Below are 142,756 nucleotides of genomic sequence, written 5' to 3' on the forward strand. Positions count from 1 at the left end.
GAGGATTACTGAGAACTGCGTGAATGAAGCCACAAAACACTCTGGGGGTGTTGTCAAAGGCACTTTGGGTCTGCGTTCACAAGCTCTCGCTTCAAAAGCCACACCATCAGCCATGTGACAACAATCAGCTGTTTGCCAAACTTATTGCCATGACAACGGACACCTAGTGGTGCTTCTCTGATTATACACGCCGGTCATGTGACTCTCTTTATTCTTTAATTTAATTTTAGGTGAGATTTATGTCAAATAGTTCTCTTCAATTTTAATCCAGTTTAAGTCGGCTAAAATTGTACATACATTTATTTGCACATACATTCATCACATTTAACCTCCTTGACGCCACCTTAACCGAGCACCATCTCCAGGTCAGCTTTACCCAAACCTAAAAGCCTCTTGACTGGAGCTTGCAGCCTATAGCCCAGAGTAATGCCTCATTTATAAGTTCCCTGTGTTTCGGTGCCTTGATGTCTTATTTTCATTTTTTTTAAATATTTTTTTAGTTGACGAAAATATCTGGACATTTATTCATAGGTTTATTCTCTTAAAAAAACAACTTTTAATTTAGTTCCAGTCTCATTTTAGTCAGCAAAAATATAACTTTGCCTAAAATATAGGTGAAACATTTTAGTCGACAAAACACTTTGATCCAACACTACAAACCACCTTCACAAACGTCATGTTTGATTAAACGTCGACCATGACGTTTAATCAAACATGTCCGTCCGTCGCAGTGTTTGAATTCTTGAAAAAATAAAATGCTAATCTTCCAGTTCCTGTGAATACTTTTGCAGTAGATTCCTCAGGTCCTACCCAAAGCTCCTGGTTGGTCTCCGTGGCCTCGGCTGCAGGGGCCTCTGTGCTGGTGCTCCTGGCTGTAGCTGCTGTGGTGGTTTTCAAAATAAAATCCAAAAGAAACTCCTCACAAACTATCGAAGACACCGAAGGTACGAAACATAAACAAATCAGGCATTTTCATTGTTAAAATGTGCATCAAGTTTGTAAATAATTGACCTGTTCAATATTGTTTCTTCTGCAGATGATCAACAGATGACGGACCACGTGGTGAGTTTACATGTCAGACAGTTTGATCAGAGCTTTACTGTTTCAGCTGCAGGTTTTTTTTTCCAAGAAGCTTTTAGATTTGGGTAAAACGTGCTCGGTTCAGGCGGGGGTTCAGAGGTTTTTTAACAGTTTCTCTCTCTGTCCAGGCTGATCCAGAGAACAATGTGACTTACGCGACAATCGACCTCCAGAAACCCAGAGCTCAGAGACAGGGAAAAGTACGGAGTCTTTATTTTGCTTTATTTTGTGGCACGTTCCTGCTTTTGAAGGTCTTCTCTTGTATCCGGCGTCGCAGGTGAATCAGGAGGACTTCGTGACTTACTCTGCTGTGAATGTGAAGACCGGATCAGACTCAAACCACAGCGCCATCTACAGTAATGTCCACAAACCTGCAACGGACTGAAAACCAGAAGGAGCGGCTTCTGTTTGAGTTATTTATGGAGCTGTCGAGCAATAAAGACTTTGTAGGAAACTGAATTAGAGATAGTTTAAAGCTATTTAAGTGGATTCTGCAAATGTAAAGGATTTAGCAGCAGCAAAAGAAAACGTAAAATGAGTTACTGTAGGTGTTGTTTGTTTTTTCACCAATTAAAACATGTGCAATGAATGGAAAGCTTGTTTTTTGTTGTGTTTTTGTTGTTGTACACAGTTCACGACCCACTCCTGTTGAAGCTTGGGACTTTAATTCGCTTGTTGCACAATGTGGCTACGCTAGTTCCTCTGAGCTGAAGTTGTGGGCACTAGTACTTCCTGTTCATATTTATTTCCATTAAGATTAGCTTCGACCCGTTCGAATCCTCGTCTTTCCTACAGGTTCTGTGGTGGACACATGGATCTATAATAATAACGGGTGGACAGTGAGTTCCTGGTAGATGATCACTTCCTGCAGGTTAGCGAGTTGCTACAGTGTAAATATTTCCGTAGAGGAGACGTCTATGTTTATAAGGATCAGTGAGTTTGTCTTGAAGCTAAAGGCTAACATTAATTTCATGCATTATACAATTTGAAATAGTGCCTTTTATTCCATTGTTTTCATAGCATGTTAGCCTTTAGCTTCAAGACAATCTATCAATCCTTTATGATCACAGGTGTCTCCGATCTGAACTCTTTACATCAAGATTTGAACATTCAGTAAATGATCATCTTCCGGGAACTCACTGCCCACAACATAATCTTTACACAATATGATCATTATTCAAGGAAAAGAAAACAGACAGGAAGTACAGCACTCACAACTTCAGGTCAGAGGAACTAGCATAGCCATACCGAGTGTAGTTGTACGCACTTCTGCTGGCAAACCAATCACCGCTAGACCCGATGCTATATTAGGGGCACAACTCACCTTCAGCCCTCCTTTTCGCCTCTGACGTCACGTAGCTTAGCCTGGGGACGGAGCTGCTGCGTTTGGCCGGCGTCTCGTGCCAAACACGCGTTTGCACAAGGCGTGAGGCCGCGCAACTGAACCACGCTTTCGCCGTATGCGTCATTGGTAAGTTTCCGTGTGGTTTTCGTTCATTAAATCTAGTTCGATCTGTCCCAAAACCGTGCTGTTTCTAGCATGTTGGCGTCTTCTTGAGCTCACGCCTCTGCCGTGCGCGTGCTCTACCTGCCGTCCCCGTGGGCTGTGGCGTGGGGGCTTTTCCTCGCTGTGCGTATGCTGTGCAACGCGGTCGTATTGAGAGGACCGGGCGAATCGTGTGCGGAGAGCTTCAAGTGACGGTATGTTTTCACAGCTCTTCCAGGAAACAAATGTATGCTGCTTCTCCTTCTAAAACAAGTCATATTTTCATAGGATCCTGTTCCTACCTCCCCTTTTCATATGGTCGTGGTCGCTTCGATCTGCAGGTCGCTTGGTTAAAGTAAGCGCCCACCCGGCGCACAAGTTAAAGCTGCGTACGAACTGAACTGAACTGACCAGGGCGCGAGGGCTCCCGCACCTGAGTGCGCCCCCCGCTGGTCAAGCCATCGCGTGGCCCTAATACGCAACAGCTGCTGTAATACTTCGTTCCTATCCTGGTCTCCAAGTTGTGGAGCTTGGCCCTGAGCGCCACATTGCGGGATTGTGTGTAGGATTATTAAATTTTGTTTTATTTTATTCATTGTTTGGGTGGATGTGGATACGAATGAGTGTGAATGCGGTTTTGGGTGTTAACAAACGATTTTAAAGTAGACTTATAAATTGAACAAAAATGCTTTTTCTATAAAACTAAAATAAATTATATTTTATATAACTTTTGCTTTGTCTGTCCATTTTCATGCTCCCCTCGAACCTGCGACCCTGTAAACAAATAATTGTGGTTCCTTGGGCCCAGAATCCAAGGTTGGTAATTATTAAAGTAGCTACATTTTGATTTAAGTTAAGCCTCGGCTGCGACACGAGCAACAAGCCAATACCAGCTCTGTCTCACAATAACATGTCAGTTTTTACAAACCATCTCTGTCCATGTGAACAAGAACAGAAGTCACGTGACTCTTGCATATAGGAAACAACCAGGAAGTTACATCACCGACAAATAATTTAAAAAGATACAACGTCCACATAATGGACTATACGCTCCACATCATTCTGCACTGCAACCAATGGGTAACACTTTTTTTTTTTGACAAATCCCTCTGATAAAATATTTGTGACGAACTTACCAATTATAATTAAATAAAAAAAAACATAAATGTAAACCTGGCTCGATCCATTTTTTAGAAAATGTGCTCGGTTAAGGTGGGGGTTAAGAGGTTAAGCGTTGCAGTGTTTCGTTTTTTGCTGTGTTAAATGAACAAATGGGCTATTTATATCTAATTTCTTACAGTAACTGTGGTTCTCTGAATGTGCACAGCCACAGTCTAAAACTCACAGGCTTATTCTCTGTGGTCAGACAGCTTAAGTGGCGCTGCTTGAAGATGTGTTGATGGAGTAAACTAAAGAGACATGTTTGTTGGAGGCTCTATTCATGACATTTACAATGGAACAAATTTACACAGACCCTAACTATATAAACAAAGTAGGTTTTCATCAAAAATACTACATTTTTATGTAATTTTTGCTCGATTACTAAAATAGTTTAAATAATCGATTAGTCGTCGATTAGTCGTTTCAGCCCTAGTTTACCCGACTGGTTACAGTTTCGAACGGACATTGAGACAAAACGAACATTGAAGGACTTAAACAAACGTTGAATGGACTTTACCATTTTTGAGGGTATTTTTCAAAGCGTGCCAGTTGTGTTCCCGTTGTGCATAATAGTGTGCGTATCCTCTGATGTTGCACACCCTCAGCTCCTCCAAATCTGGAATCTATCTGCCCTGGCCCGGTGATCCCTTCAGTCCATCCTCCACTACATAAGGCTACAGACAGCACCATGAGTGCTACATGCAGGTTTCAGTTAGTTTTAAATCAGCGGTTCCCAAACTGCAGGTCAGGGACCAGAGGTGAGAGAATGTGACCATTTGCCATATACCATTTTAAAATGTGGGGAAATAGACTATAGTTGTCCTAAATGAGTGGTTCTCACACAGGGGCCAGGGCCTGCATTGCGGTCATTCTGTTCCCCTTCTGCCCTGCACTGCTCAGTGGGACTGTTTTTACCGTAAATGGATTCGCTCTTCGTCCAATAGCCATGGGATGCGAACTGTGGGGCCCCGTGTGGATTGTTGCTTAGGGCCCCAGAAGGGCCAGCACCGGCTCTGAGAAACATGTATGAAGTCGCCAAACCAGTCACCTCAATGTTCTCCAGAGCCGACAGCTATAATTCACTAATGTGCCATGAAAATAGTTGGAAGAAGAACCAGTAAAGACAGTTAACGAGTGTTGAGTGTGAGCTGTGGTCTGGATGTCGTCGTGAGACTCGTCACTCTGAAACATGTGTTTTGCTCTGAAGTTGCACATTTAGCACAATTAGATTTTAAATGTTAATGTTAAAAAGACAAACGTGTTGTCAAAGTGCTGTTATTTGTCCAACACGTTTGAGGAAGTTCTTTTGGGCGTCAGAGAAAGTGGCGATGGCGACACCTGAACAGGAAGAGGCCGTCGTTGAGCAGTCGCTTAAGAAGAGACGTTTGAAGAGTCTAAAAACTAAAAAAGATGGATTTACTGACGGCTCTCGTCCTGCTGAACGTGGCTCTGCTGCAGTTTGAAGGTGAGCTGTGGATTCTGACTGACCTCAGTGTTTTGGATTAGTTTGATCAGTTCATTAATGTCGTACAGAGAATATTTGCTCTGAGACAGGAAACGACACACCTAGAAATGAAGAGGGTTTCTCTGCTACTAAGGGTTTTGTTGATGATCAAATGAAAGACATTAAAGTGAGGTGTCTCAATTCTCAGTATTTACAATAGTAGTGTGATAAAATAAAAGGAAATCCTGCTCAGTTTTGGTTTATTCAAGAGTCTAAACAGCATTAAAATAGGTCAGGGAGCAGGTTAGTCTTTTAGTTTCAGTAACAGATTTTGCTGATTTGTTGCATCTTTCTAAATAATTGATTCGTTATTTGTTGGATGTTCACAGGAGTCCGGTCGCAGCAAATCCATAACCACACAACGGGAGAAAACATCACTCTGTCCTGTGAGACGTTCAAAGATCATGGGCCAAAATGCTCTGATGTGGACTGGTATTATTGGACAGTGACTCATTTTCCCTTGATTAAGAATGGGAGGATTGAGAACATTCCCAGATCCTCCAGACTGACCCTGAATCCTGACTGTTCTCTGACGCTCCACAACCTCACAGAGGAGGACTCCGGGACATACCAATGTGGAGTGACGACCACTGAAAACACGTTTGCCTGGGACAATCAACAAATCTATCTGCGCGTCCTGTCTGGTGAGTGTGGTCTCTGTAAACCAGCGAGTTTTTATTTGTTTTCACGAATTGGGCAGCTTTTTAATCCTCGCTGCTAGTGAAAAAACTGTCCGTCTTTTTCTGCTTTGCTGTATTCAATCAACAAATGGGCTGTTTATATGTAATGTCTTGATTAAAATCACAATTTCAATGACAAAATCTCAGGTCCACGACTCTGAGACGGAGAAAGGGGAAGTTTCACATCATCACAGATGCAGATCAGCTCAGTAAACTAGTTTCGGGGACATTTTTCAGATATTTTTCGGATTTTTGACATAGGGCCTCATTTCCTAGTTATCCAGAGTGTTGCTGGTACCTGGAGATATTTTTTTTGTAATTCATGCAGTTCTTATATTTGAAGTGTTTCGTGGCGCTAGGCTAATGCAAGGCTAGTGCATTTCTATGGTATCAGCTAGCCTGCATTAAAAACAGTGTGACCCGCTCCACAGAGCACCTGAGGCAAATCACTTATAACACCAGACTAACCACATAAATGTCTGTGTCCATAGAATCATGTTTGGAATATAACTGACCTTGCATCACATGAACAATCGCATTTTGAGGGACTATTTTCTAGCAGATCACTCCGCCGCTGCGTAGCTTATACAACCACGAAGCAGATGCTGCTCAAATATAAGTTACTTTAAATGCAAAATGGTTAAAATGATTCTATGGACACAGACATTTATATGGTTAGTCTGGGGTTATAAGTGATTTGCCTCAGGTGCTGTGTGGAGCGGGTCATGCTGTTTTTAACCCCTTAACTCCCACCTGAACCAAGCACATTTTCTCCAGTTTGGCTTTACCCCAGTCCAAAAGCGTCTGGAAAAAAGCGAGAAAACATTGAAAAAAAGTGATGCAAAATTGATGAAAAGGTAGCAAAAATGTCACAAGAAAATGTCAAAAATGTGACAAAAATTTGATAAAAAATGACGAAAAAAAATGACAAATGTGACAAAAAATGACAAAAAAAATTGTCAAAAATATGAGAAAAATTTGATAAAAATTTGACAAAAAAATACAAAAAATGGACAAAAAATGACGAAAAAATGACAAAAAAGCTACAATAATGAGTTGAATGCCCAGCAAAAAAAATGATGGAAAAAAAATCTGATGACGTGAGGAAAAAGATCCTCTCGGTTCAGGCGGGAGTTAAGAGGTTAATGTAGGCTAGCTGATACCATAGACATGCACTAGCCTTGCATTAGCCTAGCCCCACATAGCTCTTCAAACATACGAACTGCATGAATTACAAAAAAAATATCTCCAGGTACCAGCAACACTGATGACTAGAACATGAGGCCCTATGTCAAAAATCCTGAAATATCCCTTTAATGTCATACAGAGAACATTTACACACGACACACATAAAGAGGGTTTCTCTGCTACGAATGGTTTTGTTGATAGTTTATTCAATCAAAGGTATTAAATAAAAGCCATTAACTGAGGTGATCTCTAAAGAGTAACAATGAGCAAAATGCTTCTATTGTATTTACAATAGAAGTGTCATTAAATAAAGATTATGAATAAGTCTTGCTCAGTTTTGGCTTATTCCAGAGTCTAAACAACATCAAAATAGATCAGAAAGCAGGTTTCTTGTTAATTTCAGTTACAGACTTTAATAGTTTGTTGCATCTTTCTAAATTATTGATTCATTATTTGTTGGATGTTCACAGGAGTCCGGTCAGAGGAAATCTATCTTTACAAGAGACCAGGAGAAGACACCACTCTGTCCTGTCACAAACATCATGGACCAGAATGCTCCAATGTGGCCTGGAATCATTATAAAGATTCAAATCATGAGTTTGTGGTTAAGAATGGGCAGATTGAGAACATTCCCAGGTCCTCCAGACTGACCCTGAATCCTGACTGTTCTCTGACGGTTCACAACCTCACAGAGGAGGACTTCGGGAGATACAAATGTGGCGTGAGGACCACTGAAAACCCGTTTGCCTGGGACAAGCAAGACGTCTATCTGAGCGTCCTCTCCGGTGAGTGTGGTGCAGTGATGTGACGTTCATGACTCACCGGCTCTTTCGAAACGGCTCTTTAAGGTGAACGATTCCAACCTGATCTCAGTTATGAAAACAGATGGATCTTTTTTTTGGAGCAGGCGACACGAGTGAAGCTTTTTGCTCTAAAGTCAAAGCTAAAGACACTAAAAATGATTTCTCAGACAGTCACCGAAAGCGTAAATATCAGTCCCATTGTCATTGTAGATGATTTAGATTTTAAAAAGTTATTGATCATGCAAGTTATCTGGATGGAACTATTAAAAAGGGCCAGTGTTTTGAACGGCTCTTTGAAATGAATGGACCCAAAGCTCACTTCATTCATAAAATGTATGTTGTTGTTTTTTACTCTTTATCAGTTCATTAATGAGCTTCATCCCTTTTTCTGTGTCTTCAGCTCTTTCAAGCTTTAACCAGGATGGACTCACCACGCTACAGTGCAGCCTGTGGAGCGACTTCAGGTGTCCTCGTAACAGTCTTCGCTGGTTGGACGTGAACGGGACGGTCCTGTCTGGAGATGGTGTAACTCAGATCAAATGTGTGTCCAATCTGACTGTGGAGCGTGAGAGCCAACACCAGAGAACATTCACCTGTCAGTTTGTGGAGGACGATGTAGTAAAGGTCTCTGCAGAGTTCAGGCCGGGGGGAAACTCAGGTGAGTCCATTTTTCTTGCATTTCACAGCACAGTCACACATGTAAATATAGGAATCCCCCAGGGCTCTGTTTTAGGCCCTCTACTATCCACAACATTTATTAAACTGATTGTATAAGTTTTGAAATGCCGTAATTTATATATTTTTTTTATCAGTTAATTCACTTGCAAACAAACCAGTCAAATGCATGAAAGGAATAAGATCTGAAAACTAAACAAAGTGTCAGATTAGTTACTAGATCAGGCACGGTTTAAACATTACAGCGTTTTTTACAAGTTTGATCGTTCACAAGAGCCACATAGATACAGACGGCATCTCTGGAATCGCCCACATATAGTCATCTTTGAAAACAGTTCAGGGGGAAAACAATTTAGAAAAAAATCTAAACTTTCTCTAATTATTCAAAAACTACTTTAAAGGAATAGGCCACCGTTTTTACATACTAAGATATGTTCTTAACTAACCTTAGCCGAGTTAATATATACCCGTCTGGTCTTTGTCCGTGCGCTCTGTCACGCAAACGGAGCACATACGCAGCTTCTCCCACGAAGTATATTTACACAGAAATGTAGCATGTCGATTTTATAAGCAGATAAAAAGGGGAACTATATTGTGAGGTGTAATGATACAGGAGCACAGCGTCCGCGCAGTAACTCCTAAAGACTTCCCCCGCTCACTTCCGTCAATAGAAGCGGCGTGACTTGTACAGAGCTCGCAGAGAACAGTTGAAGAAGCGTGGATAACTTGTGAACGATGACTTTTACATGCATCGTGCCGGGCTGTGATAACAAGCAGAAAGTATATAGTGTAGTAATGTTTCACAGATTTCCAACTCACCCCGGACGACGACACAGGACTCAGGACCTCGACCATGAGGTAGGAATGCGCGAGCACTTTCCGAAAATATATTTGTATATTTGTTATAAAAGTAAAAGTAAAATCGACAGGTTACATTTCTGTGTAAATATACTTTGCATGAAAACACTTCACGTAACTTTATTTAAATAGGGAACACGTGAAAGAGCTTGGTAGCTTCTATCGTGAGCTTTTTTGGAGCTATATGACATGTGGGAGAGGCTGCGTATGTGCTCCGTTTGCGTGACAGAGCGCACGGACAAAGACCAGACGGGGATATATTAACTCGACTAAGGTTAGGTAAGAACATATCTCAGTATGTAAAAACGGTGGCCTATTCCTTTAACAAATGCTGAATTATGAACATAGTTTTCTATTTAATAAAGATCAAAGACATGGAGAGGAGCAAAGTGGTTCAACAGCCCATAAATACATGAATAACGGAGAATGCTAACACAGTGCTACATGTTAGCATTGTGCTAATGCAGTTAGCTAGCGCTTGCTATGACTGCCGTTTTTTCACTACTGCTGAACAACCTGCTGTGAGAAAATATCCATATGGGCCTGATTTACACTTGACTTTTATTTGTATGTGATAAATAAGTTTATATTCCACTAGAAAATGGCTAAAAAGAGTGAAAAACTGTGTTTCCCAAAAGATTGTTTTCCCCCTCGGCGAGGCCACGCCCCCTTCTATGACGAGATGCCGTCTGTATCTATAGCCACGTGACAACAATCAGCTGTTCACCAAACTTATTCCCATGACAACGGACACCTACACTGTAAACCCAAATTTTCTTTCACATGATAAGTTAAGCTATTATTACTAATCTTTTCATTATTTTACAAAAGGCGGGACCATTACTAAAACAAATGTGAATTGTAAACTACTTAAAATTATTATTTGCAATACTAATGACGCTGAGCAGAGATACCTCACATTTGCATGTTTTTACCGATTTTGGGAGGGGCTTCACCGGTGAATTCAAACAGGAGCACGCCTCTTCAGACTGTTGGCTGCAGATTGACAGTACCAGAGCTTATGAGATGAAGTGGAGGAATCAACGGCAGTCTGGTTCATAATAGTTTATCAACGCATGGTAAGTGCACACATTTGGTTCCGTTAGCAGCATAATATTTCAACTTGCTTAGTAAAGTAACATTTTCGACGCACGTACCTAAGACAATGTCAACCTCGCAATTTAGCCCTAACCTGCGTTATAAGTCAATCATATCTGAGAGTCCTTTGTAGTTTTCTTTTCTTTTGTGACTGAAAAGTGCTTGTGGTGAACATAAGGCTTACTGCCACCAACATACAACGGCTAATGCTAAGTGGTAGCCATCGGTAATGTTAGCTTTCTGTTGCTTACAGAGTCATTTATTACATGCTTTACATTTTTCGTAACTTTGACAGACAGGGATCAGTGCAAACAGTGATTCCTGGCGCTGTTGTCATACATTTTGCTTTAGCATAAAAGCATTCATACTAGTGAAGAGTTCTCCTTACATACATAATGCAAAATCTGATGTGACTTCTTTCCTCTAGATGACGGCACCTGAGAAAAGGACCATGAGGGCCATCTTTACTGAAGCTGATGCACTAGAACTGACACTGGAAACCAGACCCACAGAATCTTCCCCAATAGAGAGTGGTGCTGTGAGTGGGGACCTGGTCTGCACTCCTTGCAGGTATACATAACTATTCTGTATGGTCATTTGCTCTCTAGTTGTACAGCACACTAACTTCTTTCTTCTTCTTTTTTACATTTATCTGGAAATCCAAAGGATTGTGGGAAATTGTCAACATTTGGCACAGATTTTGCAGCAAATGCAGGTAACACTTTATAATCGGGACAACACAACAAAGCACAAATTGTCTTGTCTGTGTGTCTCTCTGTTTGAGTGTATGAGATACTACTTTTTCTTTTAAAGTATCATGCTTTCTGTCTTACAGTCACTGGATCCCTCTGGGAAACAAAGAACAGTTGCACTGAGAGGACTTCATGACCTACTCTGAGACAATCACTGAGTACTTCCAATCTAGCTTTGTAAGTATACATTTAGTTTGTAATAGGCATCTTTAATAATTTGACATTCATTGTCCAATTTGAACAAGCCAAAATTAGCCTTCGTTAGGAGCTCCAGCCATTCCATAAATATTCTTAATTTAACACAAAACAAAAAGCGAGATAACCTTTTGACATAACCAAAATTAATAATGATTGCAAACAATTTGAAGTATCTGCCACCTGCTTGCTATATGAAACCGCACCCTTAGACACCTCACAGGTCGTCTTTAACTAGTTCCTGTTCTGTAAGTCTTAATGGTGGTCTGTTGTAGCTCAGTCGTTTTTTTTCAATAATGGTTATATTTCTGGCAATATTTTTTGTTTATCTTTAGGACGGTGATGAGTGCTTTGGCCAAATGGACGTTGGGATCTTGTTGGTGAATCCAGAAGATTCCTCTCCCTCAACATCAGATCTTCACCCAGCAAGCCTGAAAATCATCATTGAGGGCAAAGTTGTGGAAAAGCTGACGACCCTGCCAGAAGCTGTCTGCCTCCTTTTTGAACTCACATATGGACTCCACCTAAACTACCCCATGAAAATCTGAAATACCCTCCAGTTCATTCAACAGGTATTTTATAAAGCAGAGACTTCAAACACTGAAAAATCTATTACTTATGTAAAATAGTGCCGGTCCTATTTTTTTGGCTAGACAGAAAAGGTCAACAAAAAGTTTGGTGTTTTTAAAATGTATTTAGCAGCTAGAAGTTTGTATTTTAAAAGGTGGCTACAAATATATTCAGCAGTACATAATTCATTAAAATGTGAAGTGAGTTAAAATGTATGTTTACCTGTCTAAGCCATTCCTGTGTTCCATAGTCTTTTGACCACATTAAAGATGTAAATGATGTACTTTACTGTACTTTACTGTATTTATTTTTGTTTTATATTAATGTTAAAAATGTGTAACGCTTTGCTTATTGGTAACAGAAGACTGGAATACTTACATTTAAATGTTTAAAATGTTACTATTGCACTATTTTTACAAAAAAAATGTGGAAAATAAAATGAAATTGTCTTTTTTATGTAAGAAATAACGTATACACAGTCTATTATTGTGTAATGTAAAATTAAAAACATGATTATGATTTACATTTAATAATTCTAATAAACAAGGGTAATAAATTCTCATGAATATGATGCATAAATACTCATAAACATGATAAATAAATAATGATAAACATGTATAATGATTACTAATATACACGAGTAATGGTGAAGTTGATTACTCGTAAACATTTTGTTTTAAAAGCTTGAGTTCTTTAGTTATGAATTATCTTGGACACAAGACTTTACGTAAACAGAGCTTGATTTGTTAGGTTTTGGATTTTGTAAAAACTAGACATCCCAGTGCAATCACTTACCATGCGCGGCTTTAGTAATGATTACTAATTTGGGTTTACAGTGTAGTGATCAGAGTCCTGATTGGCTAACTACCCTGAGGCTGATCCTCTCATCTCATCTTTTTCTCTACCCGTCCCCTACATTTAATCAAACCTATCTTTTTGTTGCAGTGTTTGAGTTTTTGAAGTAATAAAATGCTAATTTCTCAGTTCTTGTGAATGTTTTTACCGTAGATTCCTCAGGTCCTGCCCAAAGCTCCTGGTTGGTCTCCGTGGCCTCGGCTGCAGGGGCCTCTGTGCTGGTGCTCCTGGCTGTAGCTGCTGTGGTGGTTTTCAAAATAAAATCCAAAAGAAACTCCTCACCAACTATCCAAGACACCGAAGGTACGAAACATAAACAAATCAGGCATTTTCATTGTAAAAATGTGCAACAAGTTTGTAACCTGTTCAATATTGTTTCTTCTGCAGATGATCAACAGATGACGGACCACGTGGTGAGTTTACATGTCAGACAGTTTGATCAGAGCTTTACTGTTGCAGCTGCAGGTTTTTTTTTCAGAGAAGCTTTTAGATTTGGGTAAAACGTGCTCGGTTCAGGCGGGGGTTCAGAGGTTTTTTAACAGTTTCTCTCTCTGTCCAGGCTGATCCAGAGAACAATGTGACTTACGCGACGATCGACCTCCAGAAACCCAGAGCTCAGAGACAGGGAAAAGTACGGAGTCTTTATTTTGCTTTATTTTGTGGCACGTTCCTGGTTTTGAAGGTTTTCTCTTGTATCCGGCGTCGCAGGTGAATCAGGAGGACTTCGTGACTTACTCTGCTGTGAATGTGAAGACCGGATCAGACTCAAACCACAGCGCCATCTACAGTAATGTCCACAAACCTGCAACGGACTGAAAACCAGAAGGAGCGGCTTCTGTTTGAGTTATTTATGGAGCTGTCGAGCATTAAAGACTTTGGAGGAAACTGAATTAGAGATAGTTTAAAGTTGGATTCTGCAAATGCAAAGGATTTAGCAGCAAAAGAAAATGTAAAATGAGTTGTTATTGTTTGTTTTCACCAATTAAAGCATGTGCAATGAAATGAAAGCTTGTATTTTGTTTGTCACGAACCACTCCTGTTTAAGTTGGAACTTTAATACCAGCTGCTTTAATACCGGCCTGCTTTGAGGTCATGATGTTCCCCTCCTGCCCTGCACTGCACAGTGGAACTGTTTTTACCGCGTAACAGGTTGAGATGGATCTCCCTTGCTGCCACTTTAAGTTGGGTGTGATTTTCTTTTGTGGGTGTTTCTTTATTTGAAGTGGGCCAATGACCTTGTCTTAAGTTAAGTGGGCAGTTAGTAGGGGCGGGACTTTAATCATAAAAGCACCTGCACACCTTTTGTTCTCCCTCATTGTTTTGTTTGATCTTGTCCACCAGGCCAGTAGCCTCACTCACAGCACAGAGACCAGGAGCCATGTTGCGGAGCATGCTGACCAGTCACCCTGGACCCCCTGGAAAGGAGCCCTTCACTGAGCCCATCTAATGTCCCTCCACCCATGTCATCACCAAGCTCCTCCTACTCCCCAAGCCACCAGCTGAACCCCATCCCACTTATCTGCTCCTCCCAAAGCAATAGGTGTGTTTGAGATGCCGTTGCGGCTCGCCTGGATGATCGGCGAGACGCAACAGGGGCGGAGAAAAAAGTCTGAAGCCAATCCGACCGCTCCACATGCAGAGAACAACGAGAGTGGCCTCAGATCACGCAGCGTCTCGTTCAGATATCGCGTTCATTTAAAGTTTATCCTAAATAAAAGTCATTCATCTCCTGCTCTGTTTCCTTTACTCCAGAGACATCATTCTTCATCAGAGGAAACTTTCCCATTCGTTTGTTTGTTCAAGTTTGTGAGATAAAACACATCCTTTTAAATCATGAGTTTGTTCTGAAAAGCATCAAACATGAGCTCTATTTTAGGGGTGATGCAGAACTTTAATAGTTTCAGTCATAGTTTATTTGTTCAGATCTAAAGAGGAGAGGGGAGGGGGCGAGGAGCACGTTTCTGATCACAGCAGACTCGTATCCAATCACCTGAGCGTGAGGACAGGTGGGTGTTTTCCCATCATGCACTGGGCCGAGGAGCCGCTGCAGTTGCCTCTGGAGAGATGCAGCGGCTGATCAAGTCGGCTGCTCTCATTGGGGTCTCACGATCTTTCCGTGCCCCACGTGCCCGTGACGTCAGAGCCCGTCTGGAGCAAGTCGGACAGAAATCTAACCGGCCCCGTGCGTCTGCAGTCGGCGTCAAAACTGTGTCCGTCTGGCTCATCTCAAACACACCTAATGTTAGACTTTTATATTTGTACGAAACAAACATCTAAAAACTTTCCCTGTCTTGGTCTCCTTGTGCCCTGGTGATCGAACCGTTAATGTAAATGGATTCGCTCTTCGTCGAACAGCCATGGGATGCGAACTGTGGGGCCCCGTGTGGATTGTTGCTTAGGGCCCCAGAAGGGCCAGCACCGGCTCTGAGAAACATGTATGAAGTCGCCAAACCGGTCACCTCAATGTTCTCCAGAGCCGACAGCTATAATTTACTAATGTGCCATGAAAAGAGTTGGAAGAAGAACCAGTAAAGACAATTAACGAGTGTTGAGTGTGAGCTGTGGTCTGGATGTCGTCGTGAGACTCGTCACTCTGAAACATGTGTTTTGCTCTGAAGTTGCACATTTAGCACAATTAGATTTTCAATGTTAATGTTACAAAGACAAACGTGTTGTCAAAGTGCTGTTATTTGTCCAACACGTTTGAGGAAGTTCTTTTGGGCGTCAGAGAAAGTGGCCATTGCGACACCTGAACAGGAAGAGGCCGTCGTTGAGCAGTCGCTTAAGAAGAGACGTTTGAAGAGTCAAGAGTCTAAAAAAGATGGATTTACTGACGGCTCTCGTCCTGCTGAACGTGGCTCTGCTGCAGTTTGAAGGTGAGCTGTGGATTCTGACTGACCTCAGTGTTTTGTGTTAGTTTTATCAGAGAATCAGTTCATTAATGTCAAACAGAGAATATTTGCTTTGAAACAGGAAATAACACGACACAGCTACAAATAAAGAAGCTTTCTCTGCTAGTAATGGTTTTGTTGATAATTTATTCAATCAAATGTGTTAAATTAAAGTCTTTAAAAATGTGTTGTGTGTGTGAAAATGTGTTTTTTCTCAATTCTCAGTGAGTATTTACAATAGTAGTGTCATTAAAAAAAGAACATGAACAGATTTTGCTGATTTGTTGCATCTTTCCAAATTGATTCATTAATTGTTGGATGTTCACAGGAGTCTGGTCGCAGCAAGTCCATCTTTACCACAGACCAGGAGAAAACACCACTCTGTCCTGTCTGAGATTTAGAAGGTTTGGTCCAAATTGCTTCAATGTGTCCTGGGATCATAGGGGAGCGACTCATTCTCCTCTGGTTCAGAATGGGCAGATTCAGAACATTCCCAGGTCCTCCAGACTGACCCTGAATCCTGACTGTTCTCTGACGGTTCACAACATCAGAGAGGAGGACTTCGGGAGATACAGCTGTGGACTGCAGACCACTTCTGGGCTTGACATTGGCAACGGTATCCTTCTGAACGTCCTCTCTGGTGAGTGTGGTGCAGTGATGTGACGTTCATGACCCGCCGGCTCTTTAACGGTTGGATCTCAATTATGAAAAGAGACAGATCTTTTTTTCAGTCAGTTTTACCCAGAACTTCCCCGAACGAAAGAGAATCAGCCCAACAACGGAGCAGGCGACACAAGTGAAGCTTTTTGCACTAAAGTCAAATCCAAATCCAGTAAAAATGATTTGTCAGACAGTCACAGCCTCTTTTTAGTGGTTGTGGTCACGGCTCCAGACTAACTTATTTCATGACCGTCCCGACACCGTCCCGAAGACCATTTGGCATCGTCCCGAAATGGATGTGAACCGTCCCAAATTTTATAGAGCTCTCGCTCTTTTATAGGGAAGAGGGGGCATGCACACTCGCTTACATAAATATTAGGGCTGCAACTGTGATTATTTACATCGATTTGTCGAGTAATCAGATATGTATTGCATTTATATTGAAAAACTACATTTCATGACTTTAGAGCAGATTATAAAAGGAGAAAAAACTGTTTCAAACAAAGGATCGTTCTGCTAGAAATAACATCATTTATTCTTAATTTCTTATCAGTTTGTCTGAAAAGCGGCAACATGTGACTCCCATAAAGAGACGCCTGTCCTTATGTCCATGATGAGGAGAGAGAGCAGCTTCAGAGTGTCTTTTAAATCTGTACTTTTATTCCTTTTCAAGTGAAGTAGGTCCTGACTGGAGACAGAATCTTGAAATGTTCTGCTGAAGCTCAGATTCATTTCTTTCGTAAAAGAGGGAAAACATTTTAATTACTTTTGTCATAGTATTGCTATAGCAGGGATTGATGTGTCAATTTTTATGGTTCATACATGTATTTGTTGTGAGCAATGAAAGGATATGAGAAATTTAAAGTACGGATGAGACAGTATGACTGTGGGAGTTTTATTCTGCTTTTGAAATAGTGTGACCACCTCAAATAGTTTAAACAGACCAGTGGGACAATTTGGCAGAACTTTGAAGTACAGAGGAATTTGTTTAGTTTTTTATAGATCAGGCATTTTCATCCCACTAAAAAAAGACCAACCTTTTCCCCCAGTTCGGGGAGGCCATGGAGGAAGACTATCGGTCAGCCTCGAAGAGATTCTGGCAAACCATCCGGCGCCTCAGGAGGGGGAAGCAGTGCTTCACCAACACTGTTTACAGTGCGGGTGGGGTGCTGCTGACCTCGACTGGGGATGTCGTCGGGCGGTGGAAGGAGTACTTCGAGGACCTCCTCAATCCCGTCGTCACGTCTTCCAATGAGGAAGCAGAGGCTGGGGACTCGGAGGTGGGCTCATCCATCACCCAAGCTGAAGTCACCGAGGTGGTGAGAAAGCTCCTCGGTGGCAAGGCTCCGGGGGTGGATGAGATTCGCCCTGAGTACCTTAAGTCTCTGGATGTTGTAGGACTGTCTTGGCTGACACGTCTCTGCAACATCGCGTGGCGGTCGGGGACAGTGCCCCTGGATTGGCAGACCGGGGTGGTGGTCCCTCTCTTTAAAAAGGGGGATCGGAGGGTGTGTTCCAATTACAGAGGAATCACCCTCCTTAGCCTCCCCGGTAAGGTCTACTCCAGGGTGCTGGAGAGGAGGATCCGGCCGATAGTTGAACCTCGGATCCAGGAGGAACAATGCGGTTTTCGTCCTGGTCGTGGCACACTGGACCAGCTCTATACCCTCCATCGGGTACTCGAGGGTTCGTGGGAGTTCGCCCAACCAGTCCACATGTGTTTTGTGGATCTGGAGAAGGCGTTCGACCGCGTCCCTCGTGGTGCCCTGTGGGGGGTGCTCCGGGAGTATGGGGTCCGGGGCCCTCTGCTAAGGGCTGTCCGTTCCCTGTATGACCGCAGCAGGAGCTTGGTTCGCATTGCCGGCAGTAAGTCAGACCTGTTCCCGGTGCGTGTTGGTCTCCGCCAGGGCTGCCCTTTGTCACCGGTTCTGTTCATTACCTTTATGGACAGAATTTCTAGGCGCAGCCAGGGGCCGGAGGGTGTCCGGTTTGGGAGCCTCAGGATCTCATCTCTGCTGTTTGCGGATGATGTTGTTCTGATGGCTTCAACGAACCAGGACCTTCAGCTGCTCTGGGGCGGTTTGCAGCCGAGTGTGTAGCGGCCGGGATGGGGATCAGCACCTCCAAATCCGAGGCCATGGTTCTCCACCGGAAAAAGGTGTTTCCCCTCTACAGGTCGGTGGTGAGTCATTGCCTCAAGTGGAGGAGTTCAAGTATCTCGGGGTCTTGTTCACGAGTGAGGGACGGATGGAGCGTGAGATCGACAGACGGATCGGTGCGGCGTCAGCAGTGATGCGGTCGCTGTATCGGTCTGTCGTGGTGAAGAGGGAGCTGAGTTGGGGCAAAGCTCTCGATTTACCGATCGATCTACGTTCCAACCCTCACCTATGGTCATGAGATTTGGGTCATGACCGAAAGGACAAGATCGCGAATACAAGCGGCCAAAATGAGTTTCCTTCGCAGGGTGGCTGGGCGCACCCTCCGAGATCGGGTGAGGAGCTCAGTTACCCGGGAGGAGCTCGGAGTAGAGTCGCTGCTCCTTCACGTCGAAAGGAGCCAGCTGAGGTGGCTCGGGCATCTGTTCCGGATGCCTCCTGGTCGCCTCCCGCGGGAGGTGTTCCAGGCATGTCCTAGTGGGACAAGGCCTCGTGGAAGACCCAGGACACAGTGGTGGAACTATGTCTCTGAGCTGGCCTGGTGTCGCCTCGGGGTCCCCCCAGAACAGCTGGAGGAGGTGTGTGTGGACCGGGAAGTTTGGGCATCTCTGCTGAGACTGCTGCCCCCGCGACCCGGCCCCGGATAAAGCGGAAGAAAATGGATGGATGGATGGATAAATCGTAGATACAGTGTAAATATATTTAGCGCAAACCACTTTGCAGCGTCGGAGAAGTAGATACAGGAGGATGTAAAAGTCTGTGTTTGGTGAAGGGGAGAGAGATAAGTTCGCCATCATACCTTATGTCACACTTAGAAGTAACAGTGGATGAAAGTGTAGATGGTCCTGATGGTGAATCATCACTGATGCAGTTGTCAGTATTGTTTTGGCGGTAGTGGGGGGAGCCGTGTCCTTTCGCCTCGTTCGCCTCCGTCCTGTCTTCGCCTCTCGTTGCGGAGTTTCTTCTTGTTTGAGCCGTGTTTTGATGATTACAACAGCCTGGTTCTCCGCTCCGCTACCTGGCTCTGCCCGGCTACGAGGTTTAGCACAGCGAGCTCCGCTCTGGTGTTTACAACCATCGAGCTGCTCTTGAGAAGCGGCCGTGCGGAAACAAGCACTGCGTAAAGTTCCCCGTTTCATACGGTTTCAATCAGAAATATTAATTAAGCGAATCATCGAAGTGGGAAAATATTATTCAAAGCATTTTACTAATCGAGTTCATCGATTTAATCAATGAATCATTGCAGCCCTAAAAAATACATATATTAAAAGATGGTTAAAGACCTATCGTCCCGAGACCGTCCCGGGTAGGATCTCGTCTCGTCCCCGGGACGACGGGACTATGTTAGTCTCGAGCCCTGGTTGTGGTGCTTTTCTCTGTATCAGTTCATTAATGACATTTTATCCCTTTCTCAGTGTCTCCAGCTCCTTCAAGCCTGAACCAGGATGGACTCGTCACGTTACAGTGCAGCCTGTGGAGACACTACGCATTCTCCTGTCCTCAGAACAGCCTTCGCTGGTTGGACTTGAACGGGACGGTCCTATCTGGAGATGGTGTGACTCAGATCAAATGTGTGTCCAATCTGACCGTGGAGCGTGAGAGCCAACACCAGAGAACATTCACCTGTCAGTTTGTGAAGGACGATGAAGTAAAGGTCTCTGCAGAGTTTAGGCTGGAGGGAAACTCAGGTGAGTCTCTTTGAGTTCTTTCAAAACAAGTGGGAGGAGAGAGACGCGTTTATTATCATCACCCAAAGCCACAAAGACAAAAGACAAACTTTCCTAAAGGAAAAACTGGGGAATCTGAAATGGCTTTGATCAAAGTGTTTGGTTTGTGCTTCTCTATTCAATGATCCGTCTCTCCTCCTTTAAAACTCCGTCAGTGTTCAGTAACAACGCTGTTTACAGGAACAACTATGAAACACTAAGCTGTGAATATTTCCACATTTCCTCCGCCATGTTGCGCGGTATCCGGGAGGTGAAGGAGGACCAGGGAGGGTTTATATAGAAAACTTAATCTTTAGTTTCCAACACAAAAGACCACAAGTCTTGTGCAAAAGTCGACTAAGTTGTAGAAGGCGGGGGCAGACAAGTCCCCAAAGTGTTTCACCAGAGTCATTTTTTCATTCACTCCACACTCTTTGAGGGTAAACTATGTAAAACTGATCATGGTCTGTTTTTATTCTTTACTACAACTCCCTAAAATGTGGACTTTTTATTGTGACCTTTTCTTGCATGAAGCCTCGGGTGTTGGTTTTGATTTGATTTTTGTTTTTCAGGAGGAAACTGTGAGGAGCCCCAGAGATCTAAAGGTACACACTGGGTTTAACTGTGCGGCTCAGAGGCAACATTAAAGGGGAAGTTTCACAAGGATAATTATGGCTCCATCAAGTGTTGCTTTGATCCAAGTTTTGAAACTTTTTAGTGCATATTAAGAGGAAGGACATGTTCCACTTTAATGGAAATGACTCATTCTGAAAGCGAGATTTATTTGAACCTTTTAAATGAACGTCATGTAACTAAGAGTGAATGAAAAGAGGCTGGACCCGCCTTATCCATCCCTGCTGTGTTTTCAGGCTGGAGCTGGTTCCTGGTGCTGAAGACTGTGGGTTGGAGCGCTCTCATCAGCGCCACTGTGGTCGTCTCCATCTACGCCAGAGTGAAAGGTAACATACTACTATCACTACTTCTGTCTCTGCTACTACTGCAGTTTATTACCACTGCTACATCCACGGCTTCTTCTCTTTTACAGGAAAACCCAAGAGATCCAGCGGAGACTTTGTGAGTTTGCACATCTGTCACAGACTTAAAGGTTTGATGATAAACTTCCTGTTCTTTGTTTAGGAGATGATTGTTTGTTCCCCTGATGTCAATCCTGGAAACATGGTGAGATCTGTTCACACTTTGGTCTGTTTCCATTACTGTCATTAATATAATAATACTTTTTCTCTCAGGCGGATTATGAAAACCAACAGTGAATGAAAGTCTGGAACAGCCTCAGCTTTGACAATGTTTGAATCTGCACTCTTCGCGTTTAATAGGATTTCATGAGTATGTTTTAAAGGGATATTTGATAAAGGGGCTCATTTCCTAGTTATGCAGAGTGTTGTTGATTTCTGGAGATCTTTTTTTTTCTTTTAATTCGTGCAGGCCTTTTATTTGAAGAGTTTAGTGGTGCTAGGCTAGTGCATGTCTATGGTAACTAGTAGCCTGCATTAAAAACAGTCTGACCCAAGCACAGTAAACCTGAGGCAAATCACTTATAGCACCAGACTGACCATATACATTTGTATAACCATTTTTCATTTAAAATAACTTATATTTGAGTTAGTCTGTTTACCTGCGGCCGCATTACTGCACGTGGAATTCATAAAGGAGCTTTCAACAAATCAGATATGGCAACGTTTGGAGGACGAGCCCATGGTTTTGAAGAGCTTTTTAATGCAGGCTACTAGTTACCATAGACATGCACTAGCCTAGCACTAGCACCGCTCCGCTGAACTCTTCAAATATAAGGACTGCATGACCAAAAAAATATATATACTGTATATCTCCATAAATCAACAACACTTTGGATAATTAGGAAATTAAGCCCTATGTCAAAACTCCTGAAATATTCCTTTAAGGTTTTTTTAGGTGTAGATGCTTTTAGCTTTCCAGTTGTTCTTGAAAGTCTTTTTTTCCTCAGATTTGACTTGTACATTTTAACAGAAATCTTTCCCACAGGTTATTAAGTCCCTTTTGGGAAAGTCGGGCTCGAGTTTGAGAAAACAACATGGCAGCGCCTTATGTCAGATGTAAATAAAAGCACCTGACGAAAATATTTTTTATACTTTTTATTGGTAAAAAAAAAAGTGATATTAGTGCGTATTTATCCTTGTAGTGACCCAGTGGCTGTATGAGTGATCAGCTTAGCACCTTTATTTTCCATCACGGTGGTTTCTACAACGCTCCAAATGTTTTGTAGGTTTTCACCGCTCACCAGAAAACCTACAAAACATTTGATCTCACTCACAGTCATACAGCCACTGGGTCATTACAAGGAAAAATACGCACAAATATCAACTTTTTTTCCACATAAAAGTTGCATAATGCAGCTTTAAGCTCTCCTCTACTGCCCTATTTTGATTTTAGTGATTTGTATCTGTGTCATTGTGATTAAACTTTCTGATTTTGAGCAACAATAATGTGCTGTCCTTGTTTATTCCTTGTGTTTTCTTGTTGAATTATTAGGCCTGTTTGTAATATCTATCATTTTACAGGATTTACTAAAAGCTACATTGTACTTGGCGCTAACAAATAACAAAATAGCGCCTGAGCTAATTTTGATGAAACACACACTTGAGTCACATTTTAATAACTTCTGCTAAACGTCAGAGAAAGAGGCGATGGCGACACATGAACAGGAAGAGTCCGTCGTTGAGCAGTCGCTTAAGAAGAGACATTTGAAGAGTCAAGAGTCTAAAAACGATGGATTTACTGACGGCTCTCGTCCTGCTGAACGTGGCTCTGCTGCAGTTTGAAGGTGAGCTGTGGATTCTGACTGACCTCAGTGTTTTGTGTTAGTTTGATCAGTTCATTAATGTCAAACAGAGAATATTTACTCAGGAACAGGAAATAACACGACACAGCTACAAATAAAGAGGGTTATTCTGCTAGAAATGGTTTGGTGGATGATTAATTGAATCAAATAAAAGTCATTCATATTGAGGTGATCTCTGAAAATAGTTTGACAGGATGATTTTCAATAGTAGTGTCGGTAAATAAAGAACATGAATAAATCCTGCTCAGTTTGGGCTTATTCCAGAGTCTAAACAGCATCAAAATAGATCAGAACTTATTCATTTCAGTAACAGATTTTTCTGATTATCTTTCCAAATTATTGATTCATTATTTGTTGAATGTTCACAGGAGTCAGGTCACAGGAAATCAACCTTTACAACAGACCGGGAGAAAACACCACTCTGTCCTGCGAGAGATTCAAATATGATGGACCAAATTGCTCTGATGTGTACTGGCATCATTGGAGAAATTTAAATCATGAGTCTGTAGTTAAGAATGGGCGGATTGAGAACATTCCCAGATCCTCCAGGCTGACCCTGAATCCTGACTGTTCTCTGATGGTTCACAACATCACAGAGGAGGACTATGGGCTGTACAGATGTGCACTGTGGACCTCTCAATACACGTTTGACTGGGACAAAAATATCTATCTGAGCGTCCTCTCTGGTGAGTGTGGTCTCTGAAGACCAGCTAGTTTTTATTTGTTTTGCTCAATTAATTTCTATCAAATTAATATTTTGATTTTGTTTTTTTATACATATGAACGTCGGCCACTGCAATAAGTCCTTGATCCATTTTTCAGTGTCTCCAGCTCCTACAAACCTTAACGAAAGTGGACTCGTCACGTTACAGTGCAGCCTGTGGAGACACTTCACACTCTCCTGTCCTCGTAACAGTCTTCGCTGGTTGGACTTAGATGGGACGGTCCTGTCTGGAGATGGTGTAACTCAGAACATATGTGTGTCCGATCTGACCGTGGAGCATGAGAGCCAACACCAGAGAACATTCACCTGTCAGTTTGTGGAGGACGATGAAGTAAAGGTCTCTGCAGAGTTCAGGCTGGAGGGAAACTCAGGTGAGTCTCTTTGAATTCTTTCAAAACAAGTGGGAGGAGAGAGACGCGTTTATTATCATCACCCAAAGCCACAAAGACAAAAGACAAACTTTCCTAAAGGATGAACTGGGGAATCTGAAATGGCTTTGATCAAAGTGTTTGGTTTGTGCTTCTCTATTCAATGATCCGTCTCTCCTCCTTTAAAACTCCGTCAGTGTTCAGTAACAACGCTGTTTACAGGAACAACTATGAAACACTAAGCTGTGAATATTTCCACATTTCCTCCGCCATGTTGCGCGGTATCCGGGAGGTGAAGGAGGACCAGGGAGGGTTTATATAGAAAACTTAATCTTTAGTTTCCGACACAAAAGATCGAAAGTGCAAAAGTCGACTAAGTTGTAGAAGGCGGGGGCAGACAAGTCTCCAAAGTGTTTCACCAGAGTCATTTTTTCATTCACTCCACACTCTTTGAGGGTAAACTATGTAAAACTGATAATGATCTATCTTTATTCTTTACTACAACTCCTTAAAATGTGGACTTTTTATTGTGACCTTTTCTTGCATGAAGCCTCAGGTGTTGGTTTTGATTTGATTTTTGTTTTTCAGGAGGAAACTGTGAGGAGCCCCAGAGATCTAAAGGTACACACTGGGTTTAACTGTGCGGCTCAGAGGAAACAACATTAAAGGGGAAGTTTCACAAGGATAATTATGGCTCCATCAAGTGTTGCTTTGATCGAAGTTTTGAAACTTTTTAGTTCATATTAAAATGAAGGACATGTTCCACTTTAATGGAAATGACTCATTCTGACAGAGAGATTCATTTGAACCTTTTAAATGAGCGTCATGTAGCTAAGAGTGAATGAAAAGAGGCTGGACCCGCCTTATCCATCCCTGCTGTGTTTTCAGGCTGGAGCTGGTTCCTGGTGCTGAAGACTGTGGGTTGGAGCGCTCTCATCAGCGCCACTGTGGTCGTCTCCATCTACGCCAGAGTGAAAGGTAACATACTACTATCACTACTTCTGTCTCTGCTACTACTGCAGTTTATTACCACTGCCACATCCACGGCTTCTTCTCTTTTACAGGAAAACCCAAGAGATCCAGCGGAGACTTTGTGAGTTTGCACATCTGTCATAGACTCAAAGGTTTGATGATAAACTTCCTGTTCTTTGTTTAGGAGATGATTGTTTGTTCCCCTGATGTCAATCCTGGAAACATGGTGAGATCTGTTCACACTTTGGTCTGTTTCCATTACAGTCATTAATATAATAATACTTTCTCTCTCAGGCGGATTATGAAAACCAACAGTGAATGAAAGTCTGGAACAGCCTCAGCTTTGACAATGTTTGAATCTGCACTCTTCGCTTTTAATAGAATTTCATGAGTATGTTTTAAAGGGATATTTGATAAAGGGGCACATTTCCTAGTTATGCAGAGTGTTGTTGATTTCTGGAGATCTTTTTTTTTTTTCTGTTAATTCGTGCAGGCCTTTTATTTGAAGAGTTTAGTGGTGCTAGGCTAGTGCTAGGCTAGTGCATGTCTATGGTAACTAGTAGCCTGCATTAAAAACAGTCTGACCCAAACACAGAGCACCTGAGGCAAATCACTTATAACACCAGACAGACCATATACATTTATAAATATAACCATTTTTTATTCAAAATAACTTATATTTGAGTTAGTTTGTTTACCTGCGGCCGCACTACTGCACGTGGAATTCACAAAGGAGCTTTCAACAAATCAGATATGGCAACGCTTGGAGGACGACTCCATGATTTTGAAGAGCTTTTTAATGCAGGCTACTAGTTACCATAGACATACACTAGCCTAGCACTAGCACCGCACCGCTGAACTCTTCAAATATAAGGACTGCATGACCAAAAAAAAATATATACTGTATATCTCCATAAATCAACAACACTTTGGATAATTAGGAAATTAAGCCCCATGTCAAAAATCCTGAAATATCCCTTTAAGGTTTTTTTATGTGTAGATGCTTTTCTGCTTTCCAGTTGTTCTTGAAAGTCTTTTTTTCCTCAGATTTGACTTGTACATTTTAACAGAAATCTTTTCCACAGGTTATTAAGTCCCTTTTGGGAAAGTCGGGCTCGAGTTTGAGAAAACAACATGGCAGCGCCTTATGTCAGATGTAAATAAAAGCACCTGACGAAAATATTTTTACATTACTTGTTGCATTATGCAACTTTTTATTGGCAAAAAAAAAGTGATATTAGTGCGTATTTATCCTTGTAGTGACCCAGTGGCTGTATGAGGGATCAGTTTAGCACCTTTATTTTCCATCACGGTGGTTTCTACAACGCTCCAGGATCAAATGTTTTGTAGGTTTTCACCGCTCACCAGAAAACTTACAAAACAATTGATCTCACTCACAGTCATACAGCCACTGGGTCATTACAAGGAAGAATACGCACAAATATCAACTTTTTTTCCACATAAAAGTTGCATAATGCAGCTTTAAGCTCTCCTCTACTGCCCTATTTTGATTTTAATGATTTGTATCTGTGTCATTGTGATTAAACTTTCTGATTTTGAGCAACAATAATGTGCTGTCCTTGTTTATTCCTTGTGTTTTCTTGTTGGATTATTAGGCCTGTTTGTAATATCTATCATTTTACAGGATTTACTAAAAGCTACATTGTACTTGGCGCTAACAAATAACAAAATTGCACCTGAGGTAATTTTGATGAAACACACACTTGAGTCACATTTTAATAACTTCTGCTAAACGTCAGAGAAAGAGGCGATGGCGACACATGAACAGGAAGAGTCCGTCGTTGAGCAGTCGCTTAAGAAGAGACATTTGAAGAGTCAAGAGTCTAAAAACGATGGATTTACTGACGGCTCTCGTCCTGCTGAACGTGGCTCTGCTGCAGTTTGAAGGTGAGCTGTGGATTCTGACTGACCTCAGTGTTTTGGATTAGTTTGATCAGTTCATTAATGTCAAACAGAGAATATTTACTCAGGAACAGGAAATAACACGACACAGCTACAAATAAAGAGGGTTTCTCTGCTAGAAATGGTTTTGTTGATAATTTACTAAATCGAATGTGTTAAATGACAGCCATGGTGATCTCTGAATCTTAGCTTGATAACACAATGGAGAAATTTACTTTTTACATTCAGCTCTTAGAAACACTCAGGGTGTGCAAATATGCAGGAAATGTGAGGAAACAACAAACTCTCAAATTCTCAGTGAGTTTTTACAATAGTGTCATTAAATAAAGATCATGAATAAATCCTGCTCAGTTTTGGTTTATTCCAGAGTCTAAACAGCATCAGAATAGATGAGGGAGCAGGTTACTTGTGAATTTCAGTGACAGATTTTGCTGATTTGTTGCATCTTCTTTTATTGACTCATTATTTGTTGGATGTTCGCAGGAGTCTGGTCGCAGCCTGTCCATCTTTTCCACAGACCAGGAGAAGACACCACTCTGTCCTGTGACCAACATCATGGACCAGAATGCTCCGATGTGGACTGGTTTCATTGGAAAGTGAGTCCTTCTGAATTGGTTCAGAAAGGGCGGATTCAGAACATTCCCAGATCCTCCAGACTGACCCTGAATCCTGACTGTTCTCTGACGGTTCACAACATCAGAGTGGAGGACCATGGGTTGTACAGATGTAGAGTGTGGAACACTTCTGGGCTTGTCTTGAGCAAAATTATCTATCTGAACGTCCTCTCTGGTGAGTGTGGTGCAGTGATGTGACGTTCATGACTTGTATCAGTTCATTAATGACCTTTATCCCTTTCTCAGTGTCTCCTTCAAACCAGGATGGACTCATCACGTTACAGTGCAGCCTGTGGAGACACTACACACTCTTCTGTCCTCGTAACAGTCTTCACTGGTTGGACTTAGATGGGACGGTCCTGTCTGGAGATGGTGTAACTCAGAACATATGTGTGTCCAATCTGACCGTGAAGCATGAGAGCCAACACCAGAGAACATTCAGCTGTCAGTTTGTGAAGGACGATGAAGTAAAGGTCTCTGCAGAGTTCAGGCTGGAGGGAAACTCAGGTGAGTCTCTTTGAGTTCTTTCAAAACAAGTGGGAGGAGAGAGACGCGTTTATTATCATCACCCAAAGCCACAAAGACAAAAGACAAACTTTCCTAAAGGATGAACAGGGGAATCTGAAATGGCTTTGATCAAAGTGTTTGGTTTGAGCTTCTCTATTCAATGATCCGTCTCTCCTCCTTTAAAACTCCGTCAGTGTTCAGTAACTACGCTGTTTACAGGAACAAATATGAAACACTAAACTGTGAATATTTCCACATTTCCTCCGCCATGTTGCGCGGTATCCGGGAGGTGAAGGAGGACCAGGGAGGGTTTATATAGAAAACTTAATCTTTAGTTTCCGACACAAAAGACCACAAGTCAAAAGTCGACTAAGTTGTAGAAGGCGGGGGCAGACAAGTCCCCAAAGTGTTTCACCAGAGTCATTTTTTCATTCACTCCACACTCTTTGAGGGTAAACTATGTAAAACTGATCATGGTCTATCTTTATTCTTTACTACAACTCCCTAAAATGTGGACTTTTTATTGTGACCTTTTCTTGCATGAAGCCTCAGGTGTTGGTTTTGATTTGATTTTTGTTTTTCAGGAGGAAACTGTGAGGAGCCCCAGAGATCTAAAGGTACACACTGGGTTTAACTGTGCGGCTCAGAGGAAACAACATTAAAGGGGAAGTTTCACAAGGATAATTATGGCTCCATCAAGTGTTGCTTTAATCAACTTTTCGGTTCATATTAAGAGGAAGGACATGTTCCACTTTAACTCACTGCATATTTATTTACTATTATTTCAATCAAAGTTAGTTTAGAAACCCATTATGTTCACACCGGAGCCAAATCATATTGTCTGGAAATGGAAATTCTGACAGTGAGATTCATTTGAACCTTTTAAATGAGCGTCATGTAACTAAGAGTGAATGAAAAGAGGCTGGACCCGCCTTATCCATCCCTGCTGTGTTTTCAGGCTGGAGCTGGTTCCTGGTGCTGAAGACTGTGGGTTGGAGCGCTCTCATCATCGCCACTGTGGTCGTCTCCATCTACGCCAGAGTGAAAGGTAACATACTACTATCACTACTTCTGTCTCTGCTACTACTGCAGTTTATTACCACTGCCACATCCACGGCTTCTTCTCTTTTACAGGAAAACCCAAGAGATCCAGCGGAGACTTTGTGAGTTTGCACATCTGTCATAGACTTAAAGGTTTGATGATAAACTTCCTGTTCTTTGTTTAGGAGATGATTGTTTGTTCCCCTGATGTCAATCCTGGAAACATGGTGAGATCTGTTCACACTTTGGTCTGTTTCCATTACAGTCATTAATATAATAATACTTTCTCTCTCAGGCGGATTATGAAAACCAACAGTGAATTAAAGTCTGGAACAGCCTCAGCTTTGACAATGTTTGAATCTGCACTCTTCGCTTTTAATAGGATTTCATGAGTATGTTTTAAAGGGATATTTGATAAAGGGGCTCATTTCCTAGTTATCCAGAGTGTTGTTGATTTCTGGAGATCTTTTTTTTTTTTTCTTTTAATTCGTGCAGGCCTTTTATTTGAAGAGTTTAGCGGTGCTAGGCTAGTGCTAGGCTAGTGCATGTCTATGGTAACTAGTAGCCTACATTAAAAACAGTCTGACCCAAACACAGAGCACCTGAGGCAAATCACTTATAGCACCAGACTGACCATATACATTTGTAAATATAACCATTTTTTATTCAAAATAACTTATATTTGAGTTAGTTTGTTTACCTGCGGCCGCATTACTGCACGTGGAATTCACAAAGGAGCTTTCTACAAATCAGATATGGCAACGTTTGGAGGACGAGCCCATGATTTAAAAGAGGTATTTAATGCAGGCTACTAGTTACCATAGACATGCACTAGCCTAGCACTAGCACCGCACCGCTGAACTCAAATATAAGGACTGCATGTATTAAAAAGAAGAAAATCTCCAGAAATAAACAACACTGGATAACTAGGAAATGAAGCCCTATGTCAAATATCCTGAAATATCACACGAAGATAATTTTTATGTGTAGATACTTTTGCTGCTTTCCACATGAATATATGTTTAAAGAGGGGGTATTATGCTTTTTTCAATCACGTAGCACCAGTCTATATCACACTACAATGATGACGAAACCTTCTGTTGGTCTGTAAATGCAGTAAATTAGAAGAACTGCCTTGTATAAAATGTCTCTCTCAAAATGGCTGTAGTGAATGTCTTGAAATAGGCCTCTGTCTCTTTAAGAACCTCAGACCCTTTCCGACACGCCCCCTCCACACGCTGTCTGTGGCATCAGTGGGGAGGGGGTTCTGCTGAGGAGCAGTGGTTGGTTACTCGGCTGGTGACGAAAGCTCGGAGGCGTCTCCAGGAGGTGGGGGCGTTCCTAGGAGGACTCAGGCAAACCTATCCCTAAAATGGCCGCCATCAGAGTTTTTACAGATTACTCAAAAACACGTGAATGTGCCAAGGCAACACTTCAGGCATGTTTTTAATGAGGGAATGACAAAATAACATGATGTAAAGCTTGAAAAAGTCAATACCCCCCCTTTAACATTGCATTACGCAACTTGATATGGTTAAAAAAATAGTTGATATTTGTGCATATTTGTCCTTGTAATGACCCAGTGGCTGTATGAGTGATCAGCTTAGCACCTTTACTTTCCATCACGGTGGTTTCTACAACGCTCCAGGATCAAATGTTTTGTAGGTTTTCTGGTGAGCGGTGAAAACTCACAAAACAATTGATTCTGGAGCGTTGTAGAAACCACCGTGATGGAAAGTAAAGGCACCGTGCTGACCATAAAAAGTTACATAATGCGGCTTTAAGCTCTCCTCTACTGCCCCATTTTGATTTTAATGATTTGTATCTGTGTCATTGTGATTAAACTTTCTGATTTTGAGCAACAATAATGTGCTGTCCTTGTTTATTCCTTGTGTTTTCTTGTTGAATAATTAGGCCCGTTTGTAATATCTATCATTTTACAGGATTTACTAAAAGCTACATTGTACCTGGCGCTAACAAATAACAAAATAGCGCCTGAGCTAATTTTGATGAAACTCACACTTGAGTCACATTTCAATAACTTCTGCTAAACGTCAGAGAAAGAGGCGATGGCGACACATGAACAGGAAGAGGCCGTCGTTGAGCAGTCGCTTAAGAAGAGACGTTTGAAGAGTCAAGAGTCTAAAAAAGATGGATTCACTGACGGCTCTCGTCCTGCTGAACGTGGCTCTGCTGCAGTTTGAAGGTGAGCTGTGGATTCTGACTGACCTCAGTGTTTTGTGTTAGTTTGATCAGTTCATTAATGTCAAACAGAGAATATTTACTCAGGAACAGGAAATAACACGACACAGCTACAAATAAAGAAGGTTTCTCTGCTAGTAATGGTTTTGTTGATAATTTACTCAATCGAATGTGTTAAATGACAGCCATGGTGATCTCTGAATATTAGCTTGATAACACAATGGAGAAATTTACTTGTCACATTTAGCTCTCAGAAACACTCAGGGTGTGCAAATATGCAGGAAATGTGAGGAAACAACAAACTCTCAAATTCTCAGTGAGTTTTTACAATAGTGTCATTAAATAAAGAACATGAATAAATCCTGCTCAGTTTTGGTTTATTCCAGAGTCTAAACAGCATCAAAATAGATCAGGGAGCAGGTTACTTGTGAATTTCAGTGACAGATTTAGCTGATTCTGCAACTTCTTTTATTGATTCGATATTTGTTGGATGTTCGCAGGAGTCTGGTCGCAGCCTGTCATCCATCTTTTCCACAGACCAGGAGAAGACACCACTCTGTCCTGTGAACAACATCATGGACCAGAATGCGCTGCTGTGTACTGGTTTCATTGGATAGTGAGTCCTTCTGAATTGGTGAAGAAAGGGCGGATTCAGAACATTCCCAGATCCTCCAGACTGACCCTGAATCCTGACTGTTCTCTGACGGTTCACAACATCAGAGAGGAGGACTTTGGGTTGTACAGATGTGGACTGCAGACTATTTCTGGGCGTGTCTTGGGCGAAATTATCTATCTGAGCGTCCTCTCTGGTGAGTGTGGTGCAGTGATGTGACGTTCATGACTCTGTATCAGTTCATAAATGACCTTTATCCCTTTCTCAGTGTCTCCATCTCCTTCAAACCAGAATGGACTCATGACGTTAAAGTGCAGCCTGTGGAGACACGACGCACTCTCCTGTCCTCCGAAAAGTCTTCGCTGGTTGGACGTGAATGGGACGGTCCTGTCTGGAGATGGTGTAACTCAGAAGATATGTGTGTCCAATCTGACTGTGGAGCGTGAGAGCCAACACCAGAGAACATTCACCTGTCAGTTTGTGGAGGGCGATGAAGTAAAGGTCTCAGCAGAGTTCAGGCTGGGGGGAAACTCAGGTGAGTCTCCTTTCATTCAATAATATTTATTTATTCTCATCAGATTTTCTTGCATTTCACGGCACAGTCACACATACAATAATAGGAATCCCCCAGGGCTCTGTTTCAGGCCCTCTACTATCCACAACTTTTATTAAACTGATTGGTATATTTGCAGAAATGTGAAAACTTTAACTCAAATTTGCTTAAATAAACCGTCACCTGTGGCTGTGGCTATATTAGGCACCTAATCTCTGCTAATCTCTCAGTTCCTGTGAATGTTTTTACCGTAGATTCCTCAGGTCCTGACCAAAGCTCCTGGTTGGTCTCCGTGGCCTTGGCTGCAGGGGCCTCTGTGCTGGTGCTCCTGGCTGTAGCTGCTCTGGTGGTTTTCAAAATAAAATCCAAAAGAAACTCCTCACAAACTATCCAAGACACCGAAGGTACGAAACATAAACAAATGATTTCATCCTTAAAATGTGCATCAAGTTTGCAAATAATTGACCTGTTCAATATTGTTTCTTCTGCAGATGATCAACAGATGACGGACCACGTGGTGAGTTTACATGTCAGACAGTTTGATCAGAGCTTTACTGTTTCAGCTGCAGGTTTTTTTTTCCAAGAAGCTTTTAGATTTGGGTAAAACGTGCTCGGTTCAGGCGGGGGTTCAGAGGTTTTTAACAGTTCCTGTCTCTGTCCAGGCTGATCCAGAGAACAATGTGACTTACGCGACGATCGACCTCCAGAAACCCAGAGCTCAGAGACAGGGAAAAGTACGGAGTCTTTATTTTGCTTTATTTTGTGGCACGTTCCTGGTTTTGAAGGTCTTCTCTTGTATCCGGCGTCGCAGGTGAATCAGGAGGACTTCGTGACTTACTGTGCTGTGAATGTGAAGACCGGATCAGACTCAAACCACAGCGCCATCTACAGTAATGTCCACAAACCTGCAACGGACTGAAAACCAGAAGGAGCGGCTTCTGTTTGAGTTATTTATGGAGCTGTCAAGCATTAAAGACTTTGCAGGAAGCTGAATTAGAGATAGTTTAAAGTTATTTAAGTTAGATTTCGTCATACAGGAAACAAATGCAAAGGATTTAGCTGCAGCAAAAGAAAATGCAAAGTGAGTTGTTTATTTTGACCAATTAAAGCATCTGTATTGAATTGAAAGCTTGTTTTTTTGTTGTATACTGCACACAGTTCACGATCACAATAACATGTCAGTTTTCGAAGTGGTGGAATTCTAAAGTTGCTGCAGAAGTACCGTCACTTTGGATGTGAACGAGAACAGAAGTCACGTGACTCTTGCTTAGCCTGAACCTAAACTTAGCAGAGAAAAAAAACAGGAAGTTAACAACTGATTAAAAAAATATAGCGCCCACACAATGGACTACAATATACTCTCATTCTGCACTGCAACCAGTGGGTAACACTTTAACCCCTTAACTCCCACCTGAACCGAGCACGTTTTCTCCAGTTTGGCTTTACCCCAGTCCAAAAGCTTCTGGAAAAAAGCTGTGAAAATAGCGACAAAACTGAGAAAAACAAAAAAGTGAGAAAACATTGACAAAAAAGTGACGAAAAATGGATGAAAAAGTGGCAAAAATGTCACAAAAAATGTCACAAAAAATGGTCCATTTTTCCGTCAATTTTTTAATCAAATTTTTGTCATTTTTTTTGTCACATTTTGGTAATTTTTTACCAAAAAAAAACATTGACAAAAAAGTGACAAAAAATTGATGAAAACGTGACAAAAAAGTGACAAAAAAATGACAAAAAAAGTGACAAAAAAATTACAAAAAATGTGGAAAAAGAAGGACAAAAATGTGATAAAAATGACCAAAAAAAAGGACAAAAATGTGATAAAAATTTGATGAAAAAAGGACAAAAATTTGATCCAAATTTGACAAAAAATTACAAAAATTGGACTAAAAATGACCCAAAAAAATGACAAAAAAGTTACAAAAATGAGTTGAATACCCAACAAAAAAATGATGGGAAAAAAAAATCTGATGACGTGAGGAAAAAGATCCTCATGGTTCAGGCGGGAGTTAAGAGGTTAAACCAAAATCTGATGTGTTTTTTTCTAGTGGTGACTCTGATACTTGTACCAGTCTTGGATCTGTGCATCCCTATAATTTTTAGATGGTAATTTGACATTTTTTTGCAGTTGCACCACCTGAATGTCTGGTTGCACCACCTGACATCAGCAACTCATTTCAAATTAAATGGTCTTTTATGTGGACTCTTACATTAGCTTTAGCATTTGTTAGCATGGGTAAACATTTACTTTTAAAACTCATTAAAATGTGAATAATTTCCAATATTTGCATTGGTTGTACCACCTGACACCGAAAGTGTGACATTTAATCTATGAGTCAGAAAAAAGCCATTTTTTCTCAATTCTTGATAGAGATTTTCAAACCTTTTCACTCAGACATAAAGACTAGTGTTCTTGTGGCTGATGTCATATCCTGTTTGCTGTTGCTACTCTTTATTTCAAAATAAAAGCCCTGTTCTTATGGTTGCGCCACACTGACATTTTAAGATTACAAATTGTCGGACAGACGTTTTTTAGTTTTCTCAAAAGCTTTAAAACTATGAATATTAACAAATGATGCTTATTGAAAGATATTTAATATACCATGCCATGATGTTTTATTTTTAACCTCTTAACTCCCGCCTGAACCGAGAGGATCTTTTTCCTCAAGTCATCAGATTTTTTTTCCATCTTATTTTTGTTGGGTATTCAACTCATTTTTGTAACTTTTTTGTCATTTTTTGTCACATTTTTGTCATTTTTTCGTCAATTTTTTGTATTTTTTGTGTGAAATTTTAGCACATTTTTGTAATTTTTTTGTCACATTTTTGTCATTTTTTGTTCCATTTTTTGTCATTTTTTGGTCAATTTTTTTCATTATTTTTTCATTTTTTTGTCACATTTTTGTCATTTTTTCGTCAATTTTTTATCAATTTTTATAATTTTTTTGTCAAATTTCTATCACATTTTTGTCACATTTTTGTCATTTTTTTGAAAATTTTTGTCACATTTTTGCCACTTTTTCATCGATTTTTCATCCCTTTTTTTGTCAATGTTTTCTCCCTTTTTTGTCACATTTCCATCATTGTTTTCGTCTCAGTTTTGTTGCTATTTTCACAGCTTTTTTCCAGAAGCTTTTGGACTGGGGTAAAGCCAAACTGGAGAAAATGTGCTCGGTTCAGGTGGGAGTTAAGGGGTTAATTTGTCATTTGTTAATTTATTAGTCTGGTCATTTGCTCGGACGGTTGCACCACCTGACATTTTAGGGGTTCGAGGTGTGAAAACATAAAATATGTATTATTAAAATGAGCTGCTTCTCTGAGCCTGAAGTACCACATCTGAGTGAAACATGTGAAAGATTTCCACTGAGGTTGGTGGAGACGCAAATGTAAAGCCTTTCCTGATAAAAATGGCTGAATGATGTAAATAAGTGTTTGACGTCAGAGTGGACGGTGACCTCTGACCTCAAACAGGAAGAAGCAGCTGCTCGACAGTCACGTAGAGGAGGAGTCTGAAGAGAGAAGTTCAGGAGAAGAACGACGGGTTTGGAAACTGTGGTGGTGAAAGTCGCTCTGCTGCAGCTCACGGGTGAAATCCACCTCACCAGCTTTGACCAGGGAAGAGCTTTGTCCGTTCTTGTTGCTCTTTTATCCTTTTTTGTTGCTCCTTTGTCGTGGTTGCACCATGTGTTCGTCACCTTTTGGTTGTTTTATTGTTGCTTTTTTTTCGCACTTTTTTGTCAAGTTTTCATCCTCATTTTTTGTTTCTATATTGATGCTTTTACCAAGAAGCTTTCAGATTTGAGTAATGCCAAATTGTAGAAAATATACTCGGTTCAGGCCGTGTTTAACCCCTTAACTCCCACCTGAACTGAGCACATTTTCTCCAGTTTGGCTTTACCCCAGTCCAAAAGCTTCTGGAAAAAAGCTGTGAAAATAGCAACAAAACTGAGATGAAAGCAATGATGGAAATGTGACAAAAAAGCGAGAAAACAATGACAAAAAAGTGACAAAAAAATTATAAACATTTGACGAAAAATGACAAAAATGTGACAAAAAATGACCAAAAAAAAGGGCAAAAATGTGACAAAATGTGATAAAAATTTGACAAAAATGTGACCAAAAAGTACTAAAATATGACAAAAATATGACAAAAAATGACAAAAAATGACAAAAAATGACAAAAAAATGACAAAAATGTGACCAAAAATGTACAAAAATGTGACAAAAAAAATGACAAAAATGTGACAAAAATGTGACAAAAAAATGACAAAAATATGACAAAAAAATGACAAAAAAAAGGGCAAAAATGTGACAAAATGTGATAAAAATTTGACAAAAATGTGACCAAAAAGTACTAAAATATGACAAAAATATGACAAAAAAATGACAAAAAATGACAAAAAAATGACAAAAATGTGACCAAAAATGTACAAAAATGTGACAAAAAAATGACAAAAATGTGACAAAAATGTGACAAAAAAATGACAAAAATGTGACAAAAAAATGACAAAAAAAAGGGCAAAAATGTGACAAAATGTGATAAAAATTTGACAAAAAATGACAAAAAAATGACCAAAAAAATGACAAAAAAATGACAAAAATGTGACCAAAAATTTACAAAAATGTGACAAAAATGTGACAAAAAAATGACAAAAATGTGACAAAAATGTGACCAAAAAAATGACAAAAATGTGACCAAAAATTTACAAAAATGTGACAAAAATGTGACAAAAAAATGACAAAAATGTGACAAAAAAATGACAAAAAATGGATAAAAAAAATTTGACAAAAAAATGACAAAAATGTGACAAAATGTGACAAAATGTGACAAAAAAATTACTAAAATGTGATTAAAATTTGACAAAAAAAAATAAAATAAAATAGAATACAAAAAAAAGACAAAAATGTGACGAAAATGAGTTGAATACCCAACAAAAAAATGATGAGCAAAAATATCCTCTCAGTTCAGGCGGGAGTTAAGAGGTTAAACAATAGGTTTTTTGGAATAAAGTAATACATGTAAGGAAAATAACACATTATTTTTAAAAGAAATTTAACACCCGACACAATAATATGCCAAAAAATTACAATTTACAACAAGGAAATAAATACATTGGTATCAAAACCACCGTATAGAATGGTATTCAAGAAAAACATAATAAAAAAAAAGGTTGTAAACACTATAAAATTCAAGAAATCCTTTTTTTTCCACCACTGCTGCTAAATCTTCATTGTATAAGCTCCTCACTGTTTTGCCAAATCATTTCAAACAACATTAATTTGGAAGTGGAAGAGTCCATTGATGTTAAACTGTTTTTAACCATAGAATCTGGCAACCCTGGGGCTGGTTCTCATTCTGCTCTGACTGAGAAGAAAAACTACTATCATGGGAAATGTTTTTGTAGTTGTGAATAGAAATAGTGAAAAACAAAGTCGACTTGAACTTTTCTACCTCAGATGAAGGGACGCGGTGATGTGGAATATTTTTGGGTGTGTTGTGACATTTTTTGCAGCTCCACCCGGTCTCTACATGAGAACGTTTACCCAATAAACCACTTTTAGACGTCACTTCTGTTCCCTTGAATTGTGACGGTTGGTCGTTCCTGGTTCAAATGAATTATTTTGAAACAAGTGGGAGGAGAGAGACGCCTTTATCATCACCCAAAGACACAAAGAGGGACAGACTTTGGTTGAGTTTAGTCCAAGGAACAAACTTTCCAAAAGGACGAAGAGGGAAATCTGAAATGGCTCTGATGAAGCTGCTGTGTTTGGTTTGTGTTTCTCTGCTGCTGCTGCACGAAGGTAAGACTTTGAACTTTGAACTTTGAACCTGTTAATGAGGCAATCACTGCACGCGTCTTAACAGTTGTTTCTCATTTGGACATTCACCGCTAACGATACTGGGGGTTTGAGTATCTCCCGATTTCCGATATTTACCGATACCAAGAGTCTTTCTTAACTGTGGCTGCTGTGAGGGAAAAAGTGAACGATCTCTTTTCTCCAGAATGAGATCAATAAAGTCTTGCAAACGAGATGTTACTGATCAATTATATCTAATAATAAACTAAAGGGAAAACATTACACAAGGATCACTGCACTTTTATACACTAACACAGGGGTGCCCGAACCTTTTGTCTCCGGGGGCCAATATGGAAAAGTGCCTATGTGTTTGCATTTGATTCTATCTATCAAATAACATACTATATTAAAACAAATGCTAACAATGGCAAAAGCCTAGTTTTAGCAGAACAAAATCAACCATTGTAGCAATATAGCGCAAAATGAAAAAAAAACAACAACACCTGCATCTACAGGACCTATAGTGACTTTACCTCATTCATTTGTTAACTCAAAGAAAATGCCACACAAACCATTTTGAAAGACCTTTGTTGACGTCAACAACCTTTGCAATTAAAGTTGGAAAAGTGGGAAATGTGATGCTACAAAGCTCTGTGATGAACACCAAGACACCACAACAGTGTTTCCTTTGTGAAAGGAGTGAAACAGCGCCTCCCATTTGACGATGGCGGCCAAACTGTGTACTGCATCCATATTTACCATTCAGAATGAATAGGTCACTCTCTGGAGGGCCAAATCTGACCCGCGGGCCCCACTTTGGGCACCCTTGCACTAACAGTTCATTTAAGTTGGATACTGAAAATGTATTAAAGGGGGGGTATTATGCAAAATCGACTTTTTCAAGCTTTACATCATGTTATTCTGTCATTCCCTCATTAAAAACATGCCTGAAGTGTTGCCTTGGCACATTCACGTATTTTTGAGCAATCTGTAAAAACTCTGATGGCGGCCATTTTAGGGATAGTCCTCCTAGAGTCCTCCTAGGAACGCCCCCACCTCCTGGAGACGCCTCCGAGCTTTCGTCACCAGCCGAGTAACCAACCACTGCTCCTCAGCAGAACCCCCTCCCCACTGATGCCACAGACAGCGTGTGGAGGGGGCGTGTCGGAAAGGCTCAGAGGTTCTTAAAGAGACAGAGGCCTATTTCAAGACATTCACTACAGTCATTTTGAGAGAGACATTTTATACAAGGCAGTTATTCTAATTTACTGCATTTACAGACCAACAGAAGGTTTGCTCATCATTGTAGTGTGATATAGACTGGTGCTGTGTGATTGAAAAAAGCATAATACCCCCTCTTTAAATTAAATTTTAACATACTGAAGTATAGTTTTTTCACCTGGGAAGGCAAAACTTCAACATGCAACAAGAAGAAAAGGGAATGAAACAACAAAAAAATGAGTAAAGCTTTTATAAGAAACAACAAGTTGAAATAGGCTGTAAAAATGTCAGGTATTCACACTGTCATGACGAGGAGACATGAGAAGGGGCAGCTTATTTAAGGACTTATTTACTGCAGTAAACATGTTAGTTCTGCTTTAACACATTTGGATAAATGTATACGTTTTTTTTTTGTAAAGCAGATTACAATAGAAACGATTTGAACTGTGGATCAGAGAAAGGAGCAGATACTGAAAGATGTTTTCCATGTTTTATTTACAGGAGTCAGTCGCGAGGTCGTCCCGCTTTACTCCAGACCTGGAGACGACGTCACTCTGCCCTGTGACAGAATACAAGACCATGGCCTAACCTGCTCAGATGTGAACTGGCTGTATTATAAAGGCGCTTCAACAAATGGCACTTATGAAGTCCGGAGTGGAGTCGTTCAGGACGGTGGATCCTCCAGAATGACTCTGAACTCAGACTGTTCTCTCAGTTTGCAGAACATCACTGAGGACGACGCCGGGCAGTTTGATCGTTATTTCAATGGTCATGCATTTGACACGTGTGTGCATCTGAACGTCCTCACTGGTGAGTTACAATAAAACGTCTGTTTACCAGCTGTCAGTTACATTTAGGGCTATATGTAGAGCTGGGCGTTTTTTTTTTCCCAAAAAAAAAACTCGATTCACGATTCGATTCAATGTTTTCCCCCCATTTAAAACAAAATAACTGAACTGTAAATATATTTTATAAAGTCAAATGTATTGTATTTAATTTAGCCAAGTTTTAGTAGAAAAAAATCAATAATTGTAGCAACATAGAACAAAATGTAAACAACAACAACACCTGCATCTGCAGCACCTACAGTGACTTTACATCATTCATTTGTTAACTAAAAGAAAATGCGATATTAGATCATTTTGAAAGAGTCAGTTCAGCAGAAATTATTTTATAAGTCAATTTTTAACATCAAACTTTGTTGATGTCAACAACCTTTGTAGTAAAAGTTGGAAAAATGGGAAAGTTTAAAACGCTCTGTGATTGATAAATGCCAAGACAGTGTTTCCTGAACTTTGCAAAAGGAGTGAAACAGCGCCCCCAATTTGACGCTGGTGGCCAAACAGTGTACTGCATCCATATTTACCAATGAGAATGAATGAATATTAACCAGATGCGGCACAAGAGTGGGTCACTCTCTGGCGAAATTTGGCCCGGGGCCCCCACTTTGGGCACCCCTGCTCTAAGCAGAGGGCAGAAAGCCCTCTGCCCTTTTTTTTTTAATTAATGAAGACAGAGACATCACAAACAGATGACATTTACAACTATGACAATACTTGTGACAGACTAAAACCAAGACAACATTAACAACAGTGACAATAATTCGACTGTCAGTATTATCAAGACAAGACAAGACAGAATGACACAAAACAAAACAAGTAACAGTACGACAAATCCAATAAACATACACTTCAGCACAAAGCATTCCAGGAATGAAAAAAAAAAAGAAACAAAAAAGAAAAATTAAATGGGAATAAACGAGAAAGTGTTATTTAAATGAATAGTTGCATAACAACGGTACTTATGGATTATAATTGTTATTATTACACACGCACACACCATTCATTTTTTAAATCAAATCGATTTTTCCCCAGCCCTAGGTATGAGTTAGTGCGACATACACTGGAGCAGAGGCTCTTGTTAAATAAATCAAAATGAATGTTATAATGTAAGTTAATATAATATATAAATGCTTGTACACACAATTCTTTATCCTTTTTGTTCATTTTCAAACTTTTTCTGAACATGATGATCATGTTTATCATCTTTCATGACCAAAAGCTCTGAACACGTTTGTTTTCACTGCTCACTCCAGATGGGAGCTCTGGGCCTGTTGATCATACACAGTAATACAATACAAACGCGTTAAACAGATTCTAACTCTGTCTTTGAAATGTTGTTTCTGTCTAAGTCTCTCCAGCTCCAGTCGACCCCAATGAAGACGAAGGGGGAAACATCACCTTACAGTGCAGGCTGTGGACGTACGAAGGACGTTGTGAAAGCATGGAGTTTCGTTGGTTTAACCAGAAGCAGAATGGACTCTCCGCAAAAACAACAAACTGTGAATCTAATGTGACTGTGGAGCGTCAATGCAACGACACTTTCACCTGTCAGTTTGTGCAGCGCGGTCAAGTAAAGGTTTCTGCAGAGTACAGGCTCAAGGTCAACAAAGACAGTGGCCACTCCCCAGATCCAGGTAAAGAAACACAATAGACCTGGACTCACGCCTTATTGCATTTAACCTCTTAACTCCCGCCTGAACCGAGAGGATCTTTTTCCTCACGTCATCAGATTTTTTTCCCCTCATTTTTTGTCCATTTTTTGTCATTTTCTCGTAAAAAAAATTTTATCTAATTTTTGTCACATTTTTGTCATTTTTTTGTCATTTTTTGGACACATTTTTGTAATTTTTTTTTAGTCAAATTTTTGTCAAATTTTTTGTAATTTTTTTTGTCATATTTTTGTAATTTTTTGTCAATTTCTTGTGACATTTTTGTGACATTTTTGTCATTTTTTTGGTCATTTTTGACAATTTTTTGTAATTTTTTTGTCAAATTTTTATCACATTTTCGTTTTTTTTTTAGTCACATTTATGGGTCATTTTTTGTCGCATTTCTGTCATTTTTTCCCCTCAAATTTTTTTCATTTTTTCATCAATTTTTGTCAATTTCTTGTGACATTTTTGTGACATTTTTGTTATTTTTTTGGTCATTTTTGACAATTTTTTGTAATTTTTTTGTCAAATTTTTATCACATTTTCGTATTTTTTTAGTCACATTTATGGGTCATTTTTAGTCGCATTTCTGTCATTTTTTCCCCTCAAATTTTTTTAATTTTTTCATCAATTTTTGTCAATTTCTTGTGACATTTTTGTGACATTTTTGCCACGTGCTCGGTTCAGGGTGGGAGTTAAGGGGTTAAAAAGTAACACCAAACCTGGATTATTTTAAATTAGGAGATTAATGTCACTGCACAGAAGCCTTCAGTGGTTTGAGTTGGTTTCGCAGCACACTGAAGACTGTAAACCTGTACATGCTGTTTTTCAGACGACAAGAATCAGACCAGAGGAAACTATGAGGAGTCTAAAGGTAAGCGCTGGTTTAACTGTGCGGCTCGGAGGAAACAACAATAAAGGGGAAGTGTTGGAATATAATGTCTCAGTAAAGCGTTGACTCAATCAGCATTTTGCAACTTCGGACATGTTCCACTTTAATTTACTGCATATTTATTTACAGCTATTTTGAATCTTTGGGATCTGTTCATTTAACCTCTTGACCCCCACTTTAACCAAGCACATTTTCTCCAGTTTTACCCAAATCTAAAAGCTTCTTGACTTGGAGCCTATAGGGCAGGGCTCTTCAATACATAAACGATAATTTCATCATCATCAATGCTTGAATAGAATAGATTTGGGCCTAAACACAATAGTTGTTTTATATTCCAGCATTTTAGGCTTTAGAAACATTGCAATAACATATTCATACAGAATAATAAAGAGCCTAATAATAAACTAGGACTACTCAGAACTAAACCAGGATTAAACCAGGGCAAAACATGATCTATCAGGGCTAAGGCAGGACTAAATCCCATAAACCAGACCAAAGGCCTGATTCAGAGTAAGAGAGTTACATGTGAGACCAGCTCATCTCAAACAACATGACTAACTCCTGCTCAGCCACTGCTCCTCAGCTGAGGGACATACGCTGACCAAACCCTGAGCCGCTGTTCTGTCCAGACCTCACGCTTTATGATAAAAGTGAAAGAAGCTCATCCACAAATTCAGCCTCTCTTTTGCCTGTTAACTTCACAAAGAGCATCTCTGCGCTTGTACATTTCCCACAAAGACGTATCGAATGAAGTCTGGGGAGAAAGGAAGAAAATGCACCAGATTCATGATTCAGATGTTATTTAGTTAAGTTAGAGCCCAGAGAGCAGCTTTAGCGCTGACCGGTTAAACACGCGCTGCAGGTGCAGGAGACTTATCCAAAACTCACGCACCATCAGCTTCATCGTCCACTTTACAAACATCCACAACTGAACTGGTGCTTCTGACCTGACAGTCGCTGGTCAAGCCCTTTGTAACGATGAAGACGACAGGGAAACATGTGGTCATCTGCCGCGGTGTGTGAAGAGAGCTGCTTCTGTGTGGGATAATCCAAACAAAAGTCCAAAAACACGCTGCACACTGTCCTTGTGCTTCGGTTTAGAAAACCTGTCAGTCCGTCCAACGATCAGCTCCTGTTCACTCCGTTTACACCATTTTAAAGAGCCATGTTTTCATTTGAGCCGCGCTGTAGGAGAGACGCTAGCTAGGCTGCAGGCACTGCTACGCAAAGCAGCGCGACTCCGGCGTGAACGCGCCATGGAGCGACGCGATCAAAAAATACATATACTTATGGAAAATGAGGCGCGGGCCGGATTTAATTGGTTGGCGGGCCGGAGCTGGCCCGCAGGCCGCCTATTGAGCAGGCCTGCTATGGGGCAAAGTAACACCTCATCAGAAAGCTATACATTTGATTCCAATGACATCACACACAGTTCCAGCTGCCATTTTGAATACCAAGTAGAAGTATGCAGTACTACAACATGTAACAATATCTCTACTCAAGATGAAAAATGAAAGACAACTGTAATCGTTATCATTGCTCATGAAGGTAACAGTAAAAACACAGCCCCAGAGACGCACGTTTGTGTGAAGAAACCAGGGAGTCAGTGTTTAAGACGCTAGCATGCTACCGGTTAGCATTTAGCTTCAACGCGATAAACACATGTGGCTCACATCTATGAACACTGAGGAAATACTACAGTAACAGCTCTGACCTCTGTCACATGTTGTGTCCAAGGCCAGATGTTTGTGGTTCAGGGTCAGGGCTGAGCTGTTGAAGCTAAATGCTAACCGGTAGCATGCTAGCGTCTTAAACACTGACTCACTGTTTTCTTCACATAAACATGCGTGTTTCATTTGAGTAGAGATATTCTTACATGTCGTAGTCTGCATAATTGTACTTCGGTATTCAAAATGGCCGCCATAACAACAAAGTCACGTGATTGAAAGGCCTGTATAAGATTTGTCCTTGCATTGTTGCCACATTCTCGTCACTGTAAGAGTAGTGGTAGTAAATGTGCTGTGTTTTCAGGCTGGAGCTGGTTCCTGGTGCTGAAGACTGTGGGTTGGAGCGCTCTCATCATCGTCACTGTGGTCGTCTCCATCTACGCCAGAGTGAAAGGTAACATACTACTATCACTACTTCTGTCTCTGCTACTACTGCAGTTTATTACCACTGCTACATCCACGGCTTCTTCTCTTTTACAGGAAAACCCAAGAGATCCAGCGGAGACTTTGTGAGTTTGCACATCTGTCATATAGTTTATGCTTTTTACAGGTGTTGATATCATCTCAAACACCTGGAAAATGTTGTTTTATCACAGGCTCGTGGTAAAATGGAGGAGAATTGTGTTAGCAGGTGTTGCAGCACTAGCATTAGCCGCGTCACTGCCGCCATGTAAAAGGATGCTGTTTTCACCGCTACACTGTGCGATAGTTATACTTAACTCTTACCACCCGCCTGAACCAAACGCATTCTGTCCTCTTTGGCCATTATATAGGTCTGTGTAACACCTCATTTGTTGCTGTGTTGTGTCACCTTTTTTATGTTTTATTTTTTTTATTTTGGTCACATTTTTGTTGAGTTTTTGTCACATTTTTTGTTGAATTTTTGTCACTTTTTGGTTGAGTTTTTGTCACATTTTTGCTGAGTTTACATCCTTGTTTTCTTCTCATTTTTGTGGCTGTTTGAATCCGTTCAGGTGGGAGTTAAGAGGTTAAAGGCCCTATACCTATTTTTTTCATTTGAAACAATGAAAGAGGAAACCAATAAATTATAATCTTGCTTGTGGTACAAACTCATTCCTTACTTTCCATAAAATGTGACAAAAAAAGAAAAAATAAATGACAAAAAATTGATTTAAAAAAATGACAAAAAAGTTAAAAAATGAGTTGAATACCCCCCACAAAAAAAAGATGGGAAAAAATGTGATGACGTGAGGAAAAAGATCCATTTAGATGAGTTTTGTAGATCTTAACTTTCAAATGAGGCGTTACACTGGCCTACAGGATTTGGGCAAAGCTGAACTGGAGAAAATGCTCTCGGTTCAGACGGGAGTTAAGAGGTTAAAGCAGCTGAAGCCATTAAAGAAGCCAGTTAGAAGATACATCCATGAAAGCTAACAGCTAACAGCTAACACTAGCCATAGCGATAGCAATGGCGATGAAAATTGGCAAAGGAAGTTCCCATTTAACACTCAAAAATACCGCCGTACTTATAAACGTCATTTTCTTTGTTTAGGAGACGGCTTCTTCCTTTTATGTCAGTCCTGGAGACACGGTGAGATCTGTTCACACTTTGTTTGTTTTTTTCGATTACAGTGATGAATGTGTCAGTGTAAACTAATAATATCTTCTCTCTCAGGCTCCACCGACTGATCAACACTCCTGTCGTTAATAACCACACCCAGGACCCAGGACCCGGGACCCGGTCAGGCCAACAGCACCGTCAGGTCATGCCCAGGACACGGCTCAAAACCATGGGCGACAGGGCCTTTGAAGCTGCTGCTCCCTGCCTGTGGAACGCTCCCAGACCACCTCAGGGCCCCACAGACGCTGGACACATTTAAAAAAGGACTTAAAACCCACCTTTTTACAAAAGCTTATTTTAACAGCTTTGGTTTTTTAGTCCTGTCTTTTAATATATGTTGTGTTGTATTTTATAATGTTTTGTTTTTAACTATGCTGTCCACTGTAGCACTTTGAGATTTGGTGTCAATTGTAAAGTGCATTATAAATAAAATGTATTATTATTATTATTCTGAAAAGGACAGTTAAAACCACATCTGGGATTATTGGATCTTCTTTGCCTCAGATAAAGGACTTGTAGGATAAGCGCTGTGAGAAAAAGGCTCTCAGTATAATGGGGGACCCCGAGCCACCCTGCACATTCCCTCTTCTCCTCCCTACCTTCGGGGAGGCGTCTGCGGAGCCTCAAAACTCAGAAATCTCGTTTCACAGATAGTTTTTATCCTCAGGCGGTGAGGCTCATGAACATCAGCCTTAAGGAGAGCTGAGGTTTCTGTGCTTTTCATTGCTCGATGTTGTGTTGTATTGATGTTTTTATATGGAGATTAGTTTCTTGTTCAGCAGAGAGAGCGCCAGGGCAAAACTCTTTTCATTGCTCTTGGTACCCTGCACTTCAGAGTCGGCAAGTTTGCATCATGGAGGCCGATTTTCATCATTGCCAAAACACCCACACCTCAACATTGTAGCCAAAAGTAAAGAACTATTTTCTGCGAATGCCAATGTTTTACATCAGTGTCAGGGCTTTGGGACCCACCATTACCCATGGATGGCAAGCCGAGGACCCAAATAAAACTGTAATTTGTCCTATATCGTATAAAATATTGTATTTTTCACGCAAGCTTTTGTTGAACAAGCAGTAGATTTCACTTTAAAGGGGGGGTATTATGCAAAATCGACTTTTTCAAGCCTTACATCATGTTATTATGTCATTCCCTCATTAAAAACATGCCTGAAGTGTTGCCTTGGCACATTCACGTATTTTTGAGTAATCTGTAAAAACTCTGATGGCGGCCATTTTAGGGATAGCTTTGCCTGAGTCCTCCTAGGAACGCCCCCACCTCCTGGAGACGCCTCCGAGCTTTCGTCACCAGCCGAGTAACCAACCACTGCTCCTCAGCAGAACCCCCTCCCCACTGATGCCACAGACAGCGTGTGGAGGGGGCGTGTCTAAAGGCTCAGAGGTTCTTAAAGAGACAGAGGCCTATTTCAAGACATTCACTACAGCCATTTTGAGAGAGACATTTTATACAAGGCAGTTATTCTAATTTACTGCATTTACAGACCAACAGAAGGTTTGGTCATCATTGTAGTGAGATATAGACTGGTGCTCTGTGATTGAAAAAAGCCTAATACCCCCTCTTTAAGACTGAAATTATGATCAAAACAACCCAATAACATTCATTTTGACAGACACAGTTAGTGTTTCCGTGCAGTTTCAGATGGAAAATACTGAAAACAATTTCCCTATAGACTCGCGACCAACTAAAAATGGTTCCATGACCCACTTTTAGGTCCCGACCCACCAGTAGAGAATCACTGTTTAACATTATATATGACCAAGCAGGATGTTCTGACAGGACATTTTTTAAATACTCACACTATTTCTTGCATTTCAAGGTATTTGAGCTCTTATTTGCACAATAATATTTCTCAAAATCAGAGATTCTGTGCTTGAGGGCAGGATTTGGCCCCCGGGCCTGACGTTGCCTACCCCTGCTGTACTTGATGCATATTACAAATAAACTTGAACTTGAACTTGATTATGAAAACCAACCAGTAAAGTCTGAAACACTTTGACAGTGTTCACATCCAGGCTACATATGACTCAGAATGTACTTCACCTGCACTCATTTTTTATCATACATCTATCCAAGTTATCAAGTTACATTGTTGTGTTTGTTTTGGGGCGGCACATACATTTTTTTTTTATGGTTTTCTCTTTCTCTTGTGTCGAAGTTGACACAAAGGATATGCGTTTTTAACCCCTTAACTCCCACCTGAACCGAGCACATTTTCTCCAGTTTGGCTTCACCCCAGTCCAAAAGCTTCTGGAAAAAAGCTGTGAAAATAGCAACAAAACTGAGACAAAAACAATGATGGAAATGTGACAAAAAAGTGCGAAAACATTGGCAAAAAAGTGACGAAAAATTTATGGGAAAAGTGGCAAAAATGTCACAAAAATTGACAAAAAAATGACAAAAATGTGACAAAAATTTGATGAAAAATGACCAAAAAAATGATTTAAAAAAATGGACAAAAAATGACCAATAATGACAAAAATGTGATAAAAAATGTACGAAAAAATTACAAAAATGTGACAAAATGTTACAAAAAAATGACAAAAATGTGATAAAAAATCAGACAAAAAATGAGCAAAAAAAAAGACCAAAATTTGATAAAATATTGACGAAAAATGACCAAAATGTGACAAAAAAAATGACAAAAATTGTGATAAAAAATTGACGAAAAAAATACAAAAATGTGACAAAAAGTGACACAAAAAATGACAAAAATGTAATAAAAATTTGACAAAAAATGACCAAAAAATTGACAAAAATGTGACAAAAATGTGACAGAAATTAGTTGTCACATAAGTACCCCCCCAAAAAAATGATGAAAAAGAAATCTGATGACGTGAGGAAAAAGATCCTCTCGGTTCAGGCGGGAGTTAAGAGGTTAATGATGGAACGAGGTCAAAGCTCACGACAAACCTCAAAATGTGGGTTTGGCAGGAAAATGTGTGACTGACCGCAACAAAAAGAGAATGTTTTTACCCACTTCTCTAAAGTGTGAAACCAAGAGTTATAAGACAGAAAAGGCGGAAGAGAAAACATCAGACTTTGAGCAGCCGCTGGTGAATCACTAAACTAAACATGAATCTCATTCATTTATATTTCTTCATTTTGATCCTTCAGTGTCAGTGTCACGGTAAGACCTTGTTACGCTCATGTAATGGATATTTATATGTTTTGTTGGTTTATTAGCAGGGGCGCACTGGCCATATGTCCATTCTGGAAGAGCACAGAAGGGCCACTGGCTCTCGGGCCACCAGCCTGACCGCTCAATTTTCTCCTTAACTTCTTACCCTCTGCCTTAACCTCTTACCACCCGCCTAAACCGAACGCCTTCTGTCCTCTTTGGCTATAAGCCTGTGTAACACCTCATTTGAAAGCTAAGATCCACAAAACTGAGTTTTTGTCACATTTTGGTTAATTTTTTGCCACATTTTTGTCACATGTTTGTTGAATTTTTGTCACATTTTTGTTGAATTTTTGTCACATTTTTGTTGAATTTTTGTCACATTTTTGTTGAATTTTTATCACATTTTTGTTGAATTTGTGTCACATTTTTGTTGAATTTTTGTCACATTTTTGTTGAATTTTTGTCACATTTTTGTTGAATTTCTGTCACTTTTTTGTTGAATTTTTGTCACATTTTTTTGAATTTCTGTCACTTTTTGGCTGAGCTTTTGTCACATTTATGTTCATTTTTTGTCACTTTTTGTTGAATTTTTGTCACATTTTTGTTGCGTTTACATACTTAATCAAAAAGCATGAAAATAGTGACGAAAACGAGGATGAAAACAGAACAAAAATGTGCTGGAAAAGCAGCAAAAAAGAGGCCAAAAAAGTGTCGAAATGTCAAAGCAACAAAAAAGCCACAAAAAGTGATTAAAAAACGTGATAAAAACACGGCAAAAAGCCTACAAAAATAATGAAAAAGCAACAAAAAAATAGGCCTTAGCTTTCAAATGAGGCGTTACACTGTTACACTTTTAGATGTGGGTAAAGCCGAACTGAAGAAATTATAAGTTTATAAAAGTGAGATAAAGCTGCAGAGCAAACCACAAATACTGTATGTTTGGTATAATAAGTGAAAATCTTAAGACCGGGGCTATTTTTCACACTTTTGTTTCTAGAATTCACTGCTCGTCAACAGAAAGAGACTCAGACCTGCATTAAATGAAAGCTTGAACCGTTGGCTTGAACTAGACCTCGCTTCCTTTTTTTGTTCATATTGCGAAAGATAGTTATTTACCGTCTAACGCAACAAGACCGACTGTGCCAACGTGCCCCAGGTTGTCATAGTGCCATTGTTTTTAATGTTTAACCTCTTAACTCCCGCCTGAAACGAGACGATCTTTTTCCTCACGTCATCAGATTTTTTTTCCATCATTTTTTTGTTGGGTATTCAACTCATTTTTGTAGGGTTTTTTTTTGTCATTTTTTCGTCCATTTTTTATCACATTTTAGTTAAAAAAATGACTTTTTTTGTCATTTTTTGTAAATTTTTAGTCTTTTTTTTGTCAATTTTTTCATCACATTTTTGTCACATTTTTTGTCATTTATTTTTGTCATTTTTTGTCACATTTTTTCATTTTTTTGTCAAATTTTTATCCATTTTTTGTCATTTTTTAATCAAATTTTTGTCATTTTTTTGTCACATTTTTGTCATTTTTTTGTCACATTTTTGTGACATTTTTGTCATTTTTTCATCCATTTTTCGTCACTTTTTTGTCAATGTTTTCTCACTTTTTTGTCACATTTCCATCATTGTTTTTGTCTCAGTTTTGTTGCTATTTTCACAGCTTTTTTCCACAAGCTTTTGGACTGGGGTAAAGCCAAACTGGAGAAAATGTGCTCGGTTCAGGTGGCAGTGAAGGGGTTTATGAGGTTTTTTTAATGAAATTTTAAAAACCTTTGTAACTTTTTTGCTTTTTGAGATAAAAGGACGAAACATACGGAAGCTCACGTTCAAATAAAGTGACCATAAAAATAAATCACATTTTCTAAATTGTCAACTGAAATGACAGTCAGCATCATTTTATAGGATAATTTGACTGCAACCTTTTTCAGGGCAATCTGGACTTTCATAATAAACGGAGGGATAAAAGACAACTTAAAATCTACTGTTCCAAATGATTATGCACAACAGCGTTTCAATACATTTAAAGCAGGGGTGCCCAAAGTGGGGCCCCCTGAGAGTGACCTACTTGGTCAATACTAACTCTCAATGGTAAATATTGATGCAGTACACTTTTTGACCACCAGCGTCAAATTGGGGACGCTGTTTCACCCCTTTCACAAAGTTAAAGGAACACTGTTGTGGTGTCTTGGTATTTATCAATTACAGAGTGTTGCAGCATCAACTTTCACAGTTTTTCAATTTTTTATTGCAAAGGTTGCTACGTCAACAACAGTATATGTTAAAAATTGATTTAAAAAAGAATTGATGCTGAACTGACACTTTCAAAATGATCTAATGTGCCATTTTCTTCTAGTTAACGAATGAGGTAAAGTCACTGTAGGTGCTGCAGATACAGGTGTGGTTTTTTTTTTGGCACTAAATTGTTACAATTGTTGATTTTTTTCTACTAAAACTAGGCTTTTGCCATAGTTACCATTGGTTTTAATATAACATGTTATTTGCATAGATAGAATCAAATGCAAATTGCTATAGAAAAAATAAAAAGTAAATAAAGTAACTTTATAATTTGCAGTTATATGTGTTTTTCATGCTTGACATTGCCGTGTTTGGCCCGCGACTCACAGGCACTTTTTCATTTTGGCCCTCGGAGAGAAAATGTTTGGGCACCCCTGATTTAAAGGGACTATAGGGAGTTTAAAAATGTTCAAATTAAGTATTTTCCTCCCCCTACATGTTCCAGCCATGTCCTAATGTGTAGAATGAGGACTACGGTCTGGCCGGCTTGTGTGGTCTCCCTCCTTCTCCTTGGGAGTGCGTGCGTTTGGCACGCGTCGTGGGCTCCAGGCTCTTCTCGGGGTCCGGGGCTGTTGCGGGACGCTGCCGCGAATTCTCCGCGTCTCACCCCCTCCTCCCGCTGCCTGCGGGTGCACTTTGACCGGCAGGCACGAGGTGCACAGTGTGCGCGGCCCACGTTGGAGCTGCCACCTCCTGTTTAAGGAGGCCGTTGTCTTGTCCCTCTGGTTTTGTCCACCTGCTCACCGTGTGTAAAACAAGCGCTCAGTGTGCGCCTTTGTTTGATTAATTTTTGCTTGGTTTGGTTTGTTATTGCATGGTTTGATATGTTGTATTGCCTTTTGTTTCTGCTGTAACCATTGCCTTCTTTTCCCAATTGATTTAATTGCTGATTATTTAAAGGTGCCGCCTTCGACTGTATAAACCTGCACTGTATACATTGAAACTGTTTAAAGCTGCACTGTGTAAGTTGAACCTATTATTTTAGCAAAATAACACTAGGCCTATTTTAATTTTTGTATTCACTAAATAAATATTCTTTGTAATAAATCCACCCCTTTATTTTCCTGACCTAGCGCGGCCTTCCAGAGATACTATAAGTAAAACTGAACCAGTCTGGTCCCAGGGCCATCACCCTGGGTGGCGTTGTTGGAATTGTTCAGTGGTCTACCACCGCTCACGCCACACTAATATTGTCCTCAGAGGAGTGGTTGAGGTTGACACTTTGAGGTGGAGGTGAACATCAGACTGAGGGCCGCTTGTGCTTTCCCTGCAGTGTTGATAAAGCCTCTTCTGTAGCAGTTGTTTGGTTTCTCCTATGTAATGATCTCTGCTTTACTTTTCTTTCATCAAATACAATAAACCACATTGCTTAATTATTAATAATAGTTTTATTGATATACTAAGTGATGGGCAAACGGGGAAATTGTACAAGGGGGGCCACCTGACCCCCGCTAAGGGTCACACTGGTGTGGCCACAGGTGGTCAAAGACACTGCTTAGGGAGTTTGTGTGTTTGCTCAGACACATGTAAATTAGAGGGAACGAGGGTGACGGCCCTAGAGAGGAGTCCTTTATGCAGGTCTGGATCCAAACACTCACTCTGGTCTTTGCTCGTGTTTTTCTCTGCAGGAATCCGAGGAGAATCCCACATGTTTGTCAGAGCTGGACTCAAGGCCACACTGAGCTGTGAGAAAACATCCAAGTATCCTGACATCACCTGCTCCGATGTCAGCTGGCTTTTTAACAACGACTCTCTCAGTTCTGTGTTCAAAGTGAGAAACGGGCAGGTTTCAGAGGAACATCCAGGTTCCTCCAGACTCAGTGTGAACTCTGACTGTTCTCTGAACATTCACAACGTTTCTGCAGAAGACGCAGGACAATACACCTGTCGCCTGCTGGACAGGACTGACCTGGACTCCAGAGTGGATTTGGGAGTCGTCACCAGTGAGTCTTGCCAAATGTGTCAGACTTTTATATTTCAAGTATTAACCCCTTAACTCCCACCTGAACCGAGCACATTTTCTCCAGTTTGGCTTTACCCCAGTCCAAAAGCTTCTGGAAGAAAGCTGTGAAAATAGCAACAAAACTGAAACGAAAACAATGATGTGACAAAAAAGTGAGAAAACAAAAAAGTGATGAAAAATTGATGAAAAAGTGGCAAAAATGTCACAAAAATGTCACAAGAAATTGACAAAAAATGGAAGAAAAAATGACAAAAATTTGATTAAAAATTTACGAAAAAATGACAGAAATGTGACAAAAAAATAACAAAAATGTGACAAAAAAATTACAAAAAATTGATAAAAAATGGACAAAAAAATGGACAAAAAAATGACAAAAATTGATAGAAAAAAATGACAAAAAAATGACAAAAAAATTACAAAAAAGTTACAAAAATGAGTTGAATACCCAACAAAAAAATGCTGGGAAAAAAATCTGATGACGTGAGGAAAAAGATCCTCTCGGTTCAGGCGGGAGTTAAGAGGTTAAACTTACCACGTACAGGCAGCAGCAGAATTTAAGCACCATGGTCTTACCCCACCTCAAAATTAAAGAATGCAAATAAATAAATAAATAATAATAATAATAATAATAATACTAAAAAGAAAATTAACGACAAATGTAGAGGTGGATATTAGCCAGGTAAAAACACTGCTTGATCAAGTGAGCAGACCCTCTCCTCATCTGGTCAGTGGGTTGCTCTGAGGTGATGGAGCAGTCCTTGCTCTGCGAGTTGCCTCCCCAGGGTCGGGCAGCAGCAGAGTTTAAGCCCCTGGTTTTACATCCACTTCAAAAGGGTATTGAACTTATAAGTAAAAATGATTAATAAATAAATAAAATAAAATTATAAGCATTGTATAATTGGAAAGAAATGTCTTCTATTTGATTGATTTTACTATTCTATATTTTAGTTGTATGACTATTACTATTATTATTATTATTAGTATCTTTTTGTTTTTCTTTTGTTTTTTGCTCCTTTCTATGTTGCCAAACTCTCCTTCTCTTGTGTTTCCCCTATAAACATATCCAAGTCGCACTTAGCATTTCATACAGGCACGCACACACATGCACACATGCGCACACACACACACACACACGCACACACATGTAAATGTTTAAGGTAGCACTTCTAACTTGTGCCCTTTTTTTGTTGTTGTTGTATAGAATTTGTTTTATGATTATTATTATTACACGTCAGTGGACTTGTCTACTGTTTTTGTATTGTTCGTCTGCACTACCTTAAATAAAAAATAAAAATAAAAAATAAAAAAAAGAGGTTAAACTTATCTTTCTTTTCTGTCTCAAGTCTCTGCAGCTCCCCCTGGTGGCAGCTCAAACCCAGACGTCACAGTTCAATGCTCCGTGTCCAGATATGGAATGAGCTGTAGTCAGGGCAGAATCCTCTGGTTGGACCAAAAAAAGAAGATCGTTTCCCAGAATCCCCCAAACAACTGTGTGTCCACTCTCACCCTGAAGCACCAAGACAACAGAAGATTCACCTGCCAGTATCTCAATGCAAAAGGAACAGAGTATATTTCAGCAGACTACACACCAGGTAAGATCCCAAAACTAAATCCAAACAGGACTGCAGCGTCAGGATCAAGGCGGTGACACAGATTTGGGATTATTTCAAGCTGTAAGCCAAAATTCAGCAAAATGAGATATATCAAGCCTTTATTTGTTATAATTTTGATTATTATGGCTCAGCTTGTTAAAAAAAAACATCTCAGAAAATGTGAATATTTTGAAAATGGACATAATGTCACTTTTTACACATTTTAAGTTGAAAAACAGAAGTAAATGCACTTTTTTTCACCTGTAATTGTGGACTTTTAGCGATGGCATAACTTCCCTTCTCAGCAGCACCAGCCTCACCTCACATTTACAACATCCTGTTACGTTCATGCGAGGACAGAGACGCCTTTATTATCATCACCCAAAGCCACAAAGAGGAACAGATTTAAGTTGAGTTTAGTCCAAAAGACAAACTGGACGAACAGGGGAATCTGAAATGTCTCTGATCAAAGTGCTGGGTTTGGTTTGTGTCTCTCTGCTGCAGCTCGGAGGTAAGACTTTATATCATGAAGCTGGATTAGAGGGTTAGGGGTCGATTTCTCACTTTCTCTCTCCTCATTTGGCAATCTTGACACGGTGGCTCAGCGGTTAGTGCTCGTGCTTCACACACTGTCTCATCAAAATGTGAATTTTTAAATGTCTGAGAAATGTTTGCTTTGAATCTGTTTAACCTCTTACCACCCGCCTAAACCAAATGCATTCTGTCCTCTTTGGCTATTATATAGGCCTGTGTAACGCCTCATTTGAAAGCTGAGACCCACAAAACTGATCTTTTTCCTCCCTTGTTTTGTCTCACCTTTTTTTTTTTTTGGTCACATTTTTGTTGAATTTTTGTCATTTTTTTGTTGCGTTTTTGTCTCATTTTTGTTGAATTTTTTGTTGATTTTTGTCACATTTTTGTTGAATTTTTGTCACATTTTTGTTGCGTTTACATCCTTGTTTTCTTCTCATTTTTTGTAGCTGTTTTTGTGCTTTTTTTTTCCCCAAGAAGCTTTTTGATTAGGGTAAAGCCAAACTGGCTTTTTGTCACATTTTTGTTGAATTTTTGTCACATTTTTGTTGAATTTTTGTCACATTTTTTGTTGCATTTTTGTTGAAATTTTGTTGAATTTTTTCACTTTTTGTTGAATTTTTGTCATTTTTTTGTTGAGTTTTTGTCACATTTTTGTTGAAATTTTTTCACATTTTTGTTGAATTTTTGTCACATTTTTGTTGAATTTTTGTCACATTTTTGTTGAATTTTTTTCACATTTTTGTTGAATTTTTGTCACATTTTTTGTTGAAATTTTGTTGAATTTTTGTGACTTTTTGTTGAATTTTTGTCACATTTTTTGTTGCGTTTTTGTTGAAATTTTGTTGAATTTTTTCACTTTTTGTTGAATTTTTGTCATTTTTTTGTTGAGTTTTTGTCACATTTTTGTTGAAATTTTTTCACATTTTTGTTGAATTTTTGTCACATTTTTGTTGAATTTTTGTCACATTTTTGTTGAATTTTTTTCACATTTTTGTTGAATTTTTGTCACATTTTTTGTTGCGTTTTTGTTGAAATTTTGTTGAATTTTTGTCACTTTTTGTAGAATTTTTGTCACATTTTTTGTTGCGTTTTTGTTGAATTTTTGTTGAATTTTTGTCACATTTTTGTTGAATTTTTGTCACATTTTTGTTGCGTTTACATCCTTGTTTTCTTCTCATTTTTTGTAGCTGTTTTTGTGCTTTTTTTTCCCCAAGAAGCTTTTTGATTAGGGTAAAGCCAAACTGGCTTTTTGTCACATTTTTGTTGAATTTTTGTCACATTTTTGTTGAATTTTTGTCACATTTTGTCACAGAGTGTCAGATTTGCAATAAAAAAATCAAATACATGAATTCACCAATAGAATATTCAATTTTAAAAAAAAAAATGAAAATTCAACAGTTGAAATGTGCAGTGTGAAATTTGCAGTAGAAAAAATTCAAATGGAAAAATTCACCCTTAAAATATTCAATATTTAAATAATTCAAGCCCTTTAATTCAACTGTAGAAATGGATAATGTGAAATCCGCAGTGAAAACATTCGCACAGAAGGCCTGAGCAATCGATCCTGGATGACTGAGAGCTGAGACGCAGGATGTTTCCTATTGGTTTGTGTCTTTAGTGGGCGGGACTTACAGATGAGGAAACAGGAGTTGACGAGTGAAATCTAAGAATTTTGATTGGTCCCTCTCACCTCGACTCTGGATCGACCGCTCAGGCCTCGGTGTCCAGGATGTTCTGGGTGATTTTTTTACTGAGAATTTCACACTCAGAATGTCTATTGTTGAATTTAAGGACTTGATTTTTTTTAAAACATTTAATATTTTTTCCATTTGATTTTTTTTCCTACAGCAAATTTTTCATCCTGAATTTAGACTGTTGAATTTGAAACATTTAAAAACATTACAGTGTATATTATCAATGCAAATTTTTCATTTTGAATTTGAAACGGTTTGAATTATACGTTGAATATTCAGTGTCTGAAATTCTGGGACAAAAAAATATTCAAACATGTTATTTCAGTGCAAAAAAAAAAAAATCACTGCAGAAAATTCACAGACATTTAAAATTCACATTCTGATGACACAATCTTCCATACCAGGTCCATACCAGACAGTTGTCACTGCTTTTGTCTCAGAGCTCTAGTTTCTTATTCAGTCCTGGTTTAGTCCTGGTTTAGTCCTGGCACTAAAGTGTTAGTCAGTTATGTAGTTTTGCTTCACTTTAACCCCTTAACTCCCACTTGAACCAAGCACATTTTCTCCAGTTTGGCTTTACCCCAATCCAAAAGCTTCTGGGGAAAAAGGTGTGAAAATAGTAACAGAACTGAGATGAAAACAATGATGATGTGACAAAAAAGTAAGAAAACTTTGACAAAAAAGTGACGAAAAAATGACAAAAATGTGACAAAAAAAGACAAAAAAATGGAGAAAAAAATGGCAAAAAATATTACAAAAAAAGAAAAAAAAAATATTAAAAAAGACTAAAAATGTGACAAAAAATGTGACGAAAAAATGACAAGAAATGATTAAAAATTGACAAAAAAATGGACAAAAAAATGCCAATAATGACTAAAAATGTATTTAAAAAAAAAATGACTAAAAAGTTACAAAATGAGTTGAATACCCCCCCCCAAAAAAAAAAAAAGATGGAAAAAAATCTGATGACGTGAGGAAAAAGATCCATTTAGATGAGTTTTGTAGATCTTAGCTTTCAAATGAGGTGTTACACTGGCCTACAGGATTTGGGTAAAGCTGAACTGGAGAAAATGCTCTCGGTTCAGGCGGGAGTTAAGAGGTTAAGAAAACATCTGCATTTGCGCTGAAGCTGCTCATGAGTTCAGGCTTTTTTAGACTCACTGTGGATCATATGGTGGTATCCAATACCGCCCCCTACTGGAGCTTTTCGGTCGGTCCCAAGTAGCCCAGCTCTAATCCTTACATAGAAAAGTGATAGGCATTTCGTAAAAGATTTAGGGCAGGGGTTGGCAGGTTTTCTTGGCAGAGGCTGATTTTCTTTATTGTATACAGACCGAGGGCCGAAGCCGCTGATTATTAGCCCAAAGTAAAGATAAATGACTTAAAATTGCTTACAGTTCTTAGATGTTGAATTTCAGTCGGTTTGAACTAATCCAAGACACAAACGCTGGCGCCAATGGAACACAAATTAAACCCACGTAAAATCAGACAAAAAATAATTGTTTTTCACGTGAAATGACACAAAATGTAAGACCAGACCAAATCTACTCAAACCTTAGATTTAATCTCTTAATTCAAGTAGCTTTATGTCATTTCTTCCATAAAACTATTTTTCTTTTTCCAGTGCACTTCTTTCAAATGCCAGTGTTGTACATATTATATGACCTAATCGGGTGTATTGACAGTATTTATACATTGTTTTCCTCCCATTTAACTCTAATAATGTTAAAAGTACTCTCTGATTTGAGTAATAGCATTTGTCCAAATCATCTTGAGGGCCAAAACTGTAATACAGGCAATATCAAATGGTAAATTCAGTGCAACATGCCAATAAAACAGCATCATTTACTATTCAGAAGCTGCCTGGATAAATGACCCCCTTACTGTGGCAAAAATGTTAGTTCTGCTTTAACACATGGAACACAATCTCTACACATGTGGATATATATACATATATATTTGTAAAAGCAGATTACAACAGAAAAGATTTGGAGAACTGTGATTAGAAAAAGGAGCAGATACTGAAAGATGTTGTTAATGTTTTATTTACAGGAGTCAGTCCAGACACTGTCCATCTTTACACCAGAGCTGGAGACGACGTCACTCTGCCCTGTGACGGACGACGAGATCAAGGTCCGACCTGCTCAGATGTGAACTGGCATTTCTATGAAGGCCCAAGTTTAGCTCCCATTTATAAAGTGGCTAAAGGAGTCGTTCAGGACGGTGGATCCTCCAGACTGACTCTGAACTCAGACTGTTCTCTCAGTCTGTACGACGTCACTGAGGACGACTCTGGGGTGTTTCACTGTCAACTTCAAAAGGAGATACGTATATCCACATCTGCGTTTCTGAACGTCCTCAATGGTGAGTTACACTGAGACTATTGAACACCAGCTGTCATTAACCTTTAAAGAGGGGGTATTATGCTTTTTTCAATCACACAGCACCAGTCTATATCACACTACAATGATGAGCAAACCTTCTGTTGGTCTGTAAATGCAGTAAATTAGAATAACTGCCTTGTATAAAATTGCTCTCTCAAAATGGCTGTAGTGAATGTCTTGAAATAGGCCTCTGTCTCTTTAAGAACCTCTGAGCCTTTCCGACACGCCCCCTCCACACGCTGTCTGTGGCATCAGTGGGGAGGGGGTTCTGCTGAGGAGCAGTGGTCGGTTACTCGGCTGGTGACGAAAGCTCGGAGGCGTCTCCAGGAGGTGGGGGCGTTCCTAGGAGGACTCAGGCAAACCTATCCCTAAAATGGCCGCCATCAGAGTTTTTACAGATTACTCAAAAATACGTGAATGTGCCAAGGCAACACTTCAGGCATGTTTTTAATGAGGGAATGACATAATAACATGATGTAAAGCTTGAAAAAGTTGATTTTGCATAATACCCCCTTTAACTCATTGACTGCCAGCCATTTTCAAATCAAAGAGCTCCCCACTGCCAGAGGTTTTTCAGGATTTTGACGCACAGAAAATGTAGGTCTAGGTTTATGTCAACATGAAACCCACTAACAGAAAGATTTGACTCCCTTCTTTCATCTAAAAGAAAAAGTTTGTTTGTACCTCTTTCCATTCTTTAGTAGTAGTAGAAAATAGGTGAAATCACCCAAAATGCTGTTTTCTGACCAAAAAGCTGAGAACGAAAGAGCAATGCTGCCACCTAGTGACTCAATGAAATAACTTGTAGTTCTTTTATTGAGTCACTGGGTGGCAGCATTAGGCAGCACAGCTAAGATTTTAACACCAGGCATGCTCAAGGCTTTGCTGCAGCTGTTCCCAATGAAAAACCTAATTGACATCTATAGACGTCATTGGCAGTCAATGAGTTAATCAAGCTCTTTTGAAACAATATTAGAAAAAAACTCTTATAGCAGATAAACCTCATTATAAGAAAACACGCAAATGTTACAAAAGTGTTTATCATTTGCATTTATGAGCTCTGGGCCTGATGATGGTGAGGCAGATTCTAACATCTTTGAAATGTTTTTCTGTCTCAGTCTCAGTCGACCCCAAGGAAACCCCAGATGGAAACATCGCCTTCCAGTGCAGCCTGGGGTCCTACGATCCACGCTGTGAAAAAGGGAACTTCCGTTGGTTTGAACAGAGTCAGATGGTCCGCCCTGTATTTAGAACAAACTGTGTGTCTTATCTGACTGTGGAGCGAGAGAGTCGACACGACAGAACATTCACCTGTCAGTATGTGGAGAGCGATGAAGTAAAGATCTCTGCAGAGGTCAGGCTCAAGGGCAACAAACAGACTGTCCAACCCACAACTCCAGGTACAGAAACACATGAGACAAATCAAAACATACATAACAGCAGAGTCTATTTTCTGTTACTTGACCTTTATTTTACAAGAAAAAGAAATAAAACACTGTGACACTGTTTAAAACATATAGAGGAGAATTCAAACTGTACAAGTGTTGAGTTGTGGCAAAGGTCCAGCGTCACCTTATTGCTTTTAAAAAGTCACATCAAACCTTTATCTTAAATTAGGAGCTGCGTTAATGTCACTGCACAAACTCCTTCAGTCTCTCGTGAACTCAGACATGAAAACACATATATAGTGAAAAAGGTGACAGTTCACGGGGGCCTTTTTTTAACAGAACACGTAGATTCTATGATTAATTAACTCAAACAATCCACTTTTTTGTAGTGCATATGACTATATTGATTCAACTATATTGATTCAACTATATGGATTACAGCAGAAGATACTGTCTTTTTGAACTATATTGCAAAAGGATCAAATATTGTTACATTTTCGATTTTTAAATAAAGATTTTAAACTTGTATTGACTATTTATAGAAATATAACATACACTGCAGAATATGGCAGCCTATACCAGACAAACTCAAGTGGTATCAGCTTTTTCTGGCTACAGTAGCGACTAAAAGCTACAAATGGTTTTACAAATGGCACAGAACCACGGGCACCTGCCAGGTGAATTTAGCCTCACAGTAAATGTAGCTATCCGTTAGCTTTGTAGGTTAGCTTATAGATTCTCTCATGTTTCACGCGGCTGTTGTCAAATATAAAGCTACAGGCATCACAAAACTTAGATCAGTTTGGTGCTCAGTCTCGTGCACAGTTGCGCGCTGTGTCGGCGTAACTCTGTTGTGCAAATGCATTAGCCGCTGCCGTTAGCTACGAAGTAAAAGCAGTAAAAGTTCACTTGTCGTAATATAAAGCGGTATAACTTTCACCTCAGCGTCAGCGCGATGTCTCATGCGGTTCATCGACCTCAGGGGTGCGTCTGTTGGAGCGGGGTTAGCGAGCAGACAAGCCTACAGTCAGCCGGCGGATGCGGGCGGCTGTAGCGCTGCCCAGGTGAAGTGGGCGAGCGAGAGGGCGGGCGAGAGGGCGAGCGAGAGGGCGGGCGAGAGGGCGAGCGAGAGGGCGAGCGAGAGGGCGAGCGAGAGGACGGGCGAGAGGGCGAGCGAGAGGGCGAGCGAGAGGGCGGGCGAGAGGGCGGGCGAGAGGGCGGGCGAGAGGACGAGCGAGAGGGCGAGCGAGAGGGCGAGCGAGAGGGCGAGCGAGAGGGCGGGCGAGAGGACGAGCGAGAGGGCGGGCGAGAGGACTTTTTTTTTTTAACCCCTTAACTCCCACCTGAACCGAGCACATTTTCTCCAGTTTGGCTTTACCCCAATCCAAAAGCTTCTAGAAAAAAGCTGTGAAAATAGCAACAAAACTGAAACGAAAACAATGATGGAAATGGGACAAAAAAGTGATGAAAAAGTGGCAAAAATGTCACGAAAAAATTGACAAAAATATGACAAAATGTGACAAAAAATGACAAAAATTTGATAACAATTTGACAAAAAAAATGACCAAAAAAAGGACAAAAAATTGACAAAAAATCACAAAAAATGTGATGAAAATTTTATGAAAAAATGACAAAAAATGACAAAAAATTGATAAAAATTTGACAAAATAGTCACAAAAATTTGACAAAAAATGGCACAAAAAAAAAGACAAAACCTGAACCGAGTACATTTTCTCCAGTTTGGCTTTACCCCAATCCAAAAAGCTTCTAGAGCAAAGCTAAAAATAGCAACAAAACTGAAACGAAAACAATGATGGAAATGTGACAAAAAAGTGATGCGGGAGGTGTTGTTTCAATTTCTTTCAATTTGCCACTTTTTTTTCAATTTTTTGTCACTTTTTTGTCACATTTCCATCATTGTGTTCGTCTCAGTTTTGTTTCTATTTTCACACCTTTTTTATAGAAGCTTTTGGACTGGGGTAAAGCCAAACTGGATAAAATGTGCTCGGTTCAGGTGGGAGTTAAGGGGTTAAATCATTCGTTTATCAACAAAGAAAATGTGATATTAAATCATTTTGAAAATATCAGTTCAGCATAAATTATTTTAAAAGTACATTTTTAACATGTACATGTCAACAACCTTTGCAATAAAGGTCGGAAAACTGGTAACTGGTAAACTTGACGCTACAACACTCTGTGATAAACAACAAGACACCACAAGTGTTTCCTTAACTTTGCAAAAGGAGTAAAACAGCGCCCCCAAGTTGACTCTAGTGGCCAAAGGGTGTACTGCATCCATATTTACCATTGAGAATGAATGGGAAGAGAGTTCGTAATAGCCATACACGGAGCAAAAGAGAGTATGTTTCAGCAAACTACACACCAGGTGAGATCCCAAAACTAAATCCTTTCAAACAAAGTCTAAACAGGACTGCAGCGTCAGGATCGAGGCGTGACACTTTTACACATCCAGGTAATGTTAGATTCAGGTTCATTCAAAGCTTTTCTTCATAATAACATCCAGTTGATTTCAAACGAACATTATAAAGAAAACTTCTCACAGTCACATTTATTTTTGGACCTTTAGCGTTGGCGTAACTTCTCTTAACGGCAACACAAACCTCATCTTACATTTACATCTCACAAGTCACTTTCAAGAATCACACTTCAGTCATTTTGCTTCGTTTAAACATTTCTAATTTGGAAGAGGAAGTACGAAAGAGTCCATTTACGGTTATCTGGCAACCCTGAGTCTGGCTCTGACATTGTTACAGTTTCTGAAAACAACACTGGATTTGAACATTTCTACTTCAGATCAAGGGACGAAGTGATGTGGAATTAATTTGGAAATAGTTGTGATATTTTTTGTACTTGTACAAAGTTGAACCAATAAACCACTTTTAGACTTAACTTCTCTTCTCTGAATTGTGACGTGTGGTTGTTCCTGGTTCAAATTAGTTATTTTGAAACAAGTGGGAGGAGAGAGACGCCTTTATTTTCACCCACACAAAGAGGAACAGACTTAAGTTGAGTTTAGTCCAAAAGACAAACTGGCCTAAAGGACGAACAGGGGAATCTGAAATGTCTCTGATCAAAGTGCTGGGTTTGGTTTGTGTCTCTCTGCTGCTGCTCGGAGGTAAGACTTCATATCATGAAGCTGGATTAGAGGGTTCGCGGGGTCGATTTCTCACTTCTGTCTTTCTCTCTCCTCATTTTCCTCACACTTTGTGTCACTGAAAGGTTCTGTACTACAGATAAACTGTATTAGATTGTTATAAAGTACCATGTTATACACACTTTGGCTCCACGTCGTTCATTAAAAGTGTATCAGGCTCCTCCTGGTTTATCTTTAGCTACATATAGAACTGACAGGGATTTTGAAAAAGATTTACTGCAGTAAAAATGTTCATTCTGCTTCAACACATGAACACAATCTCTACACATGTGGGTTTATACAGCAGCACAGAAGCAGATTACAACAGAAAAGATTTGGAGAACTGTGATTAGAAAAAGCAGCAGATACTGAAACATGTTAATGTTTTATTTACAGGAGTCAGTCCAGTTAAGATCGTCCATCTTTACACCAGAGCTGGAGACGAGGTCACTCTGCCCTGTGACGGACGACGAGATCAAGGTTCAACCTGCTCAGATGTGAACTGGCAGCTCTATAAAGGCCCTTCATCAGATCCTATTCGAAAAGTAACTAGAGGAGTCGTTCAGGACAGTGGATCCTCCAGACTGAGTCTGAACTCAGACTGTTCTCTCAGTCTGTACGACGTCACTGAGGACGACTCGGGGGTGTTTCACTGTGAACATCAAACGACTTTATACGAAAGAGTGTTTCTGAACGTCCTCACAGGTGAGTTACACTGAGACTATTGTATACCGGCTGTCATAAACAACCTTTAATTGATGATGATGACAGTAGTTAAAGTTCACCTTTCTGCATGTATAACGTGTTTGTATCATTAAAGTGACCTTATTGATCAGAAAACAGTTCATTGTGACTCAGTGTTCATTTTAACTCTGTACTTTTTACTTCAGTTTAGTTTGTTTGGGAGATATATATGCTGTATATTTAAGTATATATTGTAAGTTTGGACGTTCTGTCTGTTGTTTGGCAGATTCTAACACAGTCTCTGAAATGTTTTTCTGTCTCAGTCTCAGTCGACCCCAATCAACCCCCAGATGGAATCATCACATTACAGTGCAGCCTGGGGTCCTACGATCCACGCTGTGAAAGCAGGAACTTCCGTTGGTTTGACCAGAGTCAGATGGTCGACCATGTACGTAGAACAAACTGTGTGTCTTATCTGACTGTGGAGCGAGAGAGTCGACACGACAGAACATTCACCTGTCAGTATGTGGCGAGCGATGAAGTAAAGATCTCTGCAGAGGTCAGGCTCAAGGGCAACAAACAGACTGTCCAACCCTCAACTCCAGGTAAAGAAACACATGAGACAAATCAAAACATACATAAAAAAGACATAAACAACTGTGACACTGTTTAAAACATATAGAGGAGAATTCAAACTGTACAAGTGTCGAGTTGTGGCAAAGGTCCAGCGTCACGTCATTTCTTTTAAAAAGTCACATCAAACCTTTATCTTTAATTAGGAGCTGCGTTAATGTCACTGCACAAACTCCTTCAGTCTCTCGTGAACTCTAAAGAGGGAGAGACTTTCAGCAAACTGTCAGAGCTGGGGTGCGATCCAAAGGGTGGGATAGTCTTGTATGTCTAGTATGCGCAGCAGCCACAAGACTATCGACTGCACGACCGCAAACCAAAACCTTGTTTGAAGCCAGACAGGATTTGTAAATTGTGAATGAGCTGTGAGATGTCCTAAAACCTACGGGCCAAGAAATCCTCATTTTCTGACCCAACGTGTTTCACAAGGGTCAGACTTTCATTCACTCTCCGAAGGTAAACTATGTAAAAGTCATCACAGCTTCTTAACCCCTTAACTCCCACCTGAACCGAGTACTTTTTCTCCAGTTTGGCTTTACCCCAGTCCAAAAGCTTCTGGAAAAGAGCTGTGAAAATAGTAACAAAACTGAGACGAAAACAATGATGGAAATGTGACAAAAAAGTGATGAAAAATGGATGAAAAAGTGGCAAAAATGTCACAAGAAATTGACAAAAAATGGACGAAAAAATGACAAAAAATTTACACAAAACAATGACAAAAATGTGACAAAAAAATGACAAAAATGTGACAAAAAAATGACAAAAAATTGATAAAAAATGTACGAAAAAATTACAAAAATTTGACAAAATTTGACAAACAAATCACAAAAATGTGACAAAAAATGACAAAAAAAAATGACAAATGTGATAAAAAATTTATGAAAAAATGACATAAATGTGACAAAAAAATGACAAAAATTTGATAAAAAATGTACGAAAAAATGACAAATATGTGACAAAAAAGGACCAAAAAAAATGACAACAATTTGACAAAATTTGACAAAAAAATCACACAAAAAATGACAAATGTGATTCAAAAAAATGACAAAAAAGTGACAAAAATGAGTTGAATAGCCAACAAAAAAATGATGGAAAAAAATCTGATCCTCTCAATCCTCTAGGTTAAACTGTGCGGCTCAGAGGCAACATTAAAGGGGAAGTTTCACAAAGAAAATTATGGCTCCATGAAGTGTTGCTTTAATCGCTCACGTTAAGAGGAAGGACATGTTCCACTTTAATGGAAATGACTCATTCTGACAGAGAGATTCATTTGAACCTTTTAAATGAGCGTCATGTAACTAAGAGTGAATGAAAAGAGGCTGGACCCGCCTAATCCATCCCTGCTGTGTTTTCAGGCTGGAGCTGGTTCCTGGTGCTGAAGACTGTGGGTTGGAGCGCTCTCATCAGCGCCACTGTGGTCGTCTCCATCTACGCCAGAGTGAAAGGTAACATACTACTATCACTACTTCTGTCTCTGCTACTACTGCAGTTTATTACCACTGCCACATCCACGGCTTCTTCTCTTTTACAGGAAAACCCAAGAGATCCAGCGGAGACTTTGTGAGTTTGCACATCTGTCACAGACTTAAAGGTTTGATGATAAACTTCCTGTTCTTTGTTTAGGAGATGATTGTTTGTTCTCCTGATGTCAATCCTGGAAACATGGTGAGATCTGTTCACACTTTGGTCTGTTTCCATTACAGTCATTAATATAATAATACTTTCTCTCTCAGGCGGATTATGAAAACCAACAGTGAATTAAACTCTGGAACAGCCTCAGCTTTGACAATGTTCGAATCCAGGATGAAAACTGTTCACAGGAAGTATTTTATCTGCACTTTTTGCTTTTAATTGACTTTAATAATGAGCATGTTTTGATTATTTCATGTGTACTTTTGCTGCATTCCAGTTGTCCTCGGAAGTCTTATTTTCCAAGCTCTGACTTGTACATTTTAAATAGAAACCTTTTTGGATCTTTCATGTTCGAGTTTGAGAAAACATGGCAGCTCCTTATGTCAGATGTAAATAAAAGCAGAGCTAATGCTTTACACTTTGTTTTTGGTGTTTATTATTTAATGATAAAATGTGTGTAACATCACGTTAAAGCTGATAAGTGTTGAATACGTATATAAATGTCTGTGTCGATAGAGTAATTTTAACCATTTTGCATTTGAAATACTCAGGGGAGGACTGGGACTGAAAGACAGCCCTGGACTCTGACCAGCCTGGCCCAAATTAGCATAATTGTGCACTTCCACAAATACATATTTTAACCTCTAACCACCCGCCTTAACATTAACGAGTGCATTTTCCCCAGTTCGGCTTTTTATTTTTTTTATTTTTGATCGGTATCATCAGCAAAAAGAACGGGAAAGGTGTCGTAGAAACAGAAGCAAAATCATTAATATAAATGATAAATAATAATGGTCCCAAAATTGAACCTTGTGGCACACCATACTTCCTTTTAGATTTATGTTTTTTTTATACTGGGCTTTACCCAAATCTAAAAGCTTCTCGACTGGAGATCGACAATGTAGCGCCTCATTTGAAAGCTAAGACCTACAAAAGTGATGGAAACTTTTCGTCACGTCGCCACATTTTTGAACTATTTTTTCTATCATTTTTTGTCCGTGTTTTTCTCATGTTTTTGTTGACTTTTCATCCTCTTTTTTCTCGCTGTTTTGATGCTTTTCTTTTTTAGATTTGGGTAAAGCTCGGTTGAGGCGGGACTGGTGGCCCTAGAGCCAGTGGCCCTTCTGTGCTCTTCCAGAATGGACATATGGCCAGTCCGCCCCTGGAATACCTTATATTTGAGCAGCAGCAGTGTCGTGGTTGTATAAGCTACGCGGCGGCGGAGTGATCTGCTAGAAAATAGTCCCTCAAAATGCGATCATTCATGTGATGCAAGGTCAGTTATATTCTGATAATGATTCTATGGACACAGACATTTATATGGTTAGTCTGGTGTTATAAGTGATTTGCCTCAGGTGCTCTGTGGAGCGGGTCACACTGTTTTTAATGCAGGCTAGCTGATACCATAGACATGCACTAGCCTAGCGCCACAAATCTCTTCAAACACAAGAACTGCATGAATTACAAAAAAAATATCTCCATAAATCAGCAACACTCTGGATAACTAGGAAATGAGGCCCTTCGTCAAAAATCCTGAAATATCCCTTTAAGTTATTGAAGTTGGATTTCTTCATACAGGAAACAAATGAAAAAAGGATCAGGAAACAGCAAAAGAAAAGGTGAAATGAGTTACTGCAGGTTTGTTTTCACCAGTTAAAACATCTGTAATGAAATGAAATGTAGTTCACAAACATTATGTATTTTTAATGTTGGAACAAGGTCAAAGCTCAACAACAAACCTCAAAATGTCAGTTTAGCAGGAAGACGTGTGACTGAGCTCAACAAAAGCAGAAACGTCTCTAAAGTGTGAAACCACAGGTGCAGGAGGGTCAAAAAGTATAAGACAGAAAAGGCGGAAGAGAAAATATCAGACTTTGAGAAGCGGCCGACGAACCAGAACAAACTAAAGATGATTTTGATTCATTTATATTTCTTCTTTTTGAGCCTCCAGTCTCAGTGTCACGGTAAGACCTCGTTACGCTCATGAAATGTGATGGATATTTATATGTTTTGTTGGTTTATCAGTGATGTGAAACAGGAAGAGAGTTTATAGAAGTGAGATGAAGCTGCAGATACAAACCAGACAAATATGTTCAGCCAAATAAGAACCAACTCAAGACTGAGGGAAGAATAACAGAGGAGTGTTGTCGGGATTAGTTTCATTAGAGCAGGGGCGCCCAAACCTTTTGTCTCTGAGGCCAAACTGAAAAAGTGCGTGTGAGTCGTGGGCCAAACACGGCGATGTCAAGTGTGAAACACGTATAACTGCAAATAAAACGAGTTACTTTATTTTCTTTTTCAGTAGCCCATACATTTGCCTTTGATTCTATGCAAATACCATGCTACAGTAATATAAATGTGAACTGTGGCAAAAGCCGAGTTTTAGAAGAACAAAATCAACTATTGCAGTAATATAGTGCAAAATATAAACAACACCTGTATCTACAGCACCTACAGTGACTTTAACCTCTTAACTCCCGCCTGAACCGAGAGGACCTTTTTCCTCACGTCATCAGACTTTTTTTCCATCATTTTTTTGTTGGGTATTCAACTCATTTTTGTAACTTTTTTTTCTTTTTTTTTGTTATCTTTTTTTGTCACTTTTGTCACATTTGTTCTATTTTTTTTCTTTTTTTTCTTTTTGGTTATTTTTTTGTAATTTTTTTGGTCAAATTTTAATCGCATTTTTGTCATTTTTGGGTCATTTTTTGGTCTCATTTTTGTCACTTTTTCATCAATTTTTCGTCACTTTTTTGTCAATGTTTTCGTCACTTTTTTGTCCCATTTCCATCATTGTTTTCGTCTCAGTTTTGTTACTATTTTCACAGCTTTTTTCCAGAAGCTTTTGGATTGGGGTAAAGCCAAACTGGAGAAAATGTGCTCGGTTCAGGTGGGAGTTAAGGGGTTAAATCATTCGTTTATTAACTCAAAGAAAATGTGATATTAGATCATTTTGAAAATGTCGGTTCAGCATAAATTATTTTAAAAGTACATTTTTCACATGTACATGTCATTAACCTTTGCAATAAAGGTGGAAAACTGGAAACTGGTAAACTTGATGCTACAACACTCTGTGATAAACAACAAGACACCGCAAGTGTTTCCTTAACTTTGCAAAAGGAGTGAAACAGCGCCCCCAATTTGACGGTAGTGGCCAAAGAGTGTACTGCATTCATATTTACCATTGAGAATGAATGGGAAGAGAGTTCCTATTAACCATCCATGGAGCAAAAGTAGGTCACCCTCTGGCGGGCCAACATTATTGTTCCTCACTTTGGGCACCCCTGCTCTAAAGCATAAAAATGACAGTTCTCAAAGTGGATAATCATATCCTAAAATAACAATAAACTAAATATTTAGCACAATTTATTTCGGTTTAACAAAGTTTTAGAAAGAATAATAAATGTACAGATGATAAATATTGGTGTTTATCTGTTATTTATTGAACGATAAGTCGATATAGTAATTATGGTGACGGCTGAGAGAGGAGTCCTTTATGCAGGTCTGCACAGTCATTTGGATCCAAACACTCACTCTGGTCTTTGCTCGTGTTTTTCTCTGCAGGAATCAGAGGAGAATCCCATGTGTTCTTCAGAGCTGGACTCAAGGCCACACTGAGCTGTGAGAAAACATCATAGTATCCTGACATCACCTGCTCCGATGTCAGCTGGCTTTTTAGCAGTGACTCCAGTCGCACTGTGTACGGAGTGAGAAACGGGCAGGTTTCAGAGGAACATCCAGGTTCCTCCAGACTCAGTGTGAACTCTGACTGTTCTCTGAACATTCACAACGTTTCTGCAGAAGATGCAGGACGATACATCTGTCGCCTTCTGGGCAGGACTGACCAGGGGCCTCATTTATCAAACTGTGCGTGAGACTCTGACTTTGAAAGTGCGTAGGAAAGTAACAAAAAAATTCATACGCAAAGTTTGTTTCCGATCTATAAAACCCTGCGTATGCGCTGGTACGCACACCTGACTGCAATCTTTCCTTCGCTGATTCCACCTGAAGCAGAAAAGCTGCGGACATCACGCCACGCCCTCTGCCCGCCTCCATTTGACCATAAAAGGCAATGCAAAGTGACTTATGAATGAGATTTCCCTAAACATGAGGCGATAATGAGTGGGTTTTACCGAAGGCGAGGTGCAGAGAGGGAGGGGCTGATGCTGCCGCAGCTCGGGCAGAGACGACACGGGCTCGAGGAGATTTACTGAAGAGTGAACTCTGCTTCTCTGATCACACGTATTGGCATCTTTCTACATATAAATATCAATAAAACTTTCCAAAACAAATGTTTAGAACGTAAAGAAGAGGCTTAAGTGTCGGCTAGAATTGCCAATAGTAAGATTTGGATTTGCCAATAAAACACGATAAACTGTGGGGCATTTCAGTCAAACTCCAAACGGCACACGCTGTACATTAGGTCATGTTCTGTTTAGGATGAAGCAGCGGTTCGGTCCGGGTGGAGTGAGTGAGGTGAGGTCAGTGTCCGGGCAGTGTCTCAGGAGGGCATGGGCAGTGGAGCCGCGGTGCCGGTGTGCACTGCGTAAATACGGCCTCGTCTGAAAGGCATGTGACCCGAGCTTTGGACATAAACCCAGTTGGTCAGACTTATGTCCAGAGATGACTCAAAGCACAGGACATCGGGGTCATTCCTGCTTCCCGTTTAAAAGGCTTTAGCGCCAGTGCACATACGTGCACGAGTACGAGCGTGCACGTATGTGCGCACCAATATTCACAAACATCGTAATAAGTTGCTTATTTCATTCTAATCTTTGTAATTGCTGAAGAAAGTAAATTCAAACCATTTCAAACCAAACCAAACCTGACTTCCTCAAACCAGTCCTGTCTCTGCTCTCTCGTCTCTCAGCAGTGTTTCTGAAAAGTGCGTACCTCGTACGGCAGCTCTTTAGTTTGCGTGGAGCAGCGCAATGTTTCACGTTCAGTTTGTTTTCTATAAATACCAACTTTGGCGCAGAGGAGCGGCTACGCAAAGTTTTGGCCTCATTTTGTGTGCAGCAAGCTTGATAAATGAGGCCCCAGAACTCTGTGGTTTCATTGGGAGGAAATGTGTCATAGACTTTTATATTTCAAGTATTAATCTCTTCAAACCCGCCTTAACCGAGTGCATTTTCTCCAGTTCGGCTTTACCCAAATCCAAAAGCTTCTCGACTGAAGCTTTCCGTCTATAGGCCAAAGTATTTGAAAGCTAAGTCCTACATAAATGATCCAAGCTTCTTGATCGATATGATTGTCAGGTGTTTTTTTTTTTGTTTTGTTTCGGTCACATTTTGCTTGATCAAAGTTACATTTACACTAAACAAAATGGGTCCAGAACACTGAAAAAAAACGTGACAACCAAAAACAGGAAGAAGCTTAGATGAGTTCTGTGAGTCTTAGCTTTCAACTGAGGCTTTACACAAGGCCTAGAGGCTGTAACCTCCAGTCGAGAAGCTTTTAGATTTGGGTCAAAATGGAGAAAATCTACTCGGTTATGGTTTGGGTTTTGGGTTAAACTGATCTTTCTTTTCTGTCTCAAGTCTCTGCAGCTCCCCCTGGTGGCAGCTCAAACCCAGACGTCACAGTTCAATGCTCCGTGTCCAGATATGGAATGAGCTGTAGTCAGGGCAGAATCCTCTGGTTGGACCAAAACAGGAACATCGTGTCCCAGAATCCCCCAAACAACTGTGTGTCCACTCTCACCCTGAAGCGCCAAGACAACAGAAGATTCACCTGCCAGTATCTCAACGCAAAAGGAACAGAGCTCATTTCAGCAAACTACACACCAGGTAAGATCCCGAAACTAAATCCTTTCAAACAAAGTCTAAACAGGACTGCAGCGTCAGGATCGAGGCGGTGACACTTTTACACATCCAGGTAATGCTAGATTCAGGTTCATTTAAAGCTTTTCTTCATAATAACATCCAGTTGATTTCAAACGAACATTATAAAGAAAACTTCTCACAGTCATATTTATTTTTGGACCTTTAGCGTTGGCGTAACTTCTCTTAACGGCAACACAAACCTCATCTTACATTTACATCTCACAAGTCACTTTCAAGAATCACACTTCAGTCATTTTGCTTCATTTAAACATTTCTAAGTCGGAAGAGGAAGTACGAAAGAGTCCATTTACGGTTATCTGGCAACCCTGAGTCTGGCTCTGACATTGTTACAGTTTCTGAAAACAACACTGGATTTGAACATTTCTACTTCAGATCAAGGGACGAAGTGATGTGGAATTAATTGTGTTATTTTTTGTACTTGTACCCGGAGTATTGACAAAGTTTAACCAATAAACCACTTTTAGACGTCACTTCTCTTCCTTCGTATTCTGACGTGTAGTTGTTCCTCATTCAACTTCTTTCGAAACAAGTGGGAGGAGAGAGACGCCTTTATCATCATCAGACTTAGTTGAGTTTAGTCCAAAAGACAAAGTGGCCTAAAGGACGAACAGGGGAATCTGAAATGTCTCTGACCAAAGTGCTGGGTTTGGTTTGTGTCTCTCTGCTGCTGCTCGGAGGTAAGACTCGTACAGATGCTCGTCGTATAATTAGAATATCCTGAAAAAGTGCAGTCACTTCTGTAATTCCACTTCAACTGTGAAGCTAATATATGATAGAGTCACTACATGCAAAGTGAGATATGTAGCCTTTATTTGCTAACATTTAGATTATTATGGCTCAACTTGTAAAAACCCCAAATTAAAAATCATAAAATTTGAATATTTTGAAAATGGACTGTGAGTCATAATTATTGACATATTATGTCACTTTGCATGTCATGAGTCTATGTCATATATTCGTTTCACATTTTAAGTTGAATTACAAAAATAAATGACCTTTTTCAAGATATTCTAATTATATGACGAGCACCTGTATATTATGAATCTGGATTTGAGGGTTCGCGGGGTCGATTTCTCCCTTTGGAAATTTGTCTTTCTCTCACCTCATTTAGCAATCTTACAAACTATCACTTTATAGCGGTTGGGCGACGCGGTGGCGCGGTGGTTAGTGCTCGTGCTTCACACTTAAAAGGTCCCAGGTTCGATTCCCAGACGGGGTCTTTCTGTGGAGTTTATATGTTCTCTCTCTGTGTATGTGTAGGTTTCCTCCTCTACCACTAAAAGCATGCACATTAGGGTGTATGAGTGAGTGGTTGATGTATTTATTATATGACAGGGTAATTGAAAATGAACACAGTACAAAACAAGTTTGATGCTTTTTGCTGGTGCTCATGATCTGCTCCAGTCCCTGGTCGGGCTTTTCTACACTAAATTAAAACAACATTTGTTGTACATTTTGCATTTCTTTAATGGTCTCACAGACAGAAACTGGACCTGACTCCTGAAACATCACTGAGGCCCTGAACCAAAATGGGATTCATTACAAAAAGGCTAATTGTTTAAGTCTGTAATTTCAAATTTAGAAGCTCAGCAAATGTTTGGCTGATTGAAAACTTCTAGAAACTTAAAAAATGTGCAGATAGATAATGTACAAGTTATATTTTAGCTAACAATAAAAAGTCGCTAAATCATTATTGACTTAACCCCTTAACTCCCACCTGAACCGAGCACATTTTCTCCAGTTTGGCTTTACCCCAGTCCAAAAGCTTCTGGAAAAAAGCTGTGAAAATAAAATAAAAATAGCAACAAAACTGAGATGAAAACAATGATGAAGATGTCACAAAAAAGTGAGAAAACTTTGACAAAAAGGTGACAAAAAAATGACAAAAATGTGACAAAAAATGACAAAAAATGACAAAAAAGAAAGACAAAAAAGTGACCAAAAAAAAAGACAAAAAAGTGAGTTGAAAAAAATTAGTTGAATACCGCCAAAAAAAAGGATGGATAAAAATCTGACGGGAGGAAAAAGATCCATTTAGATGAGCTTTGTAGATCTTTGCTTGAGGCGTTACACTGGCCTACAGGATTTGGGTAAAGCTGAACTGGAGAAAATGCTCTCGGTTCAGGCGGGAGTTAAGGGGTTAATATAAAAGGCTCTGTCTGTTGCGGCCCCCGACCAACACTGGGTTCGCATTTTTGGCCCCCAGTCCAAATGAGTTTGAGACCCCTGTATTAGAGTGTTATTTCAACCTGCATAGACTCAAACAGACGAAAGCGGTGATTAGGAAGATTTATTGACATGTATATTAGTTTTAGCGATCAGACCCCGGCGGTGACATCGATGTATGAAAGTCAGGCGATGATTGGCTGCTATGGAGGTGCGGCTCTTACGCTGATGGCTGAGGTGGAGGTGTGGCCCTCTCGGAAGAGATCATTGGCTGGAGGCATGTGATTCTGAATATCGCCTCCCAGGTTGAATTAACGCCTAGGCTTCATTTCTGTTTGTGCTAATTCAGTTTTATAGATTATTAAGAACTTTAAAGCCTCGAGGCGTTCATGAACCACAGTTTGGGAACCACTGCTGACTTTGTGGCATCATGAGTCACGTTATGCCTTTGTTTAACCTGGGCCTTATCTAATACATCCATACTGTCACGAAATGTTGAAGTTTGTAGTATTGAGGCGGGAAAATATAATGATGATGAACGATTACATTGATTCATAAAATTGAAAAGCATAAAAATGACAGTTCTCAAAGTGGATAATCAGATCCTAAAATAACAATAAACTGAATATAATGAAGCACAATTTGCTTCGGTTTAGCAAAGTTTTACAAAGAATAGTAAATGTACAGATGATAAATATTGGTGTTTATCTGTTATTTATTGAACGATAAGTCGATATAGTAATTATGGTGACGGCTGAGAGAGGAGTCCTTTATGCAGGTCTGCACAGTCATTTAGATCCAAACACTCACTCTGGTCTTTGCTCGTGTTTTTCTCTGCAGGAATCAGAGGAGAATCCCATGTGTTCTTCAGAGCTGGACTCAAGGCCACACTGAGCTGTGAGAAAACATCAAATTATCCAAATATCACCTGCTCCGATGTCAGCTGGCTTTTTAGCAGTGACTCCAGTCACACTGTGCACGGAGTGAGAAACGGGCAGGTTTCAGAGGAACATCCAGGTTCCTCCAGACTCAGTATGAACTCTGACTGTTCTCTGAACGTTCACAACGTTTCTGCAGAAGATGCAGGACAATACACCTGTCGCCTGTGGGGCAGGAATGACCTGGACTCTGTGGTTTTATTGGGAGTCCTCACCAGTGAGTCTTTTAAATGTGTCATAGACTTTTATATTTCAAGTATTAATCTCTTCAACCCCGCCTTAGCCGAGTGCATTTTCTCAAGTTCGGCTTTACCCAAACCCAAAAGCTTCTCGACTGGAGCATACAGTCTATAGGCCAAAGTATTTGAAAGCTAAGTCCTACATAACTGATCCAAGCTTCTTGATCGATATGATTGTCAGGTGTTTTTTTTGGTTTTGTTTCGGTCACGTTTTGCTTGATCAAAGTTACATTACACTAAACAAAATGGGTCCAGAACACTGAAAAAAAAAAATGAAAAAAAATGACTAAATCGTGACAACAAAAAACAGGAAGAAGCTTAGATGAGTTCTGTGAGTCTTAGCTTTCAACTGAGGCTTTACACAAGGCCTAGAGGCTGTAACCTCCAGTCGAGAAGCTTTAAGATTTGGGTCAAAATGGAGAAAATCTACTCGGTTATGGTTTGGGTTTTGTGGTGAAACTGATCTTTCTTTTCTGTTTCAAGTCTCTGCAGCTCCCCCTGGTGGCAGCTCAAACCCAGACGTCACAGTTCAATGCTCCGTGTCCAGATATGGAATGAGCTGTAGTCAGGGCAGAATCCTCTGGTTGGACCAAAAAAAGAAGATCGTTTCCCAGAATCCCCCAAACAACTGTGTGTCCACTCTCACCCTGAAGCGCCAAGACAACAGAAGATTCACCTGCCAGTATCTCAACGCAAAAGGAACAGAGCATATTTCAGCAAACTACACACCAGGTAAGATCTCAAAACTAAATCCTTTCAAACAAAGTCTAAACAGGACTGCAGCGTCAGGATCAAGGCGGTGACACTTTTACACATCCAGGTAATGCTAGATTCAGGTTCATTTAAAGCTTTTCTTCATAATAACATCCAGTTGTTTCAAACGAACATTATAAAGAAAACTTCTCACAGTCATATTTATTTTTGGACCTTTAGCGTTGGCGTAACTTCTCTTAACGGCAATGTAGTGGCTATTTGTCCTTAAACTTAAATCAAAAAACAAAGGGTCCAATTTCTCAAATGGCCACTGAGGCTGCGTCGTGACTTTGGGTTTACGCAGGGTAAGAGGTACCAAAATCAAAATGTCCATGCGGAAAAATGCGTTTGAGGAGGTTTATTCACAACAGTAAGCAAGCTCACAGACATATTTCTGCTGCCTCTCTGTAGCTGGTAAAAAACCATATGCCCTCGCAGCCTGAGGTCCCTCCCACCTTGACCCACTTATGTAATCAACGAAACCCGCAGTGACCAATAACAACGACGTAAATAATTATCTAAATTAGCGGAAATATCAAACAAAAATAATATGCATAAATGCAAAATAAGCAATTTAACTTTAGCAAAAAAGAAAATAAATTAGGCTATAACTTAACTGAAGCCTAAAATAAACAAAAGTACAAAATAGCTCCAACAACCCAGCCCCTAATTGTGACGGAAACTTTCCCACAATTAACTTTAGCATTACAACCAGAGCTATTTTCTAAATGTAGCCCAAGCTAGAGTCTTTGCATCTTCACTTTCTCCATGCCTGAAAGAAACAAATAGATGGAAGACAGAGATAGGAGAGAGAATGAGCTACATAGTCATTTGTTGGCCTCCAAGAGGAGACAGAGCTTGGTTATCGGTCTGTCCAGAACACTGGTCTTCGTTTGGACCTTCACAGAGCGGACCAGTCCTCTTGAGTCAGCTGTGGTGCTCAGAACTCTTCCCATCATCCATGAGCCTCTTGGAGCTGCGGCATCAGCGATTAGGACAATATCTCCTGAGTAGAAGTTCCTTTTTTCCTTTGTCCATTTTTGTCTTTCTTGCATTACAAGCAAATACTCTGATGTCCATCTTTTCCAGAAGAGCTCTGCAATGTACTGCACTTGCCTCCATCTCCTCTTGATGTACAGGTCCGACTTTTCAAACAGGCCTGGTGGCAGAATGGGTTTGCCTTTTAACAGGAGAATGTGGTTCGGAGTGAGTGCTTCCAAGTCATTGGGATCTTCGGAGACCTTCGTTATTGGCCGGTCATTGAGTATTGCCTCTACCTCACAAAAAAGTGTCTGCAGGCCTTCCTCGTCCAGCGTTTGTTGTCCGACAACAGAGGTAAGTACACTGCGCACAGAGCGAATCAAACGCTCCCAAACTCCACCTTGGTGAGAGGCCGCTGGGGTGTTGAAACTCCACTTCACTCCTTCCTGCACAAAAATCCTTTCAATTTTAGAGTGGTTTAAAGCAGCTAGAGCCTGCCTCAGCTCCTTCTTTGCACCAACAAAATTTGTGCCGTTATCTGACCTTATACTTGTCACAGGTCCTCTTCTGCAGATAAATCTTTGCACAGCATTGATGCAGGAGTCTGTATCGAGGGAGTGCGCCACCTCCAGGTGTATTGCGCGGCTGCTCAGACAGGTGAATATCACTCCATATCGCTTCAGCACAGTTCTCCCTTTCTTCACTTCCAATGGTCCAAAATAGTCCACTCCCACATCTGTAAACGGTGCTTTATCAGGCACAACTCTTTCCTCAGGTAAGTCTGACATTTTCTGTTCTCCAAGTTTTCCTCTGTACCTTCTGCACACTGTACATTGTGAGAGAATCTTCCTGGTCGCAGAGTTGGCATTTATGATCCAATACTTCTGTCTCAATCTGTACAGCATTTGGTTGCGTCCAGCATGTCCAAGTTGGTGATGAATGTGACGTAATATAAGCTGGGAAACATGCAGATCCTTTGACAAAATCACAGGATGTTTTACCTCCAACGGCAGGGCAGATTTAGACAGGCGCCCACCAACTCTGAGGATGCCATCTTTAATGAAAGGATCGAGGCGATACAGAGGGCTGTCTTTGGATACAGTCTTTGGATCACGTTTTAGTGAGGAAATTTCACTGCTGAATCTTTGATTTTGCACAAACTGAATTATTGCCCTTTCAGCTTCCTCCAAACGTTCTGGTGTCAAGCTGGATTTTCCAAGTGTGGCTTTGAATTTTTTAAGCTCATTTTGGACATTTTCATTCTGCTTGACCACATATTCCTTTCTCTTTCGGCTCAAAAGTAAAAGTTTTTCTTTCAGCTCCAACATCCAGGCCACCGATGTTTTAAGCTTTCTCCAGGATGAGAAATAGTGAATGAGTCGACCAATGGGATTGTCACTGTGTGTTGTAATAACATTCACTTTAAGTTCCTTTTTCACCTCTGGATCATCAGATTGGATGGATGAGGAGTCCAAGTCAAGTTTTAGCCATTCGGTGGGAGGCAAGTGCAAAAAGTCTGGTCCCTTTAGCCATTTTCCTTTTCCAAACTCCTGAGCTCTTAGTCCTCGAAATGCTTCATCTGCAGGATTGTCTTTGGTAAATCTCTGCCGGCTTTGGAGTCTTTGTAATGCAATGCAGCGATTATTTGGTAAAACAGGATCTTCAACTCTGAAAGGTAAGTCAATGCAATGATGTCCATTGTTAAGCACTGTTGTATCCTTCTCAATTTTCATGAATTTAATGTCCTCTCTTGACATCTCATGTTGTACATCAAATGTTCTTTCATTAAAGTCATGATTGTACTGCTGCATCAACATATTTTCCAAGTGCTCCACAGATATGTGATTAGCAGTTACAACAGTGCATCCTGATTTGACACCAGCACCTCCAGAGTCTCCAGCACGAAGAGGCCCGTTTATGACCCAGCCAACTCTGGTCCTCACTGCATACGGTCCACCACATTGACTGTTTATTAGTTCCCATGGCTCCAAAACTTTGGGGGAGTCAGTTCCAATGAGCAAGTCCACATCTGCGTCCACTTCATGTAGCTTAATGCTGCTCAGATACGGCCATTTGGCAACATCTTCTTGACATGGCACATTGACTTTAGACACAGGCATTGTTGTTTGTGTCAAAACAGATGGCAGCTCAATAAAGTCCTCATTGTCAAGACCAGACACCTCCAAATCGGTTATTACAGTGGTATTAATGGTTTTAGTTTGTCCCATTGTCCTTAATAGTACATTACAGCTTTTGCCTGATACTCCCAACCTTTCAGCCAGACTTGCAGTGCAGAAGGTACCAGAGCTTCCAGGGTCCAGGAAAGCGTAAGTGTGTACAGCTTTGTTACTTTTCTGACTTTTCACCTGCACAGCCACGATGGAGAAAACAGCAGTGTCCTCTTCACCAGCCCCAATATGACCACACGTCTGCTGCTGCTCTGGTGCAGTGCTCACAGTTCCTTTAGAGGTTATCCTGGTAGAATCCTCTTTCTCCACATGCAGGACAGATGGGTGTTTCCTGTGACACACTTCACAATCCAAGCGACTCCTACAGTCTTTGCTTGTGTGTCCATACTTCAAGCACCCAAAACAAACACCTTTCTCCTTTAGAAAGTTAATTTTGTCCTGTTGCGTCTTCCTTTTAAACTGAAAGCACTTTTCCAGAGTGTGGTTGGTGAGATGGCAAAACAGACATTTGAGCTGGTTACTGTGAGCTGAGTTTTCCTTCTCTTTATGTTCATCATTTATTGCATTGATGCTGGTGGCAAAGGTACCACTTTTCCTCTTCTGCTTAACTTGAGTGAACACCTTTGTGTGGCTGGCTGAAGAAACATCATTAATATTTCCAAACAGTGGGTCTGACACAATTTTGACTTGTTTTTCAATAAAATTGACAAGATCAACAAACACAGCTCTGCTTCCTGTTTGCTCCAGTATGTCACATGCCACATTTCTCCACTTATCCCTCAGCTTGTATGGGAGTTTCATTAGGATTGTCCTGAGGTTAGCTGGCATGTCCAACTCCTTCATGTACTTTATATGATGTACTATGTTGGAGCACCCTCTGAGGAACAAAGCAAATGACTGCAGAGCAGCTACATCCTCAGGTTTTATTGAGGGCCAGTTGTTGATTTTGTCCATATAAGCAGAGGAGATTTTGTGTTCACTGCCAAAATGTTCCATCAAAAGTGTCTTTGCTCTTTGGTAACCAGGTTCAGAGGGGAGATGCTGACAACTTCTTACAATGTCTCTTGGCTGACCCCTTGTATACTGTTCTAGGAAGTACAAACAATCACTGAAATTTTGAGTTTTATCTTCAATACAATTTTCGAAAGCTCTGAGAAAAGATCTAAAATGCAGAGGGTCACCATCAAATACAGGTATACTTCTCATAGGCAGAGCCGAGGCTGTGTTTTGTTGGACCAACAGGGCAGTAATTTCATTTTGACGCTGCATGATGTTCATAATGTCTGGAGTGTTGGTTGATTGAATATTGTCATGAGCATTTTGCAAAAACAGTGATTGAGTACTTTGTCTTTGGGGAACATGAATGACATTTGGTATGGGTGGTTGTATTACAACATGTGTGGGCTTGACACTGGCAGGGACAGAATTTAATGAGCGCATCAGGGGAGGTTCAGAGTTTTTGTTAATGGGCACAAAACGTTCAGCATTTGGATTTAGTCCATATGTTCCTTGAGTTTCTGACCTTTCCAAATAAGAATTCATGCCATCTGATGCTTTAGAGGCACATTTTGACACTTTTGAGCCACACTTTGAGTTTATTTCCAGAATCTCCAATCTTGCATTTTGCACCTTTAATTCTGCCTCCAGAGCAAGTTGTTCCCTTTCTCTCCTTAAATGTTCCCGTTTTTTCTGTAATTCCTCTTGGTCTTTTTCCTGTTTCCTTCTTAATTCCTCTTGTTCAAGTTTTACTTGTTCCTCCTGTGCCTCCAAAATGTGCTTCTGCGTTAAAGCAGCAATGCGCTCCTGTAATGCTGCTTTTTCTGCTTGCACTAATATTTTTGCAGACGCACTTGATGAAGCTTTTGACACTTTAGAGACAGTTTTTGAGCGTGCAACAGAACCTTTATTGGATACACTGTCCCCAGGCCCTATATCAGCTTGATTTTCAGGAGGCTTGATTGGAAGTTCATATGAATGGCCTGCATTTGACAACCAACCCTTGGCATCATCAATAAAGTTTGAAAATACATTTTCCTTTTGTTCAAAATATTTATTTTGTTTTTCCTTTTCATCCTGAGGTAAGTCCAGTGACACAAACGACAAATGATGTTGTTTAGCTTCATCAACACATGTTATCATTTTATCCAAAAGAGACTTGACTGCATCAATATTGTCTGCAGAATGCATCAATTGATCCATTTGACTCATGTAGGACTTGGCTTGTTTGTATTTCTTAGATCTTTTTTCCTGACACGTTTGTATGAAAAACATCATTCCTTTAACGGTGTAACTTGTGCGCCTTTTAGTGGAAAGCGCCGTGTCACTAGTGACTTTGGATGCAACGTCAGACATTGTACGTTTTTATTGACGTTGTTGGCCAGAGTTATTTGCAAAGAGGCTGGGACACGTACCATGCAGAACTGTTGCTTGATGTTTGCGATGGTTGTTTTTGCGCACGGAGTTGGGTGCGCGCCGTTGTCGTTGAGTGGGGCCGTGAATCAGCTGTTGAGGCTTTGGGCCTGTGCAAATCCAAATTGCGACAATATGGCTCATCCGCACGTACATGCAGCTCCTGTGCTCCAGTGGCGTCCCCGTTCCACAATACGGCGTCCGGCGAAGTTTTGTACAGACGGATGGGTCGGATTGCGATGTTTGTGTCCAGCCCGCGCCGCCTCCACCGCTCGGCCCAGCCTTTGTCTTGGTTCCAGCGTCCAGGTGCGTAATCCAGGCTTTCCAGGGGTAATCCAGCAAAATAGTCCAGTTTCCAGGTAAAGGCAGGTTTTTTACTTAATGTAGTGGCTATTTGTCCTTAAACTTAAATCAAAAAACAAAGGGTCCAATTTCTCAAATGGCCACTGAGGCTGCGTCGTGACTTTGGGTTTACGCAGGGTAAGAGGTACCAAAATCAAAATGTCCATGCGGAAAAATGCGTTTGAGGAGGTTTATTCACAACAGTAAGCAAGCTCACAGACATATTTCTGCTGCCTCTCTGTAGCTGGTAAAAAACCATATGCCCTCGCAGCCTGAGGTCCCTCCCACCTTGACCCACTTATGTAATCAACGAAACCCGCAGTGACCAATAACAACGACGTAAATAATTATCTAAATTAGCGGAAATATCAAACAAAAATAATATGCATAAATGCAAAATAAGCAATTTAACTTTAGCAAAAAAGAAAATAAATTAGGCTATAACTTAACTGAAGCCTAAAATAAACAAAAGTACAAAATAGCTCCAACAGGCAACACAAACCTCATCTTACATTTTCATCTCACGCGTCACTTTCAAGAATCACACATCAGTCATTTTGCTTCGTTTAAACATTTCTAATTCGGAAGAGGAAGTACGAAAGAGTCCATTTACGGTTATCTGGCAACCCTGAGTCTGGCTCTGACATTGTTACAGTTTCTGAAAACAACACTGGATTTGAACATTTCTACTTCAGATCAAGGGACGAAGTGATGTGGAATTAATTTGGAAATAATTGTGATATTTTTTTTACTTGTACAAAGTTTAACCCATAAACCACTTTTAGACGTCACTTCTCTTCCCTCGTATTCTGAAGTGTAGTTGTTCCTCATTCAACTTCTTTTGAAACAAGTGGGAGGAGAGAGACGCCTTTATCATCATCAGACTTTAGTTGAGTTTAGTCCAAAAGACAAAGTGGCCTAAAGGACGAACAGGGGAATCTGAAATGTCTCTGATCAAAGTGCTGGGTTTGGTTTGTGTCTTTCTGCTGCTGCTCGGAGGTAAGACTTTATATCATGAAGCTGGATTAGAGGGTTCACGGGGTCAATTTCTCACTTCTGTCTTTCTCTCTCCTCATTTTCCTCACACTTTGTGTCACTGAAAGGCTCTGTACTGCAGATAAACTGTATTAGATTGTTATAAAGTACCATGTTATACACACTTTGGCTCCACGTTGTGCATTAAAACTGTATCAGGCTCCTCCTGGTTTATCTTTAGCTACATATAGAACTGACAGGGATTTTGAAAAAGATTTACTGCAGTAAAAATGTTAATTCTGCTTCAACACATGAACACAATCTCTACACATGTGGGTTTATACAGCAGCACACAAGCAGATTACAACAGAAAAGATTTGGAGAACTGTGATTAGAAAAAGGAGCAGACACTGAAACATGTTGTTAATGTTTTATTTACAGGAGTCAGTCCAGAGAAGATCGTCCATCTTTACACCAGAGCTGGAGACGAGGTCACTCTGCCCTGTGACGGACTACGAGATCATGGTCCATCCTGCTCAGATGTGAAGTGGCAGTTCTATAAAGGCCCTTCATCAGGTCCTATTCATAAAGTAGCTAAAGGAGTCGTTCAGGACGGTGGATCCTCCAGACTGAGTCTGAACTCAAACTGTTCTCTCAGTCTGTACGACGTCACTGAGGACAACTCTGGGGCATTTCACTGTGAACATCAAACGACTTTATACGAAATAGTGTATCTGAACGTCCTCACAGGTGAGTTACACTGAGACTATTGTATACCGGCTGTCATAAACAACCTTTATAATGTAAATACACAGGGTGATGATGATGATGACAGTAGTTAAAGTTCACCTTTCTGCATGTATAACGTGTAGGTATCATTAAAATGACCTTATTGATCAGAAAACAGTATGTTCATTTTAACTCCGCACTTTTTAGTTCAGTTTAGTTTGTTTGGGAGATATATACACTGTATATTTAAGTATATATTGTAAGTTCTATTGTACGTTCTGTTGTTTGGCAGATTCTAACACAGTCTTGAAATGTTTTTCTGTCTCAGTCTCAGTCGACCCCAATCAACCCCCAGATGGAATCATCGCATTACAGTGCAGCCTGGGGACATATGATCCACGCTGTGAAGGCAGGAACTTCCGTTGGTTTGAACAGAGTCAGATGGTCGACCCTGTAGATAGAAGAAACTGTGTGTCTTATCTGGCTGTGGAGCGAGAGAGTCGACACGACAGAACATTCACCTGTCAGTTTGTGGAGAGCGATGAAGTAAAGATCTCTGCAGAGGTCAGGCTCAAGGGCAACAAACAGACTGTCCAACCCCCAACTCCAGGTAAAGAAACACATGAGACAAATCAAAACATACATAACAGCAGAGTCTATTTTCTGTTACTTGACCTTTTTTTTTTACAAGAAAAAGAAATAAAAAACTGTGCCACTGTTTAAAACATATAGAGGAGAATTCAAACTGTACAAGTGTCGAGCCTTTATCTCAAATTAGGAGCTGCGTTAATGTCACTGCACAAACTCCTTCAGTCTCTCGTGAACTCTAAAGGGGGAGAGACTTTCAGCAAACTGCCAGAGCTGGGGCGCGATCCAAAGGGTGGGATAGTCTTGTATGTCTAGTATGCGCAGCAGCCACAAGACTATCGACTGCACGACCGCAAACCAAAACCTTGTTTGAAGCCAGACAGGATTTGTAAATTGTGTATGAGCTGTGAGATGTCCTAAAACCTACGGGCCAAGAAATCCTCATTTTCTGACCCAAAGTGTTTCACAAGGGTCAGACTTTCATTCACTCTCCGAAGGTAAACTATGTAAAAGTCATCACAGCTTCTTAACCCCTTAACTCCCACCTGAACCGAGCACTTTTTCTCCAGTTTGGCTTTACCCCAATCCAAAAGCTTCTGGAAAAGAGCTGTGAAAATAGTAACAAAACTGAGACAAAAACAATGACGGAAATGTGACAAAATAGTGATGAAAAATGGATAAAAAAGTGGCAAAAATTGACGAAAAAATGACAAAAAAATTTACACAAAACAATGACAAAAATGTGATTAAAAAATGACAAAACAATGACAAAAATGTGACAAAAATGTGACAAAAATGTGACAAAAAAATGACAAAAAATTGATAAAAAATTTACGAAAAAATTACAAAAATGTGACAAAATTTGACAAACAAATCACAAAAAATTGACAAAAAATGGCCAAAAAAAATGACAAATGTGATAAAAAATGTATGAAAAAATGACAAATATGTGACAAAAAAGGACAAAAAAAATGACAACAATTGGACAAAATTTGACAAAAAAATCACACAAAAAATGACAAATGTGATTAAAAAAAATGACAAAAAAATGACAAAAAAGTTACAAAAATGAGTTAAATAGCCAACAAAAAAATGATGGAAAAAAATCTGATGACGTGAGGAAAAAGATCCTCTCGATCCTCTAGGTTAAACTGTGCAGCTCGGAGGCAACATTAAAGGGGAAGTTTCACAAAGATAATTATGGCTCCATGAAGTGTTGCTTTAATCGCCGTTTTGCAACTTTTCGGCTCACGTTAAGAGGAAGGACATGTTCCACTTTAACCCCTTAACTCCCACCTGAACCAAGCACATTTTCTCCAGTTTGGCTTTACCCCAGTCCAAAAGCTTGGAAATGGAAATGTGACAAAAAAGTGAGAAAACATTGAAAAAAAAGTGACAAAAAATTCATGAAAAAGAGACAAAAATGTCACAAGAAATTGACAAAAAACTGACCAATAAATTCCCAAAAAAATGACAAAAATTTGATAAAAAAACGTACGAAAAAAAGACAAAAATGTGTCAAAATTTGACAAAAAATTACAAATGTGATAAAAAAATTGACAAAAAAATGACAAAAATATGACAAAAATGTGACAAAAAATTGACGAAAAAATGACAAAAAAGTGACAAAAATGAGTTGAATACCCAACAAAAAAATTATGGAAAAAAAATCTGATGACGTGAGGAAAAAGATCCTCTCGGTTCAGGCGGGAGTTAAGGGGTTAAAGTACCGGCAAAGCAGGTATCGTTAAAATGGTGGTATCAGAAAAAAACACGGAACCCAGTCCTAGGTTAAACTGTGCGGCTCAGAGGCAACATTAAAGGGGAAGTTTCACAAAGATAATTATGGCTCCATGAAGTGTTGCTTTAATCGCCGTTTTGCAACTTTTCAGCTCACGCTAAGAGGAAGGACATGTTCCACTTTAATGGAAATGACTCATTCTGACAGAGAGATTCATTTGAACCTTTTAAATGAGCGTCATGTAGCTAAGAGTGAATGAAAAGAGGCTGGACCCGCCTTATCCATCCCTGCTGTGTTTTCAGGCTGGAGCTGGTTCCTGGTGCTGAAGACTGTGGGTTGGAGCGCTCTCATCATCGCCACTGTGGTCGTCTCCATCTACGCCAGAGTGAAAGGTAACATACTACTATCACTACTTCTGTCTCTGCTACTACTGCAGTTTATTACCACTGCTACATCCACGGCTTCTTCTCTTTTACAGGAAAACCCAAGAGATCCAGCGGAGACTTTGTGAGTTTGCACATCTGTCACAGACTTAAAGGTTTGATGATAAACTTCCTGTTCTTTGTTTAGGAGATGATTGTTTGTTCTCCTGATGTCAATCCTGGAAACATGGTGAGATCTGTTCACACTTTGGTCTGTTTCCATTACAGTCATTAATATAATAATACTTTCTCTCTCAGGCGGATTATGAAAACCAACAGTGAATGAAAGTCTGGAACAGCCTCAGCTTTGACAATGTCCGAATCCAGGATGAAAACTGTTCACAGGAAGTATTTTATCTGCCCTTTTTTTTTTGCTTTTATTGAAATTCATAGTGAGACAGACATACTTTTTTAGAATACTGTGATTGTGCTTCTGAAAACAGACTAGTGAGAGATGTAGATGATTGGATTTCGCGAACAATCGAGCTTCTGCCTTGATGGTGCAGCTACGAGGCTAATGTTGCTAACGTCCACCACGGGCTAATGACACCAACAGCTAACTGCGCTTTCTACTTGATTTGTTACGTCAGTTATTAGATCGTATGAGGAGTTAACCCCTTACCTCCCACCTGAACCGAGCACATTTTCTCCAGTTTGGCTTTACCCCAGTCCAAAAGCTTCTGGAAAAAAGCTGTGAAAATAGTAACAAAACTGAGACGAAAACAATGATGGAAATGTGACAAAAAAAGTGAGAAAAATGGATGAAAAAGTGGCAAAAATGTCACAAGAAATTGACAAAAAATTGACGAAAAGTGACAAAAATGTGACATAAAAAATGACAAAAATGTGATAAAAATTGACGTAAAATGGAAAAAAAATGTGACAAAAAAATGACAAAAATTTGATAAAAAGTGACAAAAAAGTGACAAAAAATGACCAAAAAAGACAAAAAAAATGACCAAAAAATGACAAAAATGGGACAAAATGTTACAAAAAAAAGTACAAAAATGTGATTAAAAAATGACGAAACAATGACAAAAATGTGACAAAAAATGACCCAAAAAAATGACAAAAGAGTTACAAAAATGAGTTGACTACCCAAGGAAAAAATTATGGAAAAAAAATCTGATGACGTGAGGAAAAAGATCCTCTCGGTTCAGGCGGGAGTTAAGAGGTTAATGTATATATTATGTATTAACGTTTGCTTGCAAATTTACATAACAGTGTTTTTCGTTCAAGTTTAGTTTCACAAATGCAATAGAGTACTTTAACAAATATCCAAAACGATTCTGAAAAAATTTAAACAGATATCTCCTTTTGCAAATGAACACTTCATATATATATAACCAAACTGTTTGAATTTGTGATATAACTTAATAAGGTTTTGTTTTGTTTGACCATTTCCATGCATTGTCGCTTATGATTTGTATCTATTTCATTGTCATTAAACTCTCTGATTTTGGGCAACAACTGTTTCCTCTCCTTGTTTATAGAGTTCAGGAAAATCCACTGTTACCATGGAGATCCACCATGTTTGTGGCTGCTAGCTTACATTTTTCATTAGCTTCTAACATTTGCTAAAAACAGTATAAAAGGTGAAGAAAAAGGCACTGGAATGTTGAATCACTGGTAAATACATCAAACTCACTGTGGTGTCCAAGTGTTTGAAGTTTATTATTGCTGCAAATCCCATGATGCTTAGCGATATGACGTCACTGTCCTGAACTCTATAGAGCTCCACAGTCCGGAAGCAAAAAATCCCTGTCTACACGACCGTCGATTTTGCAAAAATTCAAATATTAAGAGTTTAACGTCACCGCAAAAGCTAATCAGCTATGAAGCAATTCGTGACCATAAAATGTTTCATTTCAATCCAAAAAGAAGACGACATGTTAAAGAAAAGGCAAAGGTACAAGGCTGTGACATCATTCACTTCCTGACTATAGAAACTCCGTATCCCAAGAACCATTGCGACATCGCGCCCGCTGGTCAAGGCAACCAGGTTTTCAGCAAACACGGCCAGTTTCTTTTACTTTGCAGACAAAAGTTGAATATTATTTCACTATTAAACAATCTGAATCCTGCTAATTGGAATAAAAATGATGGTGGTTCGTTTAATTGGATCGTTGGGAACATTTCTTTGATCCATCTGACGTTTTTCTTACTATCAGTGTTAGATATGGATAAAACGTCAACTATCTGCCTGCATGATGTTTGAATAAATTGTTTATAATATGTTGTCTTACAATAAATAAACACAGGGGCGGACTGGCCATATGTCCATTCTGGAAGAGCACAGAAGGGCTACTGGCTCTAGGGCCACCAGTCCCGCCTCAACTGAGCTTTACCCAAATCTAAAAGCAAAAAAGAAAAGCATCAAAATAGCGAGAAAAAGAGGACGAAAGCAAAACAAAAATGTGCTGGAAAAGCAGCAAAAAAGTAACAAAAAATGTGATGAAAAGACAACAAAAATATGACAAAAATGACGTGACAAAAAGTTTCCATCACTTTTGTAGGTCTTAGCTTTCAAATGAGGCACTACAGTGTTGCTCTCCAGTCGAGAAGCTTTTAGATTTGGGTAAAGAAAAATATGAATCTATAAGGAATTCCGTGGAGTATGGTGTACCACAAGGTTAAATTTTGGGACCATTATTATTTATTATTTATATTAATGATTTTGCTTCTGTTTCTATGACCACATTTCCAGTTTTTTTTGCTGATGATACCAATCAAAAAAATAATAATAATAATAAGTCGAACTGGGGAAAATGCACTCGTTAATGTTAAGGCGGGTTGTTAGAGGTTAAAATATGTATTTGTGGAAGTGCACAATTACGCTACTTTGGGCCAGGCTGGTCAGAGTCCAGGGCTGTTTTTCAGTCCCAGTCCTCCCCTGAATAAACACGTGTGGGAACGTGAAGCTCCACCAATCAAAAGCCTCGTAGTAGATCATGGGACTCCCGAGCATCCTGGGTAATGTAGTTCTAGGACGAAGGCTCGCAGTTAAACTGTATTTTTTCTTAAACTAGATGGATCTCAGACGTGCTTTTTTCACCTGTATCTGACTTTGCGGTCGCTTTATAACCACAGAGCTGGATTCAGCCCGAGCTGACGGAGCTACGGAGTTAAAGACTTTATTCCAAATCAATACGGTCTCAAAGCAAGGGGAGTTTTACTTCCGGACCAGAGAGGAGGCGGGATAGAGCTCCACAGTCCCGCCCACACACGGTCACACAAAAAATCCCTTGTATTTTTAGCATTGACTTTTCGAAAAAGTCAAGAGTTTAATGGCACGACACCGGCTAATCAGCTATGTGCTAACTATTGACACTTGCGCAAGTATTTTACAAGAAAGAAACAAACAATGCTTAAAAATACGATGAAATTGCTTTTATAATTTTGCAGTTTATAACGTTTTAGACAAATCGCCAATTGTACCTTGTATGTTTCATGTCTGTGAGTTAGCACATAGCTGATTAGCCGGCGCCGTGACGTTAAACTCTTGAAAAGGTGGATATGTTTGTTAAGTGTAAGCTACCATTTTTATTGTATTTTTTATTAAGGTGAACATCACCTTATTCCGCCTGCCCAGTTTTTCCTCTTTTTGCGTTGTCTCGGCACTTCCGTTGGACAGACACTTCCGGTCGAGCGCGAAGCCCGTTCATTAAACGGAGAACGAGGGAAAATATTCTCCGCTCAAATCTGATGTTTAGTCGATTTATTAATGTGAAATGGCCAGTGTTCATTTGCACCAACAAGTCAACACTGCACCGTTTCTCTGCGCGGCCTGAAAACGGCTTTGTTTTCATGTGGTAACTGATTTTATGTGGACTTCTCCAGCCCCATGTTAACAGATAGGAGAAAAGGGGCGGGCACAGGTCATGGCGGCGCCTATACGCGAACTTCCGGAATAAGGTGAATAAGTGGCACTTTTTTCATATTTTGACAGGGGGTGCGTCTTATTCTCCGGAGCGACTATTATGTGATTTTTTTTTTCTTTCTTTAAATTCATATATATATAATTTCACATGCCGCTAGAGGGCGCTGCAGGCTAATCGAGCAGCAGAAAGAAGCGAGAGAGGGAGGTTACTCTCTTACCACCAAGAAGAAAACAAAACAAAGCTAATCACGGGCTGAAAGCTTGATGGCCACAGCGAGAGGAACGAGTTCACAAATGAGAGCTTGAAAAACCTGCTGTTGGAAGAAGTTTGTCAACGGTGCAGTGGTATGTTCTTTAGGCTATAGTCTCTGAACTGTTTATGTGACGTGATACCAGACAGCTATTTAGTTCGTTGTTTAGCTTCATGTAGCTAACCATCAGTGTGTTAGCAAACCGTACGCCTGTTGTTTTCTTCTTAATTAGGCATTTTATGGTTAGTGCGTCATTCTGACTCGGAAACTCGGAACAATTTTACCCGAGAAGGACCATTTAAAGATGGCTGCGCCCTACATGACACTCCGGAGCGACTAACGTCCGGAAAATACGGCACTTCCGGGTCCAAACCGTTACTTTGTCTGAATCTCCCCCTACAGATAAAAGACCAAAAACGGTTTTACACCTAATAAGCATAATATATCCCCATTTCTCCAGGCAGAATGAAGATACTTTTATGTTTAAAATAAGCCTTCATTGTGTAGGCTACTGTGTAAATTGATAATTGTAATGATAATAATTGTAATATTGATAATTGTAATGCAATGTAAAGAGTCTTTGTCATTATTTCAGCTTTAAGTCAGACGTAACTGACCTAAGATAACGGCTTTATTCAATTAAATTACTTTAATATCGCACATCCACGTCCCAAACCACCTGCTGACCCCATTGTACGTGTTTAAAATAAGGTGATTCGGGAGATTTCGCTGTTGTAAAAACTGCCATCATTCAGCAGGAAAAAAAAGTCTATTTTCATAAAGTCACTTCTGTCAGAGGTTTAAAGAATCTATATCATGCTATTTTAGCCATTCCAAAGTTAAGTATAGGCATTTATATGATATATTGTACCTCTACCACTATGGAGCACTCATTTTTGTGATAAATATAAGTGTTTTCTGGAGGTATTTTTCAAACCCGGAAGACACAACGCTTCAATTCAGTTAACTCCGCCCCCTCTCTCCGCACATACTTTACCGTAATATAAATAAACATCAATAAGTGAAGTTACTTCACGATGCAGTTATACGGAGTTGACATCTGCAATACAGCTTGATAAATGGCTAACACACATGCTAATATGCTAACACACAAGCTAATATGCTAACACACATGCTAATATGCTAACACACAAGCTAATATGCTAACACACAAGCTAACACGCGTTTGGACTGACTCACCACTGGTCCATCGCTGTTTACATTATGGAACTCGCGTTGGTTATAAAAGTTAATCCACTTTGGTTCAGGCGAAGGTTCCCCAAACATCCATCAGTGACAGTCACAGAAAAACACCATTTTGGTGATAGTCGCTGAATCCCGGAGAAAAAAACAACTTCGATTGGCCTCTTCTTGAAAAAAGTTGAACAAACTCCCGTCCTCGTAGGCAAACGCGCTTCTTTTTCTCCGTGACATGATCGTTAGTTAAGAATAAAGAACAGGTGTGTCCAGTTATAACGAGCTCCATCTTCAGCTGCAGCGCAAACATGACTGATCTGTTCAGACGCTCAGGGATGTGTTTGTTTTGGCCTCAGCTGACCTGGAAGCACCTCGGGCACATCCTTTTTCATCTCTCTTACGACAGAAATAATGAAAAAGCTGTTTTACAAATTAAAATCAGGCTGTAAGACATGTCGAGCACCGTTCCGCTGTTACGACACAACTGAACACTCAGTCGTTCACCAGGAGAGGGCGGAGCCTCAGAGAGCAGGATTCAGGAGGATTACTGAGAGCTGCGTGAATGAAGCCACAAACCACTCTGGGGGTGTTTTTGATAAGGAAATAGCAGAACAACATGGCTAAAAGCTCTAAAAAGTCGATTTTGCATGATATAGGACCTTTAAAGTGAATGAGGTTTAAAGTGAAGGAGGTTTAAAGTGAAGGAGGTTTAAAGTGAAGAATCGGTGAATGTAACTTTTCAGTTTCAGTGTCGGGAATGCCGTGTCTGTCTCCGTCTGAAAACGTGTTGTACATATGTCGATACAGTGAATTTCTGTGATTTTACTACAAATACGAAGTCTATCCCGTCTGCACCGTGTCCCGACGTCCCGTTCGTGTCTGTGATGTTTTTATTTTTGTGTAAAAGAGAGTTTTGTAAAAGTCGAATAAACAATGGACTGCTCACGAATCCGTCTGACGTGGCTTTTTATCTGTTTTTTTCTACCTGGCGTGGCAAGGGCCGATTGTAATCGCAACGCAGGCCAGTGCGCGGAGCGCACGGACCAAGGTGCACGGAGCACACGAAAACAGCACGAAGCGCTGTCCCCATGTCAAACATAAACTCACCGTGTAAAACAGTGACAGCCCTTGATACTTATTATTGCATGAAAATGAATGGGGGTATATAGTGTGAATGGGGGTATATAGTGTGAATGGGGGTATATAGTGTGAATGGGGGTATATAGTGTGAATGGGGGTATATAGTGTGAATGGGGGTATATAGTGGATGACCACCTCAGAGCCCCACACCTGTGTGTGGGTCGTTGAGAGCTTTCCAAAAATGTATAATATGATGTCGTCGCGAAACCGACGATAGTGTTTTTGCAGAAAATATGATTTCTTTCTTTCTTTCTTTCTTTCTTTCTTTCTTTCTTTCTTTCTTTCTTTCTTTCTTTCTTTCTTTCTTTCTTTCTTTCTTTCTTCTGCTCTTTGAGCAGGACTTTGACCCCCTGAACATTGTCGAAAACTCACCAAACTTTGCCCAAAATTCAGGTCTGGTGAAACATTAATTTAAATGTGTGTTTTATATTGGGGAAATGAAAAATGGCGTGACAGCGCCACCTACAGAAGTCAAAATACATTGCGCCTATGGAGGCGGGGCCAACGTCAACTTTGTCGTAGAGCGACGAGATTCGGTACAGATATTCGTCATGTGAAGACAAACAAAAAATATTACTGGGGCTTCGCCCCCTGACAAACCGGAAGTCCGCCATTTTGACAGGAAGTCTTGAGAATGCTGAGTCAGCGTTTTCGCTGACTCAGCATTTTAACAAACTCCTCCTTGGGCGTTTCACCAAATGAGCTCAAAATGGCTCCAGCTCATCTACAGATGTTTGGCATCAAAACTTACCCAAATCGTTTTGCTATGTTTTACGCTTTGTTTGCGGCTAATTAGTTTCTCGGAAATTAATGAAATTTGGCACAAAAATAGTTGATGGCGTCCCGATCGATAAAGCCAATGAGACCTATATCATATTTTGTACGGTGTTGCCATGGTGACGCCCGGGGCCCCCCATGTTATCCTAATGGGGCTGACACATAAATCTCACATGATACAAAATTACAGCGCGTTAGTGCCCTCTGTCAGGGGCTTGTGGACAGTCATGGAGGTTAGGGCCGTCTGATGCTACTTGTGCGCCCTCTGCAGGCTGGAGCCATTATTCACATGGAGAGGCTAAAAATGTAGTTTAGATGTTTACTGACAAAGATTAATGGCACATCAGCACAATAAAATGCAGTCTGGCGCCCTTGGTAGGGTTATGGCGCGGCAATAGAGGCGCTAAAGGAGGCACGGCCCATGAGGGCCGTTCGATGCCGCTTGCGGCTTTAATTTTCTTTCTTTCTTTCTTTCTTTCTTTCTTTCTTTCTTTCTTTCTTTCTTTCTTTCTTTCTTTCTTTCTTTCTTTCTCTCTCTCTCTCTAACCTGTCTATGTGTTGTATGAATGTTTTTGTCCTGTATGTCAATTAAAGCAATAAAACAATAGTAATAAAATGATAAATACAGAAGCACAAGCCTAAAGTAAATCTTTCAAATAATGACTGATGTATCAAAATTAGAAATAATATTTGCATTCATTCTTGTGACAGGGAGAGACCATTTGAACTAACTCAGAGGGGTTTAAGCGGAACACCCCTCTGAGTTAGTGGAAGTTGGTGCAGTCCAATCCAGTGGAGACTGGTGTTCTGAGGAGGGAAAAAGGCAGGTGAAAGGTAGTAAAAGTGGACAAATACTATATATTTGTATCTACATGACTTGGTGCTGACTGTGGGGTTGTATCAGGCTCAGACTGTGAAAAGAGGACGTTTTAGAAAGTTGTCAAAGTGGTGTTTGATGTGGCGACCTCTGGCACGTGAGACCAGCGCACTCCAACTGAGCTGTGACTCCACAGGACCCGGGGCCGACCTCAGTCTCTGAATCTCAGGCCCAAATCAGGTCCCAGCACCTGTGCGGACCTCACTGTGAGCTGAGACCACTGACCATATATGGGCAATTCCAACTGATGATGTCACATGTTCTGCCGGTTGCTTAGTAACTATTTGGAATGATGCGCTGCCTTCTGATTGGTCGAGCCCGTGCCTCCGTGCTGTGACCTCACATCACATTTGCAAAGGCGTTCATTGTTCCTGAGTCCTGCAGCTGAACACGTGATATTTTTCTGTCTAAACGTCCTGTGGCTTAATAAAGACCTCTGTCGACTGGACGCTTAAGCAAAGTGAAGCCAAGCCAGATTCTGCTTCATATTTGACAAAGCTTTGGCTTAAACTTAGCGAATCCTCAAGATGGCTGACGTGGAATCACACAGCACTTTCAGACGTGCTTTTGTGCAACACTTAACTCAAGTAACCATCAAAGCGATACATGAGTACTTCCCAAAGCCGGAAGAACGGTCTCAAATCCTCCGGTCATTCAAAGATACTGTATTAAACGCCTGCCAATCAGAAGACGCAGCGGAGAACGAGCTCGAGCCCCAAGGCGAGCACGCTGAAGAAACGCCGTCGACGAGCAAAGCCAGTGTTTTACAGGACTGTGACTCTGACCAAGTAAATAAAGAGATCGCAGCACTGAACGGGATTCAGGATGAGAAAACGTACTTGCTTCGGAGACGCCAACATCTGGACAAGCATCAGGTCAACAGAGTTGAGATAAATTCCCTTCTGGCGCAGAAAAAAGCCTTACAGGATGAAGTCACGGCTCTCGCTGCAGAAATCGCTCACAGAAGCTCTGAGTCTGATCAAAACTGTGTGGACTTGGAAAAGGAGAAGGATGTGGTTCGTCAGGAGATAACGGATCTTCAACAACAAATTTCTGAGTCCAAGAAGAAAGTGCGATCAGAGGAATATCTCAGAAATCGGAGAACGGAGCTTGGAAATGAGCTGAACGAGCTGAAGGTCCAGCGTGATACGTATGAAGAGCAGCTCAAAGACCTGCAGGCCAAACTTCAACAGCAAGCAACGCTGAAACACCAGTGTGCGGAGCTGGAGGATGAAGTCGAGCGTAAACGTAAACAGATCAAATATCTGGAAGATAATGTCTCACGGACTCTAAACAAAGTGGCGTCATTCGAGACAGAACTAAGCATTAATGTGAAGGAGATGACTGCAGTCAAAGGTGTCCTGGAGAGACAAATGAAGCATCTTGAGTATGAAAAAGCCAAGGTGACATTTCAATGGGCACATCTGAGGGCTATGGTACCAAGCTATGAGAAACAGGTCAGCGAAATTAACAGCCAGAGAAAGTACGCTGTCGACGCGCACAATTATATTGCTTATGCGAAGCCCGAAATCAGAAAGCTCACCCCCATGTCAGATAGTTACGCTCAAACAGAAAAGGAAGGTGTGAACCTGTATGTGGAAAACGCCAAATTATACAAAGAAACGGAAAAGCTTAAACAAAAACTACTCGAGCTTCAAAAAGTGGAGCCAAAGCACGAGAAAGCTCAGCAAGACAGACATGGTCTGAAAAAGGAGAACCTTCGATTACATGAAGAGAAGTATGATTTAAAAGAGCAAATTGCCAGCGTAAAGGTGCTGGAAGCAAGTCTAGAAACGCTGAACGCGGAGAGGAAGTCACTTCAGCAAAGCAACGTCACCTTGACAAAGGAAGTGGCGCGGTTAAAAGAGAAAAATGACTCACAGAAAGTGTGCAAAACTTTAATCAATCAAACGGGCTTAGACATTGAAGAGCAGCTAATGGAGAAGACGAGGCTCCAAAAAGAGTACAAAGATCAGGTGGTCACGGCGTACAGCGCGGAGGTCAGGAAAGCCCAGTGGATGGCTTTGATGAGAGAGGGGAGGGCTTTGAAATCTGTCAATCAGGAGCTGACAGAGAAGATCCACGAGCAAAGCCAGAACACCAAAAGGATCGTTCGATCAAGCAACAACATGGGGGAGCAGGCGCGACTGGCGGCTCTGGCCAACCGGGGCTTATAGGATATATGAGAAGGGGCTCGACTGGAGAGCAGGGTATCAGGGATTTATGGGTCGTTGGTTCTAGTGTTTGACTTTCTTTGGGGAAATCACAGAGATTTAGTCTCTGTGCGTTCCTCTGCCCACAGTGTCCTCAAGTGGAGAGCAGGGTATTAGTTGTAGTATTTCGAGGGGAGACAGTAGCTCAGACCAGGGGTGGACTGAGCACAGACGGGCCACTGGCTCTACTGTAGGGCCACCAGACTGGCCTCTCAATCCCCCCCTTAACCGAACTTTACCCAGAACTTAAAGCTTAAAGGAACAGGCCACGTTTTCATGCTGAAACATGTTTTTACCAGAGTTTAGACGAGTGTATGAGCACCTGCCCAAAGGTGTTGTTAGCATTCCTATGGAGCCGAACGGGGGGGAGGGGTTAGAAGCGACCCAGCTGTTCCACGTTTTCTCTGTTTAAAGACGGTTACGTGAGTTGTTGCACGATCCAAGTCTCGTCACACAGGATTAAACAGGCGGATTTTCTAAGTGGATAAAAAGGGGAACTATATTGTGAGGCGTAATGACACCTTAGGAGCACTTCGGTTGATCGTATTATCTTCAGAATTCTTTAGGAGTGAAGATATTACTGTGACGTCGATGTGCCCCTGAGGTGTTATTACGCTTCACATTATAGTTCCCCTTTTTATCCACTTAGAAAATCCACAGGTTTGGTTTTGTGTGACTAGACTTGTGTAATCGTGTAAACGCTCACGTAACGTTTTTAAATAAGGAAAACGTGGAAGGGCTGGGTCGCTTCTAACTTCACGCCCGTGCGGCTCCATAGGAATGTGCTGGGAGAGGCTAAATGCTAACAACATCTCTGGTCTGTTTGTGTGACTGAGTGCACGCGTAAAGACCAGACAGGTGCTCATCAACTCGTCTAAGCTCGAGATCTGCGTGTGTGTGTGTGTGTTCTTGTACTTAAACCAACAGAGTGAGGACGTTTTGTAAAGTGAGGACATTTTGGGTGGTCCTTACTCATTTGAAGGACTGTTTGAGGGTCAAGATGTGGCTTTAAGGTTAGGGTTAGAATTGGGTTTAGATTAGGGTTAGGATTTGGGTTAGGGTTATGATTCGGGGCCTAACCTTAGGGCTAGGGTCTGGGTAATGCATTATTTCTATGAGTGTCCTCACTAAGGTAAAAGTACAAGATTGTGTGTGCGTGTGTGTAGGATGTTTATATGTATTTTACCATAGCATTAGCCTGCCCAGGGACCACAGGAGGATATTAGCACTTGAGCTAACCTGGTACTTTCCGTCTCTCCCTTTGAGGTTAATGTTTACTGTTCACTGTCCCTGTTTCTCTAAATAAATAAACTAAACTAATCTGTTTTGTAGGTCTTGGCTTTCAAATGCAGCGTTACACTGGCCTATAGGCTGTGAACTCCAGTCAAGAAGCTTTTAGATTTGGGTAAAGCTGAAGTCGGTACTTCCGGGGTTAGCGTAGCTGCTGCGCCGTTAGCATTTATCTCCGCTAACCCGGCTGTGCCTCTTTAGATAAATAGGATTTTTTTTTGCCGTAGGTTCAGCTTTTTTTGGCTCATGAGTCTGAGAAATAAGTCTGTTCAGTAACTGTTGAGTTTCTCAAATATTGATTGTGGTTTTAAAGAGTTTTTGGTAGTTTCTCGCACATCTGCAAACCCGGAAGTAGAGCTGTGACGTCACCGCTTAACCCCTTAACTCCCACCTGAACCGAGCAAAAATGGGCAAAAAATGGACGAAAAAATGACAAAAATGTGACAAAACAATGACAAAAATTTGATTAAAAATTGACGACAAAATTTGACCCAAAAAAAGACCCAAAAAATGACAAAAAATTGATAAAATGGACAAAAAAATGGACAAAAAAATGACGACAAAATGACGAAAAAAAACTACAAAAATGTGATAAAAATTTTACGAAAAAAATGACAAAAATGTGACAAAACAATGACAAAAATTTGATAAAAAATTGACGACAAAATTTGACCCAAAAAAAGACCCAAAAAATGACAAAAATTTGATAAAATGGACAAAAAAATGGACAAAAAAATGACGACAAAATGACGAAAAAAAACTACAAAAATGTGATAAAAATTTTACGAAAAAAATGACAAAAATGTGACAAAACAATGACAAAAATTTGATAAAAAATTGACGACAAAATTTGACCCAAAAAAAGACCAAAAAAATGACAAAAATTTGATAAAAAAATGACGACAAAATGACGAAAAAAAACTACAAAAATGTGATAAAAATTTTACGAAAAAAATTACAAAAATGTGACAAAATGTAACAATAAAATGACAAAAATGTGATAAAATATTGACCAAAAAATGACAAAAAAAATGACAAAAAATTACAAAAATCGGATAAAAATCTGACAAAAAAATTGACAAAAAAAAGCCAAACATGTGATTAAAAAATTGACGGAAAAAAATGACTAAAATGTGAAAAAAAATGACAAAAAATTATTAAAAAGTTACAAAAATGAGTTGAATACTGAAATCTGATGACGCGAGGAAAAAGATCCTCTCGGTTCAGGCGGGAGTTAAGAGGTTAACAAACGTATTGGGTCACAAATTATGCAAAGGTGTTTGGAGCCATCCCTAAGAGTCAGTACAGGATTGACTCTCAAAAACTATCTCTTCTATTTCCTAAGGATACGCTTGCAGGGAGGGTTTGCCGAGCTAATAACCCTACCAATAACAATCGTGCTATAAGAACCATGTTCCAAAGAGAAATAACAACAAGTGTCATTTCTCACTGGAATGTGTTTGTGGATGATGTACCATGGAAGAAGGTCTGGCTTTTGTCTAATAGATATTTAGTAACAAACAAAGTAAAGGAAGTATCCTTCAAACTTATTCACAAGTTTTATACTTCAAAATGTTACATTTTGAAGGATAAAACTCCCGCCTTTTTCCTCACGTCATCAGATTTTTTTCCATCATTTTTTTGTTGGGTATTCAACTAATTTTTGTAACTTTTTTGTCATTTTTTTGTCATTTTTTTGGTCACATTTTTGTCATTTTTTGTCACATTTTTGTCAATTTTTCGTCCATTTTTTATCAATTTTTTGTCATTTTTATTCACATTTTTGTCATTTTTTTGTCACATTTTTATCACATTTTTGTATTTTTTCGTCGTTTTTTTGTCAATTTCTTGTGACATTTTTGCCACTTTTTCATCCATTTTTCGTCACTTTTTGTCAATGTTCTCTCACTTTTTTGTCACATTTCCATCATTGTTTTCGTCTCAGTTTGTTGCTATTTTCACAGCTTTTTTCCAGAAGCTTTTGAACTGGGGTAAAGCCAAACTGGAGAAAATGTGCTCGGTTCAGGTGGGAGGTAAGGGGTTAAAACGACAGCTTTGAGACAGAGCGAAGCGCTTATTTCAACAGCCTTTAGTCATTCAAATGTAAATGGACTCAACTTATGTAGCACTTTTCTACCTTTATCAGGCCTTTATCAGGTCACATTACTAAAGCAAATCCAGAGTTAAAGAGTTAAGTCCTATATCATGCAAAATCGACTTTTTGGAGTTTTAGCCATGTTGTTCTGCTATTTCCTAATCAAAAACAGCTCTCAGTAATCCTCCTGAATCCTGCTCTCTGAGCTGCTGCTCCTCCCTCTCCTGGTGAACGACTGAGTGTTCACAGCGGAACGGAAGTGCTCGACGTCTGTAAAGTAAAGGCTTAATTCTATGCTTACGGCCTGATTTTAATTTGTAAACCACCCTTTTCATTATTTCTGTTGTAAGAAATAAATAAATAAATAAAGGAAAAGGAAAAAGAAGGATGTGCCCGAGGTGCTTCCAGGTCAGCTGTGGCCAAAACAAACACATCCCTGAGCGTCTGAACAGTTCAGTCATGTTTGCGCTGCAGCTGAAGATGGAGCTCGTTACCTACTCTGGACACACCTGTTCTTTATTCTTACCTAACGATCATGTCACGGACGGAGAAAAAGAAGCGCGTTTGGCGACGAGGACAGGAGTATATATAGTCTAAGATTCAACCTTCCTAAAGAAGAGGCCACTCTCGTCAGAAGTTGTTTTTTTCTCCGGGATTCAGCGACTATCACTAAAGTATTGTTTTTTGTGACTGTCTCTGATGGATGTTTGGTGAACCTTCGCCAGAATCAAAGTGGATTAACTTTTATAACCAACGCGAGTCCCATAATGTAAACAGCGATGGACCAGAGCGGTGAGTCAGTCCAAACGCTGGTTAGCTTGTGTGTTAGCATATTAGCTTGTGTGTTAGCATATTAGCATGTGTGTTAGCATATTAGCATGTGTGTTAGCCATTTATGAAGTTGTGTTGTAGATGTCAACTCCTTATAACTGCATTGTGAAGTATCTTCACTTATTGCTGTTTATTTATATTACAGTAAAGTATGTGCGGAGAGAGGGGGCGGAGCTAACTGAATCGAAGCGTTTTGTCTTCCGGGTTTGGAAAATACCTCCAGAAAACACTTATATTTATCACAAAAATGAGTGCTCAATAGCGGTAGAGGTACAATCATTCATATAAATGCCTATACTTAACTTTGGAGTGGCTAAAATAGCAGATACAGATCCTTTAAAGTGATTCTTCTGTTTGATCAGATGTTTAACAAAGCCTTGTCGTCGGCTCTACGGCCGATCAAAATCAGCTAAATCCTGTTAGAGTGAATTAGGCTAAACCTCTTTTTTTTTTTCACAGGCTAAACCACCTGTAACTCACTGATTTTTTTAACTAGAGTTCTTATACAGAGTACCCACATTTGTTAACTACAGATGTCACCAATTCCAACTAGATAATATCACAGACCTCGTGAGCTGATGGGAAATACATGGTGGTCGTTTGTTACAACCTATCGTAACACATGCTGGGGTAACAGTTGTAACAGTTAAACAAAAGAAGCAAAAACAGAGGCCACGCCATGTGATCTGCTTCAAAAAGAGATTTAGTGAAATAAAAGAACAATCCAGAACAATGTCTTTCTCTAACCTGTCATTTTGCTTTAAAAAAATCGACTTTTTGGAGCTTTTAGCCATGTTGTTATGCTATTTCCTTATCAAAAACACCCCCAGAGTGGTTTGTGGCTTCATTCACGCAGTTCTCAGTAATCCTCCTGAATCCTGCTCTGAGCAGCTGCTCCGCCTCTGCTGGAAAACCACGGAGTTGTGACAGTCTGACGTTTTTTACGTCATATTGTCAAACAGGAAGAGCCCGACGTCTGTAATGTAGTGCCTCACGGCCTGATTTTAATTGAACAGCTTTATAAAAAAAAATTAATAAAGGGAAGCGCTTCCAGGTCAGGGCTGAAAACAAACCCAAAACAAACGCACCCCCTGAGCATCTGAACAGACGTTTGCACTGAAGGATGTGAAGATGGAGCTCTTTCTAACCTACTCTGGACACGCCTGTTCTTTATTCTTACCTAACGATAATGTCACGGAGAAAAGCCCGTTTGTCTACAGGAGGTGCAGGACTTTTTTCAACCTAAAGAAGAGGACACTCAAAAAAATGGATAAAAATTTTACAAAAAAATAACAAAAAAATGACAAAAATGTGATAAAAATTTTACAAAAAAATTACAAAAAATTGACAAAAATGTGATGATAAATTGACAAAAAAAATGACAAAAAAGTTACAAAAAATGAGTTGAATACCCCCCCCAAAAAATGATGGGGAAAAAAAAATCTGATGACGTGAGGAAAAAGATCCTCTCGGTTCAGGCGGGAGTTAAGAGGTTAATCTTAATTCATGTTTAGTTTATGTTAAAATGTGGACAGGAAACAGGCAAGACATTATCCTACACTGGTCCACAAGAAATGAGCTAAAAACCGTCACATTCATATTCCCCAATTAAAATCCACCTGCAATTTACTTTTTCTTCAGTGAAATGTTACAGCTTTAAATGTGGCTAAAACAGCAGCTCACAGTTCACCGCTCCGGATATGAGCTTTTAATAAAGTAACAGGGTCATAGCTCAACAAACCACAACACGTCAGTTCAGCAGGAAGGCCATATGTGTTGCTGACTTCAAATAAAGCAGAATTTGTGTGTGTCATTTTCCCCCCACATCTGCCTAAAGTGTGAGACTAAACGGCGCAGCAGGAGGCTTAAAAAAAAGCACAAGATAGAAAATGAGGAAGAGAAAATAACAGACTTTGAGCAGCGTCCGGCGAACAACTTCACTGAACTAAACATGATTTTAACCCATTTATGTTTCTTCATTTTGATTCTTCAGTCGCAGTTTCACGGTAAGACCTTGTCAAACTCATTGGACATGTTTATGTTCTGTTGTTTTCTGTGATTCCGTGTTATCAGAAACAGGAAGGTGTTGTTTGTTACAGATATACAGCTTGAGTGAGTATTCAGAGTAGTTATGTCTGAATAGGCAAATGTTTTAAGCCAAAAATGGATGGATTTCAAACACATGGGGAGGAAGACGAAGAAATCAGAGCTAAAGAAGACCAAAGAGGAGATTTATGGGTGTTGTGAAAGAGGACATCACGTGGGGATTCTCATTCATGAACATTAATGCAAAATAGGTGAAACAATGAAGAGGTGGAGAGCTACCTAAACTCAACACAAGAGGGAGGAGCTAGTTTAAAAAGCAAGTTAAACAAAATAACTAAGAAAATGAGTGACTGTTGACATTGCTGGTATTAAATGTTATAATGTAAAAACTGTTCGCTTTAGTTCTAGGGCCTCATTTCCGAGTTATCCAGAGTGTTGTTTTTTTTTACTTCACGCAGTCCTTATATTTGAAGAGTTTAGTGGTGCCAGGCTAGTGCTAGGCTAGTGCTAGGCTAGTGCTAGGCTAGTGCTAGGCTAGTGCTAGGTTAGTGCCTATCAATGGCCACTGGCTGCCCTGCTTTTTGACCACAAACGTGGGGGCCGCCATTGCTCCGCCGTTGCTGCAGTACCTCCATATCGCCGCTAGGCCCCCATTGAAAAGCATTGGACTTTAGACACGTCAAAAACTACTTTAAAGCCTGGTTTCAATTGTTTCAACGCTAGACTAGGCTAGATCTTCCTCCTGAGATAACGCTGGGTTAATAACAATATATGAAACCAGGCTGGTTTTCGTAATATGAATTTTTGAAATCTCGTACTTAATGGGGGTCGGACTGTTAGCATTGGAGCAGCGCGAGCTACACGTCACGCAAGGGCCGAGTCTACGGTGAAAATCCCGCCCTTATGCCCTTTTTAGGAACATGCTTCGTCAGAGCTGGTGAGGGGGAGCCTGTAAATCCTCCATGAATTGCCCCACGGCCGTGGTCAATCTGGTAAACGGGGAGGAGTGAGCATAAGACGTCCATTTTTTTTTACAGTCTATGGTGCCTATGTGTCTATGGTACCCAGTAGCCTGCATTAAAAACAGTCATTTGCCATCAATATGACTGACCTTCACTTTTACATCCTCCATTTCTTCCAGCTCTAGACTCTGATTACTGATTTCTTTTTAGCAAACATATTTACGACAACATTAAAGGGATATTTGACATAGGGCGTCATTTCCTAGTCATCCTAGAGATTTTTTTTTAGATTCATGCAGTCCTAATATTTGAAGAGTTTGGTGGTGCTAGGCTGGTGCTAGTGCTAGTGCTAGTGCTAGGCTAGTGCATGTCTAGGGTACCCAGTAGCCTGCATTAAAAACAGTCTGACCCGAGCACAGTGCACCTGAGGCAAATCACTCAATTTGTCATTTGCCATCAATATGACTGACCTTCACTTTGACATCCTCCATTTCTTCCAGCTCTAGACTCTGATGACTGATTTCTTATTAGCAAACATATTTACGACAACATTAAAGGGATATTTCAGGATTTTTGACATAGGGCGTCATTTCCTAGTTCTTCCAGAGATTTTTTTTTAGATTCATGCAGTCCTAACATTCTAACATTTGAAGAGTTTGGTGGTGCTAGGCTAGTGCTAGTGCATGTCTATGGTAACTAGTAGCCTGCATTAAAAACAGTCTGACCCAAGCACAGAGCACCTGAGGCGAATCACTTATAACACCATACTAACCATATAAATGTCTGTGTCGACTGAATAATTTTTGAAATATAACTCACCTTGCATCAAATGAATTACTGCATTTTGAGGGACTATTTTCTGGCAGATCACTCCGCCGCTGCGTGGCTTATACAACCAGGGAGCTGATGCTGCTCAAATACAAGCTCTTTATTATTCAGACGACACAGACTTTATATGGTTAGTCTGGTGTTATAAGTGATTTGCCTGACTGTTTTTAATGCAGGCTATTAGTTACCATAGACATGCACTAGCCTAGCACTAGCCTAGCACCGCTAAACTCTTAAAATACTGTATAAGGACTGCATGAATTTAAAAAAATATCTCCAGAAATCAACAACATTCTGGATAAGTAGGAAATGAGGCCCTGTCAAAAATCCTGAAATATCCCTTTAATGTTGTCGTAAATATGTTTGCTAATCAGTTTGAGTCTATAGCTAGAAAGTGTTTGAATGTATTTTCATGTGTCCCGTGTGAGTCATGTGGAGTTTTTGTCTCCCTTGTGCTCCGATGTGGAAGGCCTTGCCTGAAATGGAAAAAAAAAATGACTTTAAACAAATTAGATAACTAAATCCACTTTAACCTCTTACCACTCGCCTGAACCAAATGCATTCTGTCTGCTTTGGCCATTATATAGGTCTGTGTAACACCTCATTTGAAAGCTAAGACCCACAAAACTGATCTTTTTCCTTGCGTTGTTGCTGTGTTGTGTCACCTTTTTCATGTTTTTTTTTTTAATTTTGGTCACATTTTTGTAATTTTTTTGTCCATTTTTTGTCAATTTCTTGTGACATTTTTTGTGACTTTTTTGCCACTTTTTAAATTTTTCATCACTTTTTTGTCAATGTTTTCTCACTTTTTTGTCACATTTCCATCATTGTTTTCGTCTCAGTTTTGTTTGTTTTGCTTTTGGACTGGGGTAAAGCCAAACTGGAGAAAATGTGCTCGGTTCAGGTGGGAGTTAAGGGGTTAAACACATGACAGAGGTCTTGCTGTGATCAAATATGTGGCAATTTTGATGTAAGTTTCATATTGTTGCCAAAGTGCAGTTATTCCAAACACTCACTCTGGTCTTTGCTCGTGTTTTTCTCTGCAGGAATCAGAGGAGAATCCCATGTGTTCTTCAGAGCTGGACTCAAGGCCACACTGAGCTGTGAGAAAACATCAAATTATCCTGACATCACCTGCTCCGATGTCAGCTGGCTTTTTAACAGTGACTCCAGTCACACTGTGCACGGAGTGAGAAACGGGCAGGTTTCAGAGGAACATCCAGGTTCCTCCAGACTCAGTATGAACTCTGACTTTTCTCTGAACATTCACAACGTTTCTGCAGAAGATGCAGGACGATACATCTGTCGCCTGTGGGGCAGGAATGACCTGGACTCTGTGGTTTTATTGGGAGTCCTCACCAGTGAGTCTTTTAAATGTGTCATAGACTTTTATATTTCAAGTATTAATCTCTTCAACCCCGTCTTCTCCAGTTCGGCTTTACCCAAATGTAAAAGCTTCTCGACTGGAGCTTACAGTCTATAGGCCAAAGTATTTGAAAGCTAAGTCCTACATAACTGATCCAAGCTTCTTGAGCAATATGATTGTCAGGTGTTTTTTTTTTCTTTTTTTTTCGGTCACGTTTTGCTTGATCAAAGTTACATTACACTAAACAAAATGGGTCCAGAACACTGAAAAAAAACGACTAAAACGTGACAACAAAAAACAGGAAGAAGCTTAGATGAGTTCTGTGAGTCTTAGCTTTCAAATGAGGCTTTACACAAGGCCTAGAGGCTGTAACCTCCAGTCGAGAAGCTTTAAGATTTGGGTCAAAATGGAGAAAATCTACTCGGTTGTGGTTTGGGTTTTGGGGTTAAACTGATCTTTCTTTTCTGTCTCAAGTCTCTGCAGCTCCCCCTGGTGGCAGCTCAAACCCAGACGTCACAGTTCAATGCTCCGTGTCCAGACATGGAATGAGCTGTAGTCAGGGCAGAATCCTCTGGTTGGACCAAAACAGGAACACCGTGTCCCAGAATCCCCCAAACAACTGTGTGTCCACTCTCACCCTGAAGCGCCAAGACAACAGAAGATTCACCTGCCAGTATCTCAACGCAAAAGGGAAAGAGTTCATTTCAGCAAACTACACACCAGGTAAGATCTCACACAAAAATAAAAACAGGACTAAAGACTTTCTATCAGACCAGTTTGTGAACCCGATCAGGAGTAAGTGGTGCTGTCCCTGATCCAGAGCTGTTTGGAGGAAACGTTCGTACACTTTTACTCATTCAGGGAATTTCTCCAAAACTTTAATTCAACTTGACACTTTCTTCAAAACACGGTTGAAATGAGTCTAAAACAAAGCGCTGTATCTTCTCTCAGTTTTCTGTCATCACTTCTTCTCTTTATTTTTAGCGTTGACGTAACTTCCCTTCCCAGTAACGCCAACCTCACACTGCATGTGCAACACACTTATTACTTAATACTGTCAGTCATTTTATATTTCAAACCAGGGATGGAACAAAATAAACCTCAAACGTCATTAAAAATGTTTTTGTAATGGTGGAAAATGGAATAAAGTTTCCAGGTAGCACTTTATAATAACTACACATTATTTAGCCTTAAAGGGATGTTTCAGGATTTTTGATAGGGCCTCATTTCCTAGTGCCTGAACATGTCATCACCCAAACCTAAAAGCTCCTTGAAAAAAGCATCAGAACGGCCACAAAAACGTGCTGGAAAAGCAACAATGACACCGTAAACAAGGCAACAAAAACACGACTAAAAAGTGATGAAAAAGAGACAAACTCTTCAATAATGTGACATAAACGCGGCAACGCAAAGCTACGATCAGTTTTGTAGGTCTTAGCTTTCAAATGAGGCGTTACACTGGCCTAAAGGCTGTGAGCTCCAGTCGAGAACATTTAGATTTGGGCAAAGCTGAACTGGAGAAAATGCGCTTAGTTAAGGCGGTGGTTAAAGGGACTATACAGAGTTTAAAAATGTTAAAACTAAGTATTTTTCATCCCCCTACATCAGGGGTAAGTTTCCTTGGTGGAGGGAAAAATACCAATGACCGGACCTCCCACTTGTAGCTCAATGTAAAGCACTTTCCATAAATGCCAGTGCTGAACATCATGGCTAAATGGGGTGTTGTGCAAAATCGATTTTTCAAGCTCAAGCTTCAAGCTTTCAAGCTCCCTCATTGAAAACATGCCTGAAGTGTTGCCTTGGCACATTCACGTATTTTTGAGTAATCTGTAAAAACTCTGATGGCGGCCATTTTAGGGACAGGTTTGCCTGAGTCCTCCTCGGAACGCCCCCACCTCCTGGAGACGCCTCCGAGCTTTCGTCACCAGCCGAGTAACCAACCCCTGCTCCTCAGCAGAACCCCCTCCCCACTGATGCCACAGACAGCGTGTGGAGGGGGCGTGTCGGAAAGGCTCAGAGGTTCTTAAAGAGACAGAGGCCTATTTCAAGACATTCACTACAGCCATTTTGAAAGAGCAATTTTAGCGTTTCCTGGGTCTTCCACGAGGCCTTGTCCCACTAGGACATGCCTGGAACACCTCCCGCGGGAGGCGACCAGGAGGCATCCGAAACAGATGCCCGAGCCACCGCAGCTGGCTCCTTTCGACATGAAAGAGCAGCGACTCTACTCCGAGCTCCTCCCGAGTAACTGAGCTCCTCGCCCGATCTCAAAGGGTGCGCTCAGCCACCCTGCGAAGGAAACTCATTTTGGCCGCTTGTATTCGCGATCTTGTCCTTTCGGTCATGACCCAAATCTCATGACCATAGGTGAGGGCGGGAACGTAGATCGATCGGTAAATCGAAAGCTTTGCCCCGACTCAGCTCCCTCTTCACCACGACAGACCGATACAGCGACCGCATCACTGCTGACGCCGCACCGATCCGTCTGTCGATCTCACACTCCATCCGTCCCTCACTGAGAACAAGACCCCGAGATACTTGAACTCCTCCACTTGAGGCAACGACTCCCCACTGACCTGTAGAGGGGAAGCACCTGTTTCCAGCTCTTAATGGTGTTATACTAATCCTTGAAATCATCTTAAGGGCAAGAGGTTTTATGCTTGAGGGCCGGATTTGGCCCCCGGACCTGACGTTGCCTACGCCTGCCCTACATGTTTCAGCCATGTCCTAATGTGTAATGAGCTCAGACCTGTTCACCACAACTGCCTCTAAAATCCTGCACCGTCACTCAGAAAGTTGTTACTACGAGTCCAAAGTGCCGTCATGCACGAGCTTAACCTCTTAACTCCCGCCTGAACCGAGAGGATCTTTTTCCTCACACCATAAGATTTTTTTCCATCATTTTTTTGTTGGCTATTCAACTAATTTTTGTAACTTTATTGTCATTTTTTGTCACATTTTTGTCATTTTTTTGTCACATTTTTATCAATTTTTTGTCATTTTTTTGTCAGATTTTTGTCATTTTTTTGTCACATTTTTATCACATTTTTGTAATTTTTTTGTCACATTTTTATCACATTTTTGTCAATTTTTTGTCAAATTTTTGTCAAATTTTTATCACATTTTTTGTCCATTTTTTGTCAATTTTATGTTAAATTTTTGTCATTTTTTTGTCAAATGTTTATCACATTTTTGTCACATTTTTGTAATTTTTTTGTAATTTTTTGTCATTTTTTTGTCATGTTTTTGTGACATTTTTGTGACATTTTTGCCACTTTTTCACCAATGTTTTCTCACTTTTTTGTCACATTTCCATCATTGTTTTCGTCTCAGTTTTGTTGCTATTTTCACAGCTTTTTTCCAGAAGCTTTTGGACTGGGGTAAAGCCAAACTGGAGAACATGTTCTCGGTTCAGGCGGGACTTAAGGGGTAATATATAAAAGCTGCAGTTACATGTATGACCTGAGGTGGCAGTAGTGAGTATAACATGACTATTGCTATATTAAAACCTCAGGGAGACAGTGTTTTTATTGCCCAAATACAAATCTAAAATACAATCTTTGTGATTTGGCGGCTGATTGTGTCATTTGTGCAGCTCTATTGGGCTCTACATGACTCAGTTTACCCAATAAACTATATTTAAACCTGATTTTATAACCAGTGGGTGGTTTGTTCATGGCTCAAATGAATTCCATCGACTCAAGTGGGAGGAGAGTGATGTGTGTCTTTGAGGAAAGAGGAAGAGACTTTAGTTGACTTAAGTCCAAGAGACAAACTCGCCTTCAGAACGAACAGGGGAATCTAACATGGCCAAAGTGCTCGGTTTGGTTTGTTTCTCTCTGCTGCTGCTCGGAGGTAAGACTTTCAGGTTTACTGTTTATTTTTTATCTTTCTACTCATGACTCTACACAGTTTTACAGTCAAGTTCCAGTCAGTTTAGTTCTTAGGCATTTTACTTCAATGCCATTTCGTTTAATATGTAATTCTTTCTAGGCTTTGTCAACAAAACATGAAGCAAATGTAGCGGACTAAAACTATAATACGCTCGGTCAACAAAAAGTGGGACAACATGTAGCCCATATTTGTAATGTTGTATAATGATAGGTGGCTTTGCAGATCTATTTACATGCAGTATAAATGACTGTATATATAATTGTGTGTTTTTTGGTGCCTAACAGACGGGTCATGGTGGACTGTAGTGTGTGAGTGTTTCATAGTGTTGCCGTGTTTTCTGTTCTCTCACCATTTTGCTGAAATTGTGGTTTCCTGCACTTTTGAGAAGTGTAGGCGCTTATTGCGTATTTGACCAGTGTATGTGATCTAGAACAAAGGTCGTCAAAGTTTCCGCACCAAGTACCACCTCATAAACCGAAATAAGGCCGAAATCCAGACCAAATCAGGACTGAACTGGGTCTAAAAGGGTCTAAACGTTTCTTCCCCTCTTAAAGGGATATTTCAGGATTTTTGACATAGGACCTCTTTTCCTGGTTATCCAGTGTTTTTCTTTCTTTTAATTCATACAGTCCTTATATACAGTATGAGTTAACCTCTTAACTCCCGCCTGAACCGAGAGGATCTTTTTCCTCACGTTATCAGATTTTTTTCCATCATTTTTTGTTGGGTATTCAACTCATTTTATCATAAATTTTTTGTAATTTTTTTCGTCCATTTTTTATCAAATTTTTGTCATTTTTTTGTCACATTTTTGTCATTTTTTTGTCCAAATTTTTATCACATTTTGTCACATTTTTGTATTTTTTTGTCCATTTTTTGTCAATTTCTTGTGACATTTTTGCCACTTTTTCATCCATTTTTCGTCACTTTTTTGTCAATGTTTTCTCACTTTTTTGTCACATTTCCATCATTGTTTTTGTCTCAGTTTTGTTGCTATTTTCACAGCTTTTTTCCAGAAGCTTTTGGACTGGGGTAAAGCCAAACTGGAGAAAATGCCTAGCCTAGCACTAGCCTATCACCACTAAACTCTTCAAATATAAGGACTGCATGAATTAAAAAAAAAAAATCTCCAGAAATCAACAACACTCGGGATAACTAGGAAATGAGGCCCTTTGTCAAAAATCCTGAAATATCCCTTTATCCCCCGCCTTAACCCAGGACATTTTCTCAAGTTCGACTTTACCCAAATCTAAACGTTTACAAGCCTCTAGGCCAGTGTAACGCCTAATTTCAAAGATTTATAAAACTGAACACTGAATGTTGCCGACCGTATGTGAGCCACGGATAAAAGTGGGAGGGCACAGCCCAAAGGCTTATGAAAATACTGTGATTTTAATTGTGTCGGACTCGGTTGGACTCGGACACAAATATCTCAATGCCTAACGGGCTCGGTTCGGATTCGAGCACTGCTCTGGCGGACGAGGGCCTAAATTTGTTCAGTGCAGACAAGTTCCTAAAGTTGAGACATTCTTGTTGATGAGGCAAAAGCACTACTTCTCTGTAGTGCCAAATTATCACATTGAATTATTTTCCACACATTTCTCTCTGTGTGTTAAAACATCACCAATGGTTCTACCTGTCCTGGGCATAGTGCGAGTTTGTAGTCTTCTGTGAAAGTGGAAAACGATAGAAAATATTTGGAGAACGGTGGACAGGGAAAAGGGCCGGGTTCTGATGAACTGTTAATGTTTTATTTACAGGAGTCAGTCCAGAGAAGATCGTTCATCTTTACACCAGAGCTGGAGACGACGTCACTCTGCCCTGTGACGGACTACGAGAGCAAGGTCCGACCTGCTCAGATGTGATCTGGCAGCTCTATAAAGACCTTTCATTAGATCCTATTCGAAAAGTAACTAGAGGAGTCGTTCAGGACGGTGGATCCTCCAGACTGAGTCTGAACTCAGACTGTTCTCTCAGTCTGTACGACGTCACTGAGGACGACTCTGGGGTGTTTCACTGTGAACGTCAATTGACTTTATCCACCGCTGTTTTTCTGAGCGTCCTCACAGGTGAGTTACACTGAGACTATTGTATACCTGCTGTCATAAACAACCTTTATAATGTGAAATACACAGGGTGATGATGATGATGACAGTAGTTAAAGTTCACCTTTCTGCATGTATAACGTGTTTGTATCAGAAAAGTGACCTTATTGATCAGAAAACAGTTTGTTCATTTTAACTCTGCACTTTTTAGTTCAGTTTAGTTTGTTTGGGAGATATATATGCTGTATATTTAAGTATATATTGTAAGTTTGGACGTTCTGTTGTTTGGCAGATTCTAACACAGTCTTTGAAATGTTTTTCTGTCTCAGTCTCAGTCGACCCCAATCATCCCCCAGATGGAAACATCGCATTACAGTGCAGCCTGGGGTCATATGATCCACGCTGTGAAAGCAGGAACTTCCGTTGGTTTGACCAGAGTCAGATGGTCGACCCTGTACATAGAACAAACTGTGTGTCTTATCTGACTGTGGAGCGAGAGAGTCGACACGACAGAACATTCACCTGTCAGTATCTGGAGAACGCTGAAGTAAAGATCTCTGCAGAAATCAGGCTCAAGGGCAACAAACAGACTGTCCAACCCACAACTCCAGGTACAGAAACGTTATTGTTATATCACCATGTTACGACAATGTGAAATTAGTGAGTGAGCTTGAAAATTGAATGAAAATAACTTTTCTGCCCAATATATCTACATTAATCTGCTGCTTCACTGAACTATAATTCTAATTATTACTTACAACAGATGTTATATATCTAGATAAGTAATATTTTCAGAGGCACATCTCTCCGTCCTACAGACTAATTGGAGACTAGAGTCGCCGCTAGTCATGGAGATGTCTCAGATACGTCTCAGATGTACAGGATCTCAAACTGTGATGCTCTATCTTTGCCGCCACGTTCACAATGCTATAGCCAACTAAAAACCTGCCCAGAGACGCAGGCAATCCTGATTTCCATTAGAAAACATTAAAAAACTAACCCTGATGTTTGTCCAGCATTAAAAATATGACAAATATGCTTCACTAAAAGAGTTAATGCGAGCTTAACCCCTTAACTCCCACCTGAACCATTTTCTCCAATTTGGCTTTACTCCAATCCGAAAGCTTCTGGAAAAAAGTTGTGAAAATAGCAACAGAACTGAGACGAAAACAATGATGAAAATGTGACAAAAAAGTGACGAAAAATGACAAAAATGTCACCAAAAAATATACAAAAATTTGACCAAAAAATGAAAAAAATAGATGAAAAATGTCACAAAAAATTGACGAAAATGGACAAAAAATTGATAAAAATTTGACAAAAAATCCCACCAAAAATTACACAAAAATGACATAAAAAAATAACGACAAAAGTGTGACAAAAAGTGACAAAACATTTACAAAAAATGACAAAAATGACCAAAAAGTGACAAAAAAATTACGGAAAAATGACCAAAAAAACGACAAAAATGTGACAAAAAATGAAAATGAAGAAAAAAAAATACTAAAAAGTTACAAAAATGAGTTGAATAGCCCAAAAAACGATGGGAAAAAAATCTGACGTGAGGAAAAAGATCAATTTAGATGAGCTTTGTAGGTCTTAGCTTTCAAATGAGGCGTTACACTGGCCTACAGGATTTGGGTAAAGCTGGAGAAAATGCTCTCAGTTCAGGCGGGAGTTAAGAAGTTAATTTTCTTAGTTGTTTGCCTAATAAATGAACATTTATATGACATTACGTGTAAAAATAGCTAATTTATTCCCATAAGATCAATTTATGTGGCAATAAAACAAAAAAGCTCACACCTCTAGTTAAATGGACAGAGCGCAACATAAGAACTCTTAAATGGAAACAAATTAATTTCGATTTTCTTCTTTAAATTTGGTTGACTGCTTTTCAGTTGTACTTGAGTAAATATTTTTGCTATACTCTTCTACTGTTTTCAGGAGGTCCTGTTTCAAATGGAAAAGGGATTACAAACACCTACATCATCGCCGGAGCAGTGGCGTCTCTGCTGGTGCTGCTGGTTGTTGCTGCTGTGGTGCTTTTCAAAATAAAATCCAAAAGGAACGCATCACCAACGACTCCAGACGCTCCAGGTACAGTGTGTCCTTTATATGTTAGGGAATAATCAGCAAAATGTTAAAGTTGTTTTCCCTGGAGTTTTGGAGGAAGCACTGACTAATAACACATCAAGTTTACTCTCAGCACTTTGTCTGTCTTGTTTTTTATCCGACTCAGAAGTGCAAACAGTTTTTCTAAACCTGTGCAAGAAACATGATGCAAACTTGACTTTTTAAAACTTTTAGCCATGTTATAACATTGTTCCCTCGTCAAAAACAGACGTATGAGTCATATTCCACACAAAAACATATTAACACTAATCCGAAACTAGCAACCCACAAATCCCCAAAAGGAAAAAATCTCAGCATTGAAAGGTTTTGCATAAACGTACAAATGATTCACCAACTTGTTTCTGAATAAACTGGGCATCTGTAACTTAAAGGGACTATACAGAGTTTAAAAATGTTAAAATTAAGTATTTTCCTCCCCCTACATGTTCCTCCATGTCCTAATGTGTAGAATGAGCTCAGACCTGTTCACCACAACTGCCTCTAAAATTCTGCACTGTCACTCAGAAAGGTCTTAACCCTCGTGTGGCCTTCACGGGTCAAAATGACCCGCTGTCATGTTCACAAGGGGGTGACACAAGGGGGCGCCCTTCCAACCGTCTCAGTGTAAACGTGAGTTGACTTTCTTCAGAGTGAGACTTTAGGTCAGACACCATGAGTGACAGTAACATGAGGCTAAACACAGTGAGCTCTTTGTTTGCAGTAAAAAGGCTGAGGCCTCATTGCTCTTCAGTCACAGACTGAGAAGTGAAGAAGGAAGTCATGGAGCTTCTGCTTTAGACAGAACTTCAGACTTCTGCTGCATGTAAGAGTCATATCATATTCTGAAACTCAAATATGTAGTAAAAACATAATATATGGATAATTAATAATGATAATTGATCATTTAAATGATAATAATTAATAAATATATGGATAATTTAGAGTAAATAAAAAAAATTTGTTTAGATACATGATTTTCAAATATTTTCTTTTTTGTAATTGTAATAATAATTATCCATATAATGAGGCCTCAGCCTTTTTACTGCAAACAAAGAGCTCACTGTATTTAGCCTCATGTTACTGTCACTCATGGTGTCTGACCTAAAGTCTCACTCTGAAGAAAGTCAACTCACGTTTACACTGAGAAGGTTGGAAGGGCGCCCCCTTGTGTCACCTTCCATCCAAATGCCCGGAGCATGACAGCGGGTCAAAATGATCCGCGAAGGCAACACGAGGTTATTTCGGGTCTGAAGTGTCGTCATGCACGAGCTTCATATAGAAGCTGCAGTTACACGTATGACCTGAGGTGGCAGTAGTGAGTATAAAATGGCCAACTTGCATCCAGGCAAAAGTGACAAAAATGTGTTAGAAACCCGACTAAAAAGCGATGGGGAACATTTTTTTTTAAATGTGACAACGCAAGGAAAAATAACCATTTACATGAGTTTTGTAGGTCTTTCAAATGAGGTGTTACACTGGGATGTCGCCTTATGGAATTGGGTGTTGGGTTCTATCAGGATCGTGAACAGAACTTGGTCACTCATTTAGTTTTAAAAAAAAAAGTGCTGAATGTGTTAAAGCCAGACTTATCCAGGACACTTTAAAAAGGTAAGTTAATGAGATTATCTTTATTATAAACTCTAAATATTTTCCTCTTTTCTGTTTGTAGACGACCCTCTGTACCAAGAGCCGGCAGATCTCGCGGTGAGTGTAAACTTTATAACCCCATGGATTTTTTAATGTAAGTTAGTTGGACTCAATAGAATAAAGTTTTGAGTAAAAAAAATATTAATGATGACAGAAAACTCACCAAACATTTTCCATCTAGTACCAAATTTTGGGGGATTTTCACGATTCGATACAATAACGATATTTTCCGATACACCGATACTTTGATACTCGATATTTTGCACATAACCAACAATATGTGACTATCTTTAAATAAACATGCCGTTTTTAAGCTTTATTAACATGTTGCTTGATTCATTTCGTTCATTAACCTCTTACCACCCGCCTAAACCAAATGCATTCTGTCCTCTTTGGTTATGATATAGGCCTGTGTAACACCTCATTTGAAAGCTAAGACCCACAAAACTGATCTTTTTCCTCGCGTTGTTGCTGTGTTGTGTCACCTTTTGTATGTCTTTCTTTTTTTCTTTTTTTCCATTTTTGTCACTTTTTTGTGGCATTTTTGTTTAATTTTTGTCACATTTTTGTTGAGTTTTTGTCACATTTTTACTTAAATTTTTGTTGAATTTTTGTTGAATTTTTGTTGAATTTTTGTTTAATTTTTGTTGAATTTTTGTTGAATTTTTGTTGAAATTTTGTTGAATTTTTGTTGAATTTTTGTTACATTTTTGTTACGTTTTTGTCACATTTTTGTTACATTTTTGTCACATTTTTGTTACGTTTTTGTCACATTTTGTTGAATTTTTGTCACATTTTTGCTGAATTTTTGTCACATTTTTGTTGAATTTTTGTCACATTTTTACTTTAATTTTTGTCACATTTTTGTTGAATTTTTGTCAAATTTTTAATTTAATTTTTGTCACATTTTTGTTGAATTTTTGTCACATTTTTGACACATTTTTACTTACATTTTTGTCACATCTTTGTTGAATTTTTGTCATGTTTTTGTAGCGTTTACATCCGTGTTTTCTTCTCATTTTTTGTGGCTATTTTGGTGCTTTTGTCCCAAGAAGCTTTCTGATTAGGGTAAAGCCAAACTGGAGAAAATGTGCTCGGTTCAGGTGGGAGTTAAGGGGTTAATATGCAGAACATCTTCCAAAGAATCGATATCGGCAGAGAAAGTATCGGTATCTTATCGTGCCGCACAATTGATTTTTCAAGTTTAGAAAATCTGCTAATACCACAAATCAGGATTCACTTGTGATTTTATCTGGTCAAGCCCTGTTCAGTGCATCCCTTATCGGCTTGTCGCTCGGTATGGCTATGCTAGTTCCTCTGAGCGCCGGTACTTCCTGTCTGTATTCTTTTCCTGGAGTAATAATCACATTTTCTAAAGATTATGTTGTGGGCAGTGAGTTCACGGTAGATGATCATTTACTGAGTGTTCAAATCTTGATGCAACGAGTTCAGATCGGAGACACCTGTGATCATAAAGCAGGGGTAGGCAACGTCAGGCCCGGGGGCCAAATCCGGCCCTCCAGCACAGAACCTCTGGCCCTCAAGATAATTTTGAGAAACATTATGACACAAATCAGAAAGTACCGTAACATTTTTAGGGTTAAATGGGAGAAATACTGTTAATGCACCCAATTAGGTCATATCACGTACAACTCTGGCATTTGTAGAACGTGCACTGGAAAAATAATAATAATTTTAAGGAAGAAATGACAGAAACCTACTCGAATTAAGAGATTCAATCTAAAGTTTGAGTAGATTTGGTCTGGTCTTAGATCAGATAAAACATCCTATCACCAATGGAACAAGTCATTATTCTCTTAACTCAGATTATATTGTATAATTTCAAGTGAAAATTAAATCTTTTTAAAAGTAAAAGTTCATTTGTCTGATTTCAAAGTGGGTTTTATGCTTGTTCCATTGGCATCAGCGTTTGTATCTTTATCTTAGATCAGTCCAAACAGACTCAAATTAAACATAAATTACCTTTATTCAAGCAATTTTAAGTCATTTATCTCATTTAAGATGGCCATTTGTCCAGTGTAGTGCTTTACTTTGGCCTAATATTGGCAGCTTCGCCCCTCAGTCTTTTTACAATGAAAAAAATTGGCCCTCCGTTGCCTACCCCTGGACTAAAGGACTGATAGTTTGTCTTGAAGCTAAAGGCTAACATGCTATTAAAAAAAAAATGAATAAAAGGCACTATTTCAAATTGTATAATGCATGAAATTAATGTTAGCCTTCAGCTTCAAGACAAACTCACCGATCCTTATAAACATAGACGTCTCCTCTACGGAAATATTTACACTGTAGCAAATCGTTAACCTGCAGGAAATAGAAAATACGAGGATTTGAACGGGTCGAAGCTAATCTTAATGGAAATTAATACGGACAGGAAGTACTAGCGCCCACAACTTCAGCTCAGAGGAACTAGCGTAGCCACATTGTGCAACAAGCCAATTCTTTATGAAAGTTTTGGAGGCAGTGCTCCCTCTGGTGGTGCGTGTAAGTCTAACAGCACAATGAGTTTTTTAATTCAGATCATGTGTAATATGTTTGATTATTTCCTCAGGTGGACCCGGAGAGCGGTGTGACCTACGCCACGATCGACCACGCCACAACCAAACCTAAAAAACAGGTATGTGTTTTGTCTCAGCTCTCTGTAACGATGATTATCCTTTTAGACACTGGAAGTTTGCTGATGTGAACAGGTGGTGGTGGTGGAGGACACGGTGACTTACGCTGCGGTTTCCATCAAGACATCGCCCGACTGCAGCAACAGCGCCATCTACAGCACGGTCAACAAGACGAACGGACTCACCAACGCCTGAACGCGACGCGGCTGCAGCTCGGATTACGTGATGTTTGTAGAAGAAACCGCCATAAAGATTTCAGGTTCTCAGAGCCGTGGGAAGATATTATAGCTATAGGGGGTGCTGAGGGACAAAATAGACCCCAAAAACGCTTATTCCGTGCATATTTCCTATTAATTCACATTGTCTGCAGTTTGCAAAGTATCCACCAGGGGGTGCTGCAGCGCCCTCAGCACCCTGGGTTCCCACGGCCTTGCAGGTTCTTGTTTATTAGTGACTCAAAACTCCAAATAAACAAATCCACCAAACCTCCACAAAAGCAAAGACGTACAAAAGTATTTAGAAACGCAATGTGGAACAGAAACCACAATGCAGTTTGCAGAAAAAGGTTAAAAAAAAAAAAAAAGAAAGAAAAAAACTCAGCTGTACCGGGAGAGAGGGAGGTCACTTCCTGTTTTCACATCGCCATGGCAACAGTCAAGTGCGGTAATTGTAAAAAATTACTATGCAGGCCATTGCTGCTGTATCATAATGCACTTTTATGTGAGAAAATAGTTTTGTTGTTTTTTTATTCAGGGCTTGATGTGAACTTTTTTTTTGCTCGCTGTAGCTTTAAGGTCAGCACACACTGCACGACTTTTATGCCCGATTTCGCTCTAATTCTCAGTCGTGCCGAGTCTTCTCGAGTCACGTCTAGTCGAAGGCGGTTACACAGAGTCGGGTCGTGTAGTGTGGGGGGGTCGTGTAGTGTGGGGGGGTCGTGTAGTGTGGGGGGGTCGCGACTGGACTGACGTTCGAGTCGTGTAGTGTGGGCGGTAGAAAGACGCGACTAGACTCCAGTCGTAGGAAATCAAACATGTTTGATTTTTAATCCCGATTTTGGACGCACGGGAGAAACAGGGGTGATTTTACCGACACAAATGTGAATGACAGAGAGATATAAAGACAGGATAACACCACCGTGCCTCCTTTTTTCACTTCTCTGTTAAACCAGCGGCACAAACAACTCATTTCATGGCAACAGCCCCACACACGAAACAGCACAATTTTACATCACCAAAAGTTCACGACAGCCACCTTTTCCAGCTACATTTCAACCACGAACAGAGTTTAGCGGCACTTACTGAGTTTGGAGACGAACTGCTCAGCTTCACCTAGCTGCTAACGGCGGCTAGCCTCCCCGCTTTCTCCTCCGTCTCCTCCATCTCTGGGCTGAGGTCCGTCTCCTTTTCTTATTAAATCCACTGAAATACGTCCCGCTTCTTTGTGTCGCTCACTTTTATCTCCATTTGACAGAACTGTAGCCAAGTTGAAGCTTCGTAGTAGCAGTAAGCTAGCGCTGCGGTGTTGTGACATTGTTGACACCGTTGACCAATCGGGACCCGCACACGTTATCCCACGCTCACAAACACAGGCCTGTCTTTGCGGATTTGGGGTCAGTTTTTGAAGCCGGAGAGAGGACAGACGCGCAGTGTTATAAAACATCAGCTGTTTGTCAGAATCGTGTAGTGAGTTCGCTCTTACGAGTCTCAGTCGTTAAGTGTGAACCCCCAGACGTTCTATAATCGCACTGAATCCAGTCGTGTAGTGTGGACCCCCCATTCAATATAAAATCGTTTAGGACTAGAAAAGTCGTGTAGTGTGTGCTGACCTTTAGCCTTTTTGAAATGTTATGATTTTTTGTTGGTAATTTTTTACTCGTCACATCATTTATTAGACCAGGAGTGCCAGAAGGTACTGAATGTAAACTGTGAGTTCACTGTGGATGAATTTAGATTTATTTAGTCAGTTCAGTGTCATTCTGTGAGTCAGACCGGTTAAACATACTTGACTTTAAAGAGCTTTGTTTTCGGGCGGATGATTAAAGGAAAGTCTGTATGAGGAAGTAACTGCTGTAAATGCAATGCTCTGTTTTTCCTGTTATATTTAGAAATGGTGCTGTAACTTCCTCTGCACTCATCACCCACACACTTCTCTGTAACGGGTCACTTTAACTTTTAACTTTCCGAATGATGTACAGTGTTTTGGATCATGCACAATTGATCATCAATTAAAAGCGAGTTGTTCTCATGTTGGTCATTTTATTTCTTGTTAACTCACCAGGTTTGCACAATATGTTAATGATTGAAATGAAATAAGTTTTCATGAAATCCTCAGTACTTGGGTTCTCCAGGCTGTGCTCAGGGTTAAGGCTGGAAACTGTTTACGATATCGGTCACGGAGCCCTGGAAGTGACGTCAGACAAAAACCAATTGGGGGGTGAAAGTCAAAAACCAATTGGGGGGTGAAAAAAAATATATTTTTTTTTAAAGAAATATAAGAAGATATATATATTTTTTTTAATTGTTTTATATTTCTTCAAGTGAAGATATTACTGCGCAGATTTCGAACTACTGCCTTCCAATATAGTTTGCCTTTATCCACATTGTTTAATTTTGTGTAATTATACTTTTATAGTGTAACTTCATGTAACCATATTTAAATAGGGAAAACGTGGAAGAGCTTGGTAGCTTCTATCGTCACCTTGTTTGGAGTTATAGAGGAGACGAGGAGAGGCTAAATGCTAACGCCGTCTGTGTTTACGTGACTGAGGACACGCATGAAGACCAGACAGGTACACATGAACTCGTCTCAGCTCAGGTAAGAACATGGCTGCATCCGAAACCATCAGATTGGTAAGAGCTCTTGCGCCAAACCGGATGTGCGTCAGCGTCCGCCATGACAAGATGCTTCCGAATTGGTCTGTCAGTTAGGAAGGAGTTAGGAAAAGGAGCCTCGATGCTAACTATCATAGCCAATTTAGCATAGGGACCTCTGGTGCTAACTAACCGGTGATTAGGAGCTATGTGCCATCCCTGCACTCTACCAATAACTTTAAAGAAGAAGAAAAACAGCTGTTGGTGACGTCACTTCCCTTTCCCCTGTTTAAGGATGGACGGAGGCTGCGTCTGAAACCATCGAATTGTAGCCTCTAAGCCAGGGGTGGCCAACTAGTCAGAGACCAAGAGCCGAAATTTTCAACTTTGATCCTGTGAAAAGCCACAAAGGCACCGACCATTAGCGAGATCCCGGGGCTTTAGTTTATTGTGATTAAATAGAATGTGACCGTTTTATTTAATCACAATAAACTATCATTTTATGCCTGGCCTTTTTCTCTTTTTTTTTAATAATTGTGTTAGATTGAATGGTTTTACTCCTCACCAAGATTGAAATACATGTATATTAACTGAAATTGTGTGCTTTCTGCTCTGACTGAGACAGAATTAGATTTTTTTTTTTTTTTTAAGGCTGGGGTGTGTTTGTATGTGGGGCCCTGCCCACTGAGCCCCCTTCTCTGATTGGCCCCAGCCTGTGCGCTCCTGCAGCTCGGTCCTGACTGGACTGTGCAGAGAACGCACTCTCGGCTGCACAAAGTTCATAAACTTTAATCAGGAGCCTCTGGACGTCTGAGAGTCTTTTTATGTTGCATTTGTTACAGTTTCAGTCACATGAGAAAGAAAAGTCATGACTTTGCGTATTTTCCGCGTTACGATGTCGCGCTTCGCATCATAAGAGCTCCGCTTTTTTCCATTTCCTAATTTAGATCTTTTTCTGTGAATATGAAGCCAAATTACATCAAATAAAGAGTAGCTAATCAGAAACCTGAAAGGCACAGAAGCTGATCCCAGAGCCACGATCTGCCTGACTGTTGTTTAACCGACATCCTGCTGTGAGTGAGGCTGCACAGGCACCTTTTACACACTGCCTCCAAAAGGAGAGAGATACAGACTCTCATGTGTGTAGAGATGGAAACAGGGTCTGTAGGACGATCGTTGGATTTTTGGTCAAAGACTGTTACAGTTTATGGGAAATATTTACCAATTCTTTTGCAAAGAGCCGCACTGTATTAAACATATCCAATCATGCAAAGAGCCGCACTCTGATTGGCCAAGAGCCGTGTGTTGGCCACCCCTGCTCTAAGCACTAACACCAGCAACTAACTCCTAAACCTTTCATGGGTCGACTGTTAGATCTATGCAGTTAGTGAACTAGAGCTTCAGCAGCATTTTGAACAATCTGTCCGTCCTTAAACAGAGGAAAGGGAAGTGACATCACCAACAGCTGTTTTTCTTCTTCTTTAAAGTTATTGGTGGGGTGCAGGCCAAACAAAAGTGCATGTCGCCCCCTAGTGTTCAGTGTCCAACAACAACAACATAGTGTCCAAACAAACAAAATCAAATCAAATCAAATCAAATCAAATTCACTTTATTTATCCGTTAGGAACTTCATTTGCAGGAGAAAAATAAATCCAAATGATCCAAACATTTCCCTTTAGTCTTATTTTATTTCAACAGCTGTTTCTTAAAGCTACAGCAGCAAATGATCCATGTGGCTTAAGTTTCTACTAAATGAAAACAAAAGCATTTAATCTGTTTCCTGAGTTTCCTCTTTAACACTGACATGTGACTGAGCTGTGGGGACGACAACATGGATTTATCACTTTTATAAAGTTTGGCTTGTGCAGAATCTTATTTTTTAATTTTTAATTATTATTTTTATTATTAAAGGGTGGGGCCGAGGGGGGTGGGGGGATTTGGCGCAGTGGCTTATGGGATGGCACATAGCTCCTAATCACCTGTTAGTTAGCACCAGAGGTCCCTATGCTAAAGTGGCTATGATAGTTAGCATTGAGGCTCCTTTTCCTAACTCCTTCCTGACTGACAGACCAATTCGGAAGCATCTTGTCATGGCGCACGCTGACGCACATCCGGTTTAGCGTAAGAGCTCTAACCAATCTGCTCGTTTCGGACACAGCTAAATTGTTCAAAATGCTGCTGAAGCTCTAGTTCCCTAACTGCATAGATCTAACAGTCGACCCCATGAAAGGTTAAGGAGTTAGTTGCTAGTGTTAGTGCTTAGAGGCGATCATTTGATGGTTTCAGACGCAGCCCATATCTCAGTATGGAAAAACAGAGGCCTGTTCCTTTAAAGGGACTATGAAAGGTTTTTGAACATATTAAGAAGGAGAACATCAGCTGCAACTTCATCAGTTCTATAATCATCATTTTATTTCAGTGAAGCAGCAAAGAAAGAAATGGGCAGAAAAGAAGTCATTTGTATATGAATTTTGAAGCTGCTGACAGGAAGTGACATAGAAGTAGGTAACGCTTGTTTTTTGTCATGTTTTCAGATATTTTTTGTTTCTTTTTCTTCACTTCATCATCTGTTTGGTTGTGCGCTCTCTTCCTCACTGCTGGTGGAACAAAAGTGCGTAACGTTGCCAGAGGTTCACACATTTCCTTCAGTGAAACTTTCCGATGCCGCCTGAGCTGCTTTACACTTTCATATATCTAGGACAAAGTTGATTTCATGAAATGTCACGCAGCAAAACTGTCAATAGTTTCACACTTCACACACAATCCACACTTTCTTCCTTATAAGGTGAAAGAGGCGGGGACATAATATGTGAATTAGTCCTCACACCAACCTCAGACACAGGTGGGGATGATTTTCCACTGAAGAACGGATCTGGTGCTGTTTCCTGACCCTGCCTTTGTAAGTAAGGATTTTAAGTCAATAACATTAACAAAATGGCATTAATGTAAATCTATGGGACACGACTTTACACCAGTGTTAAGTGTTAAGTGTCTGACAACTTATTTTACTTTAGTTTTAGTCTTTTGATGAAAATGTCTTTTAGTTTTAGTCAAGCTTCAGTCCGTTAACTCTCTTTACTGTTAGTCTAGTTTTAGCCGACTAGAATTGCATGTTGCAAGTTAAAAGCACTACTTGATCTTTTGCCCTCCTTTAGTATCTTTTAAGACACTGTATCTAATTTCAAAGGATCTGTATCCATTTCATGAACTTGCAGTCCTCGTTTTGAAACATTTCTGAGACCTTGACAATGAAAAAATGTATGAAAATAAAAACACTGTTAATTATTCATGGGGCAACGCGGCACAATGTTTACATTTGATCCCCTTGAGTAGGTGTGTGGATAAAATGTTCAAACTCAATAGAAAGGCAAGTAAATGGTTTAAGTGGAAAGATGCAGCAACCCCCTACAACATGCAATGAAATGTGTGTGTATATGTTCAGTATGAAGAAAGTTGCAGCGTTCAAAATCAGCATCCATCTTTAGTCCCAATGCAAAGTGACTTATGAATGAGATTTCCCTAAACGTGAGGCTGGTCATGTTCTGTGTAGGATGAAGCAGCGGTTCGGCCCGGGTGGTGTGAGTGAGGAGAGGTCAGAGTCCGGGTGGAGTGAGTGAGGAGAGGTCAGAGTCCGGGTGGTGTGAGTGAGGAGAGGTCAGAGTCCGGGTGGAGTGAGTGAGGAGAGGTCAGAGTCCGGGTGGTGTGAGTGAGGAGAGGTCAGTGTCCGGGTGGAGTGAGTGAGGAGAGGTCAGAGTCCGGGTGGTGTGAGTGAGGAGAGGTCAGAGTCCGGGTGGAGTGAGTGAGGAGAGGTCAGTGTCCGGGTGGTGTGAGTGAGGAGAGGTCAGAGTCCGGGTGGAGTGAGTGAGGAGAGGTCAGAGTCCGGGTGGTGTGAGTGAGGAGAGGTCAGAGTCCGGGTGGAGTGAGTGAGGAGAGGTCAGAGTCCGGGTGGAGTGAGTGAGGAGAGGTCAGAGTCCGGGTGGTGTGAGTGAGGAGAGGTCAGAGTCCGGGTGGAGTGAGTGAGGAGAGGTCAGTGTCCGGGTGGTGTGAGTGAGGAGAGGTCAGAGTCCGGGTGGTGTGAGTGAGGAGAGGTCAGAGTCCGGGTGGTGTGAGTGAGGAGAGGTCAGTGTCCGGGTGGTGTGAGTGAGGAGAGGTCAGAGTCCGGGTGGAGTGAGTGAGGAGAGGTCAGAGTCCGGGTGGTGTGAGTGAGGAGAGGTCAGAGTCCGGGTGGTGTGTGAGGAGAGGTCAGAGTCCGGGTGGAGTGAGTGAGGAGAGGTCAGAGTCCGGGTGGTGTGAGTGAGGAGAGGTCAGAGTCCGGGTGGAGTGAGTGAGGAGAGGTCAGAGTCCGGGTGGAGTGAGTGAGGAGAGGTCAGAGTCCGGGTGGAGTGAGTGAGGAGAGGTCAGAGTCCGGGTGGAGTGAGTGAGGAGAGGTCAGAGACCGGGTGGAGTGAGTGAGGAGAGGTCAGAGTCCGGGTGGAGTGAGTGAGGAGAGGTCAGAGTCCGGGTGGTGTGAGTGAGGAGAGGTCAGAGTCCGGGTGGAGTGAATGAGGAGAGGTCAGAGTCCGGGTGGTGTGAGTGAGGAGAGGTCAGTGTCCGGGTGGAGTGAGTGAGGAGAGGTCAGTGTCCGGGTGGTTTGAGTGAGGAGAGGTCAGAGTCCGGGTGGTGTGAGTGAGGAGAGGTCAGAGTCCGGGTGGTGTGAGTGAGGAGAGGTCAGAGTCCGGGTGGTGTGAGTGAGGAGAGGTCAGAGTCCGGGTGGTGTGAGTGAGGAGAGGTCAGAGTCCGGGTGGAGTGAGTGAGGAGAGGTCAGTGTCCGGGTGGAGTGAGTGAGGAGAGGTCAGAGTCCGGGTGGAGTGAGTGAGGACAGGTCAGAGTCCGGGTGGTGTGAGTGAGGAGAGGTCAGAGTCCGGGTGGTGTGAGTGAGGAGAGGTCAGAGTCCGGGTGGTGTGAGTGAGGAGAGGTCAGAGTCCGGGTGGTGTGAGTGAGGACAGGTCAGAGTCCGGGTGGTGTGAGTGAGGACAGGTCAGAGTCCGGGTGGTGTGAGTGAGGAGAGGTCAGTGTCCGGGTGGTGTGAGTGAGGAGAGGTCAGAGTCCGGGTGGAGTGAGTGAGGAGAGGTCAGAGTCCGGGTGGAGTGAGTGAGGAGAGGTCAGTGTCCGGGTGGTGTGAGTGAGGAGAGCAGGGGAGTGACAGAGGCTCTGGGCCAGGTGAGTGACAGAGGCTCTGGGCCAGGGGGAGGGGACGGAAAGTGGTTCGCGGTAGCTCGAAATCTGATCAAAAGTAACGATAATGGACACTCAGCAATATCCGAGTCCTGATCGGGAGGTGTTGTCCGATTCCATTCGAGTCTGTAACCACCTGATCGGGCCCGATTTCCGATCACGTGATCGGATCGGGACAGCCCTAGTCACAATTTATGAAACCAGGCTGGTTTTTGTAAGAAGAATTTTAGAAATCTCATACTTAATGAGGCTCAGACTGTTAACATTGGAGCAGCGTGAGCAACACGTCAAGCAAGGGCCGAGTCTACGGTGAAGATCCCGCCCTTATGCCCTTTCTAGGAACATGCTTCGTCCGAGCTGGGGAGGAGGAGTCTGTAAATCCTCCATGACTTCCCCCTCGACCGTGGTCATTGTGGTAAACGGGGAGGAGTGAGCAGAAGACGTTTTTTACAGTCTATGGTGGAACGGCCTGCTGCCGTACGTGCGCCCGCTGTCTGCAGCCACGACTCATTCTATCGTCTTTACAGCAGGTGTTGCACGTCAATATGCAACGGATTTTCATTAAATAAGCAGCATTTTGTTGCTTGTGATCCAGAGAATCATCTCTGGAGCCAATTGTCTCCTATTTTCAACGGCATGTGCATCTGCACGAGTTTGTGTTACCTACATCCAAAGCCTGCAGAGTCTGCCCTCAAAGTGCTCCTGCCCTTCCTAACACTGTGAAGTTGGGTTTTCTACACGGGTTGGTTTGACTGAAATTCTTTTTGTTTAATGTGTAAAATCCCAGTAGTTTCAGTGATGTTGGACATAAAGGGAAAAACATTTTTCCCAGCATTATTTTTAGCATTTTATTGTTGTCATGGTTACAACCATAGACTTCCTATAGCCACCACCTCAGTTTGAAACTACTGGCTCTTTAGAAGGACATTAAGGCTGTTACAGCAGCTTTTTTGCAAACGTTTTGTTGTCCATATTAAGCTGCAGCTCATTTAACATTTACTTTTTCAAATTAAATGAAATTCATAAAAGAATTTCTGATCATATCATTGCATTTGTGTTTGAATAATTTGTTTTTGATTTGAAACAGTTGAGCATTAAACATCGATTTAGCTTATCCTTCCTGTAAGTTAAAGTGGTCCTTGGACTGAAAAAGTTTGAGAAACACTGGACTAGATCAATACAGTAGATTTTTTTAATGTGATATTCCGATACTTTGAACATTGGATTTTCAACAAATTCAGCAATAATTATTACAAGTAGCTGCATTAGTTTAAGCGGCGATCGATGTAGCGGATCAGAGACATGACGTATCGATATATCGGTGAAAAAGATGACTCGTTGCATCCCTGGTTCTGCGGTCAGTCACGCTGCTGCTGAACTTCTGATTTTTGCATCATTTTGTCTCAGTCTTCTGTATTTTCCTCGGTCAGACCTCCGATGGACGCGGCCGGTTTGATCCAGTGTCTCCCTGTTCTGGGGTCTTTGGTGGTCCTGGTGCTGGTTTACCTCGTCTTCACGGCTCAGACTCAGAACAATGAGCCTCCAGGACCGAGGCCGCTGCCTCTTTTGGGAAATCTGCTGCTGCTGGATTTTAATCAGCCCTACAAGACTTTCATCAACGTAAGAATGGAACAAGTTTGACTGAAATCTGTCTTGGATTTTACAGAAACATGTTGCCTCAATGTTGGTGTTTAGCTTCAAATCAAAATCTTACGGGACCTTTAAAGCTAATTCATGTTTTCACCAGAACATAGTTAAGGCACACCGCTTTAGAAATGTGGTAAACACCAGGATTCAAAGCCAATAGGCTGTTTAAAGTAGAGGTCGATCAAAGGCCGATGTCTCCAGTAACTGAAGGTGGTATAAAAAGAGCAGTCAGAGCTTTAAGATGAGCTTTAGAGGAGCTGAGAAACATTACAGTGAGTTTGTAAGTACACCGGAGAGAAGAAGACTTACCGTGTTTTGTTTTTTGGAATACGCATTTTGTCTTTCAAACAAGCACCATCCTAAAATATCTACTAAACATAAATATATCTCAGTCTTATGCCCCAATAAAGTGCCCCCTGCTGGCACAGTTCAACACATTTTACAGTTAAAGGGATATTTCAGGATTTTTGACGTAGGGCCTCATTTCCTATAGTTTTCCAGAGTCTTGCAGATTTTTGGAGATTTTTCTTTTTGTAATTCATGCAGTTCTTGTATTTGAAGAGTTTCGTGGCGCTAGGCTAATGCAAGGCTAGTGCATGTCTATGGTATCAGCTAGCCTGCATTAAAAACAGTCTGACCCGCTCCACAGAGCACCTGAGGCAAATCACTTATAACACCAGACTAACCAATGTCTGTGTCCATAAAATCATTTTTGGAATATAACTGACCTTGTATCACATGAATGATCGCATTTTGAGGGACTATTTTCTAGCAGATCACTCCGCCGCTGCGTAGCTTATACAACCACGAAGCTGCTGCTTAAAATTACTCTATGGACACAGACATTTATATGTTTTTTTGCCTCAGGTGCTCTGTGGAGCGGGTCAGACTGTTTTTAATGCAGGCTAGCTGATACCATAGAAATGTGCTAGCCTTGCATTAGCCTAGCGCCACGAAACTCTTCAAATATAAGAACTGCATGAATTACAAAGAGAGACATCTCCAGAAATCAGCAACACTCTGGATAACTAGGAAATGAGGCGCTATGTCAAAAATCCTGAAACATTCCTTTAAGGACAATCATGCACAGAATTATCGACAAGACATCGGCCCATTATGTTACTCACAAAATCTCACTCTAGATCTTGACAAGTTAAACAACTCTCGAGTCCATCTTCACTTTGCCTTTTCTTCTTTGTGAGCAGCATGAGAAATTGAAAAACATTTACCTTCTTCTTTTAGCTTTCTAAAAAGTACGGCTCTGTGTTCACCTTCCACATGGGGCCAGACAAAGCAGTGGTTCTTGTGGGGTATCAGGCGGTGAAGGAGGCGTTGGTGGACTTCGCTGACGAGTTCGGAGAGAGAGCGCCCCCCACAACGGTGAAAGAAGACCAGCGCGAATACGGTATGAAAACCAGCAACGAACAACGGGGGAAAGACTCAGGATCCATCGTCACTGGTGATAATTTAATTTGGTCCTTTTATTTATGCAGGTTTGACCCTTGAGAGTCATTTGCAAGAGAGACCAGTTTCAAACAAAAATATTTTATGTTTTTGTAATCATGTTCACAAGTGCTCATTTGAATCCATTGATCTTTTTCTCTGAGCTGCCCCGATCCCTCCACAGGTGATGGACAGCCCCCAAGAACCTCCTTCAGGCTCGCATTTACTTTGGATCAGTGGACGCTGCTGCCTCAGTTTTTGTTTCTGAATGACTGAGAGCCTTAAGCCTTTTGTGTTTGTGCTCAAGACCATTGACTTAATCTTCTCAGGAGTGGTGTTCACCAACGGAGAGACGTGGAGGGAGATGCGGCGCTTCGCTTTGACCAATCTGAGAGACTTTGGGATGGGGAAGAAGGCCTGTGAGGACAAGATCATAGAGGAGTGTGGACACCTGCTTCAGCGCATCAAGTCATTCAGAGGTTGGTTCCTCTGGGCTGCAGACGGGATTGGAAAACCTTTTCTCTAAGAGCCAATGGCTGTGTCATCTGTCCACACCTTCCACTATAGTGCACTATATCGTGGTCATGCCATTTTGCTGAGGTGTTGGAATGTCCAGAGAGGAAAAAGTAATGGTCACGAGGTTGGTCAGTATGAGAGTTGGAGATCAGAGGCTGGTCTTTGAACTAAACACAAATAAATGAAAAAGTTAATGTAGACTGTTGAACCCACAGTGGGTTGGGTGGGACGAGCGTGAGCTGAGGCGAGTATGCGAAGGGAAATCGGGCGTTCTGCTCTCCCAAAATTGCATCCCATGGGCGGGGGAGCGACTGAATTTTGCGGTGCATTATGGGTAACATCTTGTTCACAAGTGAGAGACGGATGGAGCGTGAGATCGACAGACGGATCGGTGCTGCGTCAGCAGTGATGCGGTCGCTGTATCGGTCTGTCGTGGTGAAGAGGGAGCTGAGTCGGGGGGCAAAGCTCTCAATTTACCGATCGATCTACGTTACCACCCTCACCTATGGTCATGAGATTTGGGTAATGACCGAAAGGACAAGATCGCGAATACAAGCGGCCGAAATGAGTTTCCTTCGCAGGGTGGCTGCGGACACCCTTTCGAGATCAGGTGAGGAGCTCAGTTACCCGGGAGGAGCTTGGAGTAGAGTCGCTGCTCCTTCACGTCGAAAGGAGCAGCTGAGGTGGCTCGGGCATCTGTTTCGGATGCCTCCTGGTCGCCTCCCGCGGGAGGTGTTCCAGGCATGTCCTAGTGGAAAGAGGCCTTGTGGAAGGCCCAGGACACGCTGGTGGGACTATGTCTCTGAGCTGGTCTGGTGTCGCCTCGGGGTCCCCCCAGAACAGCTGGAGGAGGTGTGTGTGGATCGGGAAGTTTGGGCATCTCTGCTGAGACGCTGCCCCCGCGACCCGGCCCCGGATAAAGTGGAAGAAAATGGATGGATGGATGGATGGATATGGGTAACAATAGGCTTCGCAGCTTCTGGTTCTGCCGGAGCATACAGCTGCCCGGCTCAGAGCCTCGAAGGCCAGGCAGGATAGCTAACCGCTGCCCCCGGGGTGAAAATCATACCAGAGAACTGCAGGCCTGATCCGCCTCAGGTATCACAGAAGTAAGTCACTGTCAGCCAGCAATGATGTCCAATGCATAAAATGCCCACCGAACTCACGAGTCAAAGTGGCAACCAAACATGAGTCAAAGAGCAGCAGCAGTAAGCGGAGCTGCCAATGGAACTCGCTGCCAACCATGGCCTGTTTAGCAGCTAGCAGTACAGTATCTGCTGGTCCTCTGCGCCAAGCGCTTCCACTGAGAAACAGCCAGGCAAATAAAACCACACGCCTGATTCTGCTCCAGGAGGCACTGCCCTTAACAGACTGGCCAAAGACTGACAACCGACTAAGCCCTTGTTTCACAAAACCACAGAGCAGCATCTCTGCAGAATGGACTTGGGGCCCCTTGTTACCCCTGCTACACCACTGCAGATGCCACCACAGGTGGCAGTATTGTAGAGGTCAAAAGGCCATTATTGAAAGAGAGACAATCAATGCACCCTTCACCAACACCGGCAAAGAATATGGAAGCATTGCAGTGCAAAAGCACCAAGACCACAGCCAGGAGAGGGAGCGAAAAACGCAACCATCACCGAAATAGGCACATGCTACTCTACCCTACAAGTGCAGTAGGATGCACATGTCAACATAGGTAGTAGCATGGGGGAGAGGAGGCAGTACCAGCACGATTACAGTGTAAAGGCACATAAACCACAGCTGGGAGAGGAGGCACTCACGCAACCTTCACCAACATAAGCTTACGCCAGCACAGTAGCCAACACAGTAGACACCTCAATGCAGGCCACAGCTGGGAGAGGGAGCGCTAACGCAACCTTCACCAACATACACGCAAACCAAGACTGGTAGAAGCAATGCAGCGAAAATGCATAGAAGTCACAGACAAAACCCAAAACAGATGGAAGCAACGCAGGGTACACGTGCACAAGCCACAGCTGGGAGAGGGGGCGCAAACGCAGCTTTCACTAGCAAGGGCACAAGCCAAAACAGTTGGGAGAAATGCAGTGGATAAGCATAGAGGCCACAGCTGGGAGAGAGTGAAAACACTGCCCTCACCAGCATGGACACAAAATATAGTGGACACAACACAGTGGCAATTCATGTAGGCCATAGTCAGGAGAGGGAGCGCGAACACAGCCTTCACCAACAGGGACACATGCAAACATCGTTAGCAGCCGACACAAAAACAGCAAAAACTACAACTCGTAGTAGTAGTCTACTGAGCAAATAACCAAACAGCCAGTAACAGTACAAGGTAACTGTGCAAAAGCACCAGCAAGGAGATGGGGCGAACACGCCGCCATCACCAATACGGGTGTGCAATCAGACCATAAACAAAGACAAAAGCAACAACAAGATAATTTGTCAATCGTTGGAAAAGGCGCGCAACCGCCTAGCCAAGTAAAAAAAATGCAGACTGAATGGGCTACACAAGTGTCAAGCTGGGTACAGAACCACAATATAAACCACGAGACGCGAAACACCGCTGGCCACTGGCATTGAATAGTTAGCGTAACATCATACACACATAGACCCATGTATTATTCCAAAACGAATCGAGGTCACTGAAGAAATGTTGAAGACATTATGTTTAACCAGAACTCCTGTGCGCTCCTCCATGGCACGAGCGTACACGCCATGTCATGCCACACTTACACACTGGAATCCACTCTCCGAGAAGGCTTTCAAAACCGGCTAACTTCAGTTGCAAAAGAGAAGATAGCTCCTGCACCGTACGCTGGGGGAAGAGGAAGCGTACGCCCCTACACCAGCAGAGGTGAAACTCAAATGCCATTACCATCTCTAATGATAGTCAGCCATGGAGCTGAGGAAACAACACGATGCTAGCTAGCGCACACGGCGCAGCAATAGCAATGACCGCAAAAACGACAGGACCGGGATTAGCACAGCTCAAATGAAGCAGCTAATGTGTCCACAACATGTCCAGCACCGTAGCCAGGGTAAGGTGGGCGCATACGCCGACGACCCAGCAGGTGAGTAAACCAGTACCGACAATCTTACCTTTCAAGAGAGAAAACAAGCCATCGCAGCCCGAGGAGGGCGAAAGATTCCGCAACTCCGACTAAACAGTCACCGGGCTCCAAGCGATGAGCAAACCAAAGCGTGCAAAGTGCTTTGAGATACAAAGCAACACGGAGCACGGCATATTCCGAACCGCACGCGAGAAGAAAAAAGGATCAGAGGCTCAGATGATGTGGAGCTATATAGCCTCCTGGTTGGTCATCCGGGGTCACAGGCGTGACGTTTTTGGTATTACTACTCGAACGGCGCATGCGCGAGGGAGACATTCAGTGCTTACAGCACCGCCTCTGGCGGTCAGCAGGGATGAGATAGAACAGTGTTTCCTTAACTTTGCGAAAGAAGTGAAACAGCGCCCCCAATTTGACGCCGGTGGCCAAAAAGTGTTCTGCATCCATATTTACCATTGAGCATGAATGGGAGAGAGTTAACCAGATGTAGCGCAAAAGTAGGTCACCCAACGTAATTGTTCCGGCGGGACAAATTTTGCTCCGACATGGTGCACTCACACAGCCTTGTTTTTGTTGTTGCAGACAAAGCTTTTGATACGAATGAGGTTGTGACTGCGGCGGTGTCAAACATCATCAGCTCCATGGTTTACGGGAGCAGATTCGACTACAACGACCCTGAGTTTCAGCAGGTCCTTTACAGAGTCTGCAGAGGAACCGAACTCTTAGGCACCAGATCTGTTCAGGTACTGCGAGTCGTGAGTTCACAGTTGAGTCGATTGAGGTTTTTTTTTTAGTCCACGTCACCAAGTCCAGCCACTAAAACCTAAATCTGAGTCACAGCCCATGTCTTCATTTTGTAAGCAACTGATCATGTGCTGATTCTATCACTTCAAGGAGAACTCTGTTAATTACTCAAGGAATGCAGTTCCAACAAGACATGGCGTAATAAGTTACTGTATCAACAACAAAATCTACTCAAGTAAAGTACAGATCCTTAAAACCTCTGCTGAAGTAAATGTACCATCTCAGGTGAAAGCTCAGGTGGAGGGGCAGGACATTTTTAAATGAAACAAATATATATTTTTACTCTTTATCCTCCATGGAGGGTCTCTCTTTTTTCTTCCAGTTCTACGCAGTATCTTGGCTGTTGCTAGAACTGCACTTTATTTAAAACTCTTGGTCTCTATTGTGTGCAATAGTGAGTGCTGCCAATCAATAAATGTTTTCAGTAAAATGTATCATTTAACACTTTTGAAATTTATCATAATTAATCAGTTGATTTTAATGTATTATTATAATCATTATTGATACAAAGCTGACATTAAACACATTTTCTCTCTCACTAAAAACTATTTAATACATATATTTGAAAAGCCCATTGTCATTTGTAATTTGTCAATTCATATTGTGCAGTGAATTCAGATGGATCAGGCAAAGGATTTGAATCCAAATCATTCCACTGATTAAACAACAATAAAACATGGCCTCTCTCTCTCCCCACAGTTGTACGAAATGTTTCCGAGTCTCGGGAAGTGGATGTCCGGAACTCGAGCTGAGCACAGAAATATAATTCTTGCCAACAGAAATCATTATTTAAAGATGATCGATCGGTTAACGGAGACGCTGGAGCCTGACGTGAGCCGCGGAGTCGTCGACGCCTTCCTCATCAAACAGCAGCAGCTGGAGGTGAGAGAGAAACGATAGAATTACATTCAGAACATACAAGTTCAGTTGGACTTCTAAGTTTTTAAGGTTTCAAAAAAATCACATTGGTCTGATAAAGGATCCCAGACTCTTAGCATTAAGTCAGACCTGTTCCCAGAGCGTGTTGTTTTCCACCAGGGCTGCCCTTTGTCACCGGTTTTGTTCATCACTTTTATGGACAGAATTTCTTGGTGCAGTCAGGGACCTGTGGGTGTCCGGTTTGAGAACCTCTGGATTTCATCTCGCTGCTTGAAGATGATGTTCTGTTGTGACTTCATCAAATCAGGACCGTAAGCGTGCTCTGGGGCCGAGTGTGAAGGGATAAGGATCAGCACCTCCAAATCTGAGGCCATAGTTCTACCTCCCCAGGTCCTGCCTCAACTGGAGGGGTTCATTGATCTCGGTTGTGTTCACGAGTGAGGGACGGATGGATCGGTGCAGCGTCGACAGTGATGCGGTCGCTGTATTGGACTGTTGTTCCTTTGCAGGGTGGCTGGGTACACTTTTAAATCACATTCACGCATGTGCCCCCAGCAGGCTCAAGTCCTTCCATAATCCCTGACTTCAGCCTGCTGGGGGCACATGTGTGGCTTTAGAGTGAGGGGCTCAATCATCCAGGAGGAGCTTGAAGTAGAGTCATTGCTCCTTCATGTTGAGAGGAGCAGCTGGAGGGACCATGGCTCTGAGCTGGTGCTGCCCTAGGATCCCTCCGGAACAGCTGGAGGAGGTGTGCATGGATAAGGCCTCCACGACCCAGCGATAGATGGATGGATGGATGGATGGATACTTGGACCCTTATGATGCTCTTGTTTCAGGAGGCCGGAAAGAACGACACCCAGTTCCACTCAAAGAACCTGACCACGATGGTGGCCAACCTGTTTGCAGGAGGAACCGAGACCACAGCCTGCACTCTGAGATGGAGTCTGCTCTTCATGGCCAAGTATCCAAACATACAAGGTACATCTTAGATCGAATGCTCCACTGTCTGAATAAAATAAAAGGCTAAAGGAGCAGAACAGCGCGGGTCACTTGAGAGCGGTTTGATTTGGAGGGGACTTCCCTCACAGGTTTGCATTTCACTGCTTTAGAAGGTTTGTTTTATTGTATTTGTGCGACTCGTCCAGTCAATGTGTAGCTGCTCGTAGACCCTCTGCTTCATATTCTTGTTTCTCAGATCAGGTTCGTGAGGAGATCTCCAGAGTGATCGGAGCTCGTCAGGTTCAGGTCGAAGACAGAAAAAACCTTCCTTTCACCGACGCCGTCATCCACGAGACACAGAGGCTCGGAAATATCCTTCCTTTGAGCCTCCTGCACAGAACCAGCCGCGATGTCGTCTTCCAGGGACATTTCATCAGGAAGGTGCGATGTTACACTGATCCGACAATCCGGATGCTGATCCCTTGCTTTGATGACATTCTAGACCAAAGTCCAAACTTTTTTTCACCGAGGGCCACATACAGAAAATTATACAAACAACTGGGCCGCGCTCAGTCGAGGTCAGATATATAACTTCACATCTATTGTATTAAATGTAGCAAATTGAATGACATGTTAACTATGCTCAGTGTTTCCGGTAACAGCTTTTTTTATGTAATGTAATGGATCAATTTTCTTTCGGGGGCGCAGGCCCTTGATTCTTCTCTCAGCTCCGCCCCTGCAGCTCAGATTCAGACTCTTAACCTCAGCCTGAGGCTGCAGAGAGAAAACACTGACCAACAGTTCTCACAGTTCTCTTCTCAGTTTAGAACAGGGGTCTAAGTAGTTATATAATTATCATGCAAAGGTCTGGAACATAATTTACAGTAACAATAATTCATGTGCTTTGAATTATGTGCTCTTCAATTGAATATGCTTAAAAAAAAGTCTTCATCATAGCTTTCTATGAATGGATTTTCATTAATTTCATATATATTCAATTAAAAGCAAAAAAGAAGTTGGCCCGCGGGCCGTAGTTTGGACACCCCTGTTCAAGATCGTAATGTCATAATTACAGTTGGAGCAAAGGCCGACACAACTCAATGAGAGACAGTTTCAGAAATAAATGTCCAAATGTCTGTCAGTCACGTGACCTTAGTTCATGTCAATCAAATTTTTTGCTTTGAAAAGATCCCATCACACCCTCATCCTCCCACAAAACACATTCACACTCGCCCGATCCTCCTCCCCAGAGACAGACCCCACACCCACGACCAAACAACGGACTCAATGCAAAGATTAACCAGGTTTGGAAACAACATCCAAGTCTGTATCGTGAGCAGCTCCTCGGCTGCAGCCACAGGGCGGCGACACGGGGCGGCGACACGGGGCGGCGACACGGGGCGGCGTCAAGGGGCGGCGACACGGGGCGGCGACACGGGGCGGCGACACGGGGCGGCGACAAGGGGCGGCGACACGGGGCGGCGACACGGGGCGGCGACACGGGGCGGCGACACGGGGCGGCGACACTGGGCGGCGACACGGGGCGGCGACACGGGGCGGCGACACGGGGCGGCGACAAGGGGCGGCGACAAGGGGCGGCGACACGGGGCGGCGACACGGGGCGGCGACACGGGGCGGCGACACGGGGCGGCGACAAGGGCCGCGACACGGGGCGCCGGCACGGGGCGCTCGGAGGAGGCCAGGCAGAGAGGCCACACCTCCATCCAGACACAGGACAGCACCCACACAGCCACAGCCAACCACATGACCTATGGCGGTCTTATGTACAACAGCCTTTTTCCTCCAACCAGACGCCGCGGACGGGATGTGACTTTGTTTTGTTCGTAATTATGACCGAGCGAGTGGGACCCGCGCCACAGTGGGACCAGCTGTAGTCTACAGATTTCTCTCGGGACACGAACATTGTTTAGCTCACATGGGGTTAATACAGTTTTTAGTTTGGCCTGTGAGAGCCCATAATGCTCAAGGAAGAACAGTAAAAACATTGTGCCTACATCTCTACAGGGAACCGCAGTGTACCCAGTTCTGGCCTCCGTCCTCTACGATGAAAACGAATGGGAAAAGCCTGACTGTTTCTATCCCGCTCACTTCCTCGACAAAGACGGGAAGTTCGTCAAGAGAGACGCCTTCATGCCTTTCTCCGCAGGTTTGTTAGTTGTAAACTAAATATCCCTTCACTAACACTGCAGTGACTCTGTTCTGTGTTTGCAGGTCGTAGGATTTGTCCGGGTGAAGGCCTGGCCCGGATGGAGCTGTTCATCATTTTTGTGACTCTGATGCAGCGTTTCCGCTTCACGCCGCCCCCTGGTGTTACTGAGGAGGAACTGGACCTGACTCCGAGTGTTGGATTAGCGCACTGCCCGTCCCCACATCAACTGTGCGCCATCTCACTTTCATAAGACCTCGTCTGGTTTGGTCAGAGTCATGCATGTTTGTCTAAGTGTGTTACTGTCACACAATGTCACACAATTGCCTTTTATTATATCGTAGATTCTTGAGAAATGCGACAGAAACACATCATCCATATTAATCTGTCTTTTGCCTAAAATTGTTGCTGAAGGAGATGTCAATTTAAATGTATGTTTTTTTGTTTATAAGCCAGGGTAGCTCCAGTATTGGGCAAGTGAACTTTAAGACTTTTTGAATTCCATCACAGTGAAACTGAATCCCACTAATGTATTCTCTGGCTCTCATTTTACTGACAATGTAAGTGAGTTAAAGGATGAAATGACCTGCTAGTGAAAATAATAAAGTTACTATAAGTAAAAGCATATAGTTGGAGAGTTTGAGTATTCATTTTAAGCATTTTTAATCCGAATTGGTTGAAGTCATTAATATAGAGTGGGTATTGATCCTGTCAGGGTAAACCAGCTCAGTAGAACTGGTCCAATACCTCATATCCCTCTGTATCAGCACTGGTGTTAAAATTGTCTTTAACTCTATCTGTCTATGTACTTCCCCTTTATCCGGGGCCGGGTCGCAGGGGCAGCGTCTCAGCAGAGACGCCCAGACTTCCCGATCCACACACACCTCCTCCAGATGTTCTGACCCCGAGGCCACACCAGGCCAGCTCGGAGACATAGTCCCTCCAGCATGTCCTGGGCCTTCCACGAGGCTTTGTCCCACTAGGACAGTGGTTCTCAATCTTTTGGAGCCGCGGCCTCCATTATAAAAGGTAAAGCGGTTCGTTACCCCCCGCCTAGGTCACACCGTGAAAAATAGGAACATTAGCCAACATAATTCTTAAAAAAGAAAAGAAAGAAACAAATGGCTGAAAAAAAATTCATCAAACTGCAATCAAATAATGGCACTGGTAAAATAGCAAACACATGCTACAATAAAACATTAGATTATACGCTAATGAAAATATGTACGCCCAGCCACCCTGCGAAGGAAACTCATTTCGGCCGCTTGTATTCGCGATCTCGTCCTTTCCTCAAGTGGAGGAGTTCAAGTATCTCGGGGTCTTTAACTACTGTAAATATTTGGCTTGAAATGTGCCTTGTTACGGCCCCAGGCCTCCAGGCTCCCTCCTTTTTCTGTGTTTGTTTGGCCTAAACCTGTGTTCTTCCCACCATGTGAACTTGCTGCTGTGGTCCTGGGCTGCCATTGGTGGACTGCATTGGGAGTCCTGGCTGTTGGTTGGTTGGGGGGGCAGCTCTACACCTGGGAGGGAGCTCGTTAAAGCCATCTGTTCCAGCCACACCTATAAAAGGAGTCCACCTCGCCGACCAGGACGCCCTGTGTCTCTTCGTGTTCAGAGACGCTAGTTTTCAGTTATTTAAGGCTATATCCACACGAAGACAAAAACGCTTATGTTTTCAGAAACTTTCTTTGTGAGCCTGAAGCAGCTCAGTCCACATGGGTCGACTCAGGTCTGTGAAAACGGTGCGATTCATCTTCCAGGCCTGTGTGAGGCGCTGTGACGCTAACACAGATGAAGGCGCATGTGCAGTAAACTTTTGTGGAATGTAAACAGTGAAAATGAAACTGATTCAAGGATTTAGGATCTACAGCGGAGACGAGGAGGAGAGTTTATTCTTCTGACGTAAAAACCTGTCAGTGACTTTTACTGTCAGTCCAGAAACACAGACTGACTCGCGTTCTTCTACTCGTCACCTGTGGCTTGTGGACGGCAGTGGAGCAAAGAGGGGAGGAGTCAAACCATCACAGATCCATGAGGAAAACTCATAAGGTCAGTCGATTATGGATCACAGACTCTGGAGCTGTGATGTCATCGTTTTAGTAAAAGTTGCGTAGACGGCGTAACGAAGGCGCCACGTAAACGGCGTTTTGAGATCTTTCCACTCTGGGACCTAGTTTGGAAAATGTTCGTTTACAGACCCCCAAAACGCCGGCTCGTATGGACGATACACTGGACTGATAAAATACCTTTGCGTTTGGTCGTCAGCTTGACTTCGTTTGGACGGGGCCTCAGTTTTTGTGCAGGCCTTTATGTGACACTCGTGGTTTGTCCGTGTTTTTGTTTTATTATGTTTTTTTTTTTCATCATATGCTACATTCACAATGAGAACATTCTTCAGAGCGCCGTTTTTCTTGTAGAGCTCATCCAGATTAAGCCCACCTTCCATTTTCAGGGCGCACACAGCACTTCCCGACATTCTAGCCTATATCCATGTTTCAGCATTGCACTTTAATATGGACATGAAAAAGTAGAGCAATAACAACAAAGCTTCACAAGCACAATTCTCACATTGTTAATGGCTACAAACGGCCAAACAAATGATTAGGACAGCAATCAATTCAGCAATGCCCTCTGAAAACATTACATTATACCATCTGTCTGCAAAACCTGCTTAACCCCTTAACTCCCGCCTGAACCGAGCACATTTTCTTCAGCTTGGCTTTACCCCAGTCCAAAAGCTTCTGGAAAAAAAGCTGTGAAAAAGCAACAAAACTGAGACGAAAACTAGTGGCAAAAATGGCACAAAAATGTCACAAGAAATTGACGAAAAATGGGCGAAAAAATGACAAAAAATGTGACCAAAAAATGACAAAAATTTGATACAAAAATTTGACCAAAAAATGACAAATGACTAAAAAAAAGACAAAAATGTGATTAAAATTTGACAAAAAAAAAAAAAAAATTGAAAAAATAAAATAAATAAAAGACAAAAAAAAAAAAAAAGTTACAAAAATGAGTTGAACCCACAAAAAAATGATGGAAAAAAATCTGACGACGTGAGGAAAAAAGATCCTCTCGGTTCAGGCGGGAGTTAAGAGTTTAACTTGTGAATGAAAAACTCAGCAAACACACTTTCAACTGCAAATAACTTTTTATTATTTCATCCTTCTCCACTCATCACATCTGTCAAAAAACAAGCTTCAAAATCAAGAACATTAATGGGAGACACACAGGCCAAAATCAATGGTTAACCTCTTAACTCCCGCCTGAACTGAGAGCATTTTCTCCAGTTCAGCTTTACCCAAATCCTGTAGGCCAGTGTAACGCCTCATTTGAAAGCTAAGATCTACAAAACTCATCTAAATGGATCTTTTTCCTCACGTCATCAGATTTT

At 41.0% G+C, this 142,756-nt stretch overlaps 9 protein-coding genes and 3 long non-coding RNA genes across 19 annotated transcripts; all 12 read left to right on the forward strand.

Annotated features, from left to right (window-relative positions):
* The first annotated feature begins 812 nt into the window (after positions 1-812).
* Positions 813-1,593, forward strand: LOC306975362. Its single transcript, XR_013793695.1, has 4 exons — positions 813-944; positions 1,037-1,062; positions 1,209-1,280; positions 1,358-1,593. It is a non-coding gene; the product is annotated as an uncharacterized lncRNA (long non-coding RNA).
* A 6,099-nt stretch (positions 1,594-7,692) lies between these two features.
* On the forward strand, positions 7,693-13,804 carry LOC306975077 (uncharacterized protein; the record flags this gene model as incomplete). Its single annotated transcript, XM_079572497.1, has 7 exons — positions 7,693-7,696; positions 7,792-7,884; positions 8,303-8,560; positions 13,059-13,208; positions 13,293-13,318; positions 13,465-13,536; positions 13,614-13,804. 7 exons carry the CDS (start codon positions 7,693-7,695, stop codon positions 13,719-13,721), a joined length of 711 nt encoding a protein of 236 aa, XP_079428623.1. The 3' UTR covers positions 13,722-13,804.
* A 2,310-nt stretch (positions 13,805-16,114) lies between these two features.
* LOC306975078 (uncharacterized protein) lies at positions 16,115-21,635 on the forward strand (the record flags this gene model as incomplete). Its single annotated transcript, XM_079572498.1, has 6 exons — positions 16,115-16,436; positions 20,028-20,300; positions 21,188-21,277; positions 21,364-21,392; positions 21,456-21,506; positions 21,566-21,635. 6 exons carry the CDS (start codon positions 16,115-16,117, stop codon positions 21,587-21,589), a joined length of 789 nt encoding a protein of 262 aa, XP_079428624.1. The 3' UTR covers positions 21,590-21,635.
* Positions 21,636-23,081: 1,446 nt separating this feature from the next.
* Positions 23,082-25,630, forward strand: LOC306975080 (uncharacterized protein; the record flags this gene model as incomplete). Its single annotated transcript, XM_079572500.1, has 8 exons — positions 23,082-23,136; positions 23,523-23,840; positions 23,977-24,249; positions 24,835-24,867; positions 25,135-25,224; positions 25,311-25,339; positions 25,403-25,453; positions 25,513-25,630. The coding sequence occupies 8 exons, from the start codon at positions 23,082-23,084 to the stop codon at positions 25,534-25,536; spliced, it is 873 nt and encodes a 290-aa protein (XP_079428626.1). The 3' UTR covers positions 25,537-25,630.
* Positions 25,631-27,014: 1,384 nt separating this feature from the next.
* On the forward strand, positions 27,015-33,672 carry LOC306975301 (uncharacterized protein). Of its 2 annotated transcripts, none has more exons than XM_079572810.1 (7): positions 27,015-27,126; positions 27,625-27,936; positions 28,002-28,262; positions 32,926-33,075; positions 33,163-33,188; positions 33,334-33,405; positions 33,483-33,672. In XM_079572810.1, the coding sequence occupies exons 1-7, from the start codon at positions 27,072-27,074 to the stop codon at positions 33,588-33,590; spliced, it is 984 nt and encodes a 327-aa protein (XP_079428936.1). In that variant the 5' UTR covers positions 27,015-27,071; the 3' UTR covers positions 33,591-33,672. The 2 variants fall into 2 exon arrangements, with proteins under 2 accessions (XP_079428936.1, XP_079428935.1); XM_079572809.1 differs by lacking the exons at positions 27,015-27,126; positions 27,625-27,936; positions 28,002-28,262 and adding exons at positions 31,451-31,509; positions 32,006-32,314; positions 32,387-32,653.
* LOC306974588 lies at positions 29,218-29,716 on the forward strand. The gene is made up of 4 exons (XR_013793650.1): positions 29,218-29,310; positions 29,397-29,425; positions 29,489-29,539; positions 29,599-29,716. It is a non-coding gene; the product is annotated as an uncharacterized lncRNA (long non-coding RNA).
* Positions 33,673-38,381: 4,709 nt separating the features above from the next.
* Positions 38,382-67,666, forward strand: LOC306975311 (uncharacterized protein). 6 transcript variants are annotated; one of them, XM_079572823.1, is made up of 8 exons: positions 38,382-38,473; positions 40,196-40,501; positions 41,883-42,167; positions 43,018-43,059; positions 67,206-67,295; positions 67,382-67,410; positions 67,474-67,524; positions 67,584-67,666. In XM_079572823.1, exons 1-8 carry the CDS (start codon positions 38,416-38,418, stop codon positions 67,605-67,607), a joined length of 885 nt encoding a protein of 294 aa, XP_079428949.1. In that variant the 5' UTR covers positions 38,382-38,415; the 3' UTR covers positions 67,608-67,666. The 6 variants fall into 6 exon arrangements, with proteins under 6 accessions (XP_079428949.1, XP_079428950.1, XP_079428952.1 ...); XM_079572824.1 differs by having other exon boundaries at positions 40,196-40,459; XM_079572826.1 differs by lacking the exons at positions 41,883-42,167; positions 43,018-43,059 and adding an exon at positions 65,544-65,825.
* LOC306975081 (adhesion G protein-coupled receptor F5-like) lies at positions 44,056-64,163 on the forward strand (the record flags this gene model as incomplete). Its single annotated transcript, XM_079572501.1, has 9 exons — positions 44,056-44,092; positions 45,109-45,198; positions 52,377-52,481; positions 53,456-53,770; positions 55,134-55,382; positions 59,663-59,974; positions 61,113-61,394; positions 62,447-62,687; positions 64,157-64,163. The coding sequence occupies 9 exons, from the start codon at positions 44,056-44,058 to the stop codon at positions 64,161-64,163; spliced, it is 1,638 nt and encodes a 545-aa protein (XP_079428627.1).
* Positions 67,667-73,906: 6,240 nt separating the features above from the next.
* LOC306975269 (uncharacterized protein) lies at positions 73,907-88,141 on the forward strand. Of its 2 annotated transcripts, none has more exons than XM_079572767.1 (9): positions 73,907-74,005; positions 76,335-76,649; positions 77,155-77,403; positions 84,762-85,070; positions 85,378-85,659; positions 87,681-87,770; positions 87,857-87,885; positions 87,949-87,999; positions 88,059-88,141. In XM_079572767.1, exons 1-9 carry the CDS (start codon positions 73,951-73,953, stop codon positions 88,080-88,082), a joined length of 1,404 nt encoding a protein of 467 aa, XP_079428893.1. In that variant the 5' UTR covers positions 73,907-73,950; the 3' UTR covers positions 88,083-88,141. The 2 variants fall into 2 exon arrangements, with proteins under 2 accessions (XP_079428893.1, XP_079428894.1); XM_079572768.1 differs by having other exon boundaries at positions 84,765-85,070.
* Positions 88,142-104,225: 16,084 nt separating this feature from the next.
* On the forward strand, positions 104,226-115,404 carry LOC306975082 (uncharacterized protein; the record flags this gene model as incomplete). Its single annotated transcript, XM_079572502.1, has 6 exons — positions 104,226-104,357; positions 107,234-107,548; positions 108,028-108,276; positions 113,208-113,516; positions 113,822-114,103; positions 115,391-115,404. Exons 1-6 carry the CDS (start codon positions 104,303-104,305, stop codon positions 115,402-115,404), a joined length of 1,224 nt encoding a protein of 407 aa, XP_079428628.1. The 5' UTR covers positions 104,226-104,302.
* A 69-nt stretch (positions 115,405-115,473) lies between these two features.
* LOC306975366 lies at positions 115,474-119,884 on the forward strand. The gene is made up of 3 exons (XR_013793698.1): positions 115,474-115,589; positions 117,274-117,308; positions 119,821-119,884. It is a non-coding gene; the product is annotated as an uncharacterized lncRNA (long non-coding RNA).
* Positions 119,885-129,348: 9,464 nt separating this feature from the next.
* Positions 129,349-139,615, forward strand: LOC306975083 (cytochrome P450 2K4-like; the record flags this gene model as incomplete). The annotated part of the gene is made up of 9 exons (XM_079572503.1): positions 129,349-129,531; positions 130,801-130,963; positions 131,331-131,480; positions 135,156-135,316; positions 136,077-136,259; positions 137,093-137,234; positions 137,452-137,636; positions 139,221-139,362; positions 139,428-139,615. The coding sequence occupies 9 exons, from the start codon at positions 129,349-129,351 to the stop codon at positions 139,613-139,615; spliced, it is 1,497 nt and encodes a 498-aa protein (XP_079428629.1).
* Between the last annotated feature and the right edge of the window lie 3,141 nt (positions 139,616-142,756).

This window comes from Gobius niger (assembly GCF_951799975.1).
Source record: "Gobius niger genome assembly, chromosome: 15".
NCBI lineage: Eukaryota > Metazoa > Chordata > Actinopteri > Gobiiformes > Gobiidae > Gobius > Gobius niger.

What these genes read in the sequence shown, in the direction of transcription:
- LOC306975301 (XM_079572809.1), top strand. Translation starts at nt 31,455, where the DNA reads ATGGATTCACTGACGGCTCTCGTCCTGCTGAACGTGGCTCTGCTGCAG. An exon ending in GGCTCTGCTGCAGTTTGAAG is followed by an intron (nt 31,510 to 32,005) that starts GTGAGCTGTGGA and finishes GGATGTTCGCAG; the next exon opens with GAGTCTGGTCGCAGCCTGTC. An exon ending in AACTATCCAAGACACCGAAG is followed by an intron (nt 33,076 to 33,162) that starts GTACGAAACATA and finishes TTTCTTCTGCAG; the next exon opens with ATGATCAACAGATGACGGAC.
- LOC306975311 (XM_079572823.1), top strand. Translation starts at nt 38,416, where the DNA reads ATGGCTCTGATGAAGCTGCTGTGTTTGGTTTGTGTTTCTCTGCTGCTG. An exon ending in TCTGCTGCTGCTGCACGAAG is followed by an intron (nt 38,474 to 40,195) that starts GTAAGACTTTGA and finishes TATTTACAGGAG; the next exon opens with TCAGTCGCGAGGTCGTCCCG. An exon ending in AGAGATCCAGCGGAGACTTT is followed by an intron (nt 67,411 to 67,473) that starts GTGAGTTTGCAC and finishes TTCTTTGTTTAG; the next exon opens with GAGATGATTGTTTGTTCTCC.
- LOC306975269 (XM_079572767.1), top strand. Translation starts at nt 73,951, where the DNA reads ATGTCTCTGACCAAAGTGCTGGGTTTGGTTTGTGTCTCTCTGCTGCTG. An exon ending in CTCTCTGCTGCTGCTCGGAG is followed by an intron (nt 74,006 to 76,334) that starts GTAAGACTCGTA and finishes TTTTCTCTGCAG; the next exon opens with GAATCAGAGGAGAATCCCAT. An exon ending in AGAGATCCAGCGGAGACTTT is followed by an intron (nt 87,886 to 87,948) that starts GTGAGTTTGCAC and finishes TTCTTTGTTTAG; the next exon opens with GAGATGATTGTTTGTTCTCC.